Genomic DNA, 137,878 nt, shown 5'->3' on the forward strand with positions numbered 1-137,878 from the left:
AGAAGACGCTACACATGGACATCACCAGATGGTCAATACCAAAATTAGATTGATTATATTCTTTGCAGCCAAAGATGGAGAAGCTCTATACAGTCAGCAAAAACAAGACTGGGAGCTGACTGTGGCTCAGATCATGAACTCCTTATTGCCAAATTCAGACTTGAAGAAAGTAGGGAAAATCACTAGACCATTCAGGTATGACCTAAATCAAATCCCTTATAATAATACAATTGGTAGAAGAGACAAATAGATTCAAGGAATTAGATCTAATAGACAGAGTGCCTGAAGAACTATGGACGGAGGTTCATAACATTGTACAAGAGACAGGGATCAAGACGATCCCCAAGAAAAAGAAATGCAAAAAGGCAAAATGGTTGTCTGAGGAGGCCTTACAAATAGCTGAGAAAAGAAGAGAAGTGAAAGGCAAAGGAGAAAAGGAAAGATATACCCATTTGAATGCAGAGTTCCAAAGAATAGCAAGGAGAGATAAGAAAGCCTTCCCCTGCAATCAATGCAAAGAAATAGAGAAAAGCAATAGAATGGGAAAGAGTAGAGATCTCTTCAAGAAAATTAGAGATATCAAAGGAATATTTCATGCAAAGATGGGCTCAATAAAGGACAGAAATGGTATGCACCTAACAGAAGCAGAAGATATTAAGATGAGGTGGCAACAATACACAGAAGAATTATGCAAAAAAGACCTTCATGAGCCAGATAAACCACAATGATGTGATCACTCACCTAGAGCCAGATATCCTGGAATTCGAAGTCAAGTGGGCCTTAGGAAGCATCACTACAAGCAAAGGTAGTGGAGATGATGGAATTCCAGCTGAGCTATTTCAAATCCTAAAAGATGACATTGTGAAAGTGCTCCACTCAATATACCAGAAACTTTGGAAAACTCAGCAATGACCACAGTACTGGAAAAGGTCAGTTTTCATCCAATCCCTAAAAAAGCAATACCAAAGAATGCTCAAACTACTGCACAATTGCACTCATCTCACACGCTAGCAAAGTAATTCTCAAAATTCTCCAAGCCAGGCTTCAATAGCATGTGAACCATGAACATCCAAATGTTCAAGCTGGATTTAGAAAAGGCAGAGGAACCACAGATCAAATTGCCAACACCCACTGGATCATCGAAAAAGCAAGAGAGTTCCAGAAAAATGTCTATTTCTGCTTTATTGATTATGCCAAAGCCTTTGTGTGGATCATAAAAAACTGGAAAATTCTGAAAGAGATGGATATACCAGATCACCTGACCTGCCTCCTGAGAAATCTGTATGCAGGTCAGGAAGCAACAGTTAGAACTGGACATGGAACAACAGACTGGTTCTATATAGGAAAAGGAGTGTATATTGTCACCTTGCTTATTTAACTTATATGCAGAGTACATCATGAGAAATGCTGGACTGGATAAAGTACAAGCTGGAATCAAGATTGCCGGGAGAAATATCAATAACCTCAGATATGCAGATGACACCACTCTTATAGCAGAAAGTGAAGAGGAACTAAAGAGCCTCTTGATGAAAGTGAAGAGGAAAGTGAAAAAAGTTGGCTTAAAACTCAACATCCAAATCAGTTCTAATGAGGTGGATGAAACTGGACCCTATTATACAGAGTGAAGTAAGCCAGAAAGAAAAACACCAATACAGTATACTAACACATATATATGGAATTTAGAAAGATGGTAACGATAACCCTGTATGCAAGACAGCAAAAGAGACACAGATGTATAGAGTAGTCTTTTGAACTCTGTGGGAGAGGGAGAGGGTGGGATGATTTGGGAGAATGGCACTGAAACATGTATAATATCATATATGAAATGAATTGCCAGTCCAGGTTCAATGCATGATACTGGATGCTTGGGGCTGGTGCACTGAGATGACCCAGAGGGATGGTACAGGGAGGGAGGAGGAAGGGGGGTTCAGGATGGGGAACACGTGTATACCTGTGGTGGATTCATGTTGATGTATGGCAAAACCAATACAATATTGTAAAGTAATTAACCTCCAATTAAAATAAATACATTTACATTTTTTAAAAAACTCAACATCCAGAAAACTAAGATCAAAGCACCTAGTCCCATCACTTCATGGCAAATAGATGGGAAAACAATGGAAACAGTGAGTGACTTTATTTTTCTGGGCTCCAAAATCACTGCAGATGGTGACTGCAGCCATTAAATTAAAAGACACTTGCTCCTTGGAAGAAAAGTTACGACCAACCTAGGAAGCATATTAAAAAGCAGAGACATTACTTTGCCAACAAAGGTCCATCTAGCCAAAACTATGGTTTTTCCAGTAGTCCTGTATGGATGTGAGGGTTGGACTGTAAAGAAAGCTGTGCAAAGAATTGATCCTTTGAACTGTGGTATTGGAAGAGACTCTTTAGAGTCCCTTGGATTACAAGGAGATCAAACCAGTCCATCCTGAAGGAAATCAGTCCTGTTAATATTCATTGGAAGGACTGATGTTGAAGCTGAAACTCCAATACTTTGGCCACCTGATGTGAAGAAGTGACTCACTGGAAAAGATCCTAATGCTGGGAAAGACTGAAGGCGGGAGGAGAATGGGACAACAGAGGATGAGATGGTTGGATGCCATCACTGACTCAATCGACATGAGTTTGAGTAAGCTCTGGAAGTTGGTGATGGACAGGGAGGCCTGGAGTGCTTCAGTCCAATGGGTCACAAAGAGTCGGACACAACCGAGTGACTGAACTGAACTTATAGTACTTTGCACAGGCTTCCCAGGTGGCACTAGCAGTAAAGAACCCACCTGCCAGTGCAGGAGATGTAACAGACTTGGATTCAATCCCTGGATCAGGAAGATCCCCTGGAGGAGGGCATGGCAACCCACTCCAGTACTCTTGCCTGGAGAATCCCTTGGACAGAGGAGCTTTGCAGGCTGCAGTCCATTGGGTGGCAAAAAGTCAGACACAACTGAAGCAACTTAGCGCGCGTGCGCACACACACACACACACACACACACACAGTACTTTGCACCCTGTACTATACCATATATGTTTACTTGTATGTATCCCCCACTGGGCATAAAGATCCTTGAAAGAACTGAGTCTCTCCCATTCTCTTTGAATTAGAATCTAGCACATTTAGATTCTGCTGCATGGGTGACATCAAAACACTGTAGAATTAATGCTATAATGGATAAAAAATAGATCAAAGGTAGGACCTTATTTCAGATTCTGAAAATTGTCCATAGAAAGGACTGGGGAAGAAATTGACACACAAGGGTACTCAGAAAGCAACATAAACAGAAACAAGTGCTCTGATCTTACATGCTCTGAGTCAGGGCTGCAATGTCCAGCTGGTTTTTCATTGTGCAAGATTATCCAGCCAAGGGCACAAATTGGAGCAGATACCGTACCTAAGTTCTACTTACCAAGCCATGAACCCCAATAGTACTTTGTATCTGCCCATGGGAAACAATGCCATTTTAAAAGAGAATTTAAATTATCTTTTAAATAATTAAAATGTCCTTTAAATAATGACAGGCTAGATCTTGAGAGCAAGGAAAAACTCTCTATCAGTCTGATTCCACCACAGATGGGGGTGAGGGGGGGAAGAAACTGAATATTGGGACTTCCCTGGCAATCCAGTGGTTAGGACTTCACCTTCCAATGCACGGGGTGCAGGTTCAATTCCTGGTCAGGGAACTAAGATCCCACATGCCAAAAAACCAAAACATAAAATAGGAGTAATGAGTAACTAATTCCATCAATGGCGCACATCAAAAAATCTTAAAACAAAAAGCTGAATATTGTCTGATCTTGAGAATACTGATGTTAGAGATTGTTTTTCTCTGGATTCTCAACATAGGGTAATTGGATTTATAAGCTTTTTTTTTTTTTTTAGTGTCATTTTTTTTCTTTAGTGTCAAAGAATCACATAGGGGAGCTTCAGCATTCAGCCTGTTCCAGAAAAGGAGCCACAGAACCAGAGATGCATAGAGAACAGGAAGAAAACTTGAAGGTTACAGAATCACATTGCTATGAGACTTTTTTCAAGAGATCACCTAGTTCAATAATTAATTTTACAGATGAGGAAACCAGAAAGATGGAGGTTAAGTAACTAGCCGTGGCTAGTTATCAAAACTAATTCTAGAACCTGATTTTCTGGTTTTCGATTTAGTAATCTATCATAACTGGCTGGACTTGACGTTATTATAATCAACATTGACTGTGCATCCACTGTGGGAGAGATTGAGACATACAGACTCGGTCTCCAACAGGGGCCTCACGACGTTGAGAAAACAGGAAATAAGTATTGAAAGACAAACAATACCAGACAGCATATGAAAGCAGATCTAGACCTGGGTTTGAGTGGGAGTGGAGACGCCACATTAGGAATCAGTGGGCAAGGAGTGGAGTGTCCTTGGGTGGGCCAATTCCGAAAGGACTGGAGCCAGGTGGCTGATAAGGTCCACTCAGGGCTGCAGGCAGGCCTAAGGTCACAGAAGCAGTGTCAGGAGAATCCAATTTCCCGGGGCCCTCTCAAAGGGTAGCTTAAGCCTTGGCTCGTGACCCAGATTGCAAGGATGAATCCGGTAAAGCTTCTCCACACCTGGGCTCTGACCCTTAGAAGGGCGGGGGCCGAGGCAGCAGCGCCGCAGGGAAATGGGAGCGGAGGCGAGGAGAATTGAAAAATCCTGAGCTGACCGGGATGTCGCGGCGGGAGAAGCAACGGGCGCCACGCCCGCGCTACGCGGGTTGAGAAGGGGTTTCCGGGACGGCGCGCGCGGCCGGCGGGGCGGGGCCCAGGGGCAAGCACCGCCTACGTCGGGCTGCGTGACAATGGGGCGGGCGGCGGCACGCGGCTGCGGCGGCTGGGGGCCTCAGGGGGGGCGGAGCCGCCGCTGCCGCTACCGCCGCAGCCCCCTTCGGGATTTGAAAGATTAAAAACTCCAGGTGGAGAGGGTCGCGACGTTGAATGTGTGGCGGAAGCGCTGGGGACCACGGCTCAGCGCCGAGCCGGGCGGCCGGCGGCGTCTCCACAGCATGAATTACCCGGGCCACGGGTCTTCGCGGAGCTCCGAGCGTAACGGCGGCCGGGGCGGCGACGGCGCCGCCTGGGAGCTGGGCTCGGACACGGAACCGTCGTTCGGGGGCAGCGTCTGCCGCTTCGACCACCTGCCGGCTGGGGACCCTGGCGATGACGAGGTGCCCCTGGCCCTGCTGCGCGGGGAGCCGGGGCTGCACTTGGCGCCGGGAGCGGAGGACCACAACCATCACCTGGCGCTGGACCCCTGCCTCAGTGACGATAACTATGACTTCAGCTCGGCCGAGTCGGGCTCCTCGCTGCGCTACTACAGCGAGGGCGAGAGTGGAGGCGGCGGCAGCTCCTCGTCGCTGCACCCGCCTCAGCAGCCGCCGCTGGTCCCGTCGAACTCGGGGGGCGGCGGGGCGGCTGGAGGAGGCCCCGGGGAGAGGAAGCGCACCCGGCCCGGCGGCGCGGCCGCCCGGCACAGATACGAGGTGGTGACGGAGCTGGGCCCGGAGGAGGTGCGCTGGTTCTACAAGGAGGACAAGAAGACCTGGAAGCCCTTCATCGGCTACGACTCGCTCCGCATCGAGCTCGCCTTCCGAACACTGCTGCAGGCCACGGGGGCCCGAGCCCGGGCCCAAGACCCGGACGGCGACCATGTGTGCGGCCCGGCCTCCCCCGTGGGTCCGGCCTCCAGCTCCGTGGAGGACGAAGACGAGGACCGCGTCTGCGGCTTCTGCCGGCGCATTGCGGGGCACGGGCGCGAGATGGAGGAGCTGGTGAACATCGAGCGGGTGTGTGTGCGGGGCGGCCTCTACGAGGTGGATGTGACCCAAGGAGAATGCTACCCGGTGTACTGGAACCGTGAGTAGCCGGCCGGGGGAGGGAGCGGGACGGGCTGCCTCTGCAGGGGCCGACACGCACCCGGGTGGGTTTGGAACTCAACTGCGGGGAGAGCGAGGCGCGTGAGGCCTGGCGATTGGTCCGAACAGTATGGAGACCGTGCAGGCAAGCTCCGGCAGATGAAGGGTAAAGCGAGCAGATGGCAAAAGCCCAGTCGCCTGGGGTCAGGAGGAGAGGATACTGCCGAGGTAGCGCCTCCTGGGTAAGCCGGGTGCTGCAGCCACCCCCTGGAGGTGATCCAGGAATGGATGGCCAACCCGAAAGGTTTAATTTCGTGATTCCTACCTGAGCTTTGTCTATCCAGGGATCTGATTCGGTCTCGTTTACCCTGCACTGCTTATGATTTAAATACCGGTTTGGCTTCTGGACTGGAAATGTTTGAGAGAATCTGAATAACGGTTCCGTTATGGATTTGGGGGAAGAAAATTAATCCCTGGCGGGAAGGGAAGGGATAGAGGTTGTTCTCACCGGTGCGTTCAGGAGAGGTGGAAAAGCACTTCTCGAAGCAGTTGTGACAAGTGGGTCCGCTCACACTATGTGGAATGCTCATATTTCTCTCTCAGGTCCTTGCTTACATATTTTCATTTTTGCCTCTTAACGCTGAAAAGTTTCAAGGCCCGGGCCTTGGTTTTCTCATCTGTAAAACAGGGATAATTGTATCTATGTCGTAGGGTTGTTAAGGAAATTAAATGAGGTAATATGCTTAAGGGCCTGGGAGCTGTGTTTGGCACACATGTAAGTCCTTATTCGTAGATAACAATGCAGTTAGGTTTGTAATTAAGGAGGAAGGCTGTCAGAAATATCTGCCATTGCATGTAACATGTTTTATATGTAAAATAAAAATTCGATGGTACATAAGCTATTGGCGCCCAGTAATTTGTAATATATAGCTGTGATTTTTATGGGCCCAGTGCCCTAGCTCAGATGTCTTCCTTTATTGTCACTAGCCTTAGGTCTTCCATACACCTTATAACATTAATTACATGTACTGATGACTTAGCTTCCTTTCTGTATGTTTAGCATCTAATGGGAAAATCCATCATCTTTATCTTCATGTTTTCATTGGGCCTAGTGCAGAAAATTTTTTAAAAACAGGTATTGAATTGTATATGTGATTCTAATAATGTTAAAACATTCACATGTTAAGCATGAGTCACTAAGACAGCAACTACAACGCGTATCAAATCACCGAATAAAACAAGCATAGCAGGAAATTCAGTTTCTTACTTCCCTTTAAGATGACATTGAAGGCATTTGTTACCACTTTCATAAAGCCAGATTCATCTAGGACCCACCATGTCACTCACTTCTTTTGCTTATAAGCTCACAAAGGACAAGATATGCTTGCATTCACTCATTCATTCATCTTTTTCCTTTTTGCGAGTATTTGTGCATCACAGAGTACTCTTGTGAAGGCAGTAGGAAAGGTGGAGGAAAGGACAGCCCTTACCTTTGAGGAGCTTCCCACTAAGTCTTTTTCTTCAGATGACCTAGACATCATGATAGATTCTTATCTTTTGAAGACAGGACAAGGACTTATTGGAGTCAGAAAGTGGGATAAAATGCAGGGCATTCTTGGAGAGGGCGCTGGAAACCAAGAGATGAATCTTACCCTTTTAGGTCAACTAAAGTATAGTTACCAAGAATACTGTGTGCTCTTTTGATTTATGATAAGATTGTTAATGCTCGCATAGTGCTTGACTGTCTACAAAGCGACTTTTCGCATTCATTATTTCATAGTGATAGCAAATGAGTGCTAATGTTCTTTATATGAAGAAGCAGGGTTCAGCGAAGTTAATGAACTTGCCCAAGGTCACCCAGCTGGAAAGTGGTAAAACAGAAAGGCATATGCAATGATACAGAAGCATGAAACTGCATGGCATTTTGAAGAAACTCGGGCTGTACCTGCAGGGGTCAAAACACAGAGCTAAGCTTTGGAGTTTGACCACCACAGAGATAGAGGTGTTTGATCAGAGACAAGAGATTGTGAAGGAAGCCCCTGCCTTGTGAGTGCTACGCTTAGGAGAGTAGCTAGAAAAGGAGGAGGGCGGGTATGCAGTGCTAGGGAATTTGGACTTTACCCTGCTGAGCGTCAGGGAACCAAACGCTTGAAGGCTGTCTGTTACTTAATTGACTAGGGACAACACGAAGGCTGAATTGGACAGGTAGAGAAGATCATTAGAATGCTAGTGTCATAAATCAAGCAACAGTAAGGGCCTACAAAAATTAACCTGAAAGGAAAAGTGGTCTTAGTCCTCTCAAATCATCTTTCCTAAATCAGACCACCAGTAGACTAGTTACAGCTAATTTTTGTTTTGTTTGGCATAACAGCAACACCTATTTTGACTCCATTTTTGCATTTTCTAGATAGCTTTCTGCAAGATACAATCCAGTATGTGGATTGTATCCCAAGGCTTAATATTAGTTACGATGAAAATGCAATAGTGCTTTTTGTCCATGATTTACTACTTCTCACAAAATCCCATGTAACTCCCTTCTAATTGGTTTTTCAGGTCTCAGTGTATTATTATATAAGTTTTCACACTGTCTAAGGAGAGTTCAGTCCCAGTATGGTTTCTTCAGCCTTTTCAAATGGAAAAATTTATAAATTTTGCAGCTTCTGACCTTTCTCTTATTTTACTTTTTAAACCTTTCTGGAAATTTTCTGACTACTGATAAAAGTTTTGAAAAAGCCCAGTAAGTTCCTACATACCATGTTGATAGGATTCCAGTGACTTTTGTGACCTAATTGAGTCTACTTTATCTGGGTATTGAAGCCAATAAGTTAGCTATAAAGAAAGCTGTTAATTTATTTTTACTCTTTCTTTCTAATAGGTAAAATTTGAACCAATTTGGAGTACATGAATTGGAAGGGGAACGGAAGTTTTGTCCACCATAGCTTAGAAGCCAATATTATTCCATATAAAAAGAAGTATTAGTTATAGGAAGCTTATTCTTGTTTTATTGACTGTTTAGATGTTTTTCTGACTGCATGTGGGCCTTTTAGATAAAAATTGATCATTGCTGAGTAATGGCTGAGTAAACTCCCTCACTCCCCATGTTTCAACTGAGCTCTTTGTAGCCTCTTTATAGGCTTGTTTTGAGAATTATTAGCATTACAACATGCTTAGAACAATGGTGGCGCAAGCACTAGATGTTAACTATATCTGTGTGGATCTCAGAAAGCAATATACCTTACTTGTAGAAACTCACATGAAGGTGAGTAAGACTGGGTATTCAAATTGTTAGGTTTGTTTTCTCTGGTCTTTACCTCATCACAGGTGAAAATTTTTTCTAATTTAAAAATCATTTATTGTTAATCAGCTACCACAATATAAAATAAAAAGTTTAAAGAAAAAAATCATGTGAATGCTAATCTTCAGATTATCTGGAAAAAGAAAGATGTAAGTTGCTATGAACCTGGCATCCCAGTTAAATTCTGATTATTTTTTAATTTTTATTGGAGTATAACTGCTTTAGCATGTTGTGTTAGTTTCTACTACACAGCAAGGTGAGTCAGCTGTATATATATGTATATGTATATCCTATAAATGTTTGTCAGGAATAATAGCAAGAAAGTGGCCAAAGCATTTAGTAGTATTTTTGGGAAGGCATTTAGAACATCATAGAGACTTTTGATGAGTTAAGAATAGTTTTAAAGCAATTCTGGTAGCAGTGATGTGTGCAGCATGCACTAGGGAATATATATTACTAATTTCCATTCACTAAATAAAGTTATTTTAATTGACCAAATGTTTATATGACTGTGTAGTTTCCAGAAGCAGTTATTAATTATAAGCCACAGCTTCCCTTACCCCACCCTCCCCTCTTTTTCTGTACTTATAAGACCTACATGCCTTATTATCCTAAACCATTTGCAGTTTCAAATACTTCAGAAATTAATCAGTCTTTATGATACATTGAAGAGAAAATATTATCCCAATAAAAAGGTAGAAAAATTAGGGCTTTTTCTGCAGGTACCCAAATTATATGATGTTTATTAATTTGGCACAGCTGTAACGTCTCTTAAGTCTTTTTTATTTAACGGTTAATAACCTTGATAAGCGGAGAAGGCAATGGCACCCCACTCCAGTACTCTTGCCTGGAAAATCCCATGGACAGAGGAGCTTGGTAGGCTGCAAGTCATGGGGTCGCTGAGTCGGACACAACTGAGCGACTTCCGTTTCACTTTTCACTTTCATGCATTGGAGAAGGAAATGGCAACCCACTCCAGTGTTCTTGCCTGGAGAATCCCAGGGACAGGGAGCCTGGTGGGCTGCCGTCGCTAGGGTCGCACAGTCAGACACGACTGAAGCGACTTAGCAGCAGCAGCAGCAACCTTGATAAGTAATAATCCTTCATGAATCACACGGTATCATGGGAAATTAATAGAGTCCAAGCTGTTAGAAGGTAATCTTTCTTGATCAGTTTCTGCCTCCAGTAAAGCAGAACTATACAGACTAGAGACGCCTGATGCCGGGGTCCAGCCCCGGTGGATCCAGGGAATTCGAAGCAGGGACGGAGTCGGCGTCTAGAGGAAAATTGTTTAATTAAAGATAGGGAAAAAGATTAGAAAAGAATAGTGTAGTAGGAAAATTAGTGGAGAAAAGAGGCTTAATAACTTTGTTTACGTGGAGAACCAATAAAACCCCGAGACAAGGGGTTTGCACCACCTACGTAGGCCACAGGCATCTTCCCGGTCTCCCGAAGGAGTGGAGACACAAAGTGCCCCTCCGTTCAGATCTTAGAAGCCCAGGCAAAATTAGTAGGCTTGGCGAGCCTCCATGCTCCAGATGGGAATTCAGCCAGAAAAGACCACACGGGGGAAACCAGTCTTTCCAGGAACTGGTCCCGTTTCTTTATTTTCCAGGGCCGCTTTTATACTTTTAGTTATACATAGAGATAAATGGAAAATACAAAGTCACGCAGGGTCAGCAGTCCTGACCCTTATTGAAACCACGCTTTCTTTCTGCATTCCTTCCGATATACAAAGTTCTCAGGTGATTTACATCATCTTCTGGCCAAGAGGCCTGCTAACATTTTATGACCCTTTCTGATGCTTACTCCTTGGAAGAAAAGTTATGACCAACCTAGATAGCATATTCAAAAGCAGAGACATTACTTTGCCGGCTAAGGTCCGTCTAGTCAAGGCTATGGTTTTTCCTGTGGTCATGTATGGATGTGAGAGTTGGACTATAAGAAGGCTGAGCACCAAAGAATTGATGCTTTTGAACTGTGGTGTTGGAGAAGACTCTTAAGAGTCCCTTGGACTGCAAGGAGATCCAACCAGTCTATTCTGAAGGAGATTAGGCCTGGGATTTCTTTGGAAGGAATGATGATAAAGCTGAAACTACAATACTTTGGCCACCTCATGCGAAGAGTTGACTCATTGGAAAAGACTCTGATGCTGGGAGGGATTGGGGGCAGGAGGAGAAGGGGAGGATAGAGGATGAGATGGCTGGATGGCATCACTGACTCGATGAACATGAGTCTGAGTGAACTCCGGGAGTTGGTGATGGACAGGGAGGCCTGGAGTGCTGCGATTCATGGGGTCGCAAAGAGTTGGACACGACTGAGCGACTGAACTGAACTGAACTGAACTGATGATGATTAGTCAACCAGAAAACTTATATTCTCCAAAGGTGATTTTTCTTAAGTTAGGTACCACCCTCCTAAGGCACCAGATAAAGTTGCATTTCTACAGGGTAAAGGTGCAGTGGGCTATAATCAAGAAAAGAATTTACTTAGCCTAAGGTCTAATGTGATTAATATCAAGGTTAATACTTATTTCTCCTATATGCTAGTTATATTCGTGTGTATAAGGGGCAAGGGATATGGAGACTTAGCAGCAAATATTGGCTCAACAATGAAAACCCTCCACCGGTATAATTTCTAACTAACTTGCTAATACTATACTAATAATTTTCTAACTTCTCAAAAGAATCTGTTTTAGAAAGTTTAGAGCATCTCGTGCCTCTCACGGTTGGGAGGCTGTGAACAATCACATGTGGCCAGACAAACCTGTCAGGTAGGCTAGAGAGCCATCAGAGGAGCTTGTGGACTGAAACACTCTTGTCACACCCAGGAGATTTATTAATTGGAGCTCTAAGTTAACTCCTCTTCAGAGAGAGGTGGTGGGGGACAGCCCCCCATAATGTCAGCAGTGTAGGTGAAAGCATAATGCAGTAAGGTAGACAGGCTCTGGTTTTGGGGGTAGATGCTCAAGAATGTCCAGGGGGACCCCTGATGCTTGATCCTGCTTTGCGTAATGTCAGGCCTCCTTCCTCATGACCTTTGCCACCGGCAGGATTCCTCACGCTGGCGCCCGGCAGCCTGACTCTGAAAAACTGTTGGAGAATTGCATTATCTCCCACTCGTTCAGCCTGGAAAGCAGCCTTGGGTATCATTGGAATTCTATTTGTTCAGGTTTTTAGAACCCTGGCAAAAGTCTTCTGAGAGCTCCATTGCAGATTAAGCCTGCTTTAGACTATTTTTCAGTGACCTACTGAAGCAGCACAAAGATAATGAATGAATAGTGGGTGACTTGTACGGAGGGCAGGAGTTGGCACTACCCAGTGGAGGCATTCAGGACTTTTCTTTCCCTTTGCATTGTGCCATTAGTTTAAAAACTGATATCAATTATTGATCCGCCTTGTTTGTGTACAGCTCAAATGTGATATTGCATGTTGTGCAAGTTACTTTATATAAACGTTCAGAGTGATTAGTATGTTTTTCTTTCTTCCATCTGTCATCACCATCTTCTCTTCTTTCTTCCTTTACTATTTTGCCTTTAAAAAGACTTTTTGTACTCTTCGTTCTCCCAAATTATATCTTCCCTAGTGGCTCAAACAGTAAAGACTCTGCCTGTGATGCAGGAGATGCAAGTTCAGTCCCTGGGTCAGGAAGATCCCCTGGAGAAGGACATGGCAGCCCTCCCCAGTATTCTTGCCTGGAGAATCCCATGGACAGAAGAGCCTGGTGGGCTACAATCCGTGGGGTCACAAATCTCTTCCAAATTGTATTTCCTGAGTCTTTTGTCCTCACATCACACCCTGTAATTTCTGTTTTGCTAAGATCTTTGATGTCTGAAACCCTAGGGCTGATTCGTCTCTGTAGAGAACAAGGAAAAGCTGGATATGCTGTGGTGATCATGAAATCCTCTGAGAAGTACGGTCGCTGGGTGAGAAGAGTAGGGGGATTAAAAGGAGAGAGGGAAATGCAGCATGTGTTCACAGGAAGCCTAAGATGAAGATTACTGGCAGAAGAGATGTGCAGGGTAGGCAGTTCTTGAGTCCCTGGTTGTTGGGGAATCTGACCCAAGACCTTTATCTTTTCATGAGTCTGATGAAATTTAAACTGTGCATGTTATCAAGAAGAACTTCAACACTGACAAAAGGTGTAGATACAGTTTCTTCTTTTTTTGCCACAATATATTCCTGAAAGCTCAGTTAAAAAGTAAAGCAGGGGAAAACATTTTTATAGCCACTGTATATAACCTACAATTCTACTTTTTTGAGTTTGCCTTGGTCAAGGGAGATTGTGCTTAAAAAAAGATGTTGAATCACTGACAGAAGAGTGGATTAATAGGATGAAAAGCATAATGCAGATACTTTTTGATATCCCTGATTTAGGGGACAGGTGAAATTCAAAGTGGTAAAAAGTAGAAATTGCTTGTGCCAGAGAACTAAGGGAAATTGGTAGAAATATTGATATAGGCATATAAAATTCTGTATTGCTTTATTCTATATTCTGTATTGCTTTCTAATTTTTGCCAGATTACCATGCATCAGAATAAACTGTACAATCATTAATATTTGTTCTAAGTGCTTGTTACATTTAGCTATATCTAAGTAATCTTTATATTCGTTACACTTATATAGTCAGATAAACTCTCTTGACTGACTATTGGAGGCAAGGCCAACCTTTGGAAATTATAATGTTAGTAGTATTTCTGTACCCTGCTGCTGCTGCTGCTGCTGCTGCTGCTGCTGCTGCTGCTGCTGCTGCTGCTGCTGCTGCTGCTGCTGCTGCTGCTGCTAAGTCGCTTCAGTCGTGTCTGACTCTGTGCAACCCCATAGATGGCAGCCCACCAGGCTCTGGCGTCCCTGGGATTCTCCAGGCAAGAACACTGGAGTGGGTTGCCATTTCCTTCTCCAATGCATTAAATAGGACCTCAGATATCTGGACTCTTTAAGAAATATAGATTCCATCTGAATAGATGGCTTTTCCAAATAGCCATCTATTGAGAGTTAAGCTTTTATTTGCGTATAATTTTAACTATGTGAATGGAAAACTCTAATAAGAACCATCATTCTGAACATCGATGCAGATAGTCCTTGGGAAACATGATACAGGACAAAGAACTGGATGAACTGTGCTAAAACATAAAATTCTAAATCACATGTCATAGAAGGAGCTGCAAAAATAACTTTAGGTGAAGTACAAGGAACAGAGTCGAAATTACTTCTGAGCCTTGATATACATAGATAAATGCAATCTCGCGTTGTATTTTACTACTTACTACAGATGATCAACTTTCAGTTAATATTTTAGACACGAGTACATTATTTTCTTATTCTATAGAATTGCTAATAGGCAGGCCCCTCAGGTGTATTTCATTTCTACCTGATTCACCTAGGATAGATTGTCAGGAAAGTTTGCATTTTAACAACCAACGCATTTTAATGTTAAGTACCCCCTGGTGGCTCAGATGGTAAAGAATCTGCCTAAAATGCAGGAGATCCCTGGTTCAATCCCTATGTTGGGAAGATCCCCTGGAAAAGAGAATGGCAACCCACTCCAGTATTCTTGCCTGGAGAATCCCATGGACAGAGGAGCCTGGTGGGCTACAGTCCATAGTGTTGAAAAGAGTCGGACACGACTAAGCAACTAACACACACAAACCATTTATTCAGCTGAATTCTGGGAGTTGGCGATGGACCGGGAGGCCTGGCGTGCTGCAGTCCGTGGGGTTGCAAAGAGTCAGACACAACTGAGCAACTGAACTGAACTATTCAACTTTACAGTTATACTAATTAAGACATAAGAAATGTCTTATATTTAAAGAAATATATTCTTTAAAACCCCTATGGCCTTGTTTCTTGAAAGAAGTGAATAGTATTTAAGGTATAATTATATTGTCCAGAGTTTCTTACCTCTTTGGAATGGATTTAAACTCAGTGAGTCATAAATATTAACAGTAACTTTTGCCTAAATCAAGTTAGTATTTTTAATGTAATTGTTACTTTCAGGTGGGATTCCCCAGTGTGTTTTGAGGAACAGGTGTTTCTTTCATAAGGTAGAATTTTTTATGATTGCTCACAACTAATGAAATTTTGGATTTGTAACATTTGTAGCCAAGCTAAATGATGATTAGGACAGTGACTGTTTAGGTACCTTTGTCCTACAGTATTCCTCTAGAACCTAGTTCCTGTCTAGTAAATGAGCGAGTGTTCAGGTATTAGAATGGAAGGCAGCGTTTTGTTATCTAGTTCTTAATTTACTACCTTTCATTCTATTTACCAATTAAACATAATTAGTTTCATACATAATGTTTTTACTCTGTCACTCATGTTTTGAGAAAGTTTGTTAACTTTAATATTGATTTTAATGTGAATTATCCCATATATGCACAAAAGTCTAGATTACATAACCAACAATCAGTATTCTCCCTTGCTCAGCTTATTAAACATTAAAGATGTAATCAAAATCTCCTCTGTGACATCTCCCATTCCCTTTTCTTCAGTCCAAAAATAACCCCTCTCCCAAATTTGTGGTTTATTCTCTATGAAACATCAGAAATAGCAGATGCAGGTAGCAGCCACCATCCCTAGGACTGAGATAGAGCACCCAAGGAAAAGGCTGTTACCTCTCAGTGCTGAGATTCTGACCCAGAGAGTGTGGCAGTGGTCTCAGGTGCTGCCCCTCTGGGACTGCTGGAAATCACCAGTGCTGGGGGACGGCTTCCTTTGGAACTCACCACAGGCTGCCTGTAGGGGTGTAGGAGAAGTAGTTCAAGGGGAGGTGCCTGGCAGGTGATATTCCACTGTGAACCTATCTGGAGAGTTGTGGTCCTGGCTGAAGCTGACCATGGGAAGGTGCCACTGCTGTTAGCACCTGGGCGCTGCTAAAAAATACAATTCACACACTGCAAGAATTCAAAAGGTGAGCACACTGGAACCAGAGAGAAACCCCTTCTTCTTCTGTTACAAAGGACAGTTTGGTAGAAGTAGTTCATCAATATGTTAGCCACATAATGGTTTAAGTGGGCCTCTGTGGGGTTGATCTGGGACCTTAGCCATCATTTACAGCATTAATTCTATGAAAAGTATATTCAGAGTGTATAGTACTGGGTAGTAGCCTTACAACAAGCTGTACTAAATGACAACGTATTTTTCTTAATCTTCCACCTCTTCGTTTTCTAGCCTCGTCTCTCATATCTCCTTCACTTTTCCTTGTGTCTTCTGCTTTTCTTATGTCTCTCATCCTTGCTTATCTCTTCTTCCACTGAACAGCAGCACTCTGCCATTCCTGTTTTCCCTTACTCTGTGACCTCCTTCCTCTTTAAGTTCTGTGTGGTCAAATTTTCCCTGGAAGTTTCTAGAGTCGTGAATTATAGGCATGCTTTGGACCCTAAGTGGGTGAACCTGTAAGGACATAGCTAAGCTGGAGGAAAAGTGCCAAGACTTTCTCTCTGTGCATATCATACCATATGGGTTGAAATAGTTCTTGAAAATAGTCCTTTAGGAATCTTATAATTGTTCCCTCTGCCTTCTGGTATAAGTGTAGCTTTTTAATACATAAAATGTTTATTGCCAGAATTCCTCTACCCACACATAAGAGAGCCACTCAGGCTTGCTTAATGAAGTGTTCGTAGTGGAAAATGCACCTTGCAATTGTTTTCTTGTCAAGGAAGACCCACATTTTTTCTTTTGGGTCCAGTAAAGACCTGCCTTTTATCATGATTTACCTAAGAGTTATAATTACCTGGTTGTTTTCTTCCAGGCAAGTAGTCATGATAAGTACTAGTCTTTATATTAAGTTTAAATTGACTCTTGATAAGTGTTGTTATAAATGAAACATAATACCTTTGTTAATAGCCTATTAATCCATTAACCCTTTGAAAAATTTGTCTCTGGCCCCTGGCTATGTATCTAGGTCTTTCTATTCCATTAACTACAAAGTGAAGTGACATTTTAAGTATATATCTATGCAAGTCCCTATCAGCATGAGGTTCTACTGCTTATAATTTTTAAAAGCCAGAATAACAGTGACTTTAAACACAAAAGGGTCCGTTTCTCTAAAACAGAGGCTTTAGCTAAAAGAAGTATAGATATCTCGAGTTCGGAGCTATGTGGCAGCTCCACTGTAATCGGGAATGGAGGTCCCTTCTGCTCTTCAGCTTTTCATTTGTGACTTGATCTAAGAGCTTCAAGAGCTCAAGACATAGGAAGCAGAAAAGGTAAGAGGGGAGGGTCAAAGAGCTATACCACCAGTAAACTCTGCTGTATCCTATCACCCAGATTCAATCACATGACCAAACCTAGTTGCCCAAGAAGACTAGAAATGGTCTTTCTGTTGAGCATACTACTGCCCTGGATAAATTGATGTTCTGCTATAAGAAAGAGAGAGAGAATAAATATAGGATAGGCGTCTAGCAGTTTCTTCCAAAATATGTGATCTTTTTTTTTTTTTTTTTTTTTTGCTGAATATTTAAGGATTCTCCTGAGAATAAAAGAGATTATAAGGAATCAGTTCATGTAATTAGGGAAGTTGGCAAGTCTAGAATCTGCAGAGATGTCCCAATTCAAATCCATAGGCCAACCGGCCACTGTTAAAACCAGGAAGAGCCAGTATCCCTGTTCAAAGATCACCAAAAAGAAGAACTTAATATTCCAGCTTGGTGGCTGTCAGATAGAATTCCTTCTTATTTGAGGGAGCGTGAGCCTTTTGTTCTAGTCAGGCCTTCAACTGACTGGATGAGGCTGCCTACCCACATTATGGAGGTCAGTCTCCTTTCCTCAAGTCTATGGATTTAAATGTCAGTCTCACCCAAAAACATCCTCACATTGACATGCACACACTGCTATATTTAAGATAGACAACCAGCAAGGACCTACTGTATAGCACAGGGAAATCTACTCAATATTCTGTAATAACCTAAATGGGAAAGGAATTTATAAAAGAATAGATAGATGTGTATGTATAACTGATTCACTTTGTTGTACACCTGAAACTATCACAACATTGCTAACAGACTGTACTCAAATATGAAATATAAATAAATAAAACTAAAACACTGTCAAGAAACACCCAGAACATTTGACCAAATATCTGGGTACCTTTTGGCCCAGTCAAGTTGATACATAAGATTAACCACACCAGGACTTCCCTAGTGGTCCAGTGGTTAAGAATCCTCCTGTCAATGTGGTTGACATAGGTTCAATCCCTGGTCCGGGAAGATTCCACATGATATGGGGCGACTATGCCCATATGTCACAACTACTGAACTCAAACTGTAGAGCTTGCGTGTTGCAACTACTGAGCCTAAGTGCCCTAGAGCCCATCCTCTGCAATAAGAAAAGCCACTGCAATGAGAAGCCTGAACACCACAACTAGGGTAGCTAGCCCCTGCTTGCTGCAACTAGAGAAAGCCCATAAACAGCAACAAAGACCCAGCACAGCCAAAGATAAATATAAATAAATAAATTTTTTTTTAAATTTAAAAAGATTAATCACACTGAATATAAAACTGTGCATGCTCAATTGTGTCCAGCTCTGCGGCCCCATGGACTGTAGCCCACCAGGCTCCTCTGGCCATGGAATTCCCAGGCAAGAATACTGAAGTGGGATTCCTACTCCAGGAGATCTTCCCAACCCAGGGATTGAACCCACATCTTTGCATTTGCTGCATTGGCAAGTGTATTCATTACCACTAGCACCATCTGGGAAGCCCGATATAAAACTAAAACCATGTATATATAGAAATGCCAAACATTATCAGTTCATTTCAGCCGCTCACTTGTGTCCGACTCTTTGCGACCCCATGAACTGCAGCACACCAGGCTTCCCTGTCCATCACGAACTTCCAGAGCTAGCTCAAACTCATATCTATCAAGTCGATGATGCCATCCATCTCATCCTCTGTCGTCCCCTTCTCCTCCTGTCTTCAATCTTTCCCAGCATCAGGGTCTTTTCCAGTGAGTCAGTTCTTTGTAGCCAAAGTGTTGGAGTTTCAGCTTAAGCATCAGTCCTTCCAATGAATATTCAAGACTGATATCTTCAAGATTGACTGGTTTGATCTCCTTGTAGTCCAAGGGATTCTCAAGAGTCTTCTCCAACACCGCAGTTCAAAAGCATCAATTCTTCGGCGTTCAGCTCTCACATCCATACATGACTACTGGAAAAACCATAGCTTTGACTATACAGACCTTTGTTGGCAAAGTATTGCCTCTGCTTTATAAATGCTGTCGAGATCAGTCATAGCTTTTCTTCCAAGGAGCAAACATCTTTTAATTTCATGGCTGCTATCACCATCTGCAGTGATTTTTTTTGGGGGGCCCCCAAAAATAAAGTCTGTTACTGTTTCCATTGTTTCATTTGTTTGCCATGAAGTGATCAGACTGGATGCCATGATCTTCGTTTTTTGACTGTTGAGTTCTAAGCCAGCTTTTTCACTCTCCTCTTTCACTTTCATCAAGAGGCTCTTTAGTTCTTCCAAGTGTTCTGCCATAAGAGTGGTGTCATCTGCATATCTGATGCCAAACATTATAGACATTTATAATGTAGAAGGAGAAAGTTCCTTATAGTCCCACCTCCCCAAGATACCTGTTAATAATAGCGTAGGGTATTTTTCTCCACTTATTTTCAGTACGTGTACCAATGTATACTTTTATAAAACAGGATTATACTATTTATAACTGTATATGCACATGCACAAATATATATGCAGTAATATTATGATTTAATTTTTCATTTTAATTTTAGACATTATTCCATGTCTTCTGAATATTATTTCACTATGGATTACTATCCACTCATATTTTGATGTATGTAATGAATACTTTTAATACCTATTGGGCCAAGCATCATTTATATTTTCAATCATCTGTTGGTAGAAATTATAGGTCATTTTGTTTGATTTTATTTGTTTTCTATTATAAAATGAGATAAATGCCTTTGTAGTATGTCTGTAGGCATTTTTGTAAGAGTTTCTATAAAGTGTATGTCTAGAATTGATCTATAAAAGATACATGTGTTTTTAGGTTTTAAAAAGTACTGCTAGGCCAGAGTTTCTCAGTCTCAGCATTATTGAAATTTTGGGCCAGATAATTCATTGCTGTAGCTTGGGTTGGGGGTAGCTGTTCTCTTTAGCAGCATCCCCTGGCCTAGATACCAGTAGTGCCACATCCCAAAACCTGATGAGTAAGTGGTGAATTTGAGGGTGGTTTAGAAGATAAATAGTACTCATTGTGTGTCCAGTCATAGTTGTAAGGCACATAGAAAGAGGAGACATCTTGGATGATTCCAGATTTCTGTCTTGAGTGACCTGCTAAATACTGTCAGTACACCACTTGTCATGATACAGATGGAATAACAGATTTGTATTGTTTCTTCCAGGAACTCCGTGTGTCCTGTGGCTTTTTGTGATTCTGGTAGCTATTAATTGTTCGGCTGCTGCTGCTGCTAAGTCACTCTACTAGGAGTTGTTTAATTGGCAGTTGAATGTTTCGGTTTAGAGTTTGAGACAGAGGCCTGAACCAGAAAGATGTAGTACTTGACCACATATTGGTGGAATTTAATGCTTAGGTGTAAAGCTCCCAAAATATCCATCGAAAAGAATAAATGCTTAGATTTATTAGACTTAAGAGGAGAAAAGTTTTGGAGTGTAGATGTGTGCTAAAATTTGTTTTACTCTTTTTGACTCTGCTTTTTAACTTCCATGGTTTTTATGGAGAAGCATGCTTGGCTCTGGGTTGTAAGTCTCATTATAGCCTAGCAGTGTAAAATTTCCCAAATTATTTCTTTTAAAATTACAACTGAATAGATTGTATTTCTTAGGGAGAGAGCTAAAAAGAGTCTTCTGTTTAAGAATAAAGGTTGATTGTATGGTAGAGAGTTTGAATGAACTTTGGAGTCAAACTTTGGTTGGAATCTTGGTTCTCATAATACTTAACAGTGTGCCTCTAAAGAAATTATTTAAGTTCACTAAGACTCATTTTACGCATTTGTAAAACTGGGGGCATCATTGCTATCTTTAAGATTAAATGAGATGAGCTTTTGGATCTGGAGGATAATGGAAGCTATCCAAATGTTAATCTCCACACATATTCCCCAAAAGCCACATACATTTAAACCATACATAGGTGACACATCCAACGTTACTACAGGGTGGACGATACCATAAACTTTAAGTTAGCTGTAAGTAAAGAAACAGCAAGTTACAGCAGCTCTTGTTACTGCTGTAAACCTCTGAATCTGGAGAGTGCAGCAAGGAGAGGCTTAGTTCAGTTCAGTCTCTCTGTCATGTCCATCTTTTGTGTTTGCTGCATTGGCAAGTAGATTCTTTACCACTAGCGCCATCTGGGAAGCCCCAATATAAAATTAAAACTATGTATATACAGACATGCCAAACATTATCAGTTCAGTTCAGTCGCTCAGTCGTGTCTAACTCTTTGTGGCCCCATGGACTGCAGCACGCCAGGCTTCCCTGTCCATCACCAACTCCCGGAGCTTGCTCAAACTCGTGTCCATTGAGTCAACCATCTCATCCTCTGTCATCCGCTTCTCCTGTCTTCAGTCTCTCCCACCATCAGGGTCTTCTCAAATGAGTCAGCTCTTCTCATCATGTGGCCAAAGTATTGGAGTTTCAGCTTCAACATCAGTCCTTCCAATGAACACCCAGGACTAACCTCCTTTAAGATGGACTGGTTTGATCTCCTTGCAGTCCAAGGGACTCTCAAGAGTCTTCTCCAACACCACAGTTCAAAAGCATCAATTCTTTGGCATTCAGCTTTCTTTACAATCCAACTCTCACTTCCATACATGACTACTGGAAAAACCATAGCTTTGACTATACAGACCTTTGTTGCAAACTCTCTGCTCTTTAAGAGACAGTGAAAGAAGAGAGATCAGAGGTTAACATGAAGCAGAAAACCACTCACAGAAAGAAAATGTCCCCCACACAACAAGCAGACTATGGCCAGAGACTTGAAGCTTGGTAATAACACTAACTGCGAAGAAAGCTGAGCACCGAAGAACTGATGCTTTTAAACTGTGGTGTTGGAGAAGACTCTTGAGAGTCCCTTGGACTGCAAGGAGATCCAACCAGTCCATTCTAAAAGAGATCAGCCCTGGGTGTTCTTTGGAAGGAATGATGCTAAAGCTGAAACTCCAGTACTTTGGCCACCTCATGCGAAGAGGTGACTCATTGGAAAAGACTCTGATGCTGGGAGGGATTGGGGGCAGGAGGAGAAGGGGACGACAGGCGATGAGATGGCTGGATGGCATCATGGACTCGATGGACATGAGTTTGAGTGAGCTCCAGGAGTTGGTGATGGTCAAGGAGGCTTGGCGTGCTGCGATTCATGGGGTCACAAAGAGTTGGACACGACTGAGCTACTGAACTGTGAACTGAACTGTAGGGAGGGTGTGTGAAAGTGAGAGGGACAGAAATAGCAGCATCAGAGAAACACTGCTGGTGGGAGAGGAGAAAAGGATACTGCTCTTTGGAGCGGTGACAGTAAGAGGAAAGAAGTAAGGAGAAAATGAAGGGTCCTGGAGAAATGAAAGGAAAACAAGGAACACCAGCCCAGTCTTCACTTAACCACTGCCACCCCTACCACCACTACAGGAGCTTCTCTTAATAATGTGCAGCAGCAGACACTCTGAAACTAAGAAGTCTGTCCCTAAAATACTCATGAACAGAAACAAATGCCATACAAAGCTACTGCAAGAGGAATGCAGAAAGTGTGAATCAGTACATTTCCACTGATTATAGTTCTTCCCCAAAAAGCAAACACAAAACAAGAGAAACTGTACATGTAACACAACAACCAAGTATTCTGAAATTTATGGGCATACTAATAGGGACATTGATGAAAGTAATGTTGATGTAAGGGGCACTGATAAAAGAAAGGAAAACAACCAAAAGAATGAAAATGAGATGGAAGAAGTGAAAAGCTTCAGAGAGAAAGTGCTTAAAATACAATATAGACAAAGGAAGCCCCAATGTATTTATAACTGGATTGACTGCAGGAGAAATCAGTGAAACAGAACTAAATATTAAACCATAGTCCAAGGAAACTTTTAAGAAATAAGAGGAAAACTGAAATCTACAAATTAAAAGGACCCACCTTGGCAGATAGATCCAAAAAAATGAACTCTGAGACATAGACTGTTAGAGTTTAGAGACTAGAAAAACTGTTTTAGATTTTGAAGGTAAATTTTTTTCTGGACCCTTGGTGGGGAAAAAATCTCATATTACTAATTAAAAAATTAGATTTGCATCTGACTTCTCTAGACGTGATATACAAAGGAAAGCTGCAGTGAAACAGCATTTTTTAAAACTCAAGGAAGCACAGTTCAAGCTTGCCAACCTGTCCTTCAAGTATCAAGGCTATAGAAAAACAATGAGAATTTAATAGATCCAAGACTAAAACAGTGGTGGGGATAATGGGTACAATTGTTATATGTGAGTCAGGAGACAAAGGAAAAATAGAATAAGATCATTCCATATTGTAAATAGTAAGTGGGAATTTTGGGTACCATTTAAAATGGTACCGCATAGTTAAAGTTTAAGTAAAGAAAGAGATTTAGGATGCTTTAAAATACGTAAATACACACATGAATGTGTGGAAGTCACCACTAGAACCAAAAATGCAAATATTCCTAAATACCAAAGGAAGACTTTTTGAAAAGCAAAATCATCAACTGGAGAAAGAGTAGGAATAATAAAAACGGTGATTATAAAAGAATATTTCAAACATACCAGTTATATCAGTAACATAAGTGGGTTTAACTCACGTGTCAAAAGAAAAACACATCTAAAATAGTGAAAAAGGTTAAAAATAAAGAGATGTGCAAAAACATCACAGGAATATGGAAACAATAAGAAAGCAGTTGTTGTAATCTTGATAAACAAAGTAGAATCTAGTAAAAAAAAAAAATCAAACACAGCAGTGTGCTTTATGTTAAAACCCCGTAATTCTCAATGAATTTATAGTTTTGAATTTCCACCAAATACGGCAAACACCTATCGCAGAATTGCTACAGGAGAATAAGGATAATGCAAGAAAAAATAGAAACACATAATAGATTTTAAATACATCAGTACAAGTCTGGTATAAGTGATTCATGATCATCTAATAAATTTTCTGTTTCAAAGTAGGAATTGGCCATTGGTTTCTTTTAATGGGAATGGGAAATGATATTTAGAGATCACAATCTTTATATCATGATTGTTCACTTACACAGGGTTGGTCTTTCTTTCTAGGTCTTTTCAGTACACAAAGCTTAGGATATATTTTTTTTTAAAGATAAAATATACATCATTATTTCATGCTGACATTTTTAGTTGAAATTTAAAATACAGGTTTATTTCTTTGACTTTTATATTTGTATCTCTTTTTACTTGTGCTAAAAAGTAAAATCTTAGTTTCTAATGATATTAACAAAATTATTCATCTTAATACTTGTACTTTGTAATTAACAATACCAATATTATTACAATCATTAGCAATTAGTATAGCTACTGCAAAAGGTTAAGATGTATTTGCAGTTCCTTCTGTCCATAGGGTATATCCTAGTATATCTATACAAATTACTGTCTTTTGAATCCGAACTTGAAGTAATTTCTTTATGTGTAGCTAAACCACCAACTCTGTTTATTTTTAGGCTTTTGTTGTTTTGCTTTGCTTTATGGGTTTGTTTTTTTTTTTTTTAAGAATTCAGGATAACTTAGATGATAGTTGTGGTTTATAAATAACAACTAAAAGTATTAAGTTTTGGAGATAGTGTTCAATCAAACAAGCATTCAGTTTTAAAAAAAATTTTTTCTTTATTTTTTCCTGAAATGGGTGAGTAATTTACTGTAATTAAAAGTTTCACTTGTTTCTGTATGCTTACTGGGAGCCCTTGATCTCTAAAGCAGCCCTAAAGAATGTACCACACTACTACAATATACTATTTCTAAACTATTTGTGGGAATTTATCTCAGTATTTTCTAAGACATTCGAATTATCAATAGAGTCTTGCATGAAGTTTATCAACCACTTAGCCTACTGATTTGGTTACTTGGGACCTCAGTTATATAGATAACTGCTCCTCTCCCTTTCTAACCTCAGGTAACTTTTATGTGTAATATTTAATGCAAGTAAAATTATATGTTGTAAAAAAATTATATACTATGGCTTGAAATCTGAAATTTAAAACTTTAAATGATTCTTTTGGGTCACAAAAGTCTGTTTTTGCCATAGCAGTAGCAAATATAAACTTGTAGTTAGTATGTCACTTCTTGGGAGGTTGGATCATAAAACATAATTCTGTGGTTTCTCTTTTCAGAGTCTGATAAAATACCAGTAATGCGTGGACAGTGGTTTATTGATGGTACCTGGCAGCCACTAGAAGAAGAAGAAAGTAATTTAATTGAGCAAGAACATCTTAGCCGTTTTAGAGGTCAGCAGATGCAGGAAAGTTTTGATATTGAAGTGTCGAAACCCATAGATGGAAAAGATGGTAAGACCAATTAATACATTTAATATGTTTTATAAACAAATAAGTTATTGATAAAACTTAGAGTGGCTCCTAAGTTTGAAATAGTAATTCAGAAGTGTTAAAAATTTATACGATTTCTGATTATTTCAAACATTTGATTGTTGTTTTAGAACTTAAAAACTGCTATAAATTTCTGAACTATTTCCATTTTTATTTTACTTAACATGTACTTTCACTGATACAACACTAACATGATTTACTATAAATGTACAAATTGTTGTAATATGCCTTATGGATTAGTCCTTTTGAGTAGCTTTTTAGTTATCAAAGAAAATTGAACTTATTAGAAAATCCCTTGTTATTCTATTGAAAGAGTAGTTTTGCTAATATTTTTATGTTGGTTCTCCTGAAGTTTAAAAAAGCTTTAATTTCCTTTGTGTAAGTCCTGTCTAGCTGTCTTGATATTGATAACCATATCAATTTTTAATTTGAAACAATCTACTCCTTATATTTCCTTATTAAGCATTTGGATTTTCTTTTCTTTTTGGCAATAGTTTAAAATATTTACATACTAGCCAAGGTGATTGTGTTTCATTATGTGTCTGATCTTGAGTAAAATTCAAAATGTGTGGTCAAGTTAAAAATACTTCTATTGTTCATTTACTGCAGGCAGTGGGATCAACTATTCTGGTGAGTATAACAGTATAGGTAGATTAGAATTTGTAGATTTCTCTTTTTTTTCCTAAAAGTGTTTCTTCATCCATGTTTGCCTTTGTATGGGAAGTTTCTTGGCAAGACCTACTTAAGCGAGTGAATTAGAATATAAATTAGTGATTTTTCTCCCTCCCCTTGTAAAACATCTATAAAGCAGAAAAATTCAATTATTGATCAAGAAATTCAAAAGTCCAGCTTGGAAGAAATGAACTATGTAGTTGGAAGTAATTGTTCATATTACATCAGTTCAGTTCAGTCACTCAGTCATGTCCAACTCTTTGCAACCCCATGGACTGCAGCACGCCAAGCTTCCGTCTTTCACCATCTCCCAGAGCTTGCTCAAACTCGTGTCCATTAACGATAAGCTTAAAATCGGGTGTGTTTTATATCTTTAAAACGCTACATAACTGAGGAAAATGGAGGCTTCTAAGTAAATCGGTAATTAAATCTAAGAAATGTCTATAATATGCCAGATACCATACTTTAGGAATTTTAAGTATTTCATTTTCCTAATCCCTAGAGTCAAATATGTTCTTATTTCACTGTAAAATTCAAGCTCAAGGTTCTTAAATATCAATATATAAGAACAGCTCAGTGTCTATAAGGCAGAGCTGTGTCTACATTCCTAAAGAGTGCCATAAAAACAATTCTTTGATTAAAGCGCAAATATCAAATTTTGTGTATGTCTGATCTTTCATTGGTGACTGACATGTTTTAGAACTTCTCATCACCATTCTAAATAATCACAAAAACCTACTTCATAGTATTTGAAAGGCTGAACTTTTTTCATAATTTCATCTCTATTGGAAAAGACTGAATTCTAGATTTTTTCCTTTCTATTAATTCTCCTTAAGTCTTCTCTCAAAAATGGCAATTCACCTTAACAAACCCAGTTTATACTCCCAGATTCTTTACTGTTAATGCATGGGAAAAACCCAAGAGCTTCAAGGGGGAAAAGGATGAGTATGAAAAATAAAAATGAGTATATTGTCCCCCTTTCTCATACTATATTCAAAGCATTTCTTTTCCACTTGCTCATTCACCCTATAGAAGTTAGTCATTAGCTCTGTTTCATCTCTAGATCCCATCTACTTGGAATCTGAAATGGTAAATGGAGCAGTATACTCAAATTTTCTTCAAAGTGCTCTAATTTTATGAGCCAGTCATTTAAATAAGTCTGATAAAAGAACATGGTTTATTTGTATGAGAAAATTTTTCAGCATGTCTTTGAGCTTGTCAATCTAGGATATTACTGTATTTTTTGATACCTTTGAAGATACAGATTGGGTGGTAAAATTCTAATTAGTAATAATGGAAAATTGTTAAAGTATAGAACACTTCTGTATTGTAATCTTTCAAATTGATGATCTTTTGAGGTTCATTAGAAGAAAAATTGATGTTTTAAATATATTGTGACATAAAATATCAGGATGTTTTATTATCAACAAAGTTCAGTTCATTGTATGTACTGTTGTCATGAATTTCCAGCCATTTTGTTATTCAGTATTACACAGAACATACATTTATGTATTAAAATGTGATTTTTGACTTTGAAGATTATGGGAAATTCTGTAGTACATTTGCAAATTATCACTGGTCTTGAAGAAAGAACATTTGCTGTCCAAAAAGCTAGGTTGTTGGAAAAATAACTCAAATTTGCAATACAAAAATAAAAAAGTATTATCTTTTGATTATTTAGCTTCTTACCTTTAAGCTTCTGAAATTCCTATTTTATTAATTTTAGGGGAAAAATAGTTTTTCCACTTAAATTTTCTTATTGTACCTAGGTAAAGCCTTGACTGTTCATATTGCTAGAAGATTTTGAGTATTCTTTGTGCAAATAGTACTGTGCTCATTACTTTCGTGAAAGAAACACAAGTTTTTGTCCTTCAAGGAGTTTTAAACCATTGGGGAGGACAAAGCCTGCAGATGAGAAGTTACAGAGAATAAATACAAGATAACAAAGTAGACAGTACATATTATACATTCTTGAAAAAGAGATATAAAATAGAATTGGCAATCACAGTGCAGTGGAGTTACTCAAATGAGGCTTTCTGAGAAATTGTCATATTTAATAATTTAAAATTTAAAAAAAAAACTTATTCAGGAACTCTTTTTAAGTTTTCTGGGGAATTCCTAAGAAACTTAACAGAGTTCTTGCCTTGAAGTGAAAGTCGCTCAGTCGTGTCCAGCTCTTTTCGACCCCATGGACTATACAGTCGATGGAATTCTCCAGACCAGAATACTGGAGTGAGTAGCCTTTCCCTTCTCCAGGGGATCTTTCCAACCCTGGGATCGAACCCAGGTCTCTCCGCATAAAGCAGATTCTTTAACAGCTGAGCCACAAGGAAAGTCCCTCTTGCCTTGAAGGACATTCAAATAAAATCTTAATTCCTTTTCCTTCTGACCTTATCTTATCTTGGTTAGTGTAGTTATTGACACAAATACACTGAATATATTTATTATTTTATTAATTATCCTAATCTCAGAGTAAACACTGAATTAAATTGAAGTTTAGCATAACTTATTTATCTTTCAAACCCCCCAAAGTATAATCGTATTTTGTGATTTAAATTTCATTTTCTCTGAGTTAAAAAATGATTCTCTTCCAACCTCACCTTCCTAGGCTAGGATACATTTATCTGGCAGCCTAACAAATGAAAGCTAGAAGTTCACTGGGGATTAAAGTTATTGTAGAGTTAGTGTTAGTCGCTCAGTTATGTCCATCTCTTTGCAACCCCATGGACTGTAGCCCACCAGGCTCCTCTGTCTGTGGAATTGCCAGGCAAGAATACTGGAATGGATTACCGTTTCCTTCTGGGGATCTTCCCAACCCAGGGATTGAACCCTGGTCTCCTGCCTTGCAGGCAGATTCTTGACCATCTGAGCCACCAGGGAAGCACTTGAGTCATAAAGTAAAGGCAGGGCTTCGAATAAGTTACTTTGTAAATACTTAAAAGTCCTAGAGCAGTATCTCACTCATTTTATAATTTATCTATCCAAGCAGTAATCAGTAAAAAATGGTTGAACTAAATGAATTAGTCCTACAACTGCTCTGGTCAAAAACTGTATAACCTCAATCCAATTACAAGAAAACATCAGACAAACCCAAATTGAGGGACATTTTACAAAATAACTCACCAGTATTCTTTGGAAATGTCAAGGTCATAATTAACCAGATGGAGTCAGGATCCTTTTAATAGTGTTTATCAAATCACCATAATGTAAACTTTAAATTTCTTATAATTTTGTCAGTTGTACCTTAGTAAAGCTGAAAAAAAAAAGCCATGGAAGACAAGGAAAGATTAAAGAATTCATCATAATTTAGAGGAAACTAAGGAAACATAGCATCAAAATGCAACATGGTACCTTGGATTGGATCCAAAGACAGAAAAGGACTTTAGTAGAAAAGCTGGAAAATTCTGAATAAAGTCAGTATTTTAGCTGATAGTATTATACCAACCTTAATTTCCTAGTTTTGATCATTGTACTATATAATTATGCTAACATTAGGAGAAGCTGGATGAAGGATATATATGATGGTGATAACTCTCTGTACTATTTTTGCAGCTTTTCTGTAGGTTGAAAATTATTCCACAGTAAAAAGATGTTATTTGTTTTTCTTCAGACCAGTAGAGAAATTAAAATAGTATTATATAAACAAAAGAAACAACTAAAGGAGAAACAAGAAATACAGATAAAACAAAGAAAATGAATGGGAAATGATAGACCAAAATTCACCCATATCAAAAACTATAGTAAATATAAGTGAAGTGACACTCCAGTTGAAAGGCAGAGACTGACAGATCTGTTTGGAATGCACAATCCAACTATATGTGTCTACAAGAGTCATGAAGTGAAAGAAAGGGAAAGTCGCTCAGTTGTGTCCTACTCTTTGGGACCCCATGAACTATAGAGTCCGTGGAATTCTCCAAGCCAGAATACTGGAGTGGGTAGCCGTTCCCTCCTCCAGGGAATCTTCCCAACCCAGGGATCAAACCCAGGTGTCCTCTTTGCAGGCAGATTCTTTACCAGCTGAGCCACAAGGGAAGTCCAAGAATACTGGAGTGGGTAGCCTATTCTTTTTCCAGCAGATCTTCCCAACCCAGGAATGGGAAATGGAACCAGGGTCTTCTGCATTGCAGGCAGATTCTTTACCAACTGAGCTAACAGGATTCCCATCTTGTAGCTTTTAATTATTAATCAATTTTTATAAATGTATGTATTTAGTTCTGTGAGATCCAAGAAGATTGACAGGAGTTTTCTCATTCTAGTTGGCAGATTTGAGATGTGCAAACCTCCTTCCCCTGAAGTTGAGATTATCCAGGTTGCCAGCTTTTGCAAAGGGAAAAGTTATATAAAGTTATTCTATTTTAGGGAGTAGTATATCTTCAGCAACCTCCTTTTTGATACTCTGCTTTCAGAATTATATAATGAAGGACATTTCTGTAAGACATGAATTATAGTAAGGAAATTTATCGAAGACATTGTATCTTAGTACTTAAAATCTTTTTCATTGCTGTGTAAGACTTTAATACATAAATGAAAAGTTTTATTAAATGTTAGCATTTAATTAGAATTTTCAGTTGTATTTTGAGTTTGTGCATACTTTTGCTAACAAACACAATGTAAGAATTCTTAACTAAAACTTTATTTTAGTGATCCTTGTTGGAAGGATCAAAGGACAAAAAGGATCACCTTTTTGTGTCTGCTTGCAGTGGTACTTAATTCTTTGCGTTGGATTGAAAAAATGAAACTCTCCGTGCTATAGGATGTTGTAACAAAGCAAATGCTTTTCAAGTGAAAATAAGAATTAAATATGAGAAGAAGGTTAATAAGCATGTTTTTAATTTTGTGAAAATGTTTTGAATATGTTCCTCTGATTTTAGTATATTGGGGTATTTGTCTTGTTGTTAATCCTTACATTAGTATTCCTTTAGGTAAAAGCTCTCATTTTTATATATTGACTAGCTTTTAGAAAGTGTTTACATAATTTTAAAGTGTGATCGGATGGTCCATATGTTTCCCTGTAGTTATTTCTTAGAGAGGGCATCGTTAGTTTTGCTAGTAGACTTGTAAGTCTAGGGTTTGTTCGAGCAGTAAAGTCTCAGGTGTATGTCAGATTTGATCTACTTGGATATGTTATCTTTTTCCTAATGATTTTTCTTCCTGCAAGTGGTATATCTACCCCTTAGTAAGTGACCAGAAAGCACATGAAAGAAGAAATATGTTCAGTGAAGAAAATTGTTTTGGTTGTCATTTTCCACCCTTCTGTGACAGCAAAATATTTTTATAATCCTGATGTTTTAATTCAGCTTGTAATTATTGTCTATACTTTTTTTTATAATCACCTAATTACATATAAAGTTATGAAATGCCTTGTAGGCATTTCTCAATTACCTTTATCACATGTATCTTTAAATTTATGTATAAGATTTTTTAAAATTTCTAGTACTATACAGTTGGAATTAAGTATTTTTGTATTTGAGCAGTATTTAATCTTTGAATGTCACATTAATGTAGAAGAGAGTGAGGATGAAAATCAAATGTGTGAAGTATGTAAATTGCTCAGTTGTGTCTCTTTGCAACCCCATGGACTATACACAGTCCATGGAATTCTCCAGGCCAGAATATTGGAGTGAGTAGCCGTTCCCTCCTCCAGGGGATCTTCCCAACCCAGGGATTGAACCCAGGTCTCCTGCATTGCAGGTGGATTCTTAACCAGCTGAACCACCAGGAAAACCCAAGAATACTGGAGTGGGTAACCTGTCCCTTCTCCAGCAGATCTTCCCAACCCAGGAATCGAACCAGAGTCACCTGCATTGCAGGTGGATTCTTTACCAGCTGAGCTACCAGGGAATCAAATTGGAACTAAATCATAAAGATTCTGTGGTTCATTAACTGGACTGTAGAGAAACTGATTGTAAGATTTAATTCTTAGTGGATTTTTTTAATAATTGCTTATTTTAAAATGTGAAGAAATTTGTTGATATATAACTAGCAATATTTGACAGGGAAAATGTTGACTTTAAGGTTATTTACTGATTTGCCAAATATCAAGTCTGTGTCTGGCTTTACTCGGTTATCTGTTTTATACTTACAAGATGTCACAGCGTATTTTTTAATAATTTTGTCTTGTAATTCTGTCACTAATAAATCTTTCATTATTTTATCACTAAAAATCAGTTCAAAGTAGAGCTTTCAGTTTAATTTTTTTGAAAAGTTTCATTTTTCATTTTTGAAAATATTTTAACAACTTTGTTGAATAGAGTTGTGAAAAGAATATTTCTACAGGAAGGCTCTATTCAGCAAAGGAAAGCATCTAGTAGAATGTGTACTATGGTATCTTCTCAGGAAAGCTGCATTAGATGTTTAATATTGTTTATTGCATTTTCAATTTGCACATCAGATGTTGGCTGTGTCATAATCACAAATTTGGTGAGAGTAAATAACCTTAGTATTGTAAAGATGGGGTTTTATTAATCTCTTATGCACACAAAAATGCCGTTTTGTTTTTTATTCTGTCTATACAAAGATGTTAAAAATGGTGATCATGTAGGTGTCTTTAACTGATATATTTAAATATCATTTGCCTTTTTACTTTCAGTAAAAGTAGAAGCATATATTTGATAAACATTATTAAACTAATATTTTGCTGCATTGATTTTTTAATTGGAATTTATATAAAACATCTAGAATAATGTTTGCCAAATATAACTAATTTTTTAAAGTTAATACAACAAAAAGGCAAAATGGTAAACCTCATTTAAAATTTACTTTGAAGCTCAGTGTTTTTGCTTTCTTAGTTGTCTACCACCTCCCTCCCTTCTCCCTCCCTTCTCTGTTCAAATGGAGAGGATATAAGGAGAGTACAGAGGCAGCAGGTCTTAAACGAAAGCGTTCCCAAGGTACAGTAATTGTAGTTTTATTTCTCCTTGTAGATATATTCCTGGCTTGTAGCTTTCAGTTGCGTCTATAGCATTCAGTTGTACTTAGAACATAGAAATTATTAGTTTTATAGAAATGTATCCAGTGTGTTGTTTTGGTTAGTATTAATTATAAGTGGTATAAACATTTGCAAACCATGTATATAGTTCAGCAATGGGATATTTGCCAATATTAACATGCTTTAAGACAATGTGAATGGTTTAGAGAGAAACAAAATTTTGTTGACTTAACACTGTTAATATCTTGGTCTTACAGTTTTAATGTTTTAAGAATGTGTTGCTCAGAACTGTTTTAACAAAAATGCAGTTTTGAAACATTGGATTAAAAGGCTTAAAGTACTGACTTAAGGCTCAGACATAGATTTAGGAAAGTAAATAAACTCTTGCAAAAGATTTTTTAATTTATGGAAAGTTCTTTTAGTTAAAAGACTGAGTTTTTACACTGGGTTTGTGTTTGTTTTGTTTGCCAGAGAAGGTATTATTCAGGTTTGTTATGTTAATTGCATCTTGGTCTTGTGTTCAATGTTAGTAGTTATGTGTCCTGGTAGGTCAGGAAGGTATAAATTGGTTTTTCATAAGTTTTTGAAATGGCATTTTTAACCATAACTCCAAAGTACATTTTCTTGACAAGGATTTGCTTTTCTTTGTGTTCTAGTAAGAAATACCTTTTCATAAAATGTATCTTACAGTCTTAGATTTTGACCAGGGCTCTTCCTTATCCTTCAACAGAAGAGTCAGACTCTGTCACTAGCTAGTTTTGTGGCAAGTCACTTAATCCCTTTCTTTATACCTCTATGTGTTTATATATAATGGGACATAATATTTTGCTTTAAGAGTATTTTAAGGAAATAGGCACAATGATTTGAAGGTGACTGGTTTTATAAAGGTATGTGAATTTTTCTTACCTCTATATAAGAGATACAGAGAAAAGTTTAAGTCCTTCAGGCTATAAGAATTATCAAAAGATGAATTGGTGGACATGTTTTGAGAATTACCTTAATCTATTACTTCCACAAACATTACTAAATTTGTGATACATGTCAAACAGTATGCTAGGACTGTGTTTGGTGGTAGTGATACAAAGTGATTAAGGTATAGTCCCTGCCTCACAGAGTTTTTTTATTCCCAGAGAATATAGGTTTGGCTATTTTTTTTCTTTAGAGCTCATTTTCACCAAGCATACCTCATTATAGAAATGAAATAACCATACTAATTTGAACATAACAGTAGGAAAAAACTGATTTCTTTTTAAAAACTCTTTCAGCTTTGGAGTTCTGTTATGGTGAGCAGTATCCAGTGATAATTGGCTTTAATATCCATTCCCAAAATACCTTATATTCTAATAAATTAGGTTATTATCTTCCCAGTTTAAAGATAATTATTTTTTCACCTGAGTCTTGTTTTATCTTATGCTGAGTAGTTTCCACAGAACAAAAAGTAAAGTCAACAAAAGAAATGGAGCTTAAGTTTCTATGTCAAAGGTACTGAGGACTTTCATGAAGGTGTATATCCCTTAGACCTAAAGAATGATCACATAACCTGGGAAAGCAGTTCTTTAATAATCAAAGTATATTTCCTAAAGAGGTTAAAATTATGGTAGTTGAGCCAGTTTTATTCCATGTTGTTCTAACAAGTTGCCTTTTCCTATAGCATGTTTAATAATTTATAAAATAAAGTCCCTGTCCGTGACTTGTTTCACATCAATATATGTTTCAATAAAACAGTTTTTTGTTGAACTGAGTTAAAATATTCATTCAAAAAAATCTGTGTATTATAATTTTCACTTAAATGAAGTTTGTCTTGGAGACCTTCAAATTTTTCCTTTTTGCAACAGCTATTCATAGTTTCAAATTGAGTCGAAACCACGTGGACTGGCACAGTGTGGATGAAGTATATCTTTATAGTGATGCAACAACATCTAAAATTGCAAGAACAGTTACTCAAAAACTGGGATTTTCTAAAGGTATTTGTTAAATATTATTAGAGTTAGTCAAAATGTTGGGACTCTGACTTTTTCTCTTATATTTAAAATAGACGATTCAGATTTTATCTTCAGTATATTTTAAATATGTATTAAGTTTAATGACAGTTTCTACCCTGTTAAACTAACTTTTATTAAAGTGACTGAGTTGACATGTATTCATTAATAAATAATTATATATTAGGAATGATCTGGCAAGATTATTAAATATGTTTTTTTACTTCTCAAAGCACAAAAGCAGTCAGACCTGAGGCAGTGATGTGAAATAAAACATAGCAATTGAAATTGTGTCAGTTGAAATGACAATTGACAAGCAATTGAAACAGTGTCAGGAAAAGTGAAGGCTGGAAATTTTTCTTTGGATTTAGTGAAATGTAGATCATTGGTGACTTAGATGAACTTCTGGGACAGGCAGATGGGTATGAGTTGAAGTTTAAGTAGAACTTGAAGAAATGGAGGCGTTGAGAATAGACAAATCTTTAAACAAAACAAACTTGACTAAAAGGAAGAAAAAAGGGACTCATACCTGGAAAAGATGTGAGTGCATTATCACAAAATATTTTTTCAAAATTTTTTTCTCTTCTTTTACTTTACTATAGTTTTTTACTATCTTTTTAAATTCTTTGATAATAGATGTGCTTACACATTTATTTGTTCATTAGTTGTATTTGTTTTGTGGATTTATCACACCTTTAGCCCATTTTGCTATTTGGATGATTCACTTCACTTTTTGATTAATAAGTTCTTTAATTAACTTACTGTGTGTCATGTTTTGCAAGATGTGTTCCACTTGTCATTCATCTTTTATCTTTGCTTCATAATATTTTTCTTATAGAAATATTTTTAATTTTTATGTGTTCAGTTCATCTTTTTTTCTTTTTGCCTCATTGTTTCTGGCTTCACTCTCATGTTTAGTTCAGTACTTTTTGTTAGAGCTGATCATTTTTTATCTTACAAATTTTATCCCCCCTATTTTTTTCAGTGTAGTAAAAATGCTATTTCTGTAATAAGTAATAAGCTTAGAACCATGATTTTCCCACAGCATCAAGTAGTGGGACCAGACTTCATAGAGGTTACGTAGAAGAAGCAACTTTAGAAGACAAGCCATCTCAGACTACCCATATCGTATTTGTTGTGCATGGCATTGGACAGAAAATGGACCAAGGAAGAATTATCAAAAATACTGCCATGTGAGTGTTTTGATGACTCTATTCTCCATCTAGTCAGAGTCCAAACTTTTGTCCAGGGTATAATCATTATGCCACATGTTTCTCTGGTGCCAGCTATTCTGTTTCAGTTGTAGATGAAGCTTTTGGACCAAATTTTGAGAATGATTATACCTAGGTGATGATGATGATATTTATTTGATTTTTTTTCCCTCTTAACATGGAGAAGTAAAAGGATAAGAAAGCCTTTTTACTTAATGTATTATTAGTTTACGTTAAAGTGAAGTTGAAAGCAAGAAAAAAGTCTAGTTTTAAGTTTCTGTGTTAATCTCTGAATTGCAGAAACTGAGAATACTGTCTAATTCTGAAAAAGCTAAGAATTGTGTAAGTTGCCAGCTAGCCGCTTAACTTGTCCAGTTAATTATAACCAGAGGAAACGGAACCCTAATTTTTACAGAGAACAAACACTGGGTGTTTTGCCAACATGCTAGGCGGGTTATTTACCTCAGTTATTTATATACAGCTTTATTCTAAAAGCTTGTTAAGATGATGTTGGGAGAAGGAATGTTCATATATGAGTTTCAAAAATGTTTAGGACAGTGTGAAAAGGAAATTTTAGAGTTATGGATTCTGCCACAAACGGCTCTCAACTTGTAGCCAGTATAAAGAAAAATATGATCAGATTTATAATGTGATGAGAACAAACCAATTGTTGAGAACACAGTTTATCAGGTTCTGAAATTTCAAGTAAATGTGTTTCTTGAGTCCTGGTAAAGCAAATCCTATATGATACCAGGAACTATGTCCTCAGCAATATCTCTATAATAATACAATGTTGAGTTCTATTTTACTTTTTATTGTAACACCTTTTAATGCCAGCTGATGGGTTAAAATAAAAGTACAGTTCAATCTGAAAAAAACAAAAAATCTTTGTCAGATACTGCCAGGTCATTCTGATCCTTGTCATTCTCTGTAACTTGTATGACAGAGATCTCTTCCCTCTGATTCTGATTTTCTTTTCTGATGATTTGTACTTCCCACAATATTTACATTCTTGTGGCAAGATGCTAATCTTCTCCTTGGTTACCTAAGGAATCTGAGAAGTAGGTTTAATAACGTGTTCTCTCTGGAGCTGTTCATATTTGGAAAGGTACCAGCTTGATTTCTTTGGGTACAAGTGAGGGAAAACTTAACTCAGAAGGAGGATTTAGTAATCCATAAAACTGAGAAGTCTAAGATTTGCCAAAAAGTCATCAGAATCTGGTTTCTATCCACTCCACAAGCCTTTATTTTTTAGCTATTTTCAGACATCTCCTGTGGTTCTAGATATGGTTTATATCATCGTGTATTCGAGTTCAGGAAGAAAAAAATTAGTCTTTTTTTCCGGAAGTCCTTACTAGTCTATGCATTTTAATGACTGGTAGTATCACCTGCAACTGCCTGAATCTGTACACAGCCATGATCTGATCTGCCGGACTTGTCATCTTTCATGACACCACCCTTAATGGCAGAAAGTGAAGAAGAACTAAAGAGCCTCTTGATGAAGGTGAAAGAGGAGACTGAAAAAGTTGGCTTAAAGCTCAACTTTCAGAAAATGAAAATCATGGCATCCTATCCCATCACTTCATGGGAACTAGAAAGGGAAACAGTGGAAACAGTGCCAGACTTTATTTTTTGGGGCTCCAAAATCACTGCAGATGGTGATTGCAGCCATGAAATTAAAAGACGCTTACTCTTTGGAAGGAAAGTTATGACCAACCTAGACAGCATATTAAAAAGCAGAGACATTACTTTGCCAACAAAGGTCCATCTAGTCAAGGCTATGGTTTTTCCAGTGGTCATGTATGGATGTGAGAGTTGGACTGTGAAGAAAGCTGAGCACCGAAGAATTGATGCTTTTGAACTGTGGTGTTGGAGAAGACTCTTGAGAGTCCCTTGGACTGCAAGGACATCCAACCAGTCCATCCTAAAGGAGATCATTCCTGGGTGTTCATTGGAAGGACTGATGCTGAAGCTGAAACTCCAATACTTTGGCCACCTCATGTGAAGAGTTGACTCATTGGAAAAGACTCTGATGCTGGGAGGGATTGGGGGCAGGAGGAGAAGGGGACGACAGAGGATAAGATAGCTGGATGGCATTATTGACTCGATGGACATGAGTTTGGATAGACTCCAGGAGTTGGTGATGGACAGGGAGGCCTGGCATGCTGCAACTCATGGGGTCGCAAAGAGTCGGACACGACTGAGGAACTGAACTGAACAGAAAATAAAAAGCCATAATGGCACCCCACTCCAGTCCTCTTGCCTGGAAAATCCCATGAACGGAGGAGCCTGATAGGCTGCAGTCCATGGGGTCGCCAAGAGTCGGACACAACTGAGCGACTTCACTTTCACTTTTCACTTTCATGCATTGGAGAAGGAAATGGCAACCCACTCCAGTGTTCTTGCCTGGAGAATCCCAGGGACGGGGGAGCCTGGTAGGCTGCCGTCTATGGGGTCACACAGAGTCGGACACGACTGAAGCGACTTAGCAGCAGCAGCAGCAGCAAGGAACAAAAAGATAAGTTGGGCTTTGTCAAAATTTAAAACTCTTGATTTTCAAATAACACTATCAAGGAAGTTAACGACAACCCATCAAATGGTAGAAATATTTGCAAATCATATCTGATAAGGGTCTAGCATTTAACATATATAAAGAATATCTACAATTCTATAATTTAAAAAATACCCCAATTTTTTAAGTGGGTGAATAATTTAAATGAACATTTGTCCAAATAAAATATACAGATGTTCCCTAAACACATGAAAAGATGCTCAGTATTATTAGTCATTAAGGAATTGCAATTCAAAACCACAGGGAGATGTCACTTCCTATTGACTACAATGACTCTTATCAGAAAGATAGAAAACAGCAAATATTAGCAAGGATTAAAAAAAAAAATAGAAAATAAAGTCGCTCAGTCGTGTCCGACTCTTTGCGACCCCATGGACTGTAGCCTGCCAGGCTCCTCCATCTGTGGGATTCTCCAGGCAAGAGTACTGGAATGGGTTGCAATTTCCTTCTCCAGGGGATCTTCCCGGCCCAGGGATCAAACCCGGGTCTCCCACATTGTAGGCAGACGCTTTACCATCTGAGCCACCAGGGAAATCCGGTCACTGGATTTCTTAAAAAAATAAGGACCCTCATTTGTTGTTGATGGGATTGTAAAATAGTACAGCTGCTTTGGAAAAACAGTTTGGCACTTTCCTCAGAAAAGTTAAATGTGGAGTTAACATGTGAGCCAGCAATGCTACTTCTAGGTGTATACCCAAGAGAATTGAAAACAGGTATCTGCAGAAAAGCTTCTTAATATTCACTGCAGCATTATTTATAATCGCCCCCCCCCCAAAAAAACTAAATGTCCATCTACTGGTAAATGGATAAACAGAAGTGATATATTTATGCAGTAGAATGTCATTCAGCCTTAAAAAGCAAAGAAAAATTGATTCATGATACAACATGGATGAACCTTGAAACATTATGCTAAGTGAAAGAAGCCAGACACAAAAGGCCATAAATTATAGATGTTATTTATCTGAAAAATCCAGAATAGGCAAGTTCATGGAGACAAAGTAGATTAATGGTGTCAGGGCCTAGTGGGAAGAATTATGGGATTTGACTACTCTAGGTAGAGTGTTTCTTATGGGAATAATGAAAGTGTTCTGAACTTAGAGTGGTGTTGGTTATACAATTCAATGATACTAAAAGCCACTGAATTGTTTTAAAAAAAAAAAAAGTAAAAGCTACCGAGGTCATGTCTAAAAGACACAGAAGTAAAGTTGTAGAAACTCACTGACCAGAAAGGAAACAATTTAAGGATCAGTAAGGATAATAACTACAATGGGTTAGAACAGTTCAAATATGTTTTAAATCTATGAGTTAGTAGGGAGGGATTGGGGGCAGGAGGAAAAGGGGACAACAGAGGATGAGATGGCTGGATGGCACCACTGACTCGATGGACGTGAATCTGAGTGAACTCTGGGAGTTGGTGATGGACAGGGAGGCCTGGTGTGCTGCGATTCATGGGGTCGCAAAGAGTCGGACATGACTGAGCGACTGAACTGAACGGAATAATATCAAAAAATATAAAACCTCTTAACAACTCAGTATTTAATTGTTAAATAAAAGAGAAGAATTAACCATTTATCCTGCCTTTTCCCAGTTCATACAGGAACTATTTGATTGTATCACAAGGCAGCAAGTATTTGATGTGGGGAAATTTCTCTTTCCTGAAGTGTAAAGAGTGGTGAGATTTAAAAAGCACTTTTTTACAACCATAGTAAATTAGTGGAGCTAAGCAGTGATCACAGCATTTGCTAGTATCACCAGAAAAAGAGAAAACCAGGTATATATATAAATCTATGGAGTCGGAGAAGGCAATGGCACCCCACTCCAGTACTCTTGCCTGGAAAATCCCGTGGATGGAGGACCCTGGTGGGCTGCAGTCCATGGGGTCGCTGAGAGTTGGACACGACTCAGTGAGTTCATTTTCACTTTTCACTTTCATGCATTGGAGAAGGAAATGGCAACCCACTCCAGTGTTCTTGCCTGGAGGATCCCTGGGACGGCGGAGCCTGGTGGGCTGCTGTCTATGGGGTCACATGGAGTCGGACACGATTGAAGCAACTTAGCAACAGCAGCAGCATGCAGTAGTAGTCAGCCAAAACAGTAGAACTTGAATCTGATCAGGTCCCTGTATCTCACCACCAAATAGGCAACAAGAAGCACATTAAGGAACTCTATGGGGTTGCAGTCATTAAAAATTAGACTGAGAAACTCTGCAGGACATAAAAAGAATTACAAAGCCAAAAAAGAGAGAGGGATCTATAGATTAAAAGACGCTTAAGAGACATCTACCAGTTTTAGTTCAGTCGCTCAGTCATGTCCTACTCTTTGCGACCCCATGAATTGCAGCACGCCAGGCCTCCCTGTCCATCACCAGCTCCCGGAGTTCACTCAAACTCAGGTCCATCAAGTCGGTGATGCCATCCAGCCATCTCATCCTCTGTCGTCCCCTTCTCCTCCTGCCCCCAGTCCCTCCCAGCATCAGGGTCTTTTCCAATGAGTCAACTCTTCGCATGAGGTGGCCAAAGTACTGGAGTTTCAGCTTTAGCATCATTCCTTCCAAAGAACACCCAGGACTGATCTCCTTACAATGGACTGGTTGGATCTCCTTGCAGTCCAAGGGACTCTCAAGAGTCTTCTCCAACACCACAGTTGAAAAGCATCAATTCTTCGGCACGACTTCACTTCACTTCAGAAGTTTAAAAAAGTATTTTGCTGTACCTTAATTTTCAAAGTAGAATTTAAAAACCTATATTGTGTGGAGAACAAGTAGAGAAATAGATGAAGTAAGACAAGCCACAATGTGCTAATTATATAGAGGTAGGGTATTTTATTAGGAGGACATAGCAGTCCATTCCAGTATTCTTGCCAGGAGAATACCATGGACAGAGGAGCCTGGCCAGCTACAGCGTATAGGGTCACAGAATTGGACATGACTGAAGCTACTTAACACACACACACAGGGTATTTTATTATATGTTATTCTCTCTAGTAAAGACTTATGTAGAATATAGTATCAAATCTTGAAATATTTGCAATCAGAGATGACAAATTTAAGAAAACAGTTTTGAAAGGTGTCCTAGTATTACAGACTATTGCATAATGTAGCAGTAATTTAAACATAATTGGACAGAGTTATAAGCAATTTGGAAGTGTTATGATTGAAGGCATTTTATATCATGTAAATGCATATGTGAAGTTGCTCTAATAGAGGTTTTTTTTTTTTTTTGGTTTGGTTTTTTTTAAGGATGAGAGAGGCTGCAAGAAAAATAGAAGAAAGGCATTTTTCCAACCATGCAACACATGTTGAATTTCTGCCTGTTGAGTGGCGGTCAAAACTTACTCTGGATGGAGGTACATTTTGTTTCAAAATTAAATGATTTAGTCAATGGGAATGAAATGTTTTTAATTTGTCTTGAGGTATACTCTTTGTTCTAGATTATTTAGGAAAATAAAATCCTTTTTTTTTTTTAAATAAATAATTATATTGACTTAACGTCATTTTGGACCACCATATAGATTTCTCTAATAGTACAGTTTTCATGAATGCCCTAAAGTTTTTGACAGAAAAATGACTTGTCAGTACTTTTAAAGCATTCGTTGTCTGCAGTTTCATAGGAGCTTACAGTTTCTTCCTGATAATTTTCCTCGCTTGTATTTGGAAGATGAAATCTTAGGTTTTTTGTTTTATTGTCATTCCTGCATTCCTTGGGCTGATGAATTTTACTCTAACACAGAAAAATTACATGACATATACACTTTCTTTGCAATAAGTTTTGCCCTTTGAATATTAAAACCATTAAAATAGAATGTTTAGGTTGATGCTTTCGAACTGTGGTGCTGGGGAAGACTTTTGAGAGTCCCTTGGACAACAAGGAGATCAAACCAGTCATTCTTAAAGGAAATGAGTCCTGAATATTCATTGAAAGGACTGATGCTAAAGCTGAAGCTCCAGTACTTTGGCCACCTGATGCAAGGAGCCAACTCATTGGAAAAGACCCTAATGCTGGGAAAGATTAAGGGCCCAAGGAGAAGGGGATGACTGAGGATGCGATGGTTGGATGGCATGACATGAGTTTGCGCACACTCTGGGAGATAGTGAAGGACAAGGAAGCCTGGCATGCTACAGTCCAGAAGGTTGCAAATAGTCGGACATGACTGAGCAACTGACAACAGAATAAGAGAAGCTATTTGCAAATGATATGACCAATAAGGGATTAATATCCCACAGCTTATATAACTTGACATCAAGAAAAACAAACAACTCATTTGAAAAATGAGCAGAAGACCTGAAGAATATATACAAATGGCCAAAAGGCTTTTGCAAAGATGTTAACATCGTTAATCATTAGAGAAATTCACGCCTGTCAGAATAACTATCATCAATAAGAACACAACAATGGAGGCTTCTCAAAGTACTAAAAATAGAGCTACCATATGATCTAGCAGTTCCACTCCTGAGTATATATCGGGAAAAAAAAATGAAAATACTAATTCAGAAAGTTACATGCACCCCAATGTTGATAGCGGCATTATTTATAATAGCAAAGGTATGGAAGTAACCTCACTGTCCATCAACAGGTAAATGGATAAAGATGTATATATACATCATAAAAAACAATGAAATTTTGCCATTTGCACTGACATGAATGGACTTGCAGGATATTATGCTAAATGAAATAAGACAAAGACAAATACTGTATGATATCACTTATATGCTAAGTTGCTTCAGTCGTGTCTGACTCTGTGCAACCCCACAGATGGCAGCCCAGCAGGCTCCCCAATCCCTGGGATTCTCCAGGCAAGAACACTGGACTGGGTTGCCATTTCCTTCTCCAATGCATGAAAGTGAAAAGTGAAAGTGAAGTCGCTCAGTCTTGTCCGACTCTTGGCGACCCCATGGACTACAGCCCACCAGGCTCCTCCATCCATGGGATTTTCCAGTATTGGGGTGGGTTGCCATTGCCTTCTTATCACTTATATATGGAATCTTTAAAAAAAAAAAAAAAAGCAAACTTGTGAATATAACAGAAAGAAACAGAACAAACAGGTGGGTTACCAGGAAGAGAGGGACAAGGAAGGGGATTGAGAAGTACAAACTACTGCATATAAAATAAATAAGCTGCAAGGGCATATTGTATAAAATGAGGACAATAGCCAGTATTTTACAGTAACTAAATGGAGTATAACCATTTAAAAATTTTGAATTACTGTGTTTATCTGAAGCTTATTGTACATCAACTGAACATCAATAAATTTTTTTAATTTAAAAAGACTGATCCTTAGCTTGTTCCTGATTTAAAGGAAATATTTTCAATCTTTCAGCACCAATAAATACATTGATGTTTGTGGTAGTTAAATACCCTTCATCATTTTTCAATTAACAAATAGTAAAATTTCAAGAAGGTAAGTTTCATCAGATTCAAAGGTAGTCTTGAATATTTAAATTTTAATGTAAAACACTTCGGGGATGTATTTTTTTCACTGTTTTTTCCCTAAAATTATCTTCTCTTAGTTCATTTTTTTTTAACTTGTAGACACTGTTGATTCCATTACTCCAGACAAAGTGCGAGGTTTAAGGGATATGTTAAACAGCAGTGCAATGGACATAATGTATTATACTAGCCCACTGTATAGAGATGAAGTAAGTATCATGATTACCTTGTTGCTATTGGGTATTTTTTAGAGTGATAGCTTATGTGTCCTGAATTTTATGTTCTCTTTTGTTTCATAAGCAAATGAGAAATTATAGCCCCTATTCATAGTGCATTCGATAGTCTTAAGCTGCCCATTGGGACCCTTAACGTTGTAACATGAAAACAATATTGTAACATGATAATCTTGGAAGTGAGAGTTTGGTTTGAAAATAGCTCTGTGAAAATATGTCAGTTTTCATAAATCTGATTAATATCTTTGAATGTTGTCCTCACAAAAGTTTTAGACACTCAAGAGTTTTGTATATAATAGGCTTACTTTTATTGTGTCATTTCTATAGTGGATTTGTATAGATCTCAAATGGTAATAGTGCTCATACATCACAAAAGTAACCCTAAAGTGCGTGAGGGAGTGAAAGTTTAATCAGAAGAATGAGAGGATTTCTATGAATGCAATTTGTCACTTCATTGGTAAGAGAAAAAGAGTTCTGTTTTATGGAAATAGCAGTATTAATTACTTAACATGTATTAACTTGTTTAATTCTTACCTATGAAGTCAGTCTGATTAGTATCTTCATCTGAAGGATGAAGAAACTAGTATAAGGAGTAATTACTAGTAGAGCAGCTATGCTGCTTCAAGCCAGTCCATTGTGGATTTTATTCATTCCCTAACTTTATCCAAGATGTCTTTTATATATCTATAGAAACATGTTTGCTTAGTTGCCATAGTTCCTTCTCTTCCAACTACCATTCCCTTAGGATTTTTCTTTCTCTTTCTATATCCCCCATTGCCATATGCCAGTATTGGGCAAGGTTTGCCTTGATCTATTTGAAAACAGTAAAAGCAGATACGGGCTTCTCAGGTGGTGCAGTGATAAAGAATCCACCTGCCAATGCAAGATATTCAGGTTTGATCCCTGGATCAGGAAAATCCCCTGGAATAGGAAATGGCAACCAGCTCCAGTATTCTTATCTGAAAAATTCCATGGTCAGAGGAGCCTGGCAGGCTACAGTCCATGGGATTGCAAAGAGTTGGACGTTACTGAGCGACTGAGCACACACACACAAGAGCTGTAAGCAGAACTGCTCTTCTGGACTTTGTTGTTCAGTCACTCAGTCACGTCTGACTCTTTGCAACCTCACAGACTCCAACACTCCAGGCTTCTCTGTCCTTCACTGTCTCCCTGAGCTTGCTCAAACTCATGTCCTTTCAGTCGATGATGCCAGCCAACCGTCTCATCCTCTGGACTTAATTCTGATCAAAAAGGTAGGCCTAGTCAGTGAAGTAGAATTCTAATAATTTCCATGTTTATAGGCTCAAACTACCGCACAGTTGCACTCATCTCACATGCTAGTAAAGTAATGCTCAAAATTCTCCAAGCCAGGCTTTAGCAATACGTGAACCGTGAACTTTCAGATGTTCAAGCTGGTTTTAGAAAAGGCAGAGGAACCAGAGATCAAATTGCCAACATCTGCTGGATGATCGAAAAAACAAGAGAGTTCCAGAAAAACATCGATTTCTGCTTTATTGACTATGCCAAAGCCTTTGACTGTGTGGATCACAATAAACTGTGGAAAATTCCGAAAGAGATGGGAATATCAGACCATCTGACCTGCCTCTTGAGAAATTTGTATGCAGGTCAGGAAGCAACAGTTACAACTGGACATGGAACAACAGACTGGTTCCAAATAGGAAAAGGAGTACATCAAGGCTGTATATTGTCACCCTGCTTATTTAACTTATACGCAGAGTACATCATGAGAAATGCTGGGCTGGAAGAAGCACAAGCTAGAATCAAGATTGCTGGGAGAAATATCAAAAACCTCAGATATGCAGATGACACCACCCTTATGGCAGAAAGTGAAGAGGAACTAAAAAGCCTCTTGATGCAAGTGAAAGAGGAGAGTGAAAAAGTTGGCTAAAACTCAACATTCAGAAAACTAAGATCATGGCATCTGGTCCCATCACTTCATGGGAAATAGACGGGGAAACAGTAGAAACAGTGTCAGACTATTTTTTTGAGCTCCAAAATCAGTGCAGATGGTAACTGCAGCCATGAAATTAAAAGACGCTTACTCCTTGGAAGAAAAGTTAAGACCAATCTAGACAGCATATTGAAAAGCAGAGACATTACTTTGCCAACAAAGGTCCATCTAGTCAAGGCTATGGTTTTTCCAGTGGTCATGTATGGATGTGAGAGTTGGACTGTGAAGAAAGCTGAGCGCCGAAGAATTGATGCTTTTGAACTGTGGTGTTGGAGAAGATTCTTGAGAGTCCCTTGGACTGCAAGGAGATCAATCAGTCCATTCTGAAGGAGATCCCTGGGATTTCTTTGGAAGGAATAATGCTAAAGCTGAAACTCCAGTACTTTACTTTGGCCACCTCATGAGAAGAGTTGACTCATTGGAAAAGACTCTGATGCTGGGAGGGATTGGGGTCAGGAGGAGAAGGGGATGACAGAGGATGAGATGGCTGGATGACATCACTGACTCGATTGGACATGAGTCTGAGTGAACTCCGGGAGTTGATGATGGACAGGGAGGCCTGGCGTGCTGCGATTCATGAGGTTGCCAAGAGTCGGACGCGACTGAACTGAGTGAGGCCTTTATAGTGTACAGTGGGTATTGAACTATAGTATTGCAGGTAAACCAATGAGGGAAGGAAAAGGGAAAGAGAAGGGCTGAAAGCATATTACTGTACACACACACGCACACGGTTGGTAGTATCCCTAAGAAGGTATCCTGAGTCTTCAAGACTAACATATTCTGAGTCATGCCCTCCAAAAGTAGTATGTGCTTTTTTAAAAGTTGGCATTAATATCCAGAAAAACTAGAAAGGGAAAACTGTCACATTCAAACCTCTGGCCATTGGTGAATGATAACTGAGAAAGTGATCACTTTTTATTTTTCTCTTGTATCTTCAAATATATTCTCCTCAGAATGGAATTGAGTAAAACAGATATTTGGTAGAAGGAAACTGATGTAAGCTAATGTAAGTGAAATGGAAGGAGAACACCCAGGGCTTTAAATTAGTTGGTTTTTTGATCCAGTTGAATTTAATGGAAAAGCACTGAGAACTTGTGTCTGAGATTCATCAGCAATCTTCAGCAGTGTTTCTGAAACATATCTAGTTAGAACAGTCACTTCTGGTGCCTGTTAAAAATACCCCCATGGGGGGCATTGGAGTTAAGGATATTAATATGAATTTATGACTTTGAAAAGAAGTGGGTGTATGTGGATGACATCTATATATTTAAGCATACATGTTTAAACATATATATATATTTATGCATATATATATATATATGTGCATGTATTTCCTACCTCTGTCCACTGAAAAGACTAAGAAGCAGACACCCCAACTTAATGAACACACCTAGCACCCAAATCTTTGCCTAGTACTGTTACTCCCCACTAAGAAAAAGTAGAGTTTCTTGGGAAAATGGCTTCCAGGACTAGGGCAGGATAGGTTCAAGTCAAAGCTGGAAGAACTTGTTTTGACAGAAGGTGGAAAACTGCTCAAAAGAATGAGGCAAGATGCGTGGACACAGAATGACTTAAAGAAGCAGATCCCACTGACCAAATGTGGAAGAGTTTGAACACCAAAATAATTAAGTAAATATTATTACTTATTGTAGGCTTCCCAGGTGGTTCAGTGATAAAGAATCCACCCGCAATGCAGGTGACTTGGGTTCAATGAGAAGGAAACAGCAACCCCTCCAGTCTTCTTGCCTGGAGAAACCCATGGACAGAGGAGCCTGGTGGGCTCTACAGTCCATGGGGTCACAAAGAGTCAGACACGACTTAGCAACTAAACAGCTATTACTTATTGTAAGGAACTATTAGTATATTTTATAGAATTATAATAAGGTTAATGTACTTAAGAATTTTAAATCATTGAAAAATTTGTAAGTCCTTATCTCGCTTATAAATAGATAAACAAATTGGGAAGAAGAGCGGTCTTTGCTTACAGTAGAATGCCCAGTGCTTACTAATAAGTGTGGAAGGAAAGCTGGAGTTGGGAAGGTCTCATTTTGCAGCCATCATGGTAGGATCAGGCAGGGGAGGACTGGGCAGGAGTCATCAGTGAATGCTAAAATGAGGGCAGTTGTTTGATGCAAAACAGCGTATTTGCATAGTCTTAAAGTGTATTCTCTTGACTGCTTTTAGTTTAAAAATAATGAAGGACTTGCCTGGCAGTTTTGTGGTTAAGACTCCATGTTTCCTCTATAAGGGACATGGATTTAATCCCTGGTTGGGGAACTTAAGATCTCACATGCTGCACAACCAAGGGGGAAAAAGATCTTTAAATAGCACTAACTAAATCACTCCCTGGGTTAAAATCTTGGTTGACTTTCATTAGAATAAAACCATAATTAAAGAAAAAAATGGAATGGCTTTAAAAAAAAATAAAGCTATACAGTGGAAAAATCAAGCAACACCTTTATGGGTTGTTTCTAAGGGACGTCCAGAGAACACAGAATAATTTATATAGCATTCCAATTAGGAGGAAATGTCAGACAAATGTAAAATGAGGAAGTTTTAATTTAAAAGTCGGAATTGAGACTGTATTATTTTTAAATGTTAATATGATAAGGAAAAGAATGGCTGTGGAAAATGTTTCAGATAGAGAAGATTAGAGAGACATGATAGTTAACTTCTCATACTAAACTATATACTGTACTGGATCAGAGGAAACGCTACAAAGGATATTATTAGATCAACTGACAAAATCTGAATGGGACTAGATTGATGAAATATATGAATGTGAATTATAAAGTTGATAATAGCAATGTGCTTATGGAAGTCTTAGGAAATATACACTGGAGTATTTAGGGGTAAAAGACCATGAAATACGTAACATGTCCTTGCTGCTGCTGCTAAGTCACTTCAGTCGCGTCCGACTCTGTGTGACCCAATAGACGGCAGCCCACCAGGCTCCCCTGTCCCTGGGATTCTCCAGGCAAGAACACTGGAATGGGTTGCCATTTCCTTCTCCAATAACATGTCCTTAATGGGTCACAAAAAAGTTCTGTGTGTGTTAATAGAAACAGAAGAAATGATAAGGCAGATAGAAAAATGTTCACATTAGGTGAATCTTTCATAAAGCCTATGAAAGATCTTTGTACTTTTTTTATTTTGCAGCATTTTATAAATTTGAAATTACTCCCAAATGAAAAGTTATGAAAAAGAAACTAAAAAAATACTTTCGCTGGTTCCTTCTCTGGAGATCCTGACTCAGTGGGTCTGAGATAGAGCCTGGGAATTTGTGTTGTTGACAGTTCCGCAGGTGATACCATCAGAAAAGTTTGACAAACATTGCTTAAGTCATTGTGAAGAATGAAAGAAAATAAGACTTAGTGAAAAGTGGGCAAAAATTGTTCTTATTCTTTAAAAAGGAAAGCTGATTCTGCAAATCAGAGTTCATTTAGCACAAGGTTGGCGTTAGGCAGAGCTTCCCTGATAGCTCAGCTGGTAAAGAATCCACCTGCAATGCAGGAGACCTGGGTTCAATCCCTGGTTTGGGAAGATCTCCTGGAGAAGGGAAAGGCTACCCACTCCAGCATTCTGGCCTGGAGAATTCCAGGAACTGTTTGGTCCATGGGGTCGCAAAGAGTCAGACACGACTGAGCAACTTTCACTCCTCGGTGTTAGATAATATCTAGACTAAATTATTTTTCAATAGTATATGTTTCCTAAGGGAAGTAATGACAAATAACAGCCATCAGCGATTCTGTAGGATTAAGGCCTGTCTGGTGAATGAGCCTTGTTAGGTTTATTTGATAGGCATAAGAGCCTTTTTCCTCTTCCTCTCAGCCTTTGTAGTCAATAGATGCGGTTTTAAAATCTGCCACTTAACTAGCTTAAATAAAATTTCTCAATTTCTCAGCTTCCTTACTTAAAATGGACATAAACTACACAATTGATAAAGATTGTCATGGGGCTTCCCCCATGGCTCAGCAGTAAAGAATTCATCTGCAGTGCAGGAGAAACGGGTTAGATCCCTGGGTCAGGAAGATCCCCAGGAGGAGGGCATGACAACCCACTCCAGTATTCTTGCCTGGAGCATCCCATGGACAGGAGAGCCTGGTGGGCTATGGTCCATAGGGTCACAAAGAGTCAGACACAACTGAAGCGACTTAGTACACAAAGATTGTCTTGAGGATCAAAGATATTATGATATAGTTTCCAGTACAATTCTTTGCGCTTAGATTTTCAAGTTGTAAGTAAGTATATATCTGTCTTTATGTATTTCAAGGGCTACCATTTAAAAAAAGGAATAGATTTACTCTGTTAATTCTAGAAAGTAAAATAAGGATCTGTGAATTGAAAATACGGAAAGGAACATGTTTGATTATTCAATGAAGAACTGTATAATAACTAAAGCTGCCTTAAAAATACAGACGTGTTATAAGGAAAAAAATTGTAGATAATGTAAGCTGATAGATTTTAACTAAACTTACTGTGTAATCATTTCACAGTATATGTCAAATCATTTACATTGTACACCTAAAACTCACATAATGTATATCTCAATTATATCTTGATAAAACTGGGGGGAAAATTTTTCTTTTTTAGTAGAAGTGACTGGCTCTGGATAAAGGTACTCACTGAGGTGGATGCTGAGCTCTTTATCCCTTTACACGGGTGTTATTGAAGGGACTTTTATCTTCACAGGAGTTTGAATTAAATCATCTCTGAGGCCACTTTTCACTCAGATTTCTTCAGTGCTCATGGGAGGACCCTAATTAGTGATTGTGCACTAAAAAGTTGTGCTTTGGGGAAAATTTTTATATACTGAACAGTACTTCTCAGGTCATACTTTCTGAGGACCAGTTTTTGGTTTTTGTTTTTGTTTTTTTAAAGGAACTACAGTCTATCAAGACATCGTTCAAGAGCTTTTAGCTATATTCTTCAACCCTAAATAAAGTAACATGGAAACTCCAGAGAGAACTGTTACCTCTTTTGTGCAACAGAACTCACTTTTCAACAGCTTTTTAAAAATGAAGAGCTAAAAAGAGAATTGTCATGGTCCTATCTTGCCATTGCTATTTGAAAATTGTTTAATAGATGTATATGACTAAAACTCTAAATTACTTTTTCTCATTAAAATTTCCTGAAGGAGAGAGAAGGACAAATGACTATGTTCTACAGCCATATTTTAGGTGTTCAGAATCTCTCTTGAAACTTCTGGATTTTTTTCCTTTTTGGTTGACTTTCTTGATAAATTTTAATTTTTGAGCAATGGTTATGAAAATTAGAAACTGTTTTAAACTTTGGAAGAGCCATCTAATGCTTTCTCTGTGTGAGAGGTTAGCTAAATTGATTAGATAATATTGTAGAGTTAATAAAATTAAGATAATAGGGTATATCATTAATCTTGGTTCAGATATCCCAAATGAATATAGTTGGTCACAAAGGAATCCTAGCTGGAGAAATATAAATGGATCAGAAAGGAGAAGGGGAAAAACAAACCCTAATTAGAGTAGACTTTTTAGATATAACATCAAGGTGAATTTCTTCTTTTGCTGCTGAGTGGATGATTTATAAAGACCTTTAGAGGTAGTGCATGGCTGTTTTGCACTAAAAGTTGTCTTTCAAAATCGTAATATATTGACCACAAATGTTCCTATATGTGTAAGCTGCAGACAGAGATTTGAAGTTCTTCTATATCTAGATACGTTCTAATAAGGAAACACAAAAATTATTTCTAGTCACATAGAAGATTATTAAAACAGATGAAAACATCAGCTCTTCAGAAACTATACATTCTCTGTTTCAGTCCATGGTGAAATACTTTAGTGTTGAATAAGACTTTCTCTTTGTTGGATATTTAATTTTTATGATTGCTAGATTAAGGAAGTTTTTGGTATAATAAGTGATACTTTAAATTTTTAAAATATGAAATAGGTTAATCACTGGTAGAGGAAATGGTAGATCTTTTCCATTTTTTACTATTTAATTTTAATGGGGTGGTATTTTAAAAAAAACAAAAAGATTGGGTTATCTTTTGCCAAAGTACCAAGGTATTTATCTTTTAGTGTTTCTAGACTTCATGATAGGAGTTTTAAAATCGAGCCCTTCAAAAGTAAACACTATCAACAAATGTTGTTTTAAAGAAATGTATTTTATTGAAAAATCAGCTTTTTCAATACCTCCCTTCATGTAGATTATAAATTAAGAAAATTGCAAAGTTTTAAGAGTTGGTTCATATTCTTATCAAAGCCAAGTCCAAAGCATTACATTATAGCTCCCTTTGAACAAAGCATGTACTTTCACATCATACTGCCTAATTTTTAAACTGTTGACTAGAATTACCTACAGCCCATGTCTTGGGATATTTTTATATGCCTTTACCACTAATGTGTGGTCCCCAGAACTGCTGAATCTGAAACTCTAGGATGGAGCCTAGCAATCTATTTAACAAGCCCTCCAGACCACGTACATGGTTTCAGCAGCTTTAACAAGGACCTCAGTATTGTACAGTAGAGGTCTGTGAGGTTAGCAACAAGAACATTGCACCTTCATTCATGTGACTGCCAACCCAGCCAAGCATGAATGCTCAAATAATTTCCAGTTTGATTCTGCTAAAGAATATTCAGTGAACCAAATGGAGGCAACTTGTCTCCTGAAACAAAATAACAGTGTATGGAAGCAATTAATAATTAATGTTTGTATGTCTGAATAACATCTGACTTACTAAAAAGAACTGAAATGAGAAATTGAGTATCAGGAAGTTTATAACCAAATAGTAGTAAGCAGTGATAGGAAGAGAAGAGGACTACCTTAAAAATCCGGTCAGGGCCCTGCATGAATGAATTTGAGTAACAAAAGAACCTTGTTCTTCTCACTTCGTAGAATACTTCAGTAATATTTATTAAAGCTAAATTTCCAAAGAAAGCAGTTTTATAAAGAAAAATGGCTAAGATACTTTACACATTATTAACTTCTAAACCTTAAAAAATTCCTACTTTTTTAAAATGGAACTTTTTAAAAGTATTTTAAAATACTTTATATTACCGATATAATGGGAATTTTGGAATATCAAGTACATCAACGTAACCATTTTCCTTAGTCATACAGTGACCTTTCATTACATTACTCTTATCTAAATGCAGAAAGTAATAATGTGTATAATATGTTGCATATACAATATGTTAGTAACCCTGTTATCATAAACTCAGATATTCTTTTCCTAAACTTACTGCAGCTTAAAAAGTACAAGGTACAAGACTTTAGAATAGCATATAAGTCCATTACAATGAAGAAAAGATATCCAGAGGCTTTTTGGAAATCTTACTAGAATCTGCATGGAACTTTTTTTTTTAATGCATGAAACTGTTGGCTTAAGTAGTGGGTTTAAGGACTGAAAGAATCTGTGTGGGTAACATCTGTCTTTGTTCTTTAGTGTTGCTATGGATTATAATATTATGTATATCTTTACATTGGGAAGATCCTCTGGAAAAGGGAAAGGCTACCCACTCCAGTATTCTGGCCTGGAGAATTCCATGACTGTATAGTCCATGGGATCGCAAAGAGTCTGACATGGTTCTGAAGCAGCTGAGTTAATTTTAATAACCTAGATATATTTGGCTAGTAATACATTTTTCTTTCTTAGCCTATTTGAGTTTAGAAACCTTTATAGAAGTGATTATTCTAATTTGATGTTTTCTTATTTCAAACAGCTAGTTAAAGGCCTTCAGCAAGAGCTCAATCGATTATATTCCCTTTTCTGTTCCCGGAATCCAAACTTTGAGGAAAAAGGGGGTAAAGTCTCAATAGTGTCACATTCCTTGGGATGTGTGATCACTTATGACATAATGACTGGCTGGAATCCAGTTCGACTCTATGAACAGTTGCTGCAGAAGGAAGAAGAGTTGCCTGATGAACGATGGATGAGCTACGAAGAACGCCATCTTCTTGATGAACTCTATATAACAAAACGACGGTAAAAAATATCTTAAAAAGAAATTAAACATGGAATCACTGGACTTCTTAGTAGAAAACTTCAGATTTTTCATAATAAAGAAAAAAATACATTGTTTAGGGTACAGAATAGAATATTCAAAGATTATTGAATAATATGCCTAATCAAGCAAGAGACTATTAATTTTGGTACTAATTACATGTGTTTTCCTGTAGCATAAAATTACCATCTTCCTCTTTTTGCTTCTTTTTTTCTTCACAGTTAATTAGAAATGAAATCTAAAACTTATTCCATGCTGAGTCACTGTGTAGAATCTGATGGGCCTCCACCTTTGTTAGTATTGTGAAAATAATTTTAAAGCCCTTTTTTCTTGGCAAATATATTTTAGACAGATTTTATAATTATTTAATCATTTACATCCTTTCCATCTTTTTTAGTTGGATGCATTATCTATTTTTTTCTTCTGATACAACTGGTTAGGTAGGTTAATTGAACAAAATATAAAACGTAAATCAGGTAGAAAGATGAGTATAAAAATCATGCATAATCTCATGTGAGAACTGTTAATGTGTTAGAATATTTTCTTAAAAAAATACTAAATATATATACTATTGTATCAGACGCACTCAAGATTATAAGTTAATAAGCCCCTGATTCTGTTAATCCTAGAATATGCCTGATACTGTCTTTTAATTCTTTGCTACATTCCTATCTTCATCTCTAATTACATGCTCTTGTTCTCTTGATGATCATTCAGTTGACTCTAATAAATCTGTGAAAAGTCACTCATTTTGATAGCATTATATAAAACAGCCAATTTAGTTAACCTAAACTTTTACTCAGGAAGCATTGAATTTATTTTCGTCGTACAGAAATTGTCTAAGGATTTCATTAGAATTTTATTAACAAGTACCATAGGGAAAATACATAACTTTTATAATATCAAAATAGCTAATAGTTTTGAAAGAAAATGTCATGTTGCAAACTTTAGCACTGTATTTTTTGTTTGTTTTTTGTTTTTGTAATGCTATATTTTAGACAAATTCAAGTAAAATGTTTTTAAAAGGTTTAGAAAATGAACTGAACCTTCTTAAGTTTGTTCCATTGTTTATTAAATGTAAGTACATACAGAACATTGCATTAGGAAAAAGTTAAAATAACCCGTGTTCATCAACAGAGAAAGGCTAAACTGGGTTCATCTATATGCTGGGCAATTAAACAGTTGTTATAAAGACTGAAGGTAGGTTAGGAGGCAATGAAGTGAAAAGATTGCTAAGATTCACTATTAACTGTAGAAAAAGGAAAGCCATAGAAAAGGGTGTGGTATGAACATTTGGTGTGGTTTTTTTAAAGTGTGTATATGCTTGTATGTGCCTCACATTTTACTAAAGATCCCCCCCAAAAAAACATATTAACAGCATGTATTGGAAGAATAGGGTACTTTTACTAATTATTTCATAAACTTTTATAGACTTTCTGTACTACAGCAAGTTCATTTATTAAATACTGTCAAGGATTTATTTGAGGAATTGGGTGATTTCTTTATGCTTAGTGAACTAGTGAGCATCTTATACTTATGAAATTATGAATATGAACGTGTATGTAATCTCATACTCCTCCCTAGGCTGCGAGAAATTGAAGAACGGCTACATGGATTGAAAGCATCATCTATGACACAAACACCTGCCTTAAAATTTAAGGTAAGGAAAGACAGATCAGATTTTCATTGTTTATCTCAATTTTTTTTCAAGCATCATTTGAAGCATGACGTTAGGGATCAAATGAAATCCTAATTATTCTTTGAAGTGAGTCTTTTTTTGAACCCTTACAGTGTGTTGGACCCTGCTGGTTTTTAGATTCTACTAAGAAAAGAATGGACAGGACTCAAAATACATAACACGGCATTACTGGGGCTATTACACAGAATAAAATATAGGCACAAGAAGGAGGTTTAATTTTGCCTATAAAGGTTTATAAATGAATGACATTTGTACTTAATCTCTGTAAATTGGATATTGCCAAGTAGAGGAAAGAAGAAATGCTCTGTTCTTAAAAGAAGCAGCATAAACAAAGTTGTGAAGGGATATAACCCAACATCCAAAAATAGAGACAGATCTGGGAAATATCTAGTATTTAAAATTAAATTTTTGTGACCAACTAGTTGTATATGGTAAGAAAAATAGCTGGAAGTATATCAGTGATGATTCCACGGATGGAAAGCTGGCGTGTCAGCTGAAGGGCGTGACCGAAGCACAAGATGTGCATGTGATGCAGTTAGTTTGGAGCAAGGTGAGCAAACCAGTTCAGCTAGAATATACAGGATGCGGGGCATGGGGGCTGTGGGAAAGGAGGAAGAGAACTTAGATTTGATGGGAGAGTGGAAAGCTTTTCAGGGTTTTTGAGCATCAGAATAGATCTGTCTTAGCAGTGGTTTAAAGAATAAAAAGTAGCAGAGACATTGACATTGGCCTATTGGAAAGGACACAGCTTTATAGCTGAATAACAGCTTATTTGCAGTGTTAAATGGAGCATGGCAAAAGTCTCCTAATACTCATTTCCAGTTGAATATATGCACATGTCTAGTGTACTGTGTTATCTCTTCTTGATACCTGTTTCTTTTATCATAGGAACTTAACATACATGCTACATGCTAGAATGATGCCGACATACTTATTCAATCTATTTCTCTGACTTCTAAAGTTTTTTTTTTAACTTAAACATTTACAAGCCGTATAATAAAGTTATAAGATACATTCAAAACCCATAAAAGCATGGTCTTTGGAGTCACCCCCACCTGGAATTTGAATTCCATATCTACCACCATTATTATATATAATCAATGTTAAATATGTAGAATTGTTCTGATAGAAAAAATAAACTCTTCTATTTCATGTCCTGGGTTTTGTTGACTATGATCCACTATGTATATTAGAATCTCGAAATTCAATTATCACCTTACTAGAATTTATGCCCTTGTCAACCACAAATTGGCACTTGCCATCTGCCTCCGTAAGGATTAAATCATGTGCTGCTGCAGCTGCTAACCTTCAGCAGCCCCCTGAAAGGAGTTCGGGGTGGAAAGCGGGGGACAGTTCGGGGGAGGGGGGTTAGGAAGACTGGCAGGACAGGTCTTCAGATAGCTAGGTATTTTCCAATTTTATGAGCACAATTCTTGTATCTCCTCATGTCTTTAAAAACACTAAAATCATTCATAGTGAAGACTGTTCCTCATGACTAGCAGAAACCTTCTGGAAAAATATATGCTTGATTGCATGTATTCCTCCTTTACCAAAATCACATATATACTGACCTTCCCGCCTGCACCTTTGGAACAGTTTCTCAGAGCTACCTGAGGTGCTGTCTCCCAGGATGCAGTCCTCATATTGCCCCAAATAAAACCTAACTCACAACTTTCCTGTTGCATGTTTTTTTAAGTCGACACCCTATAGTTGGTATATCTTTCTAATACATGGTTATGTAGTCTAATAATAGGAATTTTTAATTATATAATTACTTATAGAGAAAAATATATAGATAACTGAAATTTAAAATTCCCAGGTGGCACTAGTGGTAAAGAACCCATCTGCCAATGCAGGAGATGTAAGAGATGATGGTTTGATCTCTGGGTCAGGAAAACCCCCTAGAGAACGAAATGGCCACCCACTCCAGTATTCATGCCTGGAGAATCCCATGGATAGGAGAGCCTGGCAGGCTACAGTCCATGGGGTTGCAAAGAGTCAGACACAAATGACTTAGCATGCACGCACAAAAAGGAATATGTAATAATTGGCAAATTTATTTAGAATTCCAGAGTTCTAAAAGAAACAGAAGTCTTATATGCCTGTTAACTGACAGATGGCTTTGCTTTCAGAATAAAATATTAGACTTGTCACATGTGACCACTGAACTTTAAAAAGAGCAAAAGAAGTATCAACAAACATTGGTCTGGAGAGTAGAAGACTTCGGTTGTGATCATGAGGCTTTGCCACTAGCTAGTTATGTAATATTAGCCAGATTACTTAACATCTCTGAATTCCTCTATTCATTGATCTCTAGACAGAGTACTTAGACTAAATGTCTAAAGCATTTCTTGACCCACAAAATTCTTTGGACAGCTGTAGGTAACACTAAAGCAATCATTACTCTTACTGGAGAGATAAGTAATTCCTTTGTGTTTGTCAACCAAACTGCATCAATCATAAACTAAGCAAAGTTGTTTAATCCATGGGTTTAGCAAGTTACCAGACGTTTATGAAGTGCCTGACCAATGTATAAACCATTTTGCTGGGGTGTACGTGTGTGTGCACACATGCATGTGTATATCAAGCAGAAAGGATTTACAGAGCTTTCTCTTCTATCGTAACTATTTTTGTATCTTTATCTTTTATTCTTTTCTCAGTTTATAGAAGAAGTAAGGAGAGTAATCCTTTCAGAATTGGTGCCTTCATCCCTGTCACTATTATTCCAGATGCTTTTTCTTATATTTTTAATTTTTCTTAATGCAGTTCTTCAGCCTTCAAACATCTTTAAGTTACTCCATTCTTTAAAAACAAAAATTTCTTAAACTTTATTTAGCTTAAAGCTACCATTTCAAAATATATATTCATTCATAAATTTTTTTTTCCTTGGAAAAAAATCTCCAAGGGCATGGGAAGAGATTAAATGTGTGTAAGATTGGAGGCAGGGACACTGTTACAGTATAGTCCAGAGGAGAAGTGATGAAGTGAAATGTTAGTATCTGTTGAAATGACTTCTTAGATGTTAGAGATAAGAGGGAGAAATGAATTTGTGATATCTTGAATCAAGATATGGAACATATGAGAGAGGTAAAGTGGGTTTAGGAGGGAAAGCTGTCATGTTCTGTTTGTGCTGCTGCTGCTAAGTCACTTCAGTCGTGTCCGACTCTGTGTGACCCCATAGACGGCAGCCCACCAGGCTCCCCCGTCCCTGGGATTCTCCAGGCAAAAACACTGGAGTGGGTTGCCATTTCCTTCCCCAGTGCATGAAAGTGAAAAGTGAAAGGGAAGTCACTCAGTCATGTCCGACTCTTGGCAACCCCATGGACTGCGGCCCACCAGGCTCCTCCATCCATGGGATTTTCCAGGCAAGAGTACTGGAGTGGGGTGCCATCGCCTTCTCCATGTAATCCAATACTAATGACTACCTTCTTTTTCTTGAAGCCCTCTCCTCCCTTGACTTCCATGCTGCTGCATTATCCTGTTTCTGTTTCTTCTTTAACCCTCTCTTCTATAGTTTTACCTACTCATCAGATGCAGACGTTCCTTGTAATTCTGTCTAAAGCCATTTTATTCTATGTGATTCCTAAGCAGTTTTATCCATTCTCTCAGTGTTATACATCACTTCTGTGATGGTGACGCATAGACTTAGATGATGACATATTCAATTCTGTATCTCCTATCCTAAATTCTCAGTTACCTATTAGGTATGTTACAGATACCTCAAACTAATTATGAACAAAAACATGGTTTACTTAGAGTTTCCTGTTACAGTTAATAGGTTAACTAATATCTTCCCAGACAATCAGACCCAAATCTTACCAATTGCCTCTGACTCCTTCTTTATCCCTATCTCCATTCAAATAATCATGTTGATTCTATCTTAATCTCTCAAATTTCCATTTTTGAATGGAACAACTTGTCCTCCTAGGTTCAGATTGTCTTTTGCCTAACCTCTTTCAGTAGTTTCCTAACTTGTCTCCAAAGTCTTCTAGCCTCTTAATTTTCCAGTTCATTCAGAAGCTACTACGAGATTTGCTCACCACCTAAAACAGCCAAATCCTGTTCTCTTTCACTACATGTAAAATAAATTATGCCCTGTTTTCTTAGTCAAACAGTCAAGGTTCTGTACATTTCTCATTCCAGTTACATTTTCCCCATAGCCAGTCTTCAACCTTATCAGATTGTTTCTCTCCTCTAAACTATGCCAGGTTCTTTCCTGCCTCTGCTTTAGTTCATGTGGTTCTGTCAGTATGGATTATCTTTCCAGCCCCAGTGTATCCCAACCCCAACTTTGGAAATCCTCTTCATCTCTTATGGCCAGTGCACATCCTTTATCTACTCACCTGTAGCACACTTTCCCTCTATTATGCACCATTTTACTCTGTCTCCTCCGCAGGATTATAAACTCTTGGGTGTAGAAGCTCAGCCTTATTGGTCTATATATGTTTCAGAATACCTACTATTACTTTACACAAAATAGTAGCGTAATAAGTCTTCCTTCTCCTTATTCTCATTCTTCATTTCCTATTAGATTTAAAGGTACTGAAGCTGCTCCTGGATAGTTTAAAATAATTAATGGTTGTTATATATTTAATAAGTAATGCAAATATAATCTAGATACAACTCATTTAAAATGATATATATTTGGAGATAATTTTATTATTTGTACTTTACCATTAATTATGTCCAAATTCTTTGAAAAACAGTTCACCATTTTTTAAATTTTGGGTGACTTTATCATTGTAGGTTGAAAATTTCTTCTGTATGGGATCCCCACTAGCAGTTTTTCTGGCATTGCGTGGCATCCGCCCAGGAAACACTGGAAGTCAAGACCATATTTTGCCCAGAGAGATTTGTAACCGATTACTAAACATTTTTCATCCAACAGATCCAGTGGTGAGTTGTAAATATGGATATCTGTGTCTCAGTATTAAATTTTTCCTAAGAGAATCTGTAAGAGACCTTGCAAGGTACTGCTGAATTGATGAGAAAGTATTCATTTACAGACATCTCTTATTTTATTGCACTTAACAGATAATGCAGTTTTGTTTGTTTATTTTTTATAAACAAGTTTTGTGGCAACCCTGCATTGAGTAAGTCTATTGATACCATTTTTCCAACGGCATTAATTTTTAATTAAGGTATATATTTTGCTATTTAGACATAATGTTGTGGCATATTTAATAGACCTTTAAGTATAGTGGAAACTTAACTTTTATATGCATTGGGAAACCAAAAAATTGTGGATTCACTTTATTGCAGTGATCGGGAAGCAAGCATGCAATATCTCCAAGGTATGCTTTATCTATTACACTTGATAAGTTCATATTTTTAAAATATTTTTCTTTGGTTAGTTTAGGGATTAGGAAGTAAAATACCTTAAAGATGTCCTGTTTATGTTATATTTATAGAATGAAAGCATAATGTAAAAATACTATCCAGCTAATGGATCCAGTTAATCCAAAGGACAGGAGTCTTCTGAACTTTCAAACCTTAACCAGTTGTAATTCCAATAATGTAGTAGCCATAAAATTTTAAAATCCCACTTTAAATACTTTGTTCTCTAAAGCATGTTGCAACATTGAAATGTGTGTGGTAGATCCTCTTAAAATTGAGAATATTTAAATACTGTGTATTAAACATGGAAAAGTGGAAGAATTTATTTTAGACTGGTAGAATTACAACATTTTGGATTTTTGCATTCTCATATCAGAGAGAATGCAAAAATGGATTAACTGGATCCATTAACTGGATAGTATTTTTACATTATGCTTTCATTCTACAAATACAATATAAACAGAACATCTTTAAGGTATTTTACTTCCTAATCCCTAAACTAACCAAAGAAAAATATTTTAAAAATATGAACTTATCAAGTGTAATAGATAAAGCATACCTCGGAGATACTGCACGCTTGATTCCAGATCACCACAATAAAGTGAATCACACAATTGTTTTGGTTTCCCAATGCATATAAAAGTTGTTTCCACTATACTTAAAAGTCTATTAAATTTTTTAATTAAATTTTTCTAATGTAAATAAATTTAACTTTTTGTAAATAAAAATAAATTTTTCTAATGTAAATAAGGATCTTACATCCAGGTGAACAGTTTAATGCGAAGTAAGATTTTTGGATGAGAAAAATTCTTCATTAAATCGTATTGGGGACAAGTATTAAATATAACTAAATTTAAGACAAACTGTTTTAAATAACATTTATTTTCTGAAAAACAGCTTTATATGACTCTGTAAAGTCTTTTAAAAGACCTTCGGCTGGTACCAAATAAATATAACATTAACTAAACACTAGAATTTTAGAAAATTTTCCATATGTTAAAAAAGTCAAAACTGCTATATTTAAGAAATAAATTTCACTGAAATGGAATCTAGTATTAAATTCAAATACTGATTGTACAGTCTTGGCCAGGTCACTCTGAAACTATCTATTTTTTATGTATATGATGTAGATGATAATATTTACCTCAAGGTTGTTAGGATTAAGTAAAACATGTGCAAAACAGCTAGTTAGACCTTAAGTATATTGTTATATCCATTCATTTTACTGATTTTCCTATAACTTGAAAGTGAACTTAAGATTGTAGGTGAACTGTGAGCTATGTTTTGTATAATCTTAAACTTTGTTATACAGTTGACCCTTGAACAGCTCTGGGGTTGGGGTACCAACCTTGTGCTCAGTCAACAATTGGGGTGTAATCTTATAGTCAGCTCTCCATATCTACAGTTTCGTATCCACAGATTCAACCAATTGCAGACCATGTTGTGCTTTAATATCTATTTATGAGAAAAAAACACACACGTATAAGTGGACCCATGCAGTTCACTCCTGAATTGTTTAAGGGTCAGCTGTATTATGGAGGATTACAAATTCATTATTACAAATTATTTTTTATTATTCATTTTATAGTTTTTCTGTGATTTTTGTTTTAAATAGTTATGTCAGAACTGTGTTAGGCAGTTTTTCTAAACTTATCTATTCTTCCCAACATCCTTCTGAGGTAGTAGAAATTAGGAAGTATTATTTCTTTTCTACAGCTTAGGAAACTAAGGCTCTGAGACTTTGTGACTTGGTGAGTGTCGTATAGTTAATAAGTGACAGAGGCCAGACTATGAATACAGGGAATTGTATGCCAAGTCCATTGCCTTTTCTGCTATATCGTCCCTATTTCACCTTAGACAAATGGTCTTATATCATCATCTCATGTACTACATTAATCTGCTTGAAAATAGAGTCAACTGAGAGCTTAGATGTTAAAAATTGAGCTTATTTACTGCGCTCCAAGTTGCTGTTTACTGCTTTAGTTTTGTTTTTGAGACTTAATATTAATCTAATTGCTAGATGTTATATAAAAATGAATATTCCTCTGAAAAACAAGGTCTTCCCTGTAGTTCAGACTTCCCTGTAGCTACAAGGTCTTCCCTTGTAGCTCCTGCCCTCAGGCAGGAGACTGGGGTTCAATCCCTGGGAAGATCCTCTGGAGAAGGGAGTGGCAACCCACTCCCAGTATTCTTGCTTGGAGAATCCCATGGAGAGAGGAGACTTGCAGGCTACAGCCCGTGGGGTCGCAAAGAGTCAGACACGACTGAGCAACTAATATTACTGAAAAACTAATTAAGGGGCACTATTAGCCTAGACTTAACTCAAATTTTTTTTATTGTCTCATCATTAAGGATATATAATTAGACAAACTACATATTATTAACAGTGAAGAAATAGGAATACATGTTAGGAGTGTCAGGTTTTTAATCATTTCCTAAGGTCCTCTGAGCACACAGTAGAATCAGAATGAACAGTTCACTAAAACCTAAGCATTGTGCCTTAATGTTTTGTTTCTTTGAATTTTTTTACATCAAGGCTTATAGATTAGAACCGTTAATACTGAAACACTACAGCAACATTTCACCTGTGCAGATCCACTGGTATAATACATCCAATCCTCTACCTTATGAGTATATGAAGCCAAGCTTTCTTCACCCAGCAAAAGATCCTACCTCAGTTTCAGAGAATGAAGGCATCTCAACAATACCAAGCCCTGTGACTTCGCCAGTCTTGTCTCGCCGACACTATGGGGAATCTATAACAAATATAGGCAAAGCAAGCATATTAGGTAATTTCTCTTTGGTATTCCTCATCAATGAACTTAAGAAATTTTATATAGTCATCAAATTTTAGGTACCTGGAAATACTCTATATATTACAAAACATCCGAGAGTTAACGTTTAGTTAACTACTCTCACTTCTTATATTTGAAGGCAAAAGCCCTAAATTCTCTAGTTAGATCAGATTCTGTAGTTAGAGAATATAAGATAGCTTGATGCACACACACAAAAAAAGGTGGAGGCATCAAGTCCCTCATTTTACCTTGGCCCCATCGCTTGCTGTGAAATCTGGAAAAGTCACGTAGTTTTTAATTCTCATCTCCCTCATTTGTGAAATGAGGGAGTGCTTGAGTACTAAGGGTGTCCTTGCCAACCCATTCTCTGATCTGTGTCCTAAAAGTCTCTCAAATCATGTCCTTATTGAGAGCAACAAGGATATTGAATTTCTCTTTGCGTGGTCTCCAGTTCCACCCACGGTGTTTGGTGTGGCGCTGGAGCTCAATTGTGTGCCACTTAATTTGTCCTTTGCTTTTGGTTACAAGTTGTCTTAATGTAAAATGCCACAAGATGGCACTGTAAACAGGCTCTAGCTGCTGGATTCATTGATATCCATCATAGAGATTGTTTATTCACAGCTTTTTATAACAGATCCACTTCACTTCAGGCGTAGGCATACCAGTAGTAAATATATGCCCATGTGAATGGCATGGTTCTCTTTATTAACATTTTTAATGTTATAAAATACTTTAAAAAACAAAGATCACTTGAATAAAATAGAATCTTTTTCTTTGTAAGCTGTATTCCTGCAGTTTGTACAACTCTCCTTCTGTTCAACACCATTTTTATTTAGAAACCTACAATATAAATTGCAGTTTTTTTGTGTTCCCACCCTGGAAAAACATGACTAGGGCTTAGTCTCTCTGCCAACTGACTGTAATTACGGGTGGTGCTCTTTAGCCTGGTATGTGGTGTAATTCAGCAGAATGACTGGCCTGTTTTGTGAAATGCAGGAGCTGCAAGCATTGGAAAGGGACTTGGAGGAATGTTGTTCTCAAGATTTGGACGTTCATCTGCATCACAGCCATCTGAGACATCAAGGGACTCCATAGAAGACGAGAAGAAGCCAGTTGCCTCACCACCCATGACCACCGTGGCAACGCAGACCCTCCCACACAGCAGTTCTGGCTTTCTTGACTCTGCATGTTAGTTCATACTCTTCTTTCCAGGTTTATACTGTGTCCTTTTTAAAACTGGAGGAAGACAAAGAGCATTAAGATATTAACACTAGCAGTCCACTCTAATCAAGTATGCCCTAGCTTTTAAAGAAAAAAATGCTTTTCCTCTACTTACATTTTCAGGAATAATTTGCAGGTAAATGCAGTTTTACTCTCTGCATGGGTGAATTAAGTTAAGAACATTAATAAGTGCCTTGTCACACAGAGATCTTACACATCAAGCATAAAACAAATCTCTTTGTGGTAAGCACTCCCTGATTTTTATAAAGTAGTTTTTTGGTTTTTGTTTTTAAACATGGTCTTCTCAGGTTTAAAAATTCATTTAGTTGCTGCAGATCTATGCTATATCTACTCTTGATACCGTTTTTAAAATGCTCTGCCAAAACCATCCTGGTACTAATCCCATAGTTCCCTTCATCAACTTAATTATAAAGCCTTCAAAACTTTAATTGTATTGGATCCACTCTATGGCTTCCCATCCTGTCCCTACTACCTTGTGTAAAATAGATACTCAAGAAATGAATGAAAGAATGGATAATTATACTGGACTTAGCAATAGAATGATGCTTTATTTAATTTTTTCCAGTGGATTTATAAGGTCTAAAATCTTAAATAGTTGTGAAACACTAAAACACTTAGTGTATATTTACTTCTGAGGGTCTAAACTTAAAGTTTATTTATAAATGTCCAGTGAAATAAAACTAGTAAGTCCTAGTTTCCATTGACTTACATAAGGAAATGTAGATTCTGAAACTAGTTACTTCCTTTCCGTAACTATAGCAAGAAGAAAATTTTATTTTCTTTCTCTAAAAATGTTTAAACAGTTCATTTCAGATGCTTAGCTTTGTTTTCTTACCGTATCTGCTGCTCTGAATTTTAAAATGACCAGCATTCATTGCCGTTCATGAAAAATTAAAAAGGAAGTTGAGATGTGACGGTCCTAGAGGCTGGATCTTTCTCCATAGTCAGCCCCACTCCACGATGAATTATCCTAGCCATTGCTGAGTTGGACATTCCTATTTGGGCCAATTCCATTTTTTAAACTTAATCCTATGCCTGACTCTGAATACTAGAAATTTTATAATTTCAAGCCTTTTGAACACTGCCTAGAAAATTCATTTTAGATTTTGATGTTTGTACAAAACTCATATTTTTAATGAGTTACTCTACGATTTATTGCTTAATAACAAATGAGATTGTGAAAATATAAAATTTTGTCATAACATGCAGGTCAAAAGAAAATTATAAACTTCTGAAGAAAAATAACTTTAAAGAATTTTGTAAGATGGCAGGTAAAAAGCCACAGTTCCTTGTAATGTTAATGCACAGCAATGATGCTAGTAAGCATTAGGGTGAATAAGGGAACAAGAAGAGCAGGGTCGAATTTGAGCCCCAGAGAAAAGGGGTAAGGAAGAGACAGAATTCTATAGGATCTGAGGGAAAAAACTGTCTTTTAGTGTTTTTGCTATTTAACATAGAAATTTCGAAGTGATAATGATAATAAAGAAGAAACTTATTTCTTCTTCCAGGACATGTGAAGGTAGAAATGCTTAGTTTTATTGCATTATAATATTTTAACAAAATACATTTTCTGTCATTCTTGCATATAAATTCTTTGTTGGTTCTAACGGTAAATTACTTACCAACTATAAACTCAGCTAACTAAGCTAACATGACTTCTTAGTTTCGTGTTTTCATCTCTAGATATAGATTTTAAAAGTCCAACTTTTAACATTGGACAACTTCTGTAGAAGAATTATGCCTTTTAAATCAAATCCTCTAGATTTACCTTTGACTTGCTTCAGTAATATACTCTTCTCTGTAATCCTGATTTAGATAAATTTCTTAAATCATAATTGCTATTTTGGCTGTATCTTGCAAATCATAAAACCTTTCTTCCTTAAATCTTTCTGGAATTTGATCACTGTGATTAGGTGATTCTGGCTTCCTTTTTCTTGCTCACATTGATTGCCTCAGTTCTTCTGGATAACCTTCATTCTAAGGCTACCAACTTTGATTCTCCTGCTTTTTGAGGGTAAGATGGACACAGACTGAATTCGTGATCAATCAGGGTTTCTGTCTTTAAAGAGTTAGTGTTGTCAATTGAAACTACTTTGCTGACATTGAGTTGAAGCATCTTATGTAGCTGCTCTTCATTTCTTTTGAAAAGTATAGGCTTATTTCTGGTGGTTTTACTGTTTCTTTTCATGTATTCCCTTGTGTTTGTAACATATCATGAAAAGAATTTGTTTCTTTTAGCACTGTTTTGCCTCTAGGTTAGAACTTAAATGAACTATAAATTTAGGGGATGTTTAAGTGTTAACGGATTATGACATTGTATTTCGAAGTTAATTATGCTTACATTTTCCATGACAGAGCTCTTCACAGAAACCTAATTGTGTACTTCTTTTTGTTTGCTAGGTTTAATCAGCTTATTTGGGAGTATTGTTCTAACTTTTGGCCACTGCATCACTGAAGGCCATTTGTAACCATCAGCCAACACTTTACAGCATCTTGTGTTTTTTTTTTCCCCACAGATTTCAGACTTCAAGAATCGTTCTTTAATCTCCCACAACTTCTTTTTCCGGAAAATGTAATACAGAATAAAGATAATACCCTCGGTATGGTATATGTCAGGAATAGCATTCAGAATGCTGTGAAAACGGTCTACTTAGATTTCTTTTGCTCACTGAAAACTTGATCAATTTTTTTTATGAGAGCAGCTTGAATGTTACCATTAACAGACTATTTTAAATGTATTCTCTTCCTGTATTTCCTAATCTTAAATGGTAGTGGTCCTGAAACTCGAGTATTCATTAGTTACTTAGTGTGCTAAAATATATCATATTCCTATATGCTTCTCCAAAGAAGGAACTGTTTAGAGAGAAGAAAAGCATTCGGCCATTTTCTTTCTTTTCTGTTGCCCTCCAGCTTTCAGAGAGCTTCAATGTTCTTTTCATGTAATATATTTAAATATAAAAGGATTTCATAGTATAAAGAGTTCAATCATTCCTAGTTATTTCAGATATTAATAACAGTATCCCTAGGGCTGTTAGTATGCCACAGATGATACCTGGTTTCATCACAAATATTTAATGGTCTTTAGAGGTATAGGCTTGCTTTGAAAAAAATTATTGGCTACAAGAGATATTTTCAGTCTCCTGGTTTTCAGCAGATTCAAAATGTATTAGTAAAAATTAATCTTTGCAGTTTAAAATTATTTTTATCTTAACTTCTCATTCCTTTTTTTCTGTATCTCCTTTCTCTTTCCTTTTTTAAAAATAATGGATTTTGTCTTTAACCAAAAAAGTAAGTTACAGGTTTCTCCTTGTATTTTCAAACTGTATCTAATTTTGCAGTTTCCATGTTTATAATTGCTAATTTTCATGCATTGTTTCTTCTTTCAAAAAAAAATATCTTAACTAGGTATAGCTTCCAAAACAGGGTGTCAGCATAACAAGCTGATTTGGGTTTTTGGCTCCGTGACAGTAGTTTGTAATGATCTAATTCAGTGAACTCCTCTCAAGAAATGATTTTTATAAGTGCTGTCTCTAGTCCCTGCTCATGTAATAGTCACTTTGAATATTTAGAGAAAGGAAAATTAATCCATTAATTTATTTGTCCTACATTCAAGTAGTCCTTTTATCCACTTCCTTAAAGCCATCCCAGCTACCTAAGCAGTTAGACCACTCGTCACAACTACGCCATGCTTCAGATGGTAATATGTATATGGCTTCTATTCTTTCTTCTCCTGTTTTTATTCATTCAACAATTTTACCATGAGGCAAGTAGATAGTCGCTAGAAAAGAGACACCAAGATGAACCAGTTTCAGTGCTGCCCATAAAGATGTTAAATGCTTAGGTGGAAACTTAAGTATATTTTAGAGGGCATATATTCTTGTAGGGAAGGTGGATAACTACAGAAATTATATAATATATGTTAGAATGTGATGAACCTCATGACAGAGATTCTAAGGAGAGAGAAAATGTTTTCACCTGGAGAAATGAAAAAAAAAAAGGTTTTGTGGAAGTAGTACTTAAATAAGCAGAGATGAAGAGACATTGCAGAGAAAAGAAACAGCACAGCACAAGCGAAAACAGAGATGGGAAGCACAGGTTATGTAGAGATCTAGAAGTGAGTTCTGAGAAGAACCAAGGATGAGTAGAAGGGAGTAGTTCCGAACACGCCGAGGAACGTTTCTCCAGCCAGGTGGTAGAGGATCCGATGGATTTGGCCATCCCCAGAAGCTCCTTTGTATTCTTAGGAGCCTGTGCTTCCCCAAATAGCCCGTCTGTTGTCAAATGTTAGGTGTCTGAATGTCTTTCAGAGTAGATTAGTGTTGGGAAATTTGGGGATCAGAAAATGGGAATGATAAAGCTCATTATGGAGTTTTTGCTATTTTTTTTAAATAAAGGATGTTTAGAGAATGTTTTTAAATATATTTGGAGCTATGATGAGTCACAAAATGTAAATATTCCTTGGCTGTCGAACATCTAACTACATAAAATATATGGTTGCTCTGAGGCAGAGGAAAAATAAGATATAATTTATCAAGAACTCTGAGCATATATTGCAAATGACTCTTTCATCAGTCATTTGGAAACCCAGTTTCCTTTACTAGTACTTTAAGTGGTTTTCTTGGTATCTACCTAAAGCCTAAAATCATGCAATTATAGTCATAATTGCTATTTATAAATAAGATAATTTTTAAAGATTCATCAAGTTTTTGAAAATTTCTCTCCAGGATGTTAAGACAGTCCCTTTAAATAGAAGAAACCTGTCCAGTTGGTACACATTATAATACTAAAATGGTTACTTTCTATTCATGTACTTTACTTTTTAACACCATATCCACGTTATAAGCCCTGCGCACAAAAGAACACTCTACTGAAAGCAGAGTGCTGGGGAGACTCTGCCTTCACCCTGGGTGGACGGCAGGCATTTGCTTGGAGAATAAGGAAGGAAGTGTGCCCATATGCATGACTCCCCCAAAAGAAAGTAAAAGGTGAAAGTGAAGTCGCTCAGGCGTGTCCCACTCTTTTGTGACCCCGTGGACTGTAGCCTACCACGTTCCTCTGTCCATGGGATTTTCCAGTCAAGAATACTGGAGTGGGTTGCCATTTCCTTCAACCCATGTTTTAAAACAGTGAAAGCAAATTATTGATGATTGTTAAAAGCCAACAAATTTTTTTTTCATTTTTACCTCTCCTCAACTTTCAGAAATCTTAAATTCTCTTTTTGTAGATACAGGAATATTAAATATTCACTCCAGAGAAAAGGATTAAGTGATTTTATGTTCTCCTTTTTCTTGACCTAATTCAGTGAAAGAAACTAGGAAAATACTAACCTGTCTAGTGCCACCCCTTCTTGATACAATAATAATGAGAAGGCAGGTCCAAGGCAACTCCGTGTAGATTTGGGCCAACTTTGGCCAAGAGCACATCTCACAGCACATGTAGAATAGTACTACCATGTAGTGACCTCACACCGTCGGGAATTCTGTGATCTACATAAAGATAAAAGATGAGACATTGGCCCACCTACATCCATCCATCCACCCACCTGTAAAACCAACACAAATATGGTGTCAGCTGCAAACCAGACTGCCTGGGGTAAACCTTTTAAGGAAGATGAGACTGTAAAATAGGTTCATCAAGTACAAGCTGGTTACCTAATTTCCATTTTGATGGTGACAACCTACAGATAAATAGAAAGGGAGGGGATAGGGTAAGCCAATCTAGTTAATGACACTTATTAAAAATCCCCTAGGTGATAAGAAGGACAGGGACACATAATGGGCAGTAAATTCATCATTTGAGTTTGTAGTATATGAAAGGCGGTGTTGCACAGTGATAGCACATTAAGAATACATTTCAGGGACATGAAATCAAAGTGGAGCCGAGTAACACTCGTTGTAACAGGAAAAATCTCCGTTTAACTTTAGAAGAACAGTTGTTTAAGACTGTTGGACTAGGAATGCATTCTACAGTGGCCTTTAAAAGGAATTCTTAGGAATAACATGGTATGGGCTTCACCAATTTTAATGTGTGTTTCCCATCTCTTCATTTTTCCTCTTATTTCTCCTTTTCATAACTGACTTCACCTTGACTCCTCTTCATTGTGTTTATTTCTTCTTTTCATCATCTTGTCTGTTGTGCCAGAATGTGCCTACGAATTTTAACACAGATGTCCCATGGAATACGAAAGATGAAAGATTGACATTCCTATCCCGCAGTTCAACATGTGCATTTCAACTATTTCTGACTTCTTATGGACTAGCTTATAATTTAAATGAGAAAAATAGCAGTTTTGTGAAAGGTCTATGTCAATATATTTCATAGTGCTTTATAAGCTGATTGGGTATTTATACTGTTTAAGTGTAAATAAGCCTTATATAAAAATTTTTAGAGAAGATCCATGGACATTCTTTGTCAGAAAAGCGCAATTGAGAAAAATAACTATAAATGCATTTTTAAATCACCAAATGGTATTGTTTCAACATTAGCTAAACATTTATATGAAATCATGCTCTAAAATGATGTGATTTCCAAACTTCCTGGGTAAAGCAAAACCCCACATTTTCTCCAACCTCCCTAATTTTTGCCAGTTTTTACTTTTTATACCTGCTAGCACGCTGAACAAAAGAGCAGATTTTGAGTCTGAATGGTAGTGATTTTTATTTTTAAGACAGACCCTTCAAAATACTGTATGGCTTATTGACAGCTTTTGAGAAATTCCTGAAGATGAAATTATCATTTGTCTAAGTGTTTTATCTCTTAAGGATTTGTTAGATAATCCAATTACAGTTTTAAAGCCTTGGATTTGGTAAGGTGATTTTTCTCATGTTACAAGGACTTTCTGTGTGTTTTAGAAAAAATTGAATTTACTGAACTATTTGAGGACAGCACTGTTGTAAATGAAGTCCTTCCTCTCAAGGGTTACCACTGTTCCTCCCAATTTCACTTTCCCAGCCAGTGGATTCTTGAGCACGGGTATGTCCTAGGTGCATGTTTGGCCCAGCTGACAGGATAGAGACTAGAGTAAGCTGTGGCCCTTTGAGGAATTCAGCATAGTGGGGAAGAAAACACTGTAGGACTGTAGTAGATGTTATCTTCCAACATGTTCTCTGAGCCAGTTGATGTAAAGAGCCTCCCCTGTGAAGGAGCCTTTGAGTGCCCTGTTGCACTCCTGCTGACATTATTGCATGTAAGGCTGACCCGTCATTCTGCAAGAAGACGATTTGCTGTATCTTTCAGGTTAGGCACAAATTATAAATAGGAAAGCCAGGATTTGAGGCCAGTTTCTTTATTCCAAATATACTTATGGTACCAAGTGAGATTTTTGTTTTCTTATTTAATATTCCATACTGACCTGAGCATACAAAGGAGAGGGTTCACCAGACAGAATCCTGAGCTACTGAGGCTCTTGAGTGTTTTCTTCCCATAAGATGAGAGTGGAAAATCACTTTTTAAAAAATAGTAATAATAATTAGGAGAGTCACTTCTGTTGGGTAAATTTTTATTCTCCAAATCTAGTAAGTCTGTGTAGAAACAATCTTACTGTGATACTTACTGATTTGTTTGACTTCTTTTTAGTGGAACTGGATCACAGAATTGACTTTGAACTCAGAGAAGGCCTTGTGGAAAGCCGCTATTGGTCAGCTGTCACGTCGCATACTGCCTATTGGTCATCCTTGGATGTTGCCCTCTTCCTGTTAACCTTCATGTACAAACACGAGCACGATAATAATGTGAAACCAAGTTTAGATCCAGTCTGAACCCTTGAAGGACATTAATGGCCCAAAACTGATTTTTTCTTGTTAAATATGTGTGTCAAGATATGAAAGTTTCAGGTTTAAGTATGTTTCAGTTTTGTTTAGGGCAAGAAATATTTGAATTTGAAAGCACTTTATTTTATTTAAAAAAGCAAAACAAATGTTCAGTTTGAAAGAAGTTTATATAATTCTCATCATTTTAATTATGAGTCTGACAGAACCTCCTGCAGAGAATCAAGGAAGACCTGGAATTGAGGAAGATTAGGGTAACCTGCAAGTTTATAAATCACAATCTAATTTCTCCCAAATATAAAGGCATATTAATGGGTTGAATCTAATGTATTAACCAAAGTATGTTATAAATCTAAAATGATCAAGGTCCAGGATACTCTATGTAAAGATCACAAGGTGGTATCATTGTTTTAGATTTGTATGAAAACTTCCATTTCCACAATTTCTTTGAAACATGAGTATAACAAGTTTTAAATGTTTTGAATTTAACTTGTTTAGAAAACCTAATGCTGAGAGAAACATTTGAACTACTGTATTTATAGTTTATTACCTCTGACTAATTGCTTTATGTCAATGTATGAAACATTACATTTTTTTAAAATTTCTTTGAACACATTTATTTCTATAGTGTTAAGACCCTTTTTTCTCAGAACTCCATCTTTATACTCTTCAGATGAATATACAGACACTGTGGCATAATTTCAGTATTTTTTCCATTAAAAACTTGTAGTTTCACACAAATAACACTAGTTCAATTATTCTGAAAAAGAAAGTGAACTTTTTATTATGTCACATGCACCTCAAAGAAAACTGAAGTTTTCTCCTTGACACAGAATACTCCAGAATAGGTACGTTTAGTAAACTTTATTGGAAAATTAGTCAACTTCTTTGGAGTAGGGAGTATAACTATTTTAATTAAGTATATAAGCATCTGTGTGCCAAACAATTAACATATAAAAAGGGGATAGAGTGCCCTAACAAATTTTTTAGGTGTTTTGAGGAGTTGTATTTGCAACATAGACACAATAGTTCAGGATTCTGAGACATTGAAAGAGTTCCCTTGGCTGTCATTTTTTCCACAGTGCTTTTCATCTGAGGAGCTCAAAGTGCTTTGCGATTCAATAATCTATGTAGAAGCTCCTTGAGGTAAGTGAATGAGTGTTATTCTCATGTTACATGTTAACACACTAAGGCACCAAAATATATAAAGTGCCTTGAATTAGACGACAGAGCAAACCAGGAGAGCTCAGATTGAAGACAGGCCATATTCTTTTATGTGCTGTTCATTGACTAATAATTCACACATGACCTCTTATTTTGCAAATAATAACAGAAGTTGCAATTCATAATGTGGAGAAATGACTGAAACCAGTCCTTCACCCTACTGGTTGTATACATTTTTGGGTTCTCACGGACAAAGGAGGAGTTATTTAGAAGGAATCAGTAGCCATTTCTGCCACAGCCAACCCTCACTTCTGAGAGGCTTCCACTGGGTTCTCCTTAAGGTGCTGTCTTTGCTTATCTTAGCTTCACAGAAATCATTGTCAAACTAGGAGCAAAGTTGGTCAGTTATACATCTCACCTTCTTTCTTTAGAGGATATAGAATCTTTGGCTTACTTGTAGGCCTTACTTGGTTGGCCTTTCATTGAATTTGCACAGCATAAAGCACTTCTTAGTGCTTAAAAAGATCCTAAGGCTCCATGGCCAAATATGTGACTCACTAAGAAACTTGCTATAAAAGGCTTTTGATGCTCTCTTAGCAAAGCTGAAGCAATGTCTTTCAAATTTAGAGATTCCTGTGAACTCAGGTCATTCTCGTACCCTGTTTATTTCGTAGTTCTATTTAGTTTTCAGGAGAATTAAACTTCCATCTCATATACTGTTTCATTAACAGTACATGAGCCTTTGGGTCTTAAGACATTCAAATGCCTCAGAGCTTTAAGGGATTCATTCTTAACCACTAAAATGTTAAGAGCCCCTTTCACCTGTGGGGAGTGAAAACCTATCAGACCTTTTAATTTGATATTCAGTAAAAGGAAAAGTATACTCCCATAGCTATAGGAATATATCAGCTGCCATTTTTTCATGTTAGGGAAAAAAATCCAATTTAGCCACATGGAAATTATTTGAATTCTTGAAAAGAGCAATATTCAAAACCACCTTTTCGAAATGAGATATTCTGGATTATTGGACAGGTGTTTTGTTTTCAATTCATTATTTCATAAACATGGCAATTTTTATTTCACAGTACTCTTCTTGTTTCCATGTCTCTGCATGTTATCATGGAATGTACTTGTATATACTCAAGTAATATACAGAGTATGTGTAATTCTAGCTTGATTTAGAAGCTAAGTCAGTTACTGAGTAACATTTTGCAACTTTATTCCTGCAAGTACTAAATTGGCCAAAAAGTTCTGTTTTTGATACATTAAAATTTTATTCTCTACTTTGTGTACCTGCTATGATGATTCTTCTGAGTACTGGTCAGACCATTCAAACAATGTTAATCCAGTTAGGCCCTCAAGAATTATTTACACTTAGAATAAGAAGGATGTTTTGTTAGTTCATAACTTTATTTTTGACAGTAATTATAATTGTGTTATAATCCGGTGTTACAGTATATTAGCACTTATTACAAAATATTCTCGGTTTCCTGGTAACTAATTTATACTCCGGAAGTAAGCCTTAGGAATCTTTTATTATACTTCTATTAGGTAGCATCTGTCAGCCTTTGGGAATTCTCACACTGAACATGTTCTTTAGAAGGTCTCAAGATGGTGACATGTAAACATTCATCTCATTTTCTCTGTTTCCTCATTGGGGCTGAAGTATTCTGATCTTATTCTGGCTTTGCCTTCCCATAAAGACTAAACAGGAAAAGAAACCATCAGTGGAATGTCACAGGCAATTCCACGACTCCTTCCAGTGATGACATTTTGAGCCCCTTAAGGTAGAACTAGACCAAACCTAGAGAGTTTGCTCTAAGGCCTACAGTAGAGAAAAAATAATTGAGTTGCTTTCTGATTAACTAGGTGGTTAATATTTCTGTCTTCTCAGCCACAGTGAGTAGGGCATTTGGACAATTGAGAAAACTAATTTGAGTGCATGTCTTAGAACTGTTTGAATAATCTTTTGTTAGCTTGGAAATGAGGCTAAGGAAGATATGTGATATTAAAGAAGGATCAAGGCAGAGCTAAAAAGAGGATATAGCAGTCCTTTACTGGAGAAAGAACTAGAACTTGACCAGACAAGTCTGAGTGTTGGATAGTTGACTTCTGTGGTTATTCTCAGGTTTCTTTTATCCGGATTCTGCTTGTCATCCTGCTTGAATACTTCTGCCTCAGACCTCTGCCAGCAACCTGCTGGTCCTCTGAATTTGAAACACATGCAGGGACTTCCCTGGCAGTCCAGTGGTTAAGGCTCCATGCTTCCAATGCAGGGGTGTGGGTTTGATTAAGATTGCCACCAAAAAAAAAAATGCAGTAAGTATTTTTATGGCTCAGTTCAGTTCAGTCTCTCAGTCGTGTCCGACTCCTTGCGACCCCATGAATCGCAGCACGCCAGGCCTCCCTGTCCATCACCAACTCCCAGAGTTCACTCAGACTCACGTCCATCAAGTCAGTGATGCCATCCAGCCATCTCATCCTCTGTCGTCCTCTTCTCCTCCTGCCTCCAATCCCTCCCAGCATCAGAGTCTTTTCCAATGAGTCAACTCTTCACATGAGGTGGCCAAAATACTGGAGTTTCGGCTTTAGCATCATTCCCTCCAAAGAAATCCCAGGGCTGATCTCCTTCAGAATGGACTGGTTGGATCTCCTTGCAGTCCAAGGGACTCTCAAGAGTCTTCTCCAACACCACAGTTCAAAAGCATAAATTCTTCAGTGCTCAGCCTTCTTCACAGTCCAACTCTCACATCCATACATGACCACTGGAAAAACCATAGCCTTGACTAGACAGACCTTTGTTGGCTAGGTATGGGCAATACATACTGTTTCCTGACATGTTATAATAACTTACTACATAGAAAAACTTTTGCTGTATCTACAGCAGATTTGGCAGGAAACACCCCCACTGAACTCTTAACTCTGTTAATTCTGCTACTGCTAAGTCTGCTAAGTCCCTTCAGTCGTGTCCGACTGTGCGACCCCATAGAAGGCAGCCCACCAGGCTCCCCTGTCCCTGGGATTCTCCAGGCAAGAACACTAGAGTGGGTTGCCATTTCCTTCTGTTAATTCTAGGATGGGTCTAAGAACCTTGCAACGCACGCTGTCTCCATTTTCATTAGTCAAGGGGAAAGGAAGTTGTCAAGGAAATATTTGTAGTACTGAGCTTGGAACAGTGTACAGGAATGCAGGATATAAAATTTCATCTCGAAGCTCTCATTTAGTAAATGTTAGTACTGACATGATAACAGCCTTGATTATATGCATCCTGTTTTAGTCGTCATTGGATATTTGCAGTAATTTTCAGAGGATCTTAAAATTTCAGTGTTTATACAGGTTTTAGAGGTCATCTCATCCAATCATGTTTTAGTTTGATGTGAGCATTTGAATAGCATAAAGGTCTTGAAAAATAAAGGTGAGCGACAGCATGTTAGGTTCAGCCCAAAGACATTGAAATACTAAATACTTGGCAGTAGAGGAGGGAGGTTATGGTCTCTCTACAGAAAAATGTCATTGACCATAGTGGAATTCTGAAGCCAGAAGGAGCGTAGAGACCATCATTTTCCAAAATATGTTATGCAGACTTTAATAGATGTTGGTTCAGAAAATAAGTTTGGGAAATGCCAGGTTTAGAAAACTTACAGCAGGACTTCAGAAGCCTTCAGTGTATTAAATGCAATATGAATCTGGTGCTGAGGGGTGGAGAAGGGAAGTTTTTCCAAACTTACTTAACCATAGTTAATGGCAACCCATTCCAGTATTCTTGCATGGAGAATTCCATGGACAGAGGAGCCTGGCAGGCTACAGTCCACAGGGTCACACACAGTCAGACATGACTGAAGCAACTTAATATTCAGCACAGCATTTATATGAATGTGCTTAGGAAAATGCTGTCACACTTAATTCCTACAGAGATGTATCCTTTTGTTTGACAAGTGACACTCTAAGATCACATGGCCAGCCAGTGATAAGAGTCAGTACCTGTTTCCTTCCCATAATACATCAGGAGCCCCTAAAGGGCAGAATCCTCCCACCTACCCAACCCCCTGGGCTGGGCGGGGGGAATGCCTCTTCCTCATCCCCTCCCCCAGCTCCAGCTGTAACCTGATGCTGATACTTTAGGAACTGCAAGCTCTCTATGGAGGACTATAGGCTTGAGTTCACCAGTTGGTCTCCTTTGTTCCCAGGCTCTTGTGAAAGAGTGCCTTACCTGGGCTGGATATACTTCCTTTCATGTGCCAGATTCAAAATACCCAGGAAAAAAATAAAAAGCAAAATAATGAAAAAATTAAGGAAAAAAATGCCCAGGAAACATAGTTTTTTACATTCTGGTGATAAATGCCAACTTGGTAGGGAAACAAGTTGCACACTGTTAAATAATATTTAATATTGCTTTTGTGTCTTTTTCAAACTGTGCATATATTGACCTTTTATCAAGTCGATATATCAAGTAGAGCCCTTCTAAAACTGCCCCATCATAGGTTAACTAATAGAAATTTTTAGATTCAAGTATTATATTTTTGGGAGACTAGGAGATGAGTTTCTGGTATGTGTGTCTTTTCCCCCAAAATAGTCTTCTTGGCAGGTAGTTAGCATGTACTTTTCCTTGGCCTTTGTGTTGGATTACAAGTGGAAGTGCACGTAGTATTGTCCATTGCCTTATGGTTTTTCATTTATGTGTCACAGGGGGCAACTTGCTTCCTTCCCATCCTACCGTTGTCAGGCTATGTTGGGAAGCTATTCTTTAGGGAGATTACATCTGGTCTTCTGCTGGAGTAAGATAAAAAACAAGTATGTTAATACCTGGCCTTTAATCCTTTCTCCTAGAAGACATCAAATATCTATATGCATCATTCATCTTCCCTTGACAACACCCCACACTACTGTCTCTGATCTCCAGAAATATTTGATTCCCTGTGAGCTTTGTGATAAACAAAAATATAACCATTTTGGGGGTCTAAGGCTATCATAATAAATCCAAACTCTGCCAACAAGAATCTGGGTTTGGTTTTTTGTTGTTTTTTTTTTTACTTTTGCCACTAGGCATTCCCTGGTGGCTCAGCTGGTAAAGAATCTGCCTGCAATGTGGGAGATCTGGGTTTGATCTCTGGATTGGGAAGATCGCCTAGAGAAGGGAATGGCTACCCACTCCAGTATCCTGGCCTGGAGAATTCAATGGAATGTATGGTCCATGGAGTTACAAAGAGTCACACCCGACTGAGACTTTCACATTTCTCAACGGGAGGTAACACTATGACCCTTGGAACTCTTAGGTTGTTGCCTTTCAGCTTCTGTGACTCTTCTTGTGTTCACCCTCCCTAAGTGCTGTCAGTGACTGCAGTAACAACTCACAGAAGGTGGGCTTTTTCACTTTCTTTTCTTCATTGCCTCTCATTTTCAGTAGTCAAGGCAGGTTAGTTTTCTCAGTGTTCAGTTTTACTGAAGCATTTTTCTTGTTTGATCTGAGCAGTGCCAGTTCGGATGGCAAAAAGTACATAACTTTCATTTTAGAATTTTTCCAGTCTTGATTTTTCTCATTTGGAACTTGTGCATTCACCTTTGATAATTTCAAGGAAGTGAGAGGTAAGTAGTAGAACTCTCCCCTGGATTACACTTTTTCTCTAGATGAATTGATGTATTCATTATCTCATTCACCAAGCACAAGTCATTGTGCCCTCTATTAGACAACCTCAAAGAGTAGGTTGTTCTAAGCATTCTTGGGAACATGGTCTTCCTCATCTTTGTTTATGGTAATCCAGAAAGTTCATAAAGAGTGCAAATATTAAAATCTACCTACTCATGAAATGATTTATGACAAACAATGTCAGGGACTATATAGTAAAAAAAAAAAAATCTGTTGGTGAACAATGGCCACCACCCCACCTCTTACTAGGAGGGTTAATAGCCACACTGGCTCCCTCAGACATGAGAGGGGAAAGTTGGTTTGTTTTGATCCTGTAAAATCTGTTCACAGCTTCTCAATCCAGGGTCAAAAGATGACCATAGTTCTCAAGCTTTTGGGCTGACCTGAATATGTGATAACTGATAGAAGATTAATGCCAAGAAGCCATGCAGATTGGGATCAACCACTACAACATTTCCAGTTAACTTCCCATTTCCTAACACTTTAGTTCATGCCAGAATGATTGAAAAATAGGGTTTGAGGTATAAGAATCCAGGAATTTCCGTGCTAGACAGAAGTAATTCCCTCGAGTGGTATTAACCTTAGATTGGGAAATAAAAGGGCCAAGATGAATGGACTACATATATTAATAGAATCGAGATGGGACAGTGTTCAAACTGAAGAAAAAGCAAATGTGGGGAAAGAAAGCTACTTGATGCCTGGTCAAAATAGTCTTGACAGCTTAGACATTTCATTTTCTGAGAAAGGTGGATGATACAGTGGCATGGATCTGATCACATTTCTTGAGCTGAAGACCTTTGCTGGCTCCATTTATCTTTAGAGGCTCCCTGTGACCTAGCTCAAGCTGCATCTCCTTCCTGAGTTCTATCTTTAGCAGCATTTCTGTCACAGCAACCATATAGCATTCACCTAAGAATGCATGTGTTTTAGTTATTGTAGTGGTTACTTGGTGTTTTGATCTACCCAACATCCTATTTCTCCTCCTTTGGGGTGGGCACTTGCCATCTATCTCTACAAGGATTAAATCACGTGCTGCTACAGCTGCTGGTTTTCAGTACCCCCTGAAAGAGTTCAGGGTGGAGAGCAGAAACGAAGCATTCTGTGCTCCAGGAAAAACTGGCAGGACAGATCTTTAGAAAGATATTTTCAGGAGCTAATTTTATGAGCCCAATTCTCGTATCTTCTTAGATCTAGAAAACACTAAAATCCTTCATGGTGATACCTATTCCTTGTGACTAGCAAATGCTTCACAAAACTAGCAGAAACCTTCTGGAAAAATACATGTTTGAGTGTATGTATGCTCCCTTCACCAAAATCACATATATACTGGCCTTCTCCCCTCCCTCTTTGAAGCAGTTTCTTAGAGCTATCTCCTGGGCTGCAGTCCTCATTTTACCCCAAATAAAACGACTTGCAACTCTCACGTTATACATTTTTGTAAGTCGACAAGGTCTTCTCTTCCCCATCTCTCTATGAATTACTGCCCTAGGCCAGCCCACTCTGTGGTTCTAAGTGGCTAATCCTAGTAAAGTATTGCAACCTTTCCCACCCTTGGTTAAAATTATTTTCTGTTTCGCCTGAATCCCCATTATTAAAACAGCTTAATCAAAGCACCGACCGTAACCATGCCAGGTGATCGGTATATGTCTCAGGTAAGACTGTACTTCCCATCTCATAAGCCATGCTGATTATCCCAGAGTTAGGCACATACCCCAAATGACTGAAAAGAGGCTTTCTATCATATCTAATTGCTGGCCTGTATTGCAGGCCTTCTGTGGCAATTCAGTAGTCTGGTGGGCATGGCATGATGTGAACATGGAGCCACCTGTAGTCAGACTCCACGTCTCCCTCCTACAACATGGGTTATGTCCATATGCTATGGGAGAGAAGCAAGTGGAGAACTGAGGCAAATGCTACCCCTGGTTTTCCTGATTCCACTTGAATTTACTTAAGCTATTTTCCTTGGGTCCAGAAGAGTTCAAATTAATAATAATTTAACCAAAAATAAGCTCCTCCTCCCTAATAGAAATTCTGTCTTCTGAAGACCTCCCTCAATCCTCCAAAATTAATAACTACTTGTGAGTCCCTGTCATAGTCCATTTTGGCTACATAGCAAAAAATGCCATAAACTGGGTGGCTTGTAAACAATAAACACTCCTCTCCACTCTGGAGACTGGGCAATCCAAGATCACGGCACCACAGACTCAATGTCTGGTGAGAGACCACTTCCTCATTGATTGCCATCTTACTGCAATCTTGCATGACAGAGGGACAAGGGATTTCTCTGGGCTCACTAATCCCATTCATAAAGTCTCTACCCACATGGCCTAATCACCTCTCAAAGACCTCTAAACACTAACACTGGGGATTAGGTCTCAACACATGACTAGGGGAGACATTCAGTCCTTAGCATCCCCTATTAACAATATGTTTGTGGCACTGGTTTCACTTTGCCTTGATTTGGAGTTTGATCACCAGTCTCTTTTTCACTTGTTGACAGGCTTTTTAAAGGTAGGCAGGGACTTCCCTGGTGTCCAGTTGTTAAGACTTCGCCTTCCAATGCCATGGGTGTAGATATGATCCTTGACCTGGGAGCTAAGACCCCACAAACCTCACAGCCAAAAAACCAAGATATAAAGCAGAAGCATTATTGTAACAAATTCAATAAAGACTTTTAAAGTGGTCCGCATTTTAGGGAGCATCAGTGGACTCTTCATAGGGCACTACATTGTAGGGTCTTAAATTTATTGAATTATATCTAGACTGGTAGTGTGTAAGTACTAGGAATAACCATGAATTTAAAAATGAAAATCCATGCTTTCATGGAGTATATTTTCTAGTAGGAAAGTTATTTGACCAAAATTCATGGGAATTGCTAAACTGGAAGAAGCCTTGAGAAGAGGCAAACCCAACCTGGAAACAAGGTGCTCGGGAAGAAGGGATCTTGCTTTTTCCACAACCAAAGAAAGCAAAATTAGTAGCTTCTTGGATGTAGCAAAAAATGAGTAGGAAGTACATGTCAGGGTGAACTTGAAAATAGAACTTGGATTTTATTTTCTATACTATTAAAAGACTGACCATTGTATTTACCTGTGCAGAACAAAAATGTCTAACTAAGTGTTCACAGTTACTCCCCAACTTGTGCTCCATAGTAACTCAGTGGTGTTTCCTACAGGGACCAAAGAGATTTCTTTCTTGCTGTATACTGTTCCCTAAATGCAACAGTGCATGTTCGCTTCTCTCTACCTTTGCACTCACTGTCCTCTCACCCTAGAGTGTGTTCTGCTTCTTTCCCATGTACTGAAAACCTTATTTTGAAGTTGGTAATCACTGCATTCATGATTAGAAAAAAAAATTCCCAGTGCTTTCCCAATTCCTTCCAGATGCCGAATAGTTTCTCTCTACACCAGGCAGTAATTAATGATTTACCCTCTCTGCAACTGAAACATAAAGAAAGAGAAAACAAGCAAAGGAGGAAAAGGTGGGGTTCGTGGGAAATGGTAGTTAGTCAATTAATTTGCATTTGTGGAAGACATTATAATGTTCTGTTGTGTTTTGTTTATAAAGAAGTGAATGTATTCCAAGTTTCATGTGAACAGATGTCAGCTTTAGGATCACAATATTTTTGGAGGGTAAGGACCCCAGTTTGTACATAGACATAAATGCACAAAGTTTTGTGTCAGTTCTTACACAAAACTTTTGCCTCTGATGGTTGACTGACCGTGTGCAGTACTAAAGATGACCTGTGTGGGGAAAGGATGCCACAACATGAGGCAGGGGAAGGACTGCTCCCACAATCAGTAGAAAGTGACCCAGCCAGTGAGGCTGTCTAACTGGCTCCTTGTCATAACCCCAAGTTGAAGGACACTCAGTTTGACTCACCAAAGCTGGGTGCCAGGAGCCAGCACGAGGAGTCCAACCGTGGCAAAGGTCATGAGGTTAAGGGGCCCGACAGGCAAAGGCGAGTCAGGCCTTAAGGGAGCCTCGCTGGATCTGCTCATGCATCTGCCCCAAAACCAGAGTCTGCCTGCTTTACTGTGTTATGCTTTCCACCTACTCTTCTGACATTAACAGGGGGCTGTCCCCCCACCACCTTTTTCTGGTAAAAGTTAATTTAGAGCTTTTAGATAATAAATCTCCTGGGCATAATAAGAGTGTTTCAATCCAAAAACCCCTCTGATGGCTTTCTAGCCTGCCTGCCGGACTCTTACAGCTGTGCATGTGATTGTTTGCGGCCTCCCAACCACAAGAGGCACAGGAAGATTAAAACATCCTAGGAATGTAGGGGCTTCTGAGGAGTCAAAATCGTTAGAATAGGACTGATTAAGGGTTTCATTTGTTGAGCCAATACTTGCTGCCAAGTTTTCATATCTTTTATTTGTAGATATAGTTGGTATGTAGAAAAACTAGGTAGTAGCCCTGGTATTAGCAACATTAGATCTTTGAGTTAAGTACTTTCTTTGTTATAACCCACTGCCCTTTGTTCTACAGGAATGTAACTTTATTTAGTACTTTGAGGGTGATGCAGATTAAGAAAAAACACTTCAAGGTAAAATGAGTCTTCTGGTTGATAGACATTTATCTAGGAAAAGAGCCATACAAATGTTAACAGGCCCCCTGGCCAGAAGATGATGTAAAACCACCTAAGACCTTTTGTATACGGGAAGGTATGCAAGAGGAAAGCCTGGTCTCAATAAGGGTCAGGACTGCTGCCCCTGAATAACTCTGCATATTCCATTATTTCTTTATGTACAACTTGGGGTATATAAGCTGCTTTTGAAAATAAAATTGTGGGTCTGGCACTGATGCTTGGCTCCCCCATGTCGTTCTTTTCTCCCTTTTCTGGCTGAATTCCTGTCTGGAGCATGGAGGCTCACCGTGTCTACTTATTTGCCCTGGCTTCTAAGACCCTGGCAAGAGGGAGCCCAAGGCGTGGCACCCTCCGCTATTCAAGCAGGCGCCGGTGGCCTACATAGACAGTGCAAACTCCTTGTCTCGGAGGTTTATTGGTTCTCCACGTAAACCAAGTTATTCAGCCTCTTTTCTCCACTAATTTTCCTACTACACTATTCTTTCCTAATCTCTCTTTATATCTCTGAGTAAATAAGTCTTTCCTCGCCGACTCCATCCCCACTTCGAATTCCCTGAATCCACTGGGGCTGGACCCTGGAAGCTGGGAAATTTTTCTCAACTAGATCTGTGGTTGTGAAGATTTGCTGCCACTACCTGTCTGAGAGATTCTCTCCTCGTTGTTCACAGTCAAGGATATGTCTCTGTGCATGGATGGGGAGGGGGAGCTTACTAGCTTGCCAGATATATTAAATCCTCAATCATGTGACTTTTATAAAAATCACTGTTAACATTTACTGGCACTGTTCTAGATGCTCTAGATGAATCCCTCGCCTCATGTTTGCAGTGCCCTCCTGAGGCAAACACTGTTGTCAGGCCTTATTTTTCTACAAGGAAACCAGGACATAGAAAGATTGAGGTAATCACCGCACAGCTATAACGTGACGGTGGAGCTGCAGCGTGTGATGCTCAAGCCTGTGCCGTGCAGCCTCTCCCAGTGCAAGTGAGGGAAGCAGTCCACGTGGGGCCTCAGACCAGACTCCACCTCACTAACTGTAGGCAAAAGTCTGAGGACGGTAACTCAGTCACAACTCTTAGCTTACTCCCCTGCTTGTGTTCTCGATTGCTGGTAAAAGTAACCACGGTGCTCGCAAGCAGGATAGAAATAAGGCTATTTCATGAAAAGCACAAACCAAGGTGATCACATCCTGCCTTGTCTCCTTCAGAGTTAGGAGCAGAATGGCTGATGTCTTGACCAATGGATATAATCTTACCTATACTCCTCTGAGTACATAAAGAACCTAAATATTATCACCCAGGAATAAAATAATCTCGAGAATGTGTTAATTCACATTCCCCTAGGTTTTGAAAGGCTGAAAAATATTCCATTTTGTCATCTGTCATGATTATCCTGGAACCACATTTTTAATGGTATGAAGTCTATTGCAGAATTCACATTCTGAAATCTTTCAGACAATTCTCTAGCATGCCACATCGACATAAAGGCAATCAGGTTCTCAGCTCTACAGAGGTCCCTCGGGAATCCATAAATCCTAAATGAAAAAATGTCATCAAAAGAAACTAGAATTCCCTTTAGTTTAATTCACATTTTACATTTCTCTAAAAGGTTTGTCAGACCCAGATTTCCACTTATATGAGATTTCTTTAGTCCTATAACCACAGAATTTAGGAATACTTAAGGCAAATATCAAGACTTGGGAGCACAGTCATGTTTGTAAAATGTTTTCTTCATAGGGCTTGTTTGACACAAGCTCTATTAGTATAAGGAGAATCATATTTGTGTTATGCTGTTTTCTTAGATTTGAAAATGCTCTCCTAACTTTATATGACCTTTACCTAATTTACTGTAACAATTTACTTTTGAAGCCCATTTTGCCTCACCTTCCATTAATTTCTCATGTATAAATAGTTAATATTTATAATCTAAGGAGTTACCATCACAGTGGGAATAAAAGACAAGTGATATAAGCCAGCATCTCACCATCACCATTCTCTGTTCAGAGTGGTCTAATTTCACAATTCTGGCAACACTGTTAATGCTCAGCAAACTATGAGATCACTGAATCAAGCAGCTATCCCATTCACAGCCCATCTTTATACTTTTATTTTAGCTAGATTTTGCAACCTGGTCTCTGCATTGATAATTAAACATTTCACCATCCATATGCCTTTAACGTCATTGCTGAAAAGTTGCCCCACGTTTTTGCTTTAAGCCTTTGTCCTACTTTTTGGTATGTCACTAAACAGGCTGAGCATTCAGTAAACTGTACGCTATTCAGATTCTCACATAACATTCTAGTTTAGAACACAGTAGCTTTTTGTTGCAGAGGGACCAGCTAAAGAATGTTCTTATTTATGCGAGTGGTGGTAAAAAGCCTCAGAGGTTACCTAGGTAAGTGTATTACACTGCTGTACTTTTTAAAAATATTTTACCTGAGTCAGCTCTTAATTATACCTAACATTGAGGAGAAAAGTGTTGACTAAAACAAAATTATGAAAATCATAGTTATTTTGAAAATGTAATCCAGAAATATACTCAGCTATATGTCAACACATATTTGTGTCCTAAGTAATTCAGTAACTAATGTAGGTGCTTTCTCAGCTCTTTCCATGTTACCTGAACTAGGATGATGGTAGGCAGTGCCCAGTTTACCACAGATAAGCACCTGTTTGTCAAGTCTTGGCTGACCTTTAGCAAGTGGCATTTGTCAAGGATAGCATTAAAGAGAGCTCTGAAATACATTAGATATTTATTTAAAAACTTGACGACCCTCCAGCTGGAACACCAGTGTGCTCAGTATGCAACTTAATACTCTTCACAGTACAATACTCTCTCACAAGATCTTTGCCTTCCATTAACAATTCACAAGCTGTCCTTCCTGTTCACACCCTCGTGCCAGGGTTTTCTGAGAACAAGCTCAGTAAAGAACTTACTTAACAACAGCGGTTTATCTAATAATTTTACTCCAAACCCCCTTGGGCAAACACATGTCACTGATCCCAAGGTAGCATTCAGGAAGTCCCTGATCCAAGCACCAGATTCAGCAAATTCCCAGGCATGACCAAACTTGCTAGAAAACCAAAAAGGGAAAATCTGGGAAGTAAGCCAAGACCCTGGGTGTCATTTGTATAGCATTCAAGCCAACTCTGGTTTCAAAATTCTTTTGAGATTGTTACTCCATGATGGGAATGCATTCCACAGTGCTTGGCCACAGATCACCACACAAGAGACACCCTGTAGAATTGTGCTTTCATAATGTTCAGTTTTTGCAATAGGAACATTTAATTGTGGGTACAAAAGTTTGTTTGGTTTTTGAATTTTCTTAAAATCTACTGGGAGGCATTACCAAAGAGTAGATATAAAACTGGGCTAAGATTTTCTATCATATATCTTAGACTAATCCCATATCTTCTATCTTCCTGGCCTGTTTTCAAAGATGCTGTGAAGAATGAACAAGAAAATATTTTATTTAAAACATTGGTATAAGCACAAGGAAGATGTTACTCAAAAGATATGGACGAGAAATAGTAAGCATTCAATGCAAGCTTTAACAAGTGAGTAGTGATATCCCTAAGTAATCTATTGATTTGATTGCAACCTCAGTAAAAATGCAGCAGGATTTTATTTGACAAACTATTTTTCAAACTTATATTGGAAAAATAAACAAGAATAACCAGTAATTTCTTAGACGAAAGAAGGATAATTAGACCTACTGTAGAGTAAAACATAGTATAAAACCACTATGATGAGAACTCTATAGTGTATGAAAAGACAAGGGAGACCAACAGAATAAACTAAAAAGCCCAGAAAGGCATCAAATAGATAAATTTAGTCTGTGATAAAGTTGACATTTTAAATCACCCAGTGAGAAGAATCTAAATTAAAAGTATGAGATCCTACTTTTCTCCTGTAAGGTTGACAAAGTTCAAAAAGCTTGATAGCATGCTCTCTTGCTTAGGTCTGCTGCTGCTGCTGCTGGTAAGTTGCTTCAGTCGTGTCCGACTCTGCAACCCCATAGACGGCAGCCCACCAGGCTCCCCCGTCCCTGGGATTCTCCAGGCAAGAACACTGGAGTGGGTTGCCATTTCCCTCTCCAATGCATGAAAGTGAAAATTGAAAGTGAAGTCGCTCAGTCATGTCTGACTCCTAGCGACCCCATGGACTGCAGCCTACCAGGCTCCTCCATCCTAGGAAACAGATATTCTCAAATATTTGCCAGTGTTAACATGAATAGGGACAACCTCTTTGGTGGGCAATTTGGTGATGACTGCTTCCCACGTGGCACAGTGGTGAAAAATCCATCTGCCAAGCAAGAGATGTGGGTTTAATCCGTGCATTGGTAAGATCCCCTGGAGTAGGAAATGGCAACCCACTCCAATATCCTTAACTGGGACCTGACAGCCTACAGATCATGGGGTCACAAAGAGTTATACATGAGTGAGCACACACACACATCAAAATTAAAATGCCCATCCCCTTTTACTCAGCAATTCTGCTTCTACAAATGCATCCTTCAAATGTCCTCATACGTGCAGAATGAGCTACATATGAAGCAATTCACTGCAGAAATGCTAGTGACAGCAAAAGATTAGCATCAGTGTAAATGTTCATTGATTGGGATTGGTTAAATAAATGACGGTACCTCCATAAATTGGAATGGTGTGTAGCTTAAAGATTTAAAAAATGATAAGATAAGGCAGTCCTGGATGTACAGGTATGAAACAATCCTCAACCTACATGGTTAAGTGAAAACCAAAATGCAGAACTGTATATATAGAATGTAATCTATTGTGAAGGTTTGGGAATATGAAATACTTGGAAAGATAAGAAAATAGTTCTAGTGGTTTCTTCTGCAAGAGAGTCTAAGAGTTTTTAATTGCATAATCAATCCTTTCCCTATTTAATTAAAATAATACTCTTATCATGCCAAAAGTCTTCACATATAAGTCTACTTCTGTATTCTGGAATCTATTCCATTGACTTCATTCACAAAGCACACACGGTTTAGATTACTGCAGTTTTATAATGTTATGCTATCTTGTTAGGATGGCCTTCTTTCATTATTCTTTTTTAATGTAAGATCCTTGGCTTTTTTTTTTTCCAGTAAGAACTTTAAAATCAGTTTTTCTACTTAAAATTTTTTTTCTTTTGGTTTTTTCATTGAGATTGTGTTAATATTCTAAATTAATCTGGATGAAGCAGACATCTTATTAACATTGAAGCCTCCTATCTTAGAAAAGGATGTGTTTTTCCACTCAATTTGATTTTGTGTTCTTTAAAGAAATTTTTAAGTTTTCTTTGTTTGGATTGTGAACGTTTCTTTATTTTATGCTGTACCAAAGTATTTTTTGTGTGTGATCATTGTAAATGGCTTCTTATCCATTATGTTTTCTCAGTGGTTGCTATTTGTGTGTACTAGGTTAAGCCATGTGGTATTGTCACATTTATGAGTCTAAAAAAGTTAAATATTGGCAATTTCATATAGATTTCCTAATAGGAAGGCTAATGATATTGTGTTCATTCGCTAAGTTGCATCTGATTTTGCCACCTCGTGGACTTCAGCATCCCTGTCCATCACTATCTCCTGGAGATTGCTCAAATTCACGTCCATTACTTTGTTCCTAATTTCAAGTGATTTTCCTTCTTGAGTTTTTCAGACACGTAATCATATTATCTATTAATAAGGATTAATCTTAATTCTATCTTTGTGATTCAATTTTTGTTCCTCTTATTTATTTTTGTTGTCTAATTATGCAGGCTATTACCTCCAGACTGATGATAGTTATAATGGTGAGGGTAGACATTCTAGTATTTCCCTATACAGCACAGTCTTTCTGGTTGGGATATATATATGAATGATATAACATGATTATTCCTGTTTTACTAAGTATTTTAATCAAGAATTGTTGAAATTTTAAAAATGCTTTCTAAAATAATTTATGAAGATGGTCATATGATTTTTCTCTTTATAACACTAATAGGGTGAATTATGTAGATACTTATTTTTTCAGATGGAAGCATCTTTGCATGTCTTATATGAATCATGCTTTGCTAAGTTAAGCTATTCTTCTTAGTGTGTTGTTGAATCCATTTGCTAATACATTCTTTGGAGTCTTAGAATTGATACTCATGAGTGCTTTTAGTCTGTGATTTTTATTTTATGTTACCTTTGTCAGGTTTTGGTATCAGTTTTAGTTTGGCTTCATTATGAGAATCTGGAAGATTTTCGTCTTTTCTACATACTCAAGGACGTTTGATGTTATTTGTTATTTAAAAGTTGGTAGAATTTACTAGTAAAATCACTTGATCACTTGTGAGTAGGGTATTATTTATTTGTTTATTTTGAGTAGGAAATTTGACAACTTTTCACATTTCTTTCATAGTAATTGCTATGTTTTGATTGTTATCTCTTCTAAGGACAACTTGGCAATTAATATTTTACTAGGAAATAATCTATTTTCTTCATTTAAAAAATGTATTTTCATACAGCTGAGCAAAATCAGCTTTTAGAAGGCTTTTCATCCCTTATGTCTGTCTGTGGTTTTTAATTAACTTTCAATTCCTATTTTTAGTATGTATACTTTCTCCATTTAAAAAATATAGTTAAAAAGGGACTTCCCTAGTGGTCCAGTGACTAAGACTCAGGGCCAAGGTTTGATCCCTGGTCAGGGAATTAGATCCCTCATGCCGCAACTAAGACCCAGCAACCCAGCACAGCCAAATAAATAAATAATTTTTTAATGTAACTAGTTATCAAATTTGTTGGGTTTTGGATTTATTTATTAGTATTGCCATTTTTCTGTTTTCTAATTCTTTAATGTCTACTTTTATCTTTATGCATTCTTTCCTTTTGCTATACTAGATGTAATAACGGCAGTTCATGTCTAACAGCATTTTGGAAATTGTTTAAACAAATAAAAAATAGTATGTCATTTCTATTGCCCTCCATATGAGAATTTTTTTGAAGAGAGAGAATTAAATTTTAGTGAGGAGAAATGGAATAAAGTCCTTAATTTTTTCCTTTGTTTCAGGTAAATGTAAATTTAACTGTCCTGTGATTTTTTTTATTTTGGAATTGTTGACGATTTCTCCTAAGCAACAAACCTAATATGACAATAGGAGTAAAAAATATGCTGTTCTTTTTGGCTTTCTTTAAAATGGCCTTCTTCTGTTCCCTTGTGTCTTAATAAATTATTATACAATGGGTCAAACTATAATATGAAGATCAAGAAAAAATATACTCCCAGCTTCTCTCCCTGCCAAAACATTGCTTTATCTATTAATTTAATTGTTTGGCTACCTACCAAGTATCCCTTGTTTGTGTGTGGTTTTGATATTATGGGTCAGTTAGTTTCACTTCTTTTAGCTCAATTCAGTCTAATCATCCTTTACCACCTGCTTGCCACTGTCCTCAGGCACAGGAGAGAGAAAACTAAGCCAAGCCACCATCTCGCCACGCTTCCCCATCCCCACCCCCAAGGAACTCACAGTCTTTTCTGTTGGTACAGATTGTTCTTTAAGCCTTAATCAGACTTTGCCAAAATACCCGTCACAAGACAGGACAAGGAGAGGAGGAGATCGCTTAACTCAGATTATTTCCATAACTGTAAAAGCAAGAAACAAAAGTTAAGCTGGTTAATATGCATGCTCAGTAGTCAGAAGGATCCTCACAGCAAATTGCTTGTAGCAGCCCTCACAAGCCTGAATGAAGCTCTTGTTTGACTCTCTAAATTCTGAGGGTATTGAATCCCTAGACTGTATTTTCCCTGGAAAAGCCTTGGTCCTCTCTGCTTTGCCAAGGAGAGTGAAGGTGAGGAGGCCTTCGTTTCCCCACAGCTTTTCTCCATTCTTGATCTACTCAGGATCCTGAGAGTGGTAGAACCAGTTCATATACGAGCTAGCCAAAGAGTTTAATTACCTTCAGCGATTTTTATTTCTTGCAAGTGTAAAATAACTTCAATTAACTCAATTCTTACATTTCACATAAAAGAAGAAATATGCAAGTAATACATGTATATCTAAGGTACATTTATCATTTCTTATTTAAAACAGTTAATTCCAAATAATCAACATTAGGTCTTCTCCGGCAGTCCAGTCTTTCAGACTCCGTGCTTCCATTGCAGGGGGCATGGTTTAGTTTCTGGTCAGGGAACTAAGATCCCACATGCCTCACAGTGGGGAAAAAAAGTTAAAACAAATTTAGTGGCTTAGAGCAACACAAGTTTAAAAGTAATCACAATAATCAACATTTTCCTCAGGGACACTCTGATGATGGAAGTGGCCTTAGATTTATTATGAAGTTACAAGGAAAGAACAAGATTTGGGGCTTATTACTCACTTGAACATGCTAGAAACCAGAAGGCAACATGAGAATATGATAGTATATAGTCGTATACCTTTTTCAGTATAATTTCAGGAATATTTCAGTAAATTTAGATCTTGTATTTCTTTTATGATGGTAAAGGTGAATTATCCGGAGCCTCTGGACTCCAGCTATTTAGTTATTTAGGAACATTTCCTGGGAGGAAGATATTTGCATCCCATGAACAAGGGCCCCAAAAGAAAAGTGTTTGGAACCCAGGAAATTGTTCCTCCAGGCTCACTCTACTAGTGATAGAAGTTAGTTGTTCAAACAACACACATTTCTCATGTTGTCTCATCTCATAGCCTCATCTGAAAAGTTTCATCTCCCATTTTCTCTCACATTTTGTAATATCTCCTCAGATCAATATCTGTGTGGAGGGGATGTTGTTTTATTTTCAAAGACATATTTCATCTGTCTTTGTACCATTACATTTTTATACAGTTATCTCAGTGGTAACATAATTTAACAGAATCATAGACTGTCTTCCTTGTGGCTTTTCTAAAGAAATTTCTCCATTTCATATAAAGACTTATCAGCTTCCTAATCACTCTCCTACTGGACATATTTTAATTTGTCCCTATCTGCATTAAAATAAAATGCTTAAAACAGGAAAATACACTCTAGTTGTAGCTAACAAGAGCAGAAGGATGAGGAAGCATGCCTCTGACCTTCTTTGTCCTGCCCACTGTAGCCTCTGGCAGGCACACCACTCTATTATTAAAACTCGTTATATCATGGTGCATGATAATGCCCAAGTTTTGGACATCCCTGGTGTTCCAGTTGTTAAGAATCCACCTGCCAATGCAGCAGACGCAGGTTTAATGCATGGTCCACGAAGATTCCACATGCTCCAGAGCTACTAAATCCCGTGTGCCACAACTACTGAGCCCACCCCTGGAGCCCAAGAGCCGCAAATACTGAAGCCTGTTTGCCTAGGCCTGTGCTCTGCAACAAGAGAAGCCACCTCAATGAGAAACCTACAAATTGCAACAAAGAGTAGACCTCGCTCACTATCGAAAGCCGATGTGCACCAATGAAGACCCAGCTCAGCCAAGAAACAAATAAAATTAAATATTTTTTAAGTCTTTTAAAAAAAATTCCTAGGTCTTTTTCACATGGATTGCCAAGTACCCAGTTCTTCTCATTTGATTTTTGAATCCTGAACCCAAAATATTTCATACTTGTCAAGGTTCTGATTATAAATAACAAAAACTGACTTCAGTTCCTTAAGTGGAAATGGAATTGACTGGGTATCTGGTGACACGTAGAAACAAACAAACAAAAAAAGCAGAAATGGACCAGATACTCACCATAGCACCAGGCTGCTCAGGACATGCCACTTACCGACAGGGAATTTGGCACCCCAAGACTGGCACCTGCACCACTGGGTACCTACCATCCTTGTGCTGGGTTCCATTGTCACTGGACATGCACTTTGCCCTTCCAGACTCTCCTCCCTGCACAGCCACCAGGAGGCATTCCTAACTGACCCAAGCTGTGTTGTCATCCTCTCAAGATATACAGTCCAGGTGGCAGCATTTGATTGGCTGTGCTTGATCTTGTCTTTGTTCGTTGAGGGGATAATTGCCTTTTGGGCCTCCAGAGTGGAGGGGACATTTTCCCTATTATGATCTTACTGTGTATATGTGTGTGTGTACTCCGTTGTGTCTGGCTCTGAAACCCCATGGACTATAGCCCTCCAGGCTCCTCTCTCCATGGGATTCTCCAGGCAAGAATACTGGAGTGGGTTGCCATTTCCTTCTCCAAGAGATCTTCCCGACCCAGAGGTTGAACCATGTCTCCTGCATTGCACACAAATTCTTTACCACTGCACCATGGGAATTGATCTTAGGGCTTCTCCCAAATAGGAAAAGCTTTTCAACACTGGGCAACCCAGATTATAAATACTATATGTAAATTTTCATTTTGTGAATTTGGGTTCAATACTTGGGACTAGTATCTTTCAAGTAATGATGCTGTTATTCAATTAGCTTTCATTCCCAGGTTTATGCTACTACACAATTTCTACATATTTTCTTTGTGTTTCTCCAGATTCAGTCAAAGGATTGCACAGGAAAGCCTCAAAAGTAAACATTGTGATCGGGCTTCCCTCTGACTTGAAGACCACATATTAATCTTCAGGAAATGTATTCCTCCTACCACCCCAAGAAGAGAATACAACCTCCAACTGGGTGAAAGAAAGCTGGTAGTTCAGAAAAGCAGAACTCAAGTATTCTAAGGCTGAGAATTGCTTCAGTTGATGTCTATCTTCTCTACCCACTACCATCAGCTTCAAGTCACAGACAGAAAAGTGTGCAGACACAAAATTTCCAGCCCTCAAACCATGATATGGAGAGGAAAACCAAGTAGAACTAACTGGGTTCTGAAGTTTAGAGAGGAAAAAGAATCTTGATTCAAAGCAAATAGGATGTAGACAATCTAGATAAAATGTGAGCAGGATGAAAAAAAAATTGTAAAGTGATTTAACAAACACTTGCTTTTCCAACATTCAAAGAAAGGAAAATAGCACAAACATGATAAAGGTCCTAATTTAGGAGAATCCTAGAAACAAGGGAATTGACTACAAATGCTTTTGACCTCAAGTCATTTTAAGAACATGAGTTAAATAAAACAAGAGCTCAAATACACTGTGATAAAAGAAAAAAAGCAGAATGAGCTGAAAGGAGGACCAAACAACAAAATTACAAAATTAATAAAAGTAAAAGCAGCAAGGAACAGAGTAGAGATTGCTAAAAAAAATTTTGAATTACTAACAGAGCAAAGGTTTGAAGCGTAATATAATCATAAATGATGTCCCAGAAATAGTAAACCCATCCAATTAAAGAAAAAGTATTCAACAGAATACCCCTGACACAAAGGAGAAGGAATTTGCAGAATTAAAAAACGCACTGTTTCAGAAAACCTCACCATGTAAACATTCAGTACTGACATATATCATGACTTAAACTTAACCTATTGAAATTCAAAAGTAAGACGTCTTCAAGCATTCAGGCAGACAATATCAAATTATCTGCAGGAGACAAACTGACTAAGAATTCAATGGCAGAAAATGGAAACAATGGCTAGAGTCAGGCAACCAAAGAGTGGCTTACCCAAATAAGTTGTCGTTCCTGTACATAGGCAAAATGGACATACAAAAAATCAGGAAACATAATGCCCATGAGCGTCTCTCAGAAAAACGACTTGGCATTTAAGGGACAGATTTAAGGGGAAAAAAGGAACAAAGAAGCATATAGAGGACTTTCAATGAACCCCAAATCCACATAAACGCAGACCAGTAAAAACCGCTGGACTGTCACTGAAGAGAATGTTAATGTTCCTGAAGAGATTGTTAACAAATATAAAGAGTACTATAAAAGCCAGGAAGAGAGGATGTGAGGTGGGAGACCATGTATGCAATTTATCCCCCTTTCACAGAAGGGGTCAATCCATGTATGAAATTGAAACGACTAAACACGCTGAGTGACTTCCAAAATCTCTTCTTGATCTTTTTCTTGTCTTTACCTTTTATTGGAGTATAGTGGCTTCACAATGTTATGTTAGTTTCTTGCTCTCCAGCAAAGTGAATCAGTCATATGTGTACATATATCCCCTCTTTCTTAGATTTCCTCCTCTTTAGGTCACCACAGAGCACTGAGCAGAGTTCCTTGTGCTATACAGTAGGTTCTCATTAGTTACCTAGTTTATACATAGTCGTGTGTATATGTCATAACTTTTCTTCCAAGGAGTAAGCGTCTTTTAATTTCATGGCTGCAGTCACCATCTGCACTGATTTTGGAGCCCCCCAAAAATAAAGCCTGACACTGTTTCCACTGTTTCCTCATCTATTTCCCATGAAGTGATAGGACCAGATCCCGTGATCTTAGTTTTCTCAGCGTTGAGCTTTAAGTCAACTTTTTCACTCTCCTCTTTCACTTTCATCAAGAGGCTTTTTAGTTCCTCTTCACTTTCTGCCATAAGGGTGGTGTCATCTGCATATCTGAGGTTATTGATATTTCTCCTGGCAATCTTGATTCCATCTTGTGCTTCTTCCAGCCCAGCATTTCTCACAATGTAGTCTACATATAAGCAGGGTGACAATATACAGCCTTGACGTACTCCTTTTCCTATTTGGAGCCAGTCTGTTGTTCCATGTCCAGTTCTGTTGCTTCCTAGTTAGCACATTAAAAAGCAGAGATATTACTTTGCCAACAAAGGTCCATCTAGTCAAGGCTATGGTTTTTCCTGTGGTCATGTATGGATGTGAGAGTTGGACTGTGAAGAAAGCTGAGTGCCGAAGAATTGATGCTTTTGAACTGTGGTGTTGGAAAAGACTCTTGAGAGTCCCTTTGACTGCAAGGAGATCCAACCAGTCCATTCTAAAGGAGATCAGTCCTGGGTGTTCATTGGAAGGACTAATGCTAAAGCTGAAACTCCAGTACTTTGGCCACCTCATGCGAAGAGTTAACTCATTGGAGAAGACCCTGACACTGGGAGGGATTGGGGACAAGAGGAGAAGGGGATGATAGAGGATGAGACGACTGGATGGCATCACCAACTCGATGGACATGAGTTTGAGTGAGCTCCAGGAGTTGGTGATGGACAGGGAGGCCTGGTGTGCTGCGGTTCATGGGGTCACAAAGAGTCAGACACAACTGAGCAACTGAACTGAACTGAACTGAATGTATGTACATCAGTCCCAATTCATCCCACCCTTTCTTCTCAATCTTAAAGAGATTGTTTAGGGACTAGTATTTCTTGAAAGAAGAAAAAGTTATTGGAGTTTTAGCAATTCTTCCCACTTCAATTTTGTTTTTTTTTGAAATTCAAGTGAAATTAAATCAAATGCTATTATTTTTGTTGATTGTAAAGGAGCCTTAATATGATGTTACATCCCTGGGATTAGGGCAATACAGGAGAATATTAAATACTATTGATTCCCCCCTTTAAAAAATGTACATTTTGGGTTTCCCTGATGGTTCGGTGGTTTAAGAGTCCACCTGCCAGTGCAGGGAACATGGGTTTGACCCCTGATCCAGGAGGATACCACATGCAGAGGGACAGTTAAACCCATGCTCCACAACCACTGAGCCAGCGAGCCACAACTACTGAACCCAAGAGGCACAACTACTAAAGCCTGTGCACCTAGAGCCTGTGCTCCACAAGAGAAGCCACAGCAATGAGAAGCCCATGCACTGCGACAAAGAGCAGTCCCCCACTCACTGCAGCTAGAAAAAGCCCTCACATAGCAATGAAGACCCAGCACAGCCATAAATAAAAAATAAAATTAAACAAATGTTTAAGATTACTCATAAAAATGTACATTTATTTCATTGTGTTCATATCAACTAAGTTAGTGATTTCAAGTTATACCTTTCATGGGTATATACAATTTGCCAAAACTCTAAATTAAATTGTACACTTAAAATGGGTATATTTTATTGTGTATAAATTTAGTTAAGAAGGTGTATTTAAGTGATTTATTTCGATTATGTCCCATTGGAGCCTATCTAGAGCATCAGGGGGTGAAATGTCAGTGGACAGGGCTTTCTTCTCCTCCAGTTCCCACCCATATCTATTTAATTAACCTGGGCAGTTTGGCATTTATTTCTTTTACACATACTTCAACACAGGATTCCATAGCTTTAAGGAAGGGGAAAAAAAGACACTACTGTTTTAAAAGTATTAATAGATATCAGTTGACCTGAATATAAAAAAAAAATTGTGTATGACTGTACGTGGTGGGTAAGAGAAATGAGCTAACAAAGTAATTCTAGTGAATTAAAAGTAAACATATTTGAAGCAAACATTTCTGGATGAGACACGCATTCCTGCTTTCCAGCGTGGCTTCAGCCCAGGTCCTTCCTGGACAGATGGAGATGGTCTCCAGATGGTCTGTGGTGCTTCTGGATACATGACTGGGCCTCACTGGGGCTTGGACAACCCCCTCCACAAACCACCCCCCCCCCCACTCAACCTCCACTGCATCCCCCAGCCCTGCTCAAATTACCAGCAGGCCCACACCAGGGAGCGGCTGGCTGGGGTTCTGCCCGTACAAAACGTTTTCAGTTTCCCTAACAATTTTTTCCCTCATCCTTGCAATGTTTTGGCAGCTGCAGGGCCTCTTTTTCTCCTCTCTTTCAACTTGCCTTATGCTTCGAGCCACAGGGGAGACCCAAAACCCTGCAGAACATCCCGGAATGCAAAGCATTTGCAATGAGTCACAGCTGCAGAGGTGCCAGCGAGGGCTGTTCCAGACTGAGAGAGGGAAGGAGGGAGGAGGGGTCGGGGTGGCAGCTGCAGAGCTTGTGTCAAGGGCTGGACCAGGAAAGAGGAGTGGCAACACTGGCTGAAAGGAGGAAAGAAAACCACCAGGAAAAATCTGTACAGGGACCACTCCTCTGAAACATCACCTGCTCCACATGGATGGAGCCGCCGGCTCTTCTAGCCTCATCCTCTAAGCCCCATACATTTTCCCAGGGGAAAAGCAACCTGGACTGTAGAGGGCTGCAAGTTAGCTGGAGGAAATGATCCTGACAGTCCTGTAACCAACAACCAGAAGGAGCTGAGCGCACTGAGCTTTGCAGTCAGTATACTATTTTAAGACACTTTTTAAAAATGCAGTGGGCGTTCTTTCCTTTTACACCAACAGAGGGGGCATTCACTGGCTCTTCCTGCCTGAAGACACTCCTCCCTTTTAAGTCCTGGAAAGAGCATAAATATTACCCTCTTTTCAATGTTTTTATTCGTCACTATGAATAGAGAAAATGTTCATAATATTCATCCAAAATATCTGAAAAACTATAAAATAAGAAGTAAGAGCCCCTCTCACTTCTGCCCACCCCAGCCTCCTAGTTCCACATCCTGAAAGTTAGCATTGTTATTTGTTCCTTGGGTATTTTTCCTGAAGTGTTTTTTGCATGTACAAGCATGTCTGGTATATGTATATTTTTGTACAAATAGCATACATCACACAACATTCTGTTCTTTGTTTTGTTTTTTTTTTTAACTTATTTATTTTAACTGGAGGCTAATTACTTTACAATATTGTAGTGGTTTTTGCCATACATTGACATGAATCAGCCACAGTTGTACATGTGTTCCCTATCCTGAACCCCTCACCACCACCCTCCCCCGTTCTTTGTTTTTAATAACCTTAGAAAACTGTTTCATATCAGTTCAGATAGAACTCTCTCATTTATTTGTTGATTTAACTAGATATTTAAACAGTAGCCTGTTAATAACCAATACACATATTGGTTATTTTCAATCTTTCTGTATTTCAAACTCTGCTTCAGTGAATATCTTTGAATATGTATCATGTATAGGTATATATATAGGTTAGATTTCTAGCAGTGGGATTTCTTGCAGTGGGATTGCTTGTCATATTTTGACATTTTCATAGATATTTTGTCCAATTCCCCTCCACAGAGATTATTCGAATATATACTCACATCCTCTATTCCTCAGCATGATTGCCCAACTTTTTTTGCCTCTGCCAATTGATAGGTTAAAAAATAGCATCTCATAATTTTAATTTAGCTTGTTCTTGCTGCAAATGAGGCTGAGAGCTGCTGGCATTTTTTGCTCTGTGAACTATGTTCTCTGCCCATTCTCCGTGGCATTGTTTGTTGTGATTCATTTTGAACTCGATATATTAAGGAAAATAGCTCTTTGTCAATGTGCATACAGCACACTTTTTTCCCGCTTGTTTTCTATCTTCTGTTTGTACTTACATTGCTTTAGTTTTATGTTGTTGAAGTTACCTTTTCAATCTTGTCATCCAGAAAGTTTAGCATTTAGATTGTATTTCCCCCAAAATGACAAAACTTCCCCCCATATGTTCTCCTTGAAGATTTGTTATTTTGTGTCGAGTGTTTTAATCTGATCCAGCCAGGATTTATTGCAGTGGCAGGGTAAGTAATGCTCCTTCCATAACTTCCTCCAGGGGACTGGCCAGTTGTTCTAACACCGTTTATTGAACAACAAAATCCTCACCCATTACGCTGGAATCCTCCCTCTATTAGAAAGTAAGTTTTCATAAAAATCTGTGTAGTAAATTTTTTATTGCTCCATTTAAAAAAATCACCTGAGATTTCGGAACAAAGTAACACATATTTATTCACTCTCAGTTTCTGTGGGTCAGGAATCCAGGCACAGCTTGGCTGGGTCCTTCAAGGTCTCTCACTAGGCTACAAAGCGACAGCCAGGGCTGGGGTCTCAGCTGAGGCTGACCTGAGGAAGGATTTGCTTCCAAGCTCAGGTGGCTGTTGGCAGGATTCAGTTCCTCCAGGGGATGTCAGATGGAGACCTCAGCTTCTGTCACCCACAGCGTAACCTATTGGTTAGAAGCAAGTCACAGGCACCACCCACACGCAAGGGGAGAGGACTACACAAGGCACTGATTGGATGCCATCCTAGACTCTTCCTCCAGGCCTCAGTGATTGGTGTTCCTCCCACATGCTAAACGCACCCGCCTCTCAAATTCTCCAGGGGTCTCATCCCATTATAGCATCAATTTGAGGTCCAGAATCTCAACGTCTACATCAGTCCCAGGTGTGACTGAGGTGCCTGGGATATAGTTCATGGAGCCCAGCCCCTGGAACACAATTCCTCTCTGTCTGTGAACTTGCGAGACTAATGACACAAGTCATCGGCCCACACGCCGGACGTACAAAGGTGGGACTGCAAAGCATGGCAGCTAGAGCCACTTCCAGTCAAAACAGGAGAAAATGTCGGGGAGGGGTGTGCAATGGAGTCACTGTCCAAGTAGCAACGCACACGTTTGCGTTTGTTCAAAATGTCCAGAGCTCAATAGCAACGTTATTCTATTTTGTGCATTTGCTCTTTCCTGCTCTTTTCTTTATAAATACATAGTTTCCTTTTTTATTACTCCTTTTTTAATCACCACCCCCATCATCATCAGGCTTCCCAAGTAGCTCAGTGGTAAAGAATCTGCCTGTCAGTGCAGAAGACACAAGAGACAGGGGTTCGATCCCTGAGTCAGGAGGATCCCCTGGAGAAGGAAATAGCAACCCAGTCCAGTATTCTTGTCTGAAGAATCCCATGGACAGAGAAGCCTGGCAGGCTACAGTCCATGCGGTTACAGAGCCAGACACAGCTGAAGGACTGAACACGCAGCTCGCCATCATCATCACTTACACTGTGCTTACTAATTCCGAGTACTTTCCTAAGTGCCTTACACGTATTAACTTATTTAACCCTCACAGCAATCTGGTGAGGGTAGATACTATTGTTGTCCTTATTTTACTTGAGAGCAAAATGAAGTGCAGAGAGGTTAAACAACTTCCAGTGACCTAGAGTGGTGAGACTGGGGGCAGGGGGGTGGGGAGGACAGGGGAGGGAGGCTCGTGAGGGAGGGGATATATGTGTACTTGTGGCTGATTCACATCATTGTATGGCAGAAACAAAAATACTGGTAAGCAATTATCCTCCAAATAAAAATTTAAAAATAAAATATTTTTTAATAAAGAAATTTAAAAAACAACTTTCCAAGAAGGTACAGGTAGTAAGCGGCAGAGTCAGACATAAGATGGGTGTTCATAAAAGAACAATTTGTAGGAGGTTTGAGGGAAGGAGGGACTAAACAGTTGTTGTCAGCTGGCAAAACTTCTTCTCTGTTCCCTGTAACACAAAGTTGTGTGTGTGTGTGACAGTTTAACCTCTTCTGCTGCCCAGTCAGCAGCAATCAACAACTGTGGAGCTGTTCACAATTCACAGGTATTTTTTTCTGACCCTGTTTCACCTACAGTCTGCTTCAGCAAGTACAGCAAGGGTGTGTCTTGTTTCTTTACCTATCCCTCCCCTGCCGCTCCTCAGGGCCACCTGGGAACTCCTGCAGCCCCCCTAAACCAGCCTGTTCACATCCCTTTCTGACAGGGGAGTGTGGAATTCATCATGTGGAGGCATATCACATGTGGGAATCTGTCTGGGAGCCATCCTGCAGGCCTCCTCCTGGTACCTTCACCACCCCTCACTGATCCTCACTGCATCTGGCCTCCATTTCCATTGTTGTAGATCAGGGTTTATGGTTCTCACTTTTGGTTGCCCACTCAGTATCGTTTCCCATTGCCCTCCTTCTAATAGAACATCAGTTTTTTTCAGGCATCCCAAACACCCACACACAGCCCGGGAGCTTCCAGGGAAGATGACTCCATCCTCTCTATTCTCAGTCAAGGAAAAGGCTATGGTTGGCCTAAACGCATTTCAATAGGAGTGACTTGAACTCCTTCCTTTACCTGTATTTAGTTAAGTAACCAAAGTTTGAGCCAAACAGCATGTGGCAATCTCTTTGGTGATGCTTACTGATCCAGAGGCAGGCATGTGAACTAACGTGGCATCAGGACTTTCACGGCTCTCTCAGCTAGAGGATGTGAACAGGGAATCAGGTAGCCATAACTGCTGGGCAGCCACAGGGGGAACACAGTGGGGAGCAACCTTTAGATGAATCCTTAGGACAACAGCAAAGAGAGGCAGAAAAAATAGCACTGATGATACTGTCCAGCCTGACGTCTCTTTGGAGTTCCTATTACATGACTTAATGCATTTCCTTATTTTTTAAGCCAGTCTGAGTCAGACTTTCTATTACTTGTAGTCAAAAGCTTCCTAATCAGTGCAGAATTAAAGAAGTTGCCTAAGTTGGTCAAAGACGTACCTTGTGTTTTTTATTGTTTTAGCTTTTCCACTTATTTTTGAAGATGTTCAAAAAACTAAAGAATCCGCCTGCCAATGCAGGTGATGCAAGAGATGCAGGTCCAATCCCTGGGTTGAGAAGGTCCCCTGGAGGAGGGCATGGCAACCCACTCCAGTATTCTTGCCTGGAGCATCCCCAGGGACAGAGGAGCCTGGCGGGCTACAGTCCTTGGGGCCCCAAAGAGTAGGACACACTGAGCCGCAGAGCAGAGCAGTTCAAATTACCTTCATGAACTCGACTAGTTCAATCAGAATTGTAAACCATTAAAAAATATGATTAGCTTCAAAACACAGAGCAAAAGCATTGGCCAGGGAAAACTCAGCCTTGCAGTAATTGTCATACTCAAGGAAGCAGGGGCATCCTACAGTGTTACATATGGATAGGCCACATTGGACTTTCTCGCTGCATTTATCTCTATGTGTCAGTCACCCACCACCAGGGGATGTGGCATGCTAGAGGCAGGAACTGGGTTCTCCTTGTCCAGTGGTCCAGTGTCTTAGTATAGTACTGTCAGCTTGGGAATGAGTGCCAAGCATGAGGGACTCCACATGTCAGAGTAATTCTGAAGGCCCTTAAGATACCCCAGGTACAAAAACTGAAATCAGAATACTAAAGAAGAGGTGCTCAGTAAAAACTTCTTTGAATTTTCAAAACCCATAGGCATGGTGGAGCGGAGGAAGAAATGTTAAATCTGTGTTTTTCTTCCTCAATTATTTGTTGTGTTGTGTGTGCTAAATTTGTTGTCTCTGAGTGGTCCTTTCTACTCTTTTTCTCCTAAAGAAAAGTAAAGAGCTTTTGTACTTCAAGGCCAGCATGGAGGATTGATGTAAGTGAGTCCAGAGGAGGATGGGATAAGGCTGGGCTTGGAACTGGGCATTTCCCCAAACATGAGTGGCTGGGAATGGGCAACTTTCGCAGTCTCCCAGGAAGTGACAGGGTAGGACTGCATTTGCACAATGCCTCAGATAAGGAATTGAGGGGATGCCTGCGTCTCTGCAATAAGTTTACCCGTCAGCAGAGTGGACCACTCTGAAGAGCTACCAGGTTGGCGCAGATAAAACTGAGCGGATGACCCTGGAGGCCCAGCCCTTGACAGCTGGAGCAGGGAGTAGAAAGGACAACCTCAGTAACATCAAGCAAATCTCGTTTCCTCTCATGGTTTGTGCATTTTGCATTTTAAGAAATCCTTTTCCACACATAGGTCGCAAGGATCCACATGTATATTTTTTTTCTATTAGCTTCATGATAGCTTTGAAAATAAGCCTTTAACCTATTGGGAGCCAACATTCATTTATGTAATAGACAGGGATTCGGCTTAGTTTTTCTCGATACTGTTTCCCATCTGATAAACAGTCCATCCTTTCCCATATATATGTTCCAATCTAAACACAGTTGTACCTCTGTGTTCTATCATTCTGTTCCAGTTATTCATTTTGTCTGTTCTTGTACCAGTACCATAATGTTTGAATCATCATGGCTTAGTATTCTTAGTATTCCTAAATATTCCCTCTTTGCCTTTCTTTCTCAAAGTGGACGTCACTGAATCATGGACATGTATCTTCAAATTCATTTTAGGATAAATTTACAGTGTTTCTCAGAAAACAAACAAACCCTGACATTTTTGTTTGTTTGTTTTGTTTTTTTGCTGACATTTTGATAGAGATTAAACTTAAGGATTAATTTGGAGAAAATCTGCATTTTCTTATTATGCCATTCTACTCATGAGTATGGAATACCTTTTCATCTATTCAGATCTTCTCTTATGTACTCTAATAGAGTTTAAAATTTTTTCTTATAGAGCTCTAGTATATTCTTTGTTAATTCCTAGATATTCTGATAGTCTCAGTTGCTACTGTGAAATGTGTTATTTTTCCCATTGTATATTTTCTAGCTGCTTACTGTTAGTATAAAGAAATGCTATTGACTTGTATCTCATCAATTATTTATACCTTACTGGAAACAAGTTCCATAGATTTTTCCCTGGGAGAGATTTTAGTCGGTAAAAGGGGGGAGGAAAAAGAGCATGAAGATACATGTGAGGACAAGAGGCTCTGCAAGAAGCCCAAAGGACAGGGAAGAGGCTGCCAGGTGCTTTGGAAAGCAATTTTATTGCTTTGTCTTTTTCCCTGAATTTTCATAGAATTATCCTAATTCTCGCAAACAGACCAGCCTCTTCACAATTGTGCCACTCTTTCCTCAGTGACTAGTTCCACCATCAGAATCTATCTGGAGTCCAGTTTCCTCTCAGCACCGTCACCACCACCTCTGTAGCCCAAGTCCTCTCCTCTAATCCAAGCAGTCACCTATGACGCTAACCTTCCAATGGGTCTCCCACATTTGACACTTTCCCTCTACAGTCTCTCCTATCAAGCCTGTCCTTTCATCATGTCACCCACCTGCTCATAACTCTGCACTCTGGATCCTCACCTCATTAGGTGCCCAATTAGAAGCCTGAGTGTTACTGTTGCTCATGAGACTCCATAGAGCTAGCCTCCCCGTCTGCTCTCTGACATTATCACCTACCATGCTCCCTCCTGCCCACTCTGTTCCAGCCACGTTCCAACTTGGCAAGCAAGCTGCAGCCTTGGGGCCTTAATGAATTACACTTTGCTGCATAACAAATTACCCCAACACTTAGCATCTTGAAATAACAAAGCTGTATTATTTCTCAGTTCTTGAGGGTCAGAAAGCCCAGAGTGGCTGAGCTGGGGGTTTCTGACTTAAAATCTCCGATAAGGTTGCTGTCAAGCTTTCGTCTGTGGTTACAGCGTCAACTGAAGGTTGACCTGGGGAAGGATATATCAGTACTTCGAAGCTCACTCACGAGGTTGTTGACAAGCCTCAGGTCCTTGTGGATTTGGGGACTAAGGACTTCCTTTCCTCCTTGATGGCTGGCCAGACACAGCACTCAGTGTCTTGCCACGTGAGCCTCTCTGTAGAGCAGAGAGCAAGTTTCCTGGCAGCTCCCCAAGGAGAGTGATCTGAGAGAAATGAGAACCCAGAGTGGAAGCTGTAATCATTTTAAAAGCTAATCTCAGAAATAACACACCATCAGTTCTGCCATATTCTATTTATTTCAAATCCAGCACACAGTCCAGGAGAGGGGAGTCAAGCTCCACTTCTTAATGAGCGCCAAGCATTGATGACATAGTTTTTATAACCATCACGAACTTTGCACCCCATTCCATCTGCTCTGGGGTCTCATTGCAAGGCTGACTCCTCTCATTCAGGTCTCTGCTCATCAGAGAGACTTCTCGTTACCTTCCTGTCTAAAACAGCATTATTCTCTGTTCCCTTCCTCTGTATTTTTCATAGCCTTTATCATCTGACATATTAAGTTTTATTTGTTTATAATTTGTCTCCCCGCTAGACTATTAGCTTGAGAAAGGTAGGAACTTGGCTTGGCTTGCTGTTGAATCCCAATACCCTAGAACTTTGACTGGCATGTACTAAGCACTCAATAAATACTTGTAGGGCAAGAGGGGAGAAGGGAATCCCAGAAAGGGGGCCCCTGTCTTTAGTGTCTTCCTGTTGGAGACCTTGTTCAAGTCTGGAGCCAACTATCCAACCTGTTGGGTCTGGAGGAATCCCAAGTGTCAGATGAAAGGTCAGAAATGTCCAAATCCATGGGATTTCCCTGGTGGTCCATGCAATGCAGGGGATGTGGATTCAATCCCTTGTTGGGGAACTAAGACCCCTCCTGCTGATTAGCAACTAAGCCCCTGCACCATAACTGGAGAGTCTGTGGGACACAACAAAAGATCCCACAGGACGCGTGCCATGACTAAGACCCGACACAGCCAAATTACTTAATCAATCAACTTAAAAAATATCTTCTGGGGTGAGTTTTAACAAAATAAGAAAAAGACCTGTTCAAGTCCTAACCCCTACTACCTATGAATGTGACTTTATTTGAAAATAAAGTCTCTACAGATGCAATTAAGTTAAAGATCTCAAGATGAGATCATTGTGGAGCTAGGGTGGGCCCTAAATTCAAAAGCTGGTGTCCTTATAAGAGGAAAAGGGAAATCTGTAATACAAAGACACAGAGAGAAGAAGGCCAAGTGAAGACGGAGGCAGAGATTGTATTTTTGCTGTGGTTAAACCAAGGAATGCCTGAAGCCACCAGAAGCCAGAAGGAATAAGGCAGGATTTTCCCCTGAGCCTTCCAAGGGAGTGCAGCTCTGCCAACATCTTAATTGCAGACGTCAAGCCTCCAAAACCAAGGGAGAATGCATTTCTATTGTTTAAAGCTACCCAGTGTATGGTAATTTGTTAAGGCAGCTCTAGGAAGCTAATACAGGATTTAAGCACTTCTTTGAGACCCTCTCCTTGGGCCTCTGATTATAAGCGATTAAAAGAATCATCTCCAAGACACAGATAAAAATTAATGTGACACAGATCAGTTTTCATAACTTACATGCCAGATAAAAACCCTTTAGAATCGTATTGGAGAAGGAAATGGCAACCCACTTCAGTATTCTTGCCTGGAAAATCCCATGGACAGAGGAGCCTGGTGCCATGGGGCCGCAAAGAGTCAGATAGGACTTAGCGACTGAGCAAAATCATATTGTTAACTACACATATAACTCTTTGAACACAACTTGCTTACCTGTTAAGTTGCTTCAGTCATGTCCAACTCTGCAACCCTATGGACTGTAGCCTGCAAGGCTCCTCTGTCAATGGGATTCTCCAGGCAAGATTACTGAAGTGGGTTGCTGTGTCCTACTCCAGGGTATATTCCCAACCCAGGGACTGAACCCGTGTCTCCTGTGTCTCCTGCATTGGCAGGCAGACTCTTTACAACTATAGCCATCTGGGAAGCCCCAACTTGCTTACACATGCTCAGAAAGAAAGTGAAAGTGAAAGTTGCTCTGTTGTGTTCAGCTCTGCAACCCATGGACTGTAGTCCATGGAATTCTCCAGGCCAGAATAGTGGAGTGGGTAGCCTTTCCCTTCTCCAATCCAGTGATCGAACCTAGGTCTCCCACATTGCAGGCAAATTCTTTACCAGCTGAACCACCAGGGAAGCCCAAGAATACTGGCATGGGTAGCTTATCCCTTCTCCAGCAGATCTTCCGGACCCAGGGATCCAACCGGGGTCTCCTGCATTGCAGGCAGATTCTTTAACAACTGAGCTATCAGGGAAGCATGTTCAGAATTCTCTCTAAATCCAGGATATACAAGAAATGGTATCATTTGATGTCTCTGCTGAAGGGGACAAGGATGGAGGAGCAAAGGCAGGAGGCAGACATTTTGAAGTAAATACCCTTTTGTGCTACTTGAGGTTTTATCTAGCACCTTCTTTTTTTTAACCTGCAAACGCACAATTAAGAAAAAAACAACAAAGCATTCCTATTGCTTCTATAAACTGCGATATAGTTTTCACAGAGGTATGTAAGAGTATCTTTTAGCCAACAATTGCTTAATCAAAAGCAGACAACTATCAACGTGTTCACTTGTTTATTAAAAAAAAAAAAAAGAACTGCAACAGAAGCAGAGAATAGAATGGTGGTTACTAGGGACAGGGAGAAGGTGAAATTGGGAGATGTTGGTTGAAGGGTACATAGTTTCGATTATGTAAGATGAGAAATTTCTAGAGAATCCACTCTATAGTATAGTGCATATAGTTAATAATACTGTTCTGCATATTCCAGAACTTGTTAAGAAGGTAGATCTTGTATCGAATGTTCTTATCACAAAAACAGAGGCAAGGAGGAAGTGTTTAGAGTTGATGGTCATATTTCCAGCAGTGTTGATTGTGGTAATGGTTTCACAGCTGTATCCTTACTTTCAAACTCATCAAGGAGTACACAGAAATATGTATGGCTTTCTTTTGTATGTCAAGCATTCTTCAATTTAAAAATATTTTTAAAAGGGGCTTCCCTGGTGGTCCAGTGGCTAAGACCCTGTTCTCTCAATGCATGGGGCCCAAGTTCAATTCCCTGATCAGGGAACTAGATCCCACCTGCCGCAATGCAGGCAGATAAATTATTTTTAAAAAAATTTTAATGGACTGTGATATTACTAACAACAGTTTGGCACACAGCAGTGAGAATATAGCAAAGGCGATGCTTTGTTACATTGCTACTGCCTGAAATCTGTTTACAAATCAAATTTGTCTCCTTCCACTTACTTGTTTGTCATAGCTTAGGATCGTCAGGGTATGCTTGCACCTTCTACAGTGTGGTTAGATGGAAGTGAGGGCACGCTGAATGATGGTTACCACTAGATTCTCTTTAAATAAAGAAAAGACAGGGACTTGCTGGCAGTCCAGCAGTTAAGACTCTGCACTTCCATCCCAGGCACAGCCCCCCAAAAAGATGGTAACCGCAGAACACAGGCCATTTTTTGGTGTTTGTTTGTTTGTTTTCCAAATAGAAAGGTGAGATAGGCTTACGTGTGAATGTTAACGTAAGGATAATGATTTTTATATCTGTCAATAAGTCAGAGTTTTGGGAGATCCAAGACAAAAAGGCACTCACTGATACTTCTTTCTCTAATTCAAGTGTAGTGCCTGCATGTGCCTTGAAATGTATCAGAGGCTAAGGATAAAAGCAATAAGGCAGGGAATCTGCTCTCAAGATGGGGACAGACTTGTAACTGAGTGTGCATGACTCACAATGATGGGCTTAGTGAGCCCACAAGGAAGGGGTGAACTGCCATCCCAGGGACCTTCGTGGAGCTTCATGGGAGACTTAAGAGAGTAAAAGTCACAGTTCAGTTCAGTTGTTCAGTCGCTCAGTCATGTCCGACTCTTTGCGACCCCATGAATCGCAGCACGCCAGGCCTCCTTGTCCATCACCAACTCCCAGAGCTCACTCAGACTCACGTCCATTGAGTCAGTGATGCCATCCAGCCATCTCATCCTGGGTCATCCCCTTCTCCTCCTGCCCCCAATCTCTCCCAGCATCAGAGTCTTTTCCAAAGAGTCAACTCTTCTCATGAGGTGTCCAAAGTACTGGAGCTTCAGCTTTAGCATCATTCCTTCCAAAGAAATCCCAGGGCTGATCTCCTTCAGAATGGACTGGTTGGATCTCCTTGCAGTCCAAGGGACTCTCAAGAGTCTTCTCCAACACCACAGTTCAAACGCATCAATTCTTCGGCGTTCAGCCTTCTTCACAGTCCAACTCTCACAACCATACATGACCACAGGAAAAACCATAGCCTTGACTAGGCGGACCTTAGTCGGCAAAGTAATGTCTCTGCTTTTGAATATGCTATCTAGGTTGGTCATAACTTTTCTTCCAAGGAGTCTTTTAATTTCATGGCTGCAATCACCATCTGCAGTGATTTTGGAGCCCAAAAAAATAAAGTCTGACACTGTTTCTACTGTTTCCCCATCTATTTCCCTTGAAGTGATGGGACCAGATGCCATGATCTTCGTTTTCTCAATGTTGAGTTTTAGCCAACTTTTCCACTCTCCTCTTTCACTTTCATCAAGAGGCTTTTTAGTTCCTCTTCACTTTCTGCCATAAGGGTGGTGTCATCTGCATATCTGAGGTTATTGATATTTCTCCCGGCAATCTTGATTCTAGCTTGTGTTTCTTCCAATCCAGCGTTTCTCATGATGTACTCTGCATAGAAGTTAAATAAGCAGGGTGACAGTATACAGCCTTGACGTACTCCTTTTCCTATTCGGAACCAGTCTGTTGTTCCATGTCCAGTTCTAACTGTTGCTTCCTGACCTGCATACAGATTTCTCAAGAGGCAGGTCAGGTGGTCTGGTATTCCCATCTCTTTTAGAATTTTCCAGTTTCTTGTGATCCACACATTCAAAGGCTTTGGCATAGTCAATAAAGCAGAAGTAGATGTTTTTCTGGAACTTTCTTGTTTTTTCCATGATCCAGCAGATGTTGGCAATTTGATCTCTGGTTCCTCTGCCTTTCCTAAAACCAGCTTGAACATCAGGGAGTTCATCGTTCACGTATTGCTGAAGTCTGGCTTGGAGAATTTCGAGCATTACTTTACTAGCATGTGAGATGAGTGCAATTGTGTGGTAGTTTGAGCATTCTTTGACATTGCCTTTCTTTGGGATTGGAATGAAAACTGACCTTTTCCAGTCCTGTGGCCACTGCTGAATTTTGCAGCACTTTAACAGCATCATCTTTCAGGATTTGAAACAGCTCAAATGGAATTCCATCACCTCCACTAGCTTTGTTTGTAGTTATGCTTTCTAAGGCCCACTTGACTTCACATTCCAAGATATCTGGCTCTAGATTAGTAATCACACCATCATGATTATCTGGGTCATGAAGATCTTTTTTGTATAGTTCTTCCTTTTATTCTTGCCACCTCGTCTTAATATCTTCTGCTTCTGTTAGGTCCAGACCATTTCTGTCCTTTATCGAGCTCATCTTTGCATGAAATGTTCCCTTGGTATCTCTGATTTTCTTGAAGAGATCTCTAGTCTTTCCCATTCTGTTGTTTTCCTCTATTTCTTTGCATTGATCGCTGAAAAAGGCTTTCTTATCTCTTCTTGCTATTCTTTGGAACTCTGCATTCAGAGGCTTATATCTTTCCTTTTCTCCTTTGCTTTTCACCTCTCTTCTTTTCACAGCTGTTTGTAAGGCCTCCCCAGACAACCATTTTGCTTTTTTGCATTTCTTTTCCATGAAAAGTCACAGAGATGATTAATTTTGTTAATGGCTCCGTGATGTGCGGTATTTCTGTACAATAACTATAATCTTGGCCATCTAAACAAAATTGTTTTTTCCTCTTATTTTAGTCTGTGATTCTTGCCAGTGTATATTCCTGATGTACTCTTCAGTTCAGTTCAGTTCAGTTCATTCGCTCAGTCATGTCCGACTCTTTGCGACCCCATGAATCGCAGCACGCCAGGCCTCCCTGTCCATCACCAACTCCCGGAGTTCACTCAGACTCATGTCCATCAAGTCGATGATGCCATCCAGCCATCTCATCCTCTGTCTTTCCCTTCTCCTCCTGCCCCCAATCCCTCCCAGCATAAGGGTCTTTTCCAGTGAGTCAACTCTTTGCATGAGGTGGCCAAAGTATTAGAGTTTCAGCCTCAGCACCAGTCCTTCCAATAAACACCCAGGACTGGTCTCCTTTAGGATGGACTGGTTGGATCTCCTTGCAGTCCAAGGGACTCTCAAGAGTCTTTTCCAACACCACAGTTCAAATGCATCAATTCTTCAGCGCTCAGCTTTCTTCACAGTCCAACTCTCACATCTATACATGACCACTGGAGAAACCATAGCCTTGACTAGATGGACCTTTGCTGGCAAAGTAATATCTCTGCTTTTCAATATGCTATCTAGGTTGGTCATAACTTTCCTTCCAAGCAGTAAGTGTCTTTTAATTTCATGGCTGCAATCACCATCTGCAGTGATTTTGGAGCCTGAAAAAATAGTCTGACACTATTTCTACTGTTTCCCCATCTATTTTCCATGAAGTGATGTGACCAGATGCCATGATCTTAGTTTTCTCAATGTTGAGGTTTAAGCCAACTTTTTCACTCTCCTCTTTCACTTTCATCAAGAGGCTTTTAATTTCCTCTTCACTTTCTGCCATAGGGGTGGTGTCATCTGCATATCTTCTGCTTAGTCACTTCAGTCGTGTCCGACTCTGTGTAACCCCATAGACGGCAGCCCACCAGGCTCCCCCATCCCTGGGATTCTCCAGGCAAGAACAATGGAGTGGGTTGCCATTTCCTTCTCCAATGCATGAAAGTGAAAAGTGAAAGTGAAGTTGCTCAGTCATGTCCGACTCCTAGCGACCCCATGGACTACAGCCTACCAGGCTCCTCCACCCGTGGGATGCATACCTGAGATTATTGATATTTCTCCCAGCAATCTTGATTCTTGTGCTTCTTCCAGCCCAGCGTTTCTCATGATGTATCTGCATATAAGTTAAATAAGCTCTTAGCAAATTTCAAAGACTTCACTGGGTTCAATCATATACATCATGGGAGAATGATGACCATCCAACAAGAGGTATAAATTGGAAGCAGAGAGAGATTACTCTGTAAGGAAGTAAAACTTAGGAGCTATACATTTTGCCATTAAAATCTGACATTGTTGGCTAATTGAGAAATGTACTGCACTACAGTTTACAATTCTCACTATTAAGAGCTACACAGAAACTGTATAGAACCATTTTGAATAGTGGCGTTCTAGCAAGAGTTTAGTCTTGGTTTTAGAATTTAAAAATTTAAAAGAATTTCTTAAATTAAAAATATTGTAGTACAGCAACTTCCCTGGTGGTCCAGGGGTTAAGACTCTAAGCTGCCAATGCAGGGGACACAGGTTCAATCTCTGGTTGAGGACCTAAGATCCCATAGGCCATGCAGCACAGCCAAAAGATTTTTAAAAATTAGTATATTATAGTACAAACTTGGGAGAAAGCAATGGCAACCCACTCCAGTACTCTTGCCTGGAAAATCCCACGGATGGAGGAGCCTGGTAGGCTGCAGTCCTTGGGGTCGCTAAGAGTCGGGCACAGCTGAGCAACTTCATTTTCACTTTTCACTTTCATGCATTGGAGAAGGAAATGGCAACCCACTCCAGTATTCTTGCCTGGAGAATCCCAGGGACAGAGGAGCCTAGTGGGCTGCCGTCTATGGGGTCACACAGAGTCGGACACGACTGAAGCGACTTAGCAGCAGCAGCAGTACAAACTTAGTACAAACTAATTTTGCAAAAGGACTTCATTTCCATTTCATGGCTGAGAAGCTAGCCACTTTTCTTTTTGGGCATATGGTTGTACCACATGGCCCAGCTCCCCACTTACAAACAGGAGGAGCCCTGTGACTGTGCCCTAGCCAGTGGGAGGGGCTAAAGGGGTTGTGCCACAATCAGGCCTGGTCCATGAAACCCCATGTTCTTTGCCCCTTGCAGCTGGCTGGAATGCAGATGACCCCCCAGCAACATCGTGGAAGTCAGCAGTTAAAGGCTGGATGCCCAAATGATACACAAGGAGGAGCCCTACTGACTCAGGCCATTTACCCAGTCCTAGTCTGAGAACAAGAAATCACTCCGTGGTATTTCAGTCATAATATATTTTAGGGTCAGTTTGTTGCAATAGGTAGCCTTTTCTAAGTCATATACTTGCCTAGCAAAATTCTTCCCTTTTGCTTTTTTGGGGGAGGGAGGAGATGCACAAGACAGGACAAACAGGGAAATTTAATTATACTGCTTGTGCTGAGCCTCTGTCATTTGCCCCTTTAAACCCATGCTCCATCTTTCCATACCCTGCTTTCAGTCCCTGAAGACTGACCCACATCTGCGGGCCTCTGAGAGCCTGGGAGATGAGTGGGAGGGAGGGGAGGGAGGTCTTGCCCTGGTTTGCTCCCTGTGAGGTCCTGACCGAAGTTCTCTGCCGCTCCCAATCTGACTGTTTCCCATGACTATCTCACACTTCCGGATTCAAGCAGTGGCTCCCTGCCCTTGTCCACGTGGGCTTTGCGTTAGTCAGCTCAGCTTAGTCAGCTTCGGCTGCCATAAGGAAATACCATGGACTGGGTGGCTTCAAAAACAGATATTTGTTTCTCACAGTCTGGAAATCGGAAAGTCTGAGATCAGGGTGCCAGCATGGTCAACTTCTGGTGGAAGCCCACTTCCTGGCTTGCAGACAGCTGCCTTCTTGCCCTGTCCTCACATGGCAGTGGGGAGAGAGGGAGGGGGAGAGAGGGAGAGGGAGAGAGTGAGCTCTGTCCCTTCTCATAAGGGTAGTAATCCCACCATGAGGTTACATGCATAACCTCATCTAAACCTAATTACCTCCCAAAGGCCCCACCTCTTGATGCCTTCACACTGGGGGTTAGGGGCTGCCTGGGGGAGTGGGGGGTGGGGGGATCACAGCGCTTAGTCCATAACTGGCCTAAGCATGTGTTGCCGGCCAGGTTGCTATGAGACCCAGGTCACTGTAGCATCCCTTGAACACACCTACCCTGCGCCCACACCTGTATGTTGCCCATCTGTAAACAAACCCTCCTAGAATCATCCTCCTTTGATTGTGCCATCTGTTTCCTGTTAGCACTCCGACTGAAACAATATTGTTTTGTTTTAACTTTCAAAGATGACAGTAACAAATACTGTACATATCACCAGAACCTAGTAAGGCAATGGTACATTTTAGGACAATAACAATCACAAGCAGTAATTCACAGGCAAAGTATTCCATCTCCCTCTTCAGTATAGCAGAATTGTCTCCACAACCCAACCCAAACCTAGTATGTCAGTTCCCTTAGCCTTTCTGCCAGAATTGAAACCCTTAGCCCAGCCTTCAAGGCCCTTCATTATCTGATCTCTTCTCTCCAGTGTTATCGATGGCATTTCCTGCCCCCTTCCCCCTACTTCCTCATGCCCCAAGCCCTCCCTCTGAATCCCCTCCTGTCTTCCTCTTCACTTTGTGCCAGGTAGTCCTTTAAAACTCAGCTCACCTCTCTCCTGCTAAGGGAATCCTGACACCTAAACCCCCATCCCTCCCCATCTTCACACACACATCCCTTCCTAGGCTGGAAGACACTCATGTCCCTCTACCCTACACCACTTTATTTTCCTGTCCCCTGACTCCTGGATCATGATTCTTTTAAGGACTGGAGTTGACTGTTATTAATGTCTGTAAGCTCATAGTAGGTACTTTAAAATTTGTTGAATGCATGTCTCCAGTGGCTTTACACTTTTGTTAAAAAGCCTGCATGTGAACTGGTCTTCCCATAGGAGACCTGGATAAATCTGGGACCAAGATAGTTACATGTTCCTCTTCTATCCCCACTCACCTTCTGCAAGAGCTGGAGACTTGGGAGAAGAGTCTATTTCTCTCACAGCATTTCAGCACTCCCTCCTCCTCGTGGAATGAAGACATAGCTCACCATCCTTGTCTTTAACGTGTCTGACTCTTTCCAGCCCCACGGACTGTAGCCCACCAGGCTTCTGTGTCCATGGAATTTTCCAGGCAAGAATGCTAGAGCAGGTTGCCATTTCCTCCTCCAGAGGATCTTCCCAACCCGGGGCTCAACCCACCTCTCCTGCATCTCCTGCATTGGCAGGCATGTTCTTTACCACCGCACCACCTGGGAAGCCGTTTAACTTGTTCAACTCACTGCAAATTCCCAATGAATGGGACCTGAGTTTACTCAAGGTTTTACTCTTACACACTTCTAGGTATTTTTTTTAAATTTAGATTTCTGAATAAGTAATACATTATTATTGGTCAAAACCAAAACATATACAAAGTTATATATATAGCGAAATTTCTCCCCTCACTCACCCCATATTTCCATAAACCCAGTTCATACCCTCCATATGTAACCACTCTTCTTAATTTCTTATATATACTTAGTTCCAGAGTTGTTTAGAGCACATACAAACAAATTTCAAATATACATTCTTATATTTCTCTCTTCTTTACCAAAGCATGACATACTTTTTTGAACTGTGGGGTTTTTTTAAACTTAATATGTTTTAGAAAACTTTCCTTACCTGTTCATGACTAGCTTCCTTGTTCTTTTATACAGCTGCACAGTATTCCAGTGTGTGAATTTACTTAACTAAACCTTTATTGATAAACATTTGAATTGTTTCTAATCTTTCTTTGTAAGTAATGCCTATAGTGATGCACATTTTAAATTTTTAAATTTATTTTTTAATTGAAATACAGTTGATTTACAATATTGTATTAGTTTCAGGTATACAGCAAAGGGGTTCATTTATATCTATGTATATATTCATATCCTTTTAAAATTTTTTCCATTATAGTTTATTCCAATATATTGAATATAGTTCCCTGTGCTATATAGTAAATCTTTGTTTATATCTTTTATATACAGTAGTGTGCATCTGTTAATCCCATACTCCCAATTTATCCCCCCCCCCTTCACCTTTGGTAGCCATAAGTTTGTTTTCTAGGATAATGATGCATATCCAATCTTGATATGATGCTATATGATTCGATGTATAATTCTTTTTAACATTTTGACTTTATTCTTCATTTCAGAAACTTTTAATCTGTCGACCAATCAATACGTGACATTTGCTAAAGGGTAAATTAAGGCTAGACCACAAATCAATGACCTGAAAAAGTTGTTTAACTTTATGAGTTCATTTCTGGGCATTTATCCATAGAATGTTGGACGATATAGCAGAGTATGAGTTCATTTCAATGGAGTAGGCGGGTGGATGTGTAAACTTTGCAATTTCTGCCAAGGTCATTTGGACAAAGAAGCATTCTGGATTCCCCTTGGGAAAAACCCTCAATTGTTTTAGTACTTCTGATGATCAGTAATATTTTAACATTTGTTGTTCAGTCACTCAGTCGTGTCCGACTCTTTGAGAACCGACGGATGCAGCAGCCAGCCTTCCCTGCCCTTCACCATCTCCTGGGACTTGCTCAGACTCGTGTCCTTTGAGTTGGTGAAGCCATCCAGTCATCTTGTCCTCTCTCTTCCCTTTCTCCTCCTGCCTTCAATCTTTCCCATCATCAGGGTCTTTTCTAATAACTATTAAGTTTTCTTAATAACTCAGCTCCTCAAATCAGGTGGTCAAAGTATTGGAGCTTCAGCATCAGTCCTTCCAATGAATATTGAGGGTTGATTTCCTTTAGCATGGACTGGTTTGATCTTCTTGCATTCCAAGGGACTCTCAAGAGTCTTCTCCAGCACCACAGTTCAAAAGCATCAGTTCTTTGGTGTTCAGCCTTCTTTATGGTCCAACTCTCACAACTATACATGACTACTGGAAAAACTATAGCTTTGACTATATGGACTTTTGTCAGCAAAGTATTGTCTCTGCTTTTTGATATGCTGTCCAGTTTTGTCACAGCTTTTCTTTCAAGATGCAAGCATCTTTTAATTTCACGGCTGCAGTCACCATCTGTAGTGATTTTGGAGCCTGAAGAAATAAAGTCTGTCACTCTTTCCATTGTTTCCCCATCTCTTTGCCATGAAGTGATGGGACTTGGAATATTAATGTGCTGTATTCAGCAGAAGTTACAAGAAAGGGAAGGACTGAGCTTGTCCATCCACATCCAGGGCACCGTGAGCCCTTGAAGGAAGGCACGCTGCTTCAGGAGTGCACTCTGCCCTCTGCTTCAAGACCATGCTCATTCCAGAGGCTGAGAGGTCAGTTGTGGGTTCCTTGTCTGCTCCCCAGAACAAGATGGGGATTCTGTATGTTTATCCTGCTGCTATACAGACTGGTGTCCCACTTGGCCACAAGGAGTTCTGTCCAGCTGCCCCCTGGCAGGGTTGATTAGTGAGGCAAGCCTTTGGGTATGGTACATGCTGCATCTGCTAGAGGGCAGTTATGGGCTGGAAGGGGCCAATAGACTATTACTAGGACTTACTAATGGCTTGTAAGATCTCCTTTCCTCAAAAAGGAGGACTGTGGATCTTATGAAGCTGTTCAGTCTAAACAGTGTCTGGCCTTAGACCTAACCTCAAGATGAGACACGTTTTTCTTCAGGAAGGCTGGGCCTCTAGGCCTTCTGCCTAAACCAGCTGAGAACACTCAGTGGGGCCATGCCATCCTCTGCTAAACCTTGCTTTGGGGCCAAGAGACCTAAACTCCTCTAAAACAGTGAGATGCTCCATCTCCTGTATCTCTTTTATTAATTTATTTATTTTTGGCTGCCGTGAGTCTTTGTTGCATGCTTTGGGTTCTGGGGCGAACAGGCTCAGTAGTTGCAGCCTACATAGCCTACATAGCCTACATAGGCTTAGTTGCCCCATAGCACATATGATCTTAGTTCCCCAACCAAATATTGAACCTGCATCCCCTGCACTGGAAGACAGATTCTCAACCACTGGGCCACCAGGGAAGTCTCTTCCTGTATCTCTTTACATGTGTATTTCATACTTTCCAAAGTGAAAGCCTTTTTCTGATAAAATAAATTTAAAAAAATTTTTACCTTCATCTTTTTCTTTCTGACAAAAGAAAAATGTGAAGATAAAATTAGAAGTCTAAATCAGAGAGAACTGTTGATAAAAAAACACAGGCTTAAAGCCTTTTTATGAATAGTTTTCACAAACCTTGCTTTTATTCTCACCATTAGCCTTCCTGACCCTTCAAAGTCTCTGGTAATGGTATTTTATCTCTTTTATAGGTTTCTGGAACTTTTTCCAATTAACTCATTCCACCTCTTCCCATCTTATCATGTTGGAAACCCTAAATTGGATGAACTACTCTATTTCACTTCTGATATTTAGTAGGTAAAATTTTTAAATTATAGTATGGTTTTTGTGTGTGTTTATTTCCTGCCACAAGTCTTCAGTGAGCACTTATGAGTTCCTGTTCCAGTCATCTGGGGATGCATCAGTGAGCAAAACCAGTGAAATCATGCCTGTACCAATTTCTCCACTGAAGGGTGGGGTGGTAGATAAATGCTTTTTTTATGACCAATAGTTGAACACAGGTCAGTTTAGTAAAATGATTTCCAATTCTCAAGTTCAAATATGATCCTGAGAAAAAAGTGAGCCCCTCTGTTCACTATTTTCCTTTTTTTCTTTCTCCTTCAGTTTTCCCAGACATCTCTTTGACTTTCCCCCAATACACACACACACACACACCTATTTTTAAAAATCTCCTGCCTGAAAACTCATGCAATTAAGTAATTAATTAAGGTTTTGTATTGTGACGATGTTTCTACATTTCAGTTATCTATTGCTGTGTAATAAATAGCCCCGTGATATAGTGGCTTAAAATAACAGCCATTTTATTTGCTCAGGATTCTGTGGATCAGGAATTTGGGCTGGGCTCAGCTGGTGGTCCTGCTTCATATAACATTGTCTGGCTCACTCATGAGGTTACGTTCAGCTGGCAGTTTGGTCAGGGCTGGAGTGGTCAAGATGTCTTCAGGATTCTCTCCATTGGTCTCTCTCCAGCAGAGCAGAGGGTTTCTTACGTGGCAGCTGGCTTCCAAGATGGAAGACCAGCCTTGAAAATTACATATCACTTCTGTCACATTTTATTGGTCAAAAGACATCTCAGAGCCAGCACAGATTCAAAGAGAGAGGAAACATGCCACTCACTTATTGTTGGGGGAACAGCAAATTCACAATGCAAAAGAGCATGTGGGAGGGAAGATGTCATTACAGCCACCTTTGGAACATGAACTACTGTACAGATCTATTTTATGTTAGCTGGTAATCCACCAGAAACAACAGTTATAGTCAGTAGTAATGAATCAAGTATTAGTTTGTTTTCTCTCTGTGTGTCTGTCTGCTTTTTACTAACAGTATCTGAGCTATAAAGAATGACTTGAACAATAATCCTGGGTTTCATGAGTATCCATCAGTATTGTTATTAATAGCTCCTTTAGTTCTAAGGAAGCAATTCTGGCTAGCTTTGTTAGTCACTAAGTTGTGTCCAGCTCTTTTGCAACCCCACGGACTATGGCCCACAAGGCTCCTCTGTCCACGGAATTCTCCAACCAACAATATTGGAATGGGTTGCCAATTTACTTCTCAGGGGATCTTACCGACCCAGTGGACACTGCTGCCATGGGGTCTCACTGCAACCACACCTGTGACAAAGGCTTTCTCATGTTTCCAAGTCCTGAGTAAGAACAATCAATTGTCAAGTCTACCTGCTCCCTCATTGACCAGGAAGTGAGGAGAGGGTCCTTTCCCCCTTCAAAGGTTGGGGTTTAAAGTCCATAAAGTGTCCTGACCTGGCCTCTGCTACTTCTCTGACCTTCCTGTTCATTCTGCTGCAGCCTCAATGCAGAACACCAAGTATGCTCCTGTCTCAGGACTTTTGCACATGCCATTTTCACGTCTAAAGTGCTCTTACCTAAGTATCTGTATGACTGTCTCTCACCTCATTCAAATCTTTACACAAACATCATCTTTTCATAAGGCCTTCCAACGGCCATTCTATCTAAAATTTAAGGCTTTTCCCCATATTTCCTATCCTCCATTGCTACTTTTTTTTTTTTTTTTGCCTCTTAACATTATCTAACAAAGCATATGTATATATTCTCTTCCCTCTAGGATGTAAACTCCACAGAGGCAAGAATTTTAGTCTTTTTATTCAATATTATGTCCTCAGCATCTAGAATAGAGCCTGGAAAACATTAAGTGTTCAATAAACATGTCTTGCTTAAAATGAATGTAGAGCCAGTATCTACATAATCCCTTTAAAATTCCTTTAAAACACATTTGTTGTAAGGTTGACAATGATTCTTCTTAGAGTTTAATCCTTCTACCAGTATATCTGCCTAGAATATGTTTTTCTCATTTTAATTTGTTAAAATGAAAATTTTTCTTAGGTTAAAAAATTGTTTAATTTATTGTTTCTTTTCCTTCAGCCAGGCTTATCCCTCTGCCTAAAAGGAAATTAGATGAGTTGGACAAGGATCATTTATTATAAAACCATACCTTATGCTTTGTTCACTTCTCAGTGCTTCCAACGTGATATTTGGCCGATTTATTGCACTACTTTTCAGGATATTGCCTCAGGCTTAATACTTTTCAAAGTCATCTCCTTCATCCCTCATTCAGAAAGACATGAAGTTGGCCTTTTTCCCATTTTCAGAAATGTATTAGTCCTCAGGAGCTGCCGCAAGCAAAGCAGCACCACTGTGACCTTAACTAATTCATGATGTGTCCCAAGAGACAAAAGACCCCGCCCAGAGACTAGAATCCATTGATAGCGTCCAAGCAGTCATCAGTGAGTCAAAAACATGTACTGATTGCAAAGCAGTGCTAGCTCCTCCCTTTTCTGTGGTTTAATGTCCAGCCTTCTCATCAGCAGAGAAGTTCATCAAGTTCTGCCTCGTGCACACTTGTGCAAACTGGAAGCAAAAGGGAGAGGATTCAGCTGGCTTTAACAAACACATTGTGACATCTCACATTTGTGTCCCTGGCACAGGGCCCAATTTCAATAGCCCTGTTAGCATATTTCCCTCTTTGTATAATAATTGATGAAGATAAACTCTCATTCATTCATTCACAGAACATGTTCAAATAAATGAAATGTTTCAATAAGTAGAATGGTCTCTATATCCACAAGGAGAAATCAATTTAAACAGATGAGTTTTGGGTGTTAGAAATGTTAATTTTTAAAACTACAGAAAATGACAACCATTACAACGAAACCCATATTCATTCCTATCAGCCAGAATTAGTGACCATTATTATTTTTTGTTTGTTTGTTTCCAGCCGTTAAAAAAAGGTCATTCAGTGCATGACAGAATAATATGACAGGGCTTAAAGTAAGTCAGTTCCCTACCCCTAGACCCCTAATCTTCTATTTCAAGGCAACCTCTACTGCAAATTTTTTGTATTTCCTTACAAAGATATTCTATGCACATAGAAGTGAAGTGAAGTGAAAGTCGCTCAGTCGTGTCCAACTCTTTATGACCCCATGGACTCTAAAGTCCATGGAATTCTCCAGGCCAGGATACTGCAGTGGGTAGCCTTTCCCTTCTCCAGGGGATCTTCCCAACCCAGGGATCGAACCCAGGTCTCCTGCACTGCAGGTGGATTCTTTACCAACTGAGCCACAAGGGAAGCCCATGCACATAGAAGCTTATATGTAAATGTATTCTCCATTTTTCTTTTTTTTTTTCCACAAATGGAAGCTCATGATATACAATATTCTGCATCTTAATTTTTGCAAGCAATACATCTTGGAGACCTTTGAAACAAGAGAGTTGTAAGTCTAATATGAGAAAGTACTTTTTAACATCCATGATAATGAAATTTTGAAATAAGTCACTAAAATTGATAATATCAGTTTCAGCTCTCTCAAACCACTTCCAGCACCTCTGTCGTTGAGGATCCTGAGAAGCCAACTCTGAAACAGATTAATGTGCAGGAATTTCATTGGGAAGTGCTCTTGGAATTAATACCTATGGAAGAGAACAGAAGAGGGAACAAAGCAGAAATAAGCAGAGAGGAAGTTTGGGTTACAATGCAGTTTCAGCTACGGCCTCGTGATTGCTTGGGGAGCTAAAGCTGGAATGATCCTTCCAAGTTGTCCTCAGTCAGGAAGGAGTCCAGGCCTTTAAACCTCTACATTAATCAGTCATGGGATGCAGATGGCCCCTAAAAGGTTGTGACCTTGGGCTACACGGTCTTCCCAGCCAAGACAACTTCCAGGGAAGGCCAACAGCTAAGGGCTACCTGCCAGAGGCACTCCCAAAATAGGGGGGAATAAGTTCTTCATCCCTGAAGGGGAATCCAGGGAAAGCATCATAGTGTCCTCTCTGCTTTTTAAAAGTTCTCTTTTTAAATATTCATTTATTATTTTTGGCTGTGCTGGATCTTCATTGCAGCACGCAGGCCTTCTCTAATTGTGGTAAACAGGGACTATTTTAGCTGTGGTGTGCCAGCTTCTCATTACTGTGGCTTCTGTTGTGAAGAGCACATGCTCTAGGGCACATGTGCTCAGTAGGCTGTGCACAGCCTGCTGTGGGATCTTCCCAGACTAGGGGTTGAACCTGTGTCCCTTGCACTGGCAGGTGTATTCTTAACCACTGGACCACCAAGGAAACCCAAACCTTCCTATTTCTAAGACTACATGTCACAGTATTTAGGAGTGAAATTTCATAATAAATATAATTAACTTTCAAATGGCTCCAGAAAATATACTTGTGGGCATTGGAGAAAGAGATAAAGCAAATTTACAAAATGATAACAGTGAATCTAAGCAGAATATATGTGGGTATTCATAGTATTAATTTTTGTAATTTTCCTGTGGCATTGGTGACACAGTATAAGAGGTTGCACCTGGAACCCAAATGCTGGAACCAGGTGACATAACTTGTTAAAGGTGGATAACTATTTAAGGTCATTATGCTAGAGTCTCATGGTGACCCTCTCAGGTCTTCTCCCAACTTTCAGACCTCATTTTGGACAGGAAGGATTTTCCACCAACATAAACATGCCTTTAGTAAAGATAGTGGGGAGATTTGAGAACACACGCTCTCTGCACATCACTGTAAAGAAAAGTACCCCAAACTTAAAACAGAAAGTACTGTGTGCCCTTTCAATATTATCCTAGAGCATTATTTCTAATAAGACTGCTTAACAAGCCTGATGGTCTAGGAAATGTAATTTTGTTTGGTTGGCCATTTACTATTGATTTGAGCCTAGACTCTGTGAAGTTATATATTACCATAGAAAATTGATGATGATTTTTGCCCAATCAATATAATAATCTCAAAGATTATGGTTTTACTCTTAGGACATCTACCAGTTTTGTATCTAATTTTGCCATCTTATTCCAGCATTCTTTTTTTACCGATCCTATATATCAGCTTCCTAGATCCTCTTTGGATCAATTTCACCATCCTCCTATTTCTTCATTAATAAATAAATAAATCTTTGACATATTGTGTATTTCTGTAAAAGTCTTGTTTTTGAATCTTATATTGCAACCTCCTCCAGACTGCTATCTCCTAGTTTTCTTTGGAAAAAAAAAATATGTTTCTTTTGTTTATCACCATAAATTATCTTAATAGAATTTATAGGTCAGAATGCTCTTTTACACCAAGCCTTCAATTCTGTCCTGCATGGGATGACTCCAATGGAGTTTTCTTACCCATCATTCTCCTTGAGACATGTAACTTATTTCTCTCCCTGGAGTATTTTAAAGGATTAAAATTCCATTAGTCCTGCAAAAAAAAAAAATCTATAAAGCCAATAAAATCAACTGCACAATTATATTACATGAAAATAAAATACCTAAAAATATAATACAAACAGCGACATTAGAAGAGTGAATTATATGAGCAACAAAGAGTTGCCGTGGAGCTGTAGGAACAGGCTAGACTGTGCTGTTCTTCACATCCATCATCCCCGCTGCCTGGGCTGAGCTTTGTTCTCATTGCCCAGTGTCACTGCCGTGCCAGCTGTTAGTGTTAGTCACTCAATTGTGTCCAGCTCTTTGCAACTCCATGGATCCTCTGTCCCTGGATCCCACCAGGATCCAGGATCCCTGGAATGCCAGTTGTTAACTATTTTGGCTATCACTTTCGAATTAATACAACTGTAATAAGGTTATTTTTATTTTTGTCATCATTTAAAATCATGGTATGTTAGAGTTTAGAGGTGTTAGTCCCTTAAAGAAATAAAAATGAACTTACATGAAGTGACTATAATAGTCAAATTCATAGAGGCAGAAAGTAAAACAGCTAGGGGATGTTGAGGGGATGGCAAGTTAGTGCTTCATAGGTACAGAGTTTCAATTTAGGAAGACGAAAAAGCTCTGGAGACAGATGGTGGTGCTAGCTGCAGGACAATGTGTATGTAGCTAATGCTACTAAATTGTACACTGAAAAATGGCTAAAATGGTAAATTTTACTACCAAAAAGTCACTGCTAAAAATAGGTAATTTAAAAAAAAGAATCAGGGACTTCCTTGGTGGTTCAGTGACTAAGACTCTGCATTCCCAATGCAGGGGGCCCAGGTTGGATCCTGGGTCAGGGAACTAGATCCCATGGGTTGCAGCTAAATATTTTGAAAACAAACAAACAGGAAGTCTTCTGATTATCTGTATCATTTTTTAAAAATTTAAATAAAATAATGAGACTACAAGTAGAAAATAAGTTCATATAGATGTGAGGATAAAAAAATGATAGGTGTTCAGAAAAAAACAATAAAAACAAATGGTTGAGGGTATTAATTTCACTGAAGAGACTACAGAAACATTGTTGGTATCCTTATACCATATATAAAAATTGTATCTTCTCCCAGAGAGAAAATAACCTCCAAGAGAACAAGATGAAAGTTAGAAATTTGGGTTGATTACTGGAAACACTCCCTGTCTAGGAGATAAATATTGAATTATGAAATGGTCTCCTCAGGGAAATTGTGAAAGTCATCATCCAAAATATTAAAAATTAAATCAGATAAAACATCAGACAGGCCTAATGTAGGAAATGATCCTGTCCTAGTTTTGGGGAGACAGACTGGAAGACTTGTTGGGGCTTTTCTATTATTTATCTGAAAAATTCTGCCAAGCAGCAAAATCCATATGTTCAACTTAGGCATAAGCTCTGAAACTGCTATTCAGAGTTCCTGAAAAAAAAAAAACAACAACAGAAACAGTAGGTTAATAGAGACTGGAGACAGGGCTGTTGTTGTTCATTGGCAAAGTCATGTCCAACTCTTTGCAATCCCATGGACTACAGCACACTAGACGCCCCTGTCCTCCACTATTTTCTGGAGTTTGCTCAGATTCACGTCCATTGAGTTGGTGATGCTATCTAACCATCTCATCTTCTGCTGCCCATTTCCCCTTTTGCCCTTCAATCTTTCCCAGCATCAGGGTCTTTTCCAATGAGTTGGCTCTTTGCATCAGATGGCCAAAATATTGGAGCTCCAGCTTCAGCATCCATTGGAGTCCTATTTTGAATGTATTAAACTAGAGACCCAGGCATGCCCAGATTTTGCACTGCCAAGCATCCTTCATGCTTAGTTGGTTCAATCACACGAAAAGAAAAGAGCCAAATTCAAAGCAAAGTTCTCTTTCATTACCATCTGAGCCAGCACTTCATACTCCCACAGAGAGGGAGGGAGTCTCTGGCTGGATTGGAGAATGTGGTGCTTAAGGTTTCATTTCTTTCTTCCAAATAGGAGGAGCCTTCACCTCTGGAGGGCGTATAGAATGGAAGAGAGGAGGCACGGAGTCTGCCCCAACTGGAGAAAGGCTACCACACAAAAGATGCTGGAGACAGAGTCCAACTTGGACAAACACTAAACTTGCCTGTTAACAAACCTCCCCAGCTAATAATGTGGGCTCTAATCTACATATTAACAACTCTTCCCCTTTGGGCAAAGACCTAGGAGTTGTACAGAGAAGGAAGATGTGTCCTTTCCCCATTTTCTCACACTCAAAAATAAATTATGTATGAGGGCCAATTCTCAGGAATGCAAAATTATTTAATATTGGAAGGACTGATGCTGAAACTGAGGCTCCAATACTTTGGCCATCTGATGCAAAGAGCCAACTCATTAGAAAAGACCCTGATGCTGGGAAAGATTGAAGGCAAAAGGAGAAGGGGACGACAGAGGATTAAATGATTGGATGGCATCACAGACTCAATGGACATGAGTTTGAGGAAACTCCGAGAGATAGTGAAGGACAGGCAAGCCTGGCATGCTGTAGTCCATGGGTTGCAAAGAATCGGACACAACTTAGTGCCTGAACAACAACAAATTCACATGTTCACCTCCTGTAGAATTGTGAATGCCAATAGTGTGTTAGTTGCTCAATCGTGTCTGACTGCAATCCCACGGACTGTAGTCTGCCAGGGTCCTCTGTCTATGGGATGCTCCAGGCAAGTATACTGGAGTGGAATGCCAATGCTGCTAAGTCGCTTCAGTCGTGTCCGACTCTGCGCGACCCCAGAGATGGCAGCCCACCAGGCTCCACCATCCCTGGGATTCTCCAGGCAAGAACACTGGAGTGCGTTGCCATTTCCTTCTCCAATGCATGAAAGTGAAAAGTGAAAGTGAAGTCGCTCAGTCGCGTCTGACTCTTTGCGACCCCATGAACTGCAGTCTACCAGGCTCCTCTCTCCATGGGATTTTCCAGGCAAGAGTGCTGGAAAGCCAATAGAAGCCTACAATTTAAAAGCCTTTATACTCTGATTCATGTTGAGGTTTGACAGAAAACAACAAAATTCTGTAAAGAAATTATTCTTCAATAAAAACTTTTTTAAAAAGCTTTTCTAGGCTTTGAGGATGGATGTCCAGAAATATTGTGACTTGAAATTTAAAGTCCTATCACAGAAGGAGTTGTTTCTATAGTCTGGAGGACAAATATTTTGGTTGGAAAGGAGATAAGATAAATTTGGATCAAATTAAGGGAGAGTCCTAGTATTATGCGGAAAATGTTATTTTCCCAAACATAAAATGAAAACATTGAAATTTATTAAAGGAAAGAGAAGGATACTAGAAGGAATGTAAAAGAAAAATATGTTGAAATGTAATGACAGAAAACCTGAGAATTTCTCAGCTAGACCTTCAGCAAGTTATGAGTGAAAACATCCTATCCATTGGCTGTCATTCATTCAACAAATATTTATTAGGCATCTATTTTTGTGCCAGGTACTGGCAGGTGTTGAGGATAAAACAGGGTGGAATAGACACTGTTCCTTCAAGGTAGGGATGGCATACATTAACCAAAGAATCATACAAATATCTAATTGTAAACTGTGAGCAGTGCTGTGATATGAAAGAAGAGGACTTAAAAACAGCCTGTAGCAGACTAAACCAGTTTAGTCTGGGAATGAAGGAAAGCTTCCCTTACATGGGGTATTTGCACTGTGTATCTTAGTCTGCATTTTCTCAAATGCAGACCCTAAGACAAGGGTTTGGGCACAAGTGACTTATTTAAGAGTGAAAGAAAATTTCATGGACCAGAGCCTGGCAGGCTACAGTCATGGGGGTCACAAAGAGTCGGACATGACTTAGCAACCAAGCACGCACGTGTAAACTTACTTAAGAGTGAATGAGTAGGTTAAGGAAGGAAAACTTTTCTATTAAAAAAGGAAGGAAGGGCCAGGAAAATATGGTGCGACAGGAGGCAAGAGAAATGTTGCAAGGAGAAAGTGATCGCCAATGTTTAAGAACTGCCAATAAATCAAGATGAGGGTTAAAAATGCCTTTTGAGTTTAGTGACATGGAGGCAATTCTGACAACATGAGCCACTTCAGTGAAGTAAGGAGGCAGACACAAGAATGAGATGGGTTCAGTAGTAGGAGAGTAGTAAGGAAAGGAAGACAAAACGTTCTCTGACTGGAGACAGTGAGCAGAGGACAGCCATTTAAGCCATTATTGTAAGGAGTTCCATTTTATTCTGAGCACAGTGGAAAGCTGTTGATGTTTCTAAGAGAAGAGTAAATCTTATGATTTACATATTTAGAGGATCATTCTAAGTACTCTGTATGAAATGGACTGGAGAGGGGAAGAGTGGAGAGACCACTTAGGAGGCTCTTAAGTAAATAACCCAACTGAGAAGCTGGTGGGCAGCCCCAGGATGGTGATGGTGAAGTTGTAGAGAGCTGGATGAATTCAGGATCTATTTTACAGATGGACTTAGCATGTTCTTAGTCACTGGAGTAGTGGTGGTGAAGGAATGTGGAAAACCCAGCTTTTAGGCTCAGCAAACAGATGAATGATGGTGTCATTTACTGAGATGGGAAACTCTGCAGCGGGAATAGATATTGAAGGAAAGTCAGTGTCAATTGCACACATGAGTGTGCAATATTTTTTATGCATGAATGTCTAAGTCTGGAGCTCAAAGGACAGATCTGGGCTAGAGACGTGGAATCATCAGCATAGAGACAACATTTTAAGTCTCAAAGTAGAAGAAGGTAGGTTAGAGAGATAATGCATATAGAAAAGAAAAGAGGTCCCAGGTTGAATTTAGGGCTTGGCTAGAGGCTAAGGAGCCAGCAAGGGAGACTGAAAAAAGAAGACAGAAAGGTAGAACGAAAATAAGGAGATGGTGATTTCCAGAGTCCAAGAGGAGCAAGAAATCAGAAAGAGAGCAGACAGCATCTAATGCTGCTGAAAGTTTGAGTGAGAAGAAGATGGAAAAGGCACTGCATGTTTTGCAACAGAGAAGTCATGAGTGTCAGTGGAGAGGTGATCAGAGAGACTAATTTGAGGGTGAATTTAAAAGTAATTTAGACTCAAGGAAATAGATATGTTGCACGTAAGTATCTCATATAAGTGGTTTTGTGTTCAAGGGGACCACAGCAGGATGGGTAGTGGAGGGATATATGTCATCAAGAAAGACCTTCTTCTTTCTTTAAATGAAAAATGGTAGAGGCATCCCAGGTGGCACAAGTGGTAAAGAACCCACCTACCAGTGCAGGAGACGCAAGAGATGGGTTCAATCCCTGGGCTGGGAAGATCCCCCGGAGTAGGAAACGGCAGCCCACTCCAGTATTCTTGCCTGGAGAATCCTATGGATAGAGGAGCCTGGCATTCTACAGTCCATAAAGTCGAAGAGTCCGACAAGACTGAGCAACTAAGCACAAAGCACAGCATGGAGTTGGTCTACATGGTGATGGCAATGATTTGAAGCAAGCGGAGAATTAGATGAAGCAGGAGAAACTGCTCATGCGGGAATAGTGTGGATATCTCCAAGAGCACAGTCCTAAAAAAAAATGAGATCCCAAAATGAAGAGTTTATATTTTCATAGATGCATTTTTTTTCCATTTGCTCACTAATTTCATAATGAAATTTATGTTGAATTTAATTCAACGGGGAGAAAATATTTGCAGTGACACCTCCCAGGCACCAGGTGGTGATGTTCAGCTGTGGTCAATTCTCTGTCACCTGAGCACCTGTTTAGGAACAAGTGGATAAAAACAATTTTGTCCTTCCAAGTTGAACTGAGTTGGCCTCAGGGCAACTGGAATTGTGGGTGACTTTCTGGTTTGGCTCTTTTAGTGGAATTGCAACTCCTAGTTTGGGAAGAATAGAGGGTTTATGCATTTGAAGAGAGCATTGTGATACAAAGCACAAAGGGGAGGGATCCTTTCTCCAAACGGGGTTGGGAGTCAGCAATTTACCTGCCACTAAAAACAGGGCGGAACTGGCTAGAGAGTAAATAACACTGAAAATCAGGGAGGAGCCTAGTGTGTTCATTAACAGGGAAACACTTATCAAGTGGGAGTTTTTGCTGTGTTGCAGGAATTGACTGCAGAAGGCAGCTGTGGGGGTTGACCTCCTGACCTGTAGCCTTCCAGTGACTTACACGTGACAGCTATACTGTCCTCAGGCCAGCTGACCCCCTGCAGCATCTCTGGAGCAGGAAAGTTGGCATCTGTGCTGCTACCACTGGTTTTCGCTTACAGGCCTCTGAATTTCTGTCCTTGTCGTACTGAAATAATCTCTTAATCACATCCTTCCTTTCTTACATCCTGGCCCCAATCTGACCTCCTGGGAGGGCGTCCATCCGAGTAGCACAATAACTCAGCCAGCCCCACCCTCTTCTTGACTAATATAGACATTATTTATTTAAATAAGTTTATGCACCAATTTGCTGTATCCTGCCATGCGTTTCCGCTCTTATAAGGTGGTTAGAACCTTCCAATAAACCAGTTCTATCCTTGCAAGTTTGTGAGTCTGTATTCGTCTTGGCAAGGGCTGCTCCTATTCCCCCTGAAGCTTTGGTAATCCCAGATAATCCCAGAGGTAATTTGGTTTTGGTGTTAAGCAACCAGTTCCCTCTTATGTCTTCCATGGTCTTTATGAATGCTCAGGTCCCCTTTGTTTTGAAAAAGCATCTTTGCTCCTGTGGCACCTCCAAATTACCATCCTATTTCTTGCTTTCCTTTTATTGATAAACGTCCCTTTCTTTAACTGTCTGAACCCTGTCTTCAGTGGGTTAGCTGGAAAGTGATCTCTCCAAGGTGAGCAATGATTCTCACCAGACTCGTCTTCTTTTGGCAGTCTATTCTCCTGGACTTCTCGGCATCACTTGATACTGCTGACCACCTTTCCTTCTTGGAATGGCTTCTTTCTTTCTTTGTTTTGGTTGGCATGACACTGGACTAACTTGATTCTTTTCCCTACTCTGATCCTTTCTTCTCTGTTGCCTTAGACGTCTCTTCTTGCTTCCATCCTTGGAGAGCAGTTCCCCAAGGGTCAGTCTCATTGGGGAAGCTGAGACACTCATGAAGGCTTGCCTCAATGTTAATGATTTTTCTCTGTGTGATCTGATCCTCTCACAAGATTACTAGGCTTGTTTATCTAATTGTCCTCCAAGCGTTTCCACTGGGATGTACAGTTCTCACCTCAAGTTCAATATTTCTTTAAAAAAAAAAAAAAAAAAGCTTCACATTTCCCTTGGTCCCTGAAATCAGCTCCTCCCAATTTTTCTTTTCCAGTTCAGTAACTCCACTGTTTTTTCTGATCACCCAATGGTAAAAACTTTGATGGTAAAATGGTAAAAAGCATTTATGATCTTCTGTTTTCAAACCTGTTTTAAATCCTCTTGTTCCAAGTACCAACCATGTGATTTAGAACAAATTAGACAACCAGATAATCAGTTTGGCTATCAGTTAACTCACATTAAATAAGGATAATAATAAAAACTCAAGGTTATTGTGAGGTACATGTAAAGTGTCCTACACAGCACTTAGAACATCAAAAATGCACAAAAACTTTTGACACATTGAATTCTCTCCATCTCTCACCCCCTATTACTTACCTTACCAGCCAAAGACTTTCCCTTGCATGTAAGTAATAAGCAAGCAAACTTCTGGACTTTAGTCTCTTGTTCTTCCATCATGCATATTTTTCTTGGATTAACCTCATTTGAACATTGCTTTCATGATGTTACCATTGTGAGCCAGTCTTTTAATGGCTCCCCTTTCTCTTTCTCAGACTCTGAACTCACTAGTCAGCCTCACTCCATGGTCATTCTTCCCCAGTGCAACTCTGCGGCATTTCTTCCTTTCTTCTGTCTGGTGATCATGCCAGGCTCACTTCTGCCTCATGATTTCACATGCCACAGCTCTGGATAGGCCTAACACCATCTGCTATTTCAGATCTGTTTAGATTTATCTTCAGAACACATTCCCATGACTCTCTTGACTCTTTCAGAGGCTAGGTTATCACAATCTTCAAAGTGGGTCTGTACTTCACAATTTAGTCATGACAGTAATAGAATTTTTATCACTCCTGATTTTTTAATGTCATTTTAAAATAATTTATTTTATTTTTGGCTGTGCTGGGCCTTCGTTGCTGTGTGGACTTTTCTCTGGGTACAGCAAGCACGGGTTACTCCCTAGCTGTGGTGCAGGGGCTTCTCATTGTGGTGGCTCTCAGGGACGCAGGCTTCAGTAGCTGTGGTGCATGGGCTCAATAGTTGCAGTTCCTGGGCTCTACAGCACAAGCTCAAAAGTTGCAGCTTACTTAGTTGCTCTAAGGCATGAGGGATCTTCTCTGATCAGGGATTGAACCTCTGTTTCCTGCATTGGTGGGCGGATTCTTTACCACTGAGCCACCAGAGAAGCCCCTCCCCTTTAATTTTTTAATGAAACACTAAGAAATACTTCTATATGAATATTAATAATAGTCAAAAGGTGGAAATAACCCAAATGTCTTTCATTTATCACTTGAAAGACATTTGGTTGTTTCTATCTTTTGGCTATTATTAATGTAGCTGGATCGTAAAGAAGGCAGAGCACCAAAGAATTGATGCCTTCAAACTATGGCGCTGGAGAACACAGCTGAGAGTCCCTTGGACAGCAAGGAGATCAAACCAATCTTAAGGGAAATCAACCCTGGATACTCGCTGAATGGACTGATACTGAAGCTGAAACTCCAGTATTATGTTCATCTGATGCAAACAGCTGACTCATTGGAAAAGTCCCTGATGCTGGGAAAGATTGAGGGCAGAAGGAGAAGAGGTCATCAGAGGATGAGATGGCTGGATGGCATCACCGATGCAATGGACGTGAGCTTGGGCAAACTTCAGGAAATGGTGGTGAACAGAGAGAACTGGCGTGCTGCACAGTCCATGGGGTCGCAAAGAGTCGGACATGACTGGGTGACTGAACAAAAACAACAATCTTTGTATACAAGTAATTTTGTGGACATATGTTTCCAATTCTCTTGGGTATATATCTAGCAGCAGAATTGCTAGGTTTTATGGGAATTCCATATTTAACATTCTAAGGAACTGCCAAATCATTTTTCAAAACAGCTGACCATTTTGCATTCCCACCAGCAATGTGTGAGGGTTGTAATTTCTCCACATCTTAGCCAATACTTGTTACTGTCATCTTTTTTATTATACCATTTTAGTGGATGGAAAGTGTTACCACATTGCAATTTTGATTAGCATTTCCCTGATGCTTAATAACGCTGAGCATCTCATTACATGCTTTTTGCCTATTTGTACATCTTCTTTGAAGAACTGTCTACTCAGATCATTTGCCCATTCTAAACTTAATATTACTTGGCTGTGTTAGGTCTTAGTTACCACCCTCAGGATCTTTGTGGTGTCACATGGGATCTCTCGCTGCATCTTTTGCTGTGGCATACAGGCTCTAGCTTGTGGGCTCAGTAGTAGGAGCATATGTGCTAAGTTGCTCTGCAGCACATGAGATGTTCGTTTCCTGACCAGGGATGAACTCAGGCACCCCTGCAGTAGAAGCACAGAGTCCTAACCACTGGACCGTCAGAGAATTCCCTCTTTTCACATTTTTAAAATGAAATTTAAAATTTTTTTTTATTTTATATTGGAGTATACCTGATTTACAATGCTGTGATAGTTTAAGGTGGGCAGAAAAGGGACCAGTCATAGATATACATATGTCCATTCACCCTGAGATTCCCCTCCCATCTAGACTGCCACAAAACATTGAACAGAGTTCCCTGTGTTATACAGTAGGTCCTTGCTGGTTTTCCATTTTAAATAAAGCAGTGTGTTCATGTTGATGACAAACCCCCTACCTAACCCTTCCCCGCCTCTTTTCACATTTTTGTTACTGTCTTTGAAATACTGACATTTTTTATTTTGATAAAAACCCAGCTTAGTTTTTCTTTCATTGTTTTTGCTTTGATGTCCTGTTTAAGAAGGCATTATTTAATCTATGGTGACAAAGGTTTACTCCTATGCTTTCTTCTAAGAATTTTACAGTTTAAATATTATATTTAGGTCTATGATCCATTTTCAGTTAATTTTTATAAATGGTATAAGGTCTAATTTAACTCTTTATGCATATGGATAGCCTTTCTGGTGTTTTAAATATTCTATTAGAAACATGTTCCTTAAGAGCTTGTGACATGTGTTATGCATCTACAGATGTGTCACAGGGCCCTGCACTCTGCTAAGCACACAGTTAGCCACCTTGTTTGTACGTGTGTGTGAACAGTTCATATGTCTGTCAGAGGCAGAACATTTCACAAGATGATGTGATGTTTAAAACCTGTTGCCTAAGGATCAACTAGCATGATTTTCTACCAAATAGCTTTCTGTAATCTAGAGCAGTAAATACAAGAGTGTATTTCTTTCCCCTTGAAGTAGAGATTTCAATGTTATCTCAGAGGCTTTCTTTAGGTCTGTGTCAAAACAGCCCCACCCTGAAGCAAGTCTTCCTTGTTTCTCATTTTCCCAGACTTTTCCTCGATGTCCAGCTTGAATACCACTTCTATCAAAAAAGTAGCCCCTGCAACCTTCCTTCCCTGTATTAGTTCACACTCCATGCCCCTTGATTTCTACCTCCTTAGTAGCTTTCACAGGGAGCTCCATTTTTGGTAATCCCTGAGACAAACAGAGAATTCTGCTCACCTGGTATTTGACAGGAATAATTCATTATCTTGCTGGCCTCAAATGGCATTTTTAAGTGCATTTTAAAATACTTCTACACATTCCTACTCACACAAACCTTATGTTCTTCTATCCCCCAACCTCTCTGTATTTCAAACTCAGTGGTTATATTTGCTACGAACCTTTTAAGACTGTAAAACACAGTTTAAGTGGGCTCAGAGAAAAAGCTGAAGTCAACCTGCGGACTACCAAGTCGGAGGGCTGCATTTGACGGCAGATCTGTGAGGTATCATTTGGTCTAAACCTAAGCCCAGTGCTTGGTACCTTATTTGGATATTGCTGCTTTCAATGCTTGAGCTGTTCTTCCAAACACTGGAGTTCTCGGCTACTTTTCAGTATGATGTAAGTACCACAAGTATTGCATTGTCTTAAAGGTTCTAGTGGGGGATTTCAGATAAGATTCCACATCTGAACACACTGGGAAATGTTACGTGGAAGTAAACATTTAAGAAATGTATTTGAAGGTCTCACTCAATAATTGAGAAAAAAAATCCCGTTTCAGAGATTCAAGTCTCACTCCTCTTTAATCTTCAAAGCAAGCAACAGCTTGAAACACTCAAAAAAAGGGCCTACAGGGACCAGCTGCACCCAACTCAGCCCAACTATTCCTCTAATAGTTATTTTAGGGGGTCACTGCCTACCCTGTGCTTCCAGTTGGCTCTAACACCAACTGCTGAGTATCTAAAGCTAGTGAAGTCGCTTGTAAAGCTATAATTAAGCTGTTTCAATGCTAAGAAACGGGACTGATATTTGCAATATTAACACCCCACTCCCAGCTCCCCATCCTAATGTAGGAAACATTCACAGAAGTCAGCAGCAGTCAGAGTGGTAGGCATTGTGGTGGGAGGCTGTTCAGAAAGTAACTCACTGGAGAGTTCGAAAAAGAGAACTAGAATGTGGAAACTGAGCATTGAAAGAGTTTCTGAGACACAACAGTTGGCTGAGACAAATTTGCCTGAAGGAAAGGGAATATTCAGAAAGGACGTGGATATTTTTGGTTCTACAAAGGCATGTTTAAGAAGTCATAGTAATTCAGACTTCTTGCTGGAGCACTTGCAAAATTTGTTGAGGTACAATTCTCAGCCTCATTCCTGGCTCTATTTTAAGTCTCTAATCTTCCACTTCCCACCTTTTTTCCTTGTTGTTTTGTGCCCTTTATAATGTATGCTATCTCATAGTTTGTACATCATGGTATATCTTTGGAGGATAAGGTGTAGAAATAAGCACATACATTTCCAAGCCAGGATTTCCCCCTAAAATGAAATATCTCCATGGGGGCAGACATAGTGTTTCCTAGCCTTTTGAGTTTATTTGACCCTAGCATGTCTTTCGTTTTCTTTGTGCCAAGGTATTTGTAAATTTGTGGGCAAGACAAAGAACTTGAAGTCCCTGCTCTCAAAGAACTCGTCTTATTTGGGGATATTTAAAAACACAAAAGGAACCCCCTGAAGGTCCTGTCCAGGTGTCCAGCAGCTGCTCTATCAGTTGCGTCTATCACTGTGATGGTAATCCCATGCCCAGAGAAACTAAGATGCTGGATGTAATTAAAGGTGGTGACAGACAAGTCCTGAATGCAAAGCTTTGGAATTTTTAGAAAATAAAAAATAGAGAGGCAAAACAACCTCCCTTGATTT

General features: G+C 39.1%; 1 protein-coding gene across 4 annotated transcripts; it reads left to right on the forward strand.

Annotated features, from left to right (window-relative positions):
- DDHD1 (DDHD domain containing 1) lies at positions 4,833 to 75,942 on the forward strand. 4 transcript variants are annotated; one of them, XM_018054129.1, is made up of 14 exons: positions 4,909 to 5,869; positions 25,469 to 25,642; positions 33,142 to 33,243; positions 35,117 to 35,245; positions 36,306 to 36,453; positions 42,282 to 42,388; positions 44,572 to 44,678; positions 54,375 to 54,637; positions 56,241 to 56,316; positions 61,102 to 61,251; positions 64,229 to 64,481; positions 65,484 to 65,675; positions 68,246 to 68,329; positions 73,305 to 75,942. In XM_018054129.1, the coding sequence occupies exons 1-14, from the start codon at positions 5,020 to 5,022 to the stop codon at positions 73,484 to 73,486; spliced, it is 2,817 nt and encodes a 938-aa protein (XP_017909618.1). In that variant the 5' UTR covers positions 4,909 to 5,019; the 3' UTR covers positions 73,487 to 75,942. The 4 variants fall into 4 exon arrangements, with proteins under 4 accessions (XP_005685887.2, XP_017909618.1, XP_005685886.2 ...); XM_005685829.3 differs by lacking the exon at positions 68,246 to 68,329; XM_018054130.1 differs by lacking the exon at positions 33,142 to 33,243.

This window comes from Capra hircus, chromosome 10 (assembly GCF_001704415.2).
Source record: "Capra hircus breed San Clemente chromosome 10, ASM170441v1, whole genome shotgun sequence".
In the NCBI taxonomy this organism is placed as follows: domain Eukaryota; kingdom Metazoa; phylum Chordata; class Mammalia; order Artiodactyla; family Bovidae; genus Capra; species Capra hircus.

Coding starts and splice junctions, on each gene's coding strand:
- DDHD1 (XM_018054129.1), top strand. CDS start 5,020: ATGAATTACCCGGGCCACGGGTCTTCGCGGAGCTCCGAGCGTAACGGC. Junction 25,643..33,141: donor ACCCATAGATGGAAAAGATG/GTAAGACCAATT, acceptor TTGCTTTCTTAG/TTGTCTACCACCTCCCTCCC. Junction 44,679..54,374: donor GCCCACTGTATAGAGATGAA/GTAAGTATCATG, acceptor TATTTCAAACAG/CTAGTTAAAGGCCTTCAGCA.